The sequence below is a fragment of the Heterodontus francisci genome, chromosome 27 (assembly GCF_036365525.1).
Source record: "Heterodontus francisci isolate sHetFra1 chromosome 27, sHetFra1.hap1, whole genome shotgun sequence".
In the NCBI taxonomy this organism is placed as follows: Eukaryota; Metazoa; Chordata; class Chondrichthyes; order Heterodontiformes; family Heterodontidae; genus Heterodontus; species Heterodontus francisci.
In genome coordinates, this window is record NC_090397.1 from 16,646,603 (window position 1) to 16,790,781 (window position 144,179).

Here is a 144,179-nt window from a genome sequence, read left to right on the forward strand (position 1 = left end):
AATGGTCACTCTAAAATTAAACTCATATCCTCTGGTTACTGGATTACTCGTCCAGTAACATAACCACCACACTACCATACCAACAAGAGTACAAATTCGATTGTCTCCAACTTGGTATTTACAGTTCACCCAAAAACATAAAATCTTCTATTCTTGCAAGACATGTTTTCACACATTAGGATTTTAATGATTTAAGTTTTTATTTCCAGTCCAAGATGAGACTTTTTGAAAGTAAAAACAAACATAGGACAGAAATTACTGATAATTTTTACTGACTTTTTCCTGTCTATTTTATTGGAATTATTTCACCCATTTATTTTAAATGTACTAACACTTGTCAAAATAGCAGAGAGAGGAATGTCAAAAGAGCATTTTAAGCATTAATCTAATACTGTTATTAATAGCAATTACTAGCCTCGTGTGCTAGAAAATAATTGAAATACACAGCAACTTATTCAGCACCTGAGAAACAAACAGGCTAACATTTGGGTGTGGCCCTTCATCAGAATTCCATATACAGTTTTTTTTTTCAATGATATTGATGCTTTTATCCCTCCTGAATCTATTTAAAAGTACAATATGTTTATTTAAAAAAGCAGACCTTCAAGGCAGATCATCCCACACCTGCCTCTAGGCTGCAACTGGGTCAGGGCAAGGATTGATGCAATAGAGTGTTGTTTTGTTCATGCAAAATGCAATAATTGCAATTATTGTAGATGTGTACTCCAAAGACTGGTACACAAATCCAAGTGATGCAGCTGAGTTCAGATTTACCAGACGCTGTAAAATGTAACCAAAGTCACTTTCATTTCCATATTTAATATGTTTATAACCCTTCCTAAAGAAATCATTTTTGGCTTGAGAGGCCAAGTTACATTTGGCTCCAAATGGCCAAAGTGACAAAATCAAAATTTTCTAGGACTGCCTTCAGGTACCCAGAAAAAAAGTCTTAAGCCTTCAACATTCACATCTGTCTTCAGTAAGTTCTAAATCCACTACTGCTGTTAACTATTTCGGAGTACTTTGTTTATTCCTCTAGAAGTCAAAGGAAAGGAATGTTGGGTTTACTGTCTCCTAAATTCTGAGCAGCTCATGTCTCACTGCACATTTGGTCCCACTCCTCATGTCCACACATCACATTGCCTTCGTCTGGAGCTACCTTGCCCCGACAGCTTTTGCTAACTTTCTAGGTTGGCTTGTGTGCACATAACAACTTGCATTTAGAGTACTTTTAACATAGTAAAATGGCCCAAAGCAATTCAAATCAGTATTAAAAGAATTTGGCACTGAGCCACATGAACAGATATTAGGATACGTGACCAAACACTTGATCAAAAAGGTAGATCTTAAGGAATGTTTTTAGGGAGGAGATAGAGGGGCAGAGATAGTTAGGGAGGGAATTCCAGAACCTAGGGCTCAGGCAGCTGAAGACTAATGAAACCCAATTTTTCCTCTCCGCCACCACCTTCAATTGCGACTCTGCCGCTTGTCTGAATTCAAGTTGCAGATAGAAAAGAAAGTTCTTCAGATAAAACAATGGCAAGATAACAGCCTTCATGTTCCAGTCTCATCAAGCTGTACTATCGCTCCCTGTTGAAGATAGACTCTGAAGTTGGACTCAATGGTGCATAAATTCAGCATAATTTGATCACAAACTGAGCTTTCCACCTCTGCAACTTCATGTACTTCCACTGAAACTTAGATCTTTATTTCCAAACTCATGTTCATCAGTCTCCCTACTACACAACTCCACTGCTCACATCCTATCCTGCACCCAGTCCAGAAAAGTCCAGCTCAACCTTTTGGTCAGCTATGTGGCCTTGTCCAATCTACACCACCTCCTTTGTTATCTCTTGCCCCACCCCACCTCACTTGCTTATAACCTGTGACATTTACAATATTTGTCAGTTCCGAAGAAGGGTCACTGACCCGAAACGTTAACTCTGCTTCTCTTTCCACAGATGCTGCCAGACCTGCTGAGTGGTTCCAGCATTTCTTGTTTTTATTTCAGATTTCCAGCATCCGCAGTATTTTGCTTTTATTTCAACAATCTGCCCTCCTTGCCAACCTCCCGTCTCCCTGTGTCCCACCAGAGATTTCAAAATCCTTGTCCACATTTACAAATCCCACCCATTCTACCTGCTGCAGCCCTATGTTCCAATTTGCATCCTCCGTCTTCCCACCTTACTATGCACCTGCCCCCTTCAAATCAGTGGTGCAAGCTTCAAACATCACACTCTTGAATCGTGAATTTTCTTTCTAAACTGCTCTAGTCTGCTTCCCATCTCCCCACTTTCAAAATATTCCTAAAATCCCTCTCTTGCATCATAACTTTGGCTGATTCTCCTAACTTTGTTCACAATTTCCTACCTAGTGTCAGCCCCATAAAGTATGTTGTTTTGCAATACAAGTAGATCACGACAGGACTAGGAATTGTACTGCAGGTATCCAAACTGTTGCAGAAGAATACAAAAGGCTTCTACAGAATTTTGACATTCATCAAATGGAAAAGTGTGTGTAACTTTATTTGAATAACTATGGCTTGTTTTAATCAGACCTCTCTGGTTGCTAGGCAAATGGAACTCCAAACAGCAACATAAAGTTGGCAGATGAGAAGCAATGGCTTGAGGGATAAAATAGTGAGAAGTCTTAAATGTAAATGAATCATTTCTTCTTCTCCTGTTGCTTGCTCAGCCATTAGTCAGGCTGCAGTATATTTGAGAATGGTAGCATTGTGGTAGTGCCACTAAACTAGTAATCCAGAAACCCAAGTTCATATTATGGAGACATGTTCAAATCCCATCATGGCAGCTGTTGAAATTTGGGAACAAAGGGCTAAAAGCAGGAGTAGGCCATTCGGCCCTTCAAGCCTGCTCTGATAAGATCATGACTGATCTGATTGTGGTCTCAACTCCACTTTCCTGTCTGCCCCCCATAACCCTGGACTCCCTTGTCTATCAAAAATCTAACTCATCTTTGAATAAATTCAATGACCCAGCCTCCACCGCTTTCTGGGGAAGAGAATTCCACAGACTAACGACCCTTTGGGCAGCACAGTGGCGCAGTGGTTAGCACTGCAGCCTCACAGCTCCAGGGACCCGGGTTCGATTCTGGGTACTGCCTGTGCGGAGTTTGCAAGGTCTCCCTGTGACCGCGTGGGTTTTCACCGGGTGCTCCGGTTTCCTCCCACTGCCAAAGACTTGCAGGTGATAGGTAAATTGGCTGCTGTAAATTGCCCCTAGTGTAGGTAGGTGGTAGGGAATATGGGATTACTGTAGGGTTAGTATAAATGGGTGGTTGTTGGTCGGCACAGACTCGGTGGGCCTAAGGACCTGTTTCAGTGCTGTATCTCTAAATAAATTTTTTTTTTAAATTCTCATCTCTGTCTTAAAAGGGAGACCTCTTATTCTTAAAGTGTGTCACCTAATTCTAGTCTCCCCCACAAGAGGAAACATCTTCCTGGTATCGACTCTATCAAACCTCCTCAGGATCTTATGCTTCAATAAGATCACCTCTCATTCTTCTAAACTCTAATGGGTATAGGCCCAACCTGTTCAACTTTTCTTAAGTTAAGCCCTTCATCCCCAGAATTAGTCGAGTGAACCTTCTCTGACTGCTTGTTAACACAATGATATCCTTTTTCAAATAAGGAGACCAAAACTGTACACAGTACTCCAGATGTGGTCTCACCAAGGGCCTGTACAGCTGCAGTAAAACTTCCCTACTTTTATACTTGATTCCCCTTGTAATAAATACCAACATTCCGTTTGCCTTCCTAATCACTTGCTGTACCTGCATACTAACCTTTGGTGATTCATATACCAGGAAACCTAGATCCCTCTGTACCACCGTGTTCTGCAATATGTCTCCATTTAAATAGTATACAGCTTTTCTAATCTTCCTGCCAACTTTATATTCAACTAATTAATTTTAAAAATCTGGAAATGAAAGCTAGTCTCAGCAATGGTAACCATGAAACTACCATCGATTGTCGTAAAAGCACATCTGGTTCATTAATGTCCTTTACAAAATCTGCTGTCCTTACCTGGTCTGGACTACATGTGTCACCCACAGTAATATGGTTGACTCTTAACTGTCCTCTGAATTCAGTTGTCAAGAGCAATTAGGAATAGACAACAAATGCTGTCCTTGCCAGCGATGCCCATATTCCACGAATCAAATAAATAAAAATTTGCAACATAGCCTTTGATCAGTCTCAGCTGTAGACAACAAACTCCACAGGCTAGCCACACAACAAATAGGATTCAAATATTTCCAGAACATTGCCTTCATAATCAAATATTTTGACCCACACCACCTATTGCAGTTGCAGAAATGTTAGAATTCCTACAGATCCACTGCATTGTCAACACTGGTCATTTTAGCTACCTGTTACAACCAGGTGAGAAAGGTGTCTAGGGCCCCTTTCAGCCTTCACCTGGTCTTACTGTAACAGAGTTTAATTTTAAACACACCGTGTTTTGAGCTCCCCCTTGGTGAATCCTTGTACACCACTTTCCAATAATAAGGCAAAGAAATGAGCACAAACAGGTTTTCTTAGGTTTAAAGAAGTGACATTTATTAAAACTTAAAACTGTAATTTGGTTAACGCATACGAATAAACGACGTTCCCACGCTAGCAATCAGACGATACATACATGCAGATAGGGACAAAAAAAAGAGAAAAATAAAGTGGAGAGGTTTGAGGTGATATCTTAAGAGTTTCTTGTTACTGTGCTTTGAGCTCACTGTAGACTCCTTTTGTAGTTAGTTCTTGCTTTTCGTTGGGGCCCAGTATTCTTCTTAAACCTTGTTCACTATAGGAGACTTTTCTCTTGGGGTTCATGTGTCCTCAATGGATTCCAAAGCTTGTGAGAAAGAGATAGGAGCAGGCAGGAGATATTGGGCGGCGCAGTGGTTAGCACTGCAGCCTCACAGCTCCAGGGACCCGGGTTCGATTCTGGGTACTGCCTGTGCGGAGTTTGCAAGTTCTCCCTGTGTCTGCGTGGGTTTCCTGCGGGTGCTCCGGTTTCCTCCCACATGCCAAAGACTTGCAGGTTGATAGGTTAATTGGCCATTATAAATTGCCCCTAGTATAGGTAGGTGGTAGGGAAATATATAGGGACAGATGGGGATGTGGTAGGAATATGGGATTAGTGTAGGATTAGTATAAATGGGTGGTTGATGGTCGGCACAGACTCGGTGGGCCGAAGGGCCTGTTTCAGTGCTGTATCACTAAACTAAACATTCTCAATCCAGGAGCTTTTCTGTCTTCAAACACTGTTTCTCCAATTTAAAACTCCCCTACTTGGCCAGCAGGTGGTTACGTGACCGAATGGTTTGACCAGGTCTCTTCTGTGTATTGGGAGCAGGGACTGGTTCCTTTCTTCCAACACTGTATGCTGGTATGCGAAAACGTCTTTCTGGCTAGGGACCTGGCAATTCCTTGTAATGGGCCCTCTTTGCTTCCCAGCAACAATTTGAAGTTTAATGTCCATGTGGCGAAATTAATGTTCCTCATTCTTGGCAGGTGGGTGCCTGCACTACCTCACGAGAACAACACATTAATGCAAGTAGGTACAGTTTCTTAACGGCATTTGCAGAAGTACCTAACTGCCTTGAGGGTCACTGAGCCCAGAATGATGGATGAAAAGATGGGCTGACTCTTGAAACTGATTTTCTTAAACCCATAAATTTAGGAGACAAACTGGGTTTAAGACTTGTGTACTTCCACAAACCTGCTGATTTTAGGACACTAGATATCAATTTCCTTACTATGGTGCATATCAAGGCAATTATCTATTTACCAAATTAAGAGAGATTTCTTTAAAGACAAATGACACAGAATACCTCCATCCTCATCAAATGGAGGGGGTGGGGGATGAAAGGAAATGAATTCACAGCAAGATGTAAAGTTTATGGGATTTCCTATCCACAAACCTTTGAAAATTAAAATAATTTAAAAAGTGTGTTCAGTAAGAGCAATATGTTGGAAGGATTGATATATTAAATACATGCAAACTTTTCTTTTCAGCACAACAGAAAACCAAGGATAACCATAATTAATTTTTATTTTCATTCTGCAGTCTGGAAAGATGACAGAATGCCAAGTTCTGGTCACATATTCACAGAAGATACACAATGCATTGACTTCTGCTCTTAAAGTCGGCAGCAGCTTACAAAAAAATGCAATTCTGACATGTTTAGCAGTTGCCATATACATTGCAAAAACAATTCCACCTATTTTGTGCTGGAACGAGTACTAGAATTTGCAGTATTGTGTTGGTGTGATACACAGAATTATACAATCAACCTGAATTCTATTCCTATAAAATTAAAAAATAAGTTGGAATTTTTTTTTCAAAATACACCCCCACTCTCAATTACATTCCTGGCTGACTTGTCCCAGTAGTTTGTGTCTCCAGCTGAGCTAGTGCCTTCGACAGTTACATACGAAAACACATGTCCCAATAAAGTACTAGTTCAGATTATGAAAATGATACCAGCAGCTCTGGTGTTTTCATATCATGTCATTTTAGAAGTTATTCGGTTTCTAAAGTTACAAAGTTAACAGGTGTCCTTTACGGACAATGAACCAATATAATATTTTTCAACGTTGTCCTTTTAAATAATTCATACAAATTATCTGATATACTGGTTCAGATAAGTTTTCGGTCGCTATTTCTAAAAAATCAGAAAGGTTGATTTCCATTGTAGAATTTCCTTTTGGTCAAGTACAGTGCACATGCCATTGGAAATTAATGTTATATTTACTATTCTGTTTTTTTTTAAATGACAAACATTTTCTTTCATTGGCAGGTAAATATAGGGCTTTCAAAAATATGTATGTATAAGCAACATATTGATATTCAGTTTTAGCACAATAACAATTGTCATATTAAGGGAACATTGTTAAAAAAATTCAGTGATAATCATTTGCTTCAAACATTTATTTACAATAGTTTAACACCAAAAGAATGTTATGTTTGAAAAGGTAACCTTTCTTTAAAAAAAAAATCTGCTTTAATATCTATAATCACCATCTGTTAAAGGTACATAATAAGTCAGAGATGTTCATTTGCACAAAAGTTCTGCCAAATGAGGCAGTCACAAAAGATAAAAACTCATCATTAACCTGACCTTTCACATAAGAAAATGCTGATATAACACAAGAGACAATGACGTGATCACAAATAACTGCAGGGAGACACACACACAAGTGGGGCAAGACAATCATGGATGTAAGCTAGTTTTTTTTTTTATCTAAAAGACAAGATCGCCCAAATATATAAATGAATAATGGGAAAAGGCCTGTCCATTCAAGTGTCTGATCACTTGATTTGCAAACCAAAAAGTGACTAGGTGAGTCAGAGTCCTCTTGGTTTTTCAAATTCACTTGTCTTGGTTGAACGAGGTTCAACGGAAAAGAGCAAACTTTTTTCAGTTGGTCTTGCTTGGTCCAACTCACCCAGTTTAAGGTCCACTTCCTTCCTGCTGATCATTGAGCAGCATTGATGGTAGTAGTGGTGGAGCCCACAGCCCAGCCCATCCTGCCCTCTCTGCTGGAGGATGTGTGATGCCAAGTATCCCGTATGGAGAGACATTCAGAAAACATGGAGGAAGGGAGGGAAAGGCCAACGAAGAGTGGAATTCATTGCCATGACCAGCTTTCCCCCACTGACAAAATATGTTGATACAAAGAATGTTATCAAGTTTTATTTGTTCCTACACAGGTAACTCAGTAAAATATAAATTTAGAAATGTTTGCCTTAGGTAAACCTTATAAATATATTATACAGTATACTTCTGTAGCAGTTGTCCATCCAGTCTCTGTTATACCATGCTGTTGCTTTCACCAACTTTATCTACAAACTGCAAAAGTAAAGGAAATTGTAATTAACCAAAATATAAGCAAGACCTGTGATTACATTAGGTTTAATCTTCAAAGACTTTGATACAGTTGTCTGACATCAGTGACAATTAAGATGCACATCCAAAACTCTCATTGCTGCACTGCCTATTAAAGAATCAGTGCAGTTCACTCACCTCCCAAATGGGAATTCTTTCTCCATGCACTGATCTAAAGAGCTGGGCCAAAAACAAAACAGCTTCTTGAGCCTCATTACCATAGGAATCATTTATATTAAGTAAATTATAAGTTTTGAAGGGGTGTTTTGATTTGTCTTTACTACTGGAACTGAATATGAAAGACCTGTGCTTGCTTTGGCAGTCCTCCATACTTGCAACACAAACCATTAACATCTATAGGTGCCCTCCTTTCAACACCAAAAAGAAAGTTTCTGATAAGGACAAGCTCTTAAGGAGATATTTTCTCCCTTTCCACACTGAGATCTCTCAATACTATACACCATTCTACGCAACTTTCCCCCAGCTCTAAAACCAGCTACCAGCATAGCTGGGAGCAGGCCATAATACTGCTGTTACCCACACTAAATTCTCAGTCAACTCAGCAACGATGATGAGTCTGAATGAATTCACTCCATTATTGCTGGTTTTGATCTAGCCTGGTTGTCTCATTAATCTGTATTAAAAACAAGAAATGCTGGAAATACTCAGCAGGTCTGGCAGCATCTGTGGAGAGAGAAGCAGAGTTACCGTTTCAGGTCAGTGACCCTTCATCAGAACTGGCAAGATACTAGAAATGAAAAAAGTCTTAAGCAAGTAAAGTGGTGGGTGGGGGGGGGTGGGGGTGGGGCAAGAGATAACAAAAGAGAAGGTGTTGATAAGACAGAGGGTCAGAGAATAATTGACCAGAAGGTCATGGAACAAAGGCAAACAGTATGGTAATGGTGTGCTGAAAGACAAAGCGTTAGCACAGAGAGGGTGTGAATAGACTGTAAAGCACTCCAAGCACAAACATTAAAAACAGAAACAGTGGGTAGGCACAGTAGAAACAAACTAAAAAAACTAAAATAAAATAACCAAATAAAAAAAAGAAAAAAAAAGGTGAAGCAGCGATTTTCTTGTACTTTTTTCAATTTAGTATACTGTATTCGCTGCTCACAATGTGGTCTCCTCTACACTGGGGAGACCAAATGCAGATTGGGTGAACGCTTTGCGAAACACCTCCATTCAGTCCGTAAGCACGACTCCGAGCTTCTGGTTGCTGGCCATTTCAACACCACTCCCCCACTCACATCTCTGTCCTGGGATTGCTGCAGTGTTCCAGCGATCAACACAACCTCGAGGAACAGCATCTCATTTACTGATTAGGCATGCTACAGCCTATCAGACTGAACATTGAGTTCAATAATTTCAGAGCATGATAGGGCCACCCTTTTTATGTTTAGTTATTTTTTCTTTTTTATTTGGTTATTTTATTTTAGTTTTTTTAGTTTGTTTCTATTGTGCCTACCCACTGTTTCTGTTTTTTTAATGTTTGTGCTTGGAGTGCTTTGTGCTTTACAGTCTATTCACACCCTCTCTGTGCTAACGCTTTGTCTTTCAGCACACCATTACCATACTGTTTGCCTTTGTTCCATGACCTTCTGGTCAGTTATTCTCTGTGACCCTCTGTCCCATCAACCCCTCTTTTGTTATCTCTTGCCCCACCCCCCCGCTTTACTTGCTAAAAACCTTTTACATTTCTAATATCTGCCAGTTCTGATGAAGGGTCACTGACCTGAAACGTTAACTCTGCTTCTCTCTCCACAGATGCTGCCAGATCTGCTGAGTATTTCCAGCATTTCTTGTTTTTATTTCAGATTTCCAGCATCTGCAGTATTTTGTTTTTATTTATCATTGATCTGTATTCCTCAAAAAGAACTGGAGAATAGTAGAGATGTACCAGTTTTTAAATAAGTACGGAGGCAGGAAAGGGGAAGAGGAGGGAGGGGAAGAAAGAACTAAAGGAAAGGTCTATGATACAGTGGAGGGCAGGAGTGATTAAAATCATATAAGGGATTATACTGCAAGGCAACAGGAGATTGTAATGGGATAAGTAAAGAAACAGATGGGTCTAGAGAAGCTGTAAATGGCAACAGCAGAACCAATACCAGGACCTACCCCAAAATGGGAGCGGTGGTTATGATCTGAATTGAGCTGTGTTGAATCAGAAAGTTATAAAGTGTCACATGTCTAAACTTTTCCAGTTGACAAAAGGCCATCAACCTGAAATGTTAACTATTTTTCTTTCTCCACAGATGCTGCTTGACCTGCATATTTCCACAATTTTCTCTTTTTGTTCCATGTTCTTCTACTATTCTTGATTCTTAGTGTCCTAGATTCCCTTAACATTCCTCTCAACCAATTCATCTCTGCAGTTAGTATCTTTCGCTTCATAAATTCTTGCCTTTTATCTAAATATCTTTAGCCTCCCATATCATGCTTTATCTTACAAAAGTAGAATCTAGTCCAATCCTTTTGTTGATGAATCATAGCAAATATTCCATGACTGCTTCCAAGTACCTGTTCGCCATATTTTGAACACAAATGTAAATGCACAACAGAGACATCCATAATCCAGTGCAATAGTATGAAAGATAGAGTGCATCGGGGTACAAATTGGGGCTGTAATGAATCTGATCAGTCACAGGACATAGACCTGTACCCATAATTTGCTGCACAGTAAGCTTTCTAACCCAATCTATAATAGGGAAGTGAGAAAAGTGCAGTGCATTGCATTCTCTAGCAGCTTGTAATAGCACCCTGAGCAGGTTTTCAGCCTACCTTCCTGATTAAGGAAGGTGCATAGCAAAGAGATACTTCAGTAAAAGGAAAAAGAGCAAAAAGTTAAAACATCTCATTGTCCATGGATTACAAATGAATAGGTTCCAAATACTGAACTGCTTATTGGTACTAACTGATGTGGTACGAATGACTGCATCATCCATTGGATTAACAATTGAAAAGAATGTTAATGGTATTTAATCTCATCATCTCCTCTGCACTTGCAGCACATACAATTTAAAAACTAAAGCAATCCTATATTGTAATGTTAGTATAAATGGAGCCAAATCTGATTATCAGTGTAGTGCACAGCTTGGGGAAAGCAATTTCATATCAAATAGAAACAGTACGGACCTCCTGAGATCAGCTCTATGATTGGATTTTTTATATTAAATTAGAACTCTTTCATAAATCTATTCCAATAGAAGACTCAATGAAGCATGCCATCCAGCCCAAGGAACATCATGTCATTGAATTTTTACCCTACAGATCTATCCTTTAATGTACCAGGAACTAAACTTCCCAAGATTCACACCATCTTTGGAGAGAATTATGCAGTAAGTGGCTTATTGGAAGATTGTGGGTGCACAGATGGTCATTTTCCACCCATTAATCTCAATGGATTGAAGATTGTGAGCAGCCCAGATGTGATTTTCCAATAGGCTGTCCTTTGTGTGAGAGTTCCAACCAGTGGCATAGGATCTGGGCCAGTGTCTCATGTACCTTTTATTAGCTTGCCTTGCAGTTTTTAAATTAAGGTCACAACATATTTCTGTTATAAAACAATGCTAAACTATATGGCTGCAGGCAGTAGTCTTCTCGCCAGGTTATGCAAAAAAAGTTATGAAAATGTAACAAGGTACGTACTTCATGCTCAGCCTCCTTTATGATATCGTCAGCTTTAAAGATATTTAACGGAACAATTATTAACAAGTAGCATAGTACCAGCAAACTCATCATTCAAAGTGTTAGATGGCTTGAATGTAAACATTTTCTTGCAGGTTCATTCAAAAAAAGGCAAAAATGAACAGAATGCATAACAGCAGATGATTTAAATGGAAAAGAGCTGTGAATTGGGAGTTTGAGATTTTAAATGTGGACTCCCAGAAACTGTTATCTTAGGAGGACTTTCTGGCACAAGGTGCAGTAAAGATAAGTTAGATTAACACCTAATGGTAGAGCACAATGAATCATTTCAAAACAAATTGAACTTGAGAGTCAGACACTCTTTGCCTGCAGAAGCAGAAACTCCAATAGTTTCAATGTGTTACCGATCAGCCCATGGCTGTTAGTTTTGGATTATGCCAATTTGAAAGGTCACTTTAAAAAATGTTTTTTGGAATGACTGATTCTTCTACTTTTACGGATAACATTTCAACCTACTTTAGTGCATGGCTATCATAATGCACAATTACTGAATTTCCACTTGGAGATCATTCACAACTCATTTTCCTTCACCCCTCATTTATATGAATGAGAATTTATAAAATGCTGAATATCATAAAGGGAGATGAGAACATTACAGTACAAGGAAAATGTTGCAACTATACAGCAGTTTATGACTTCAGCACATTCCAAAGAACTTTACAACCAATAAATTACATTTGAGGTGGTCAGCACTGCTGTTCTGTTGATAAATGCAGTCAATTGTGCACAGCAAGGTACCAGAAACAGCAAATTAGATGAATAACCAATTATCTGTTTCTGGTGGTTTTAGTTGCGACTGGAGTGTTAGAACTTACAGCTCCCACCCCACCCCCCCCCTCCCCACAACCCCTCCAAAATAGTATCATGGATCTTTTATAACTGGCACAACAGGAAGACATGACCTCGCTTAACAGTCTTCTGAGAGACAGTAGCTGTAACAATACAACACTCATTCAATATGGCACTTGATTGCCAGAATGTTGTGTATTCAAGTCCTGGAGCGGACTTTAAAACCACAACCTTCTGACTCAAAGGCAAGAGTGTTATCAACTGAACCAAGTGACACATAAAAGATCTCTCTATATTGTAGTACATGTCCAAGTAGAAGTTTCCATAAATAGGATAGGCACCAGTTCTGCCTTTCAAAGGCTCACCTGCCATGGCAAGGTCACTATAATTAGCAGACTATCTGACATCTCTCACTGGCTGCTAAAATGCAAAAATTGCAGGGAATACATTTGAGCTATAACTGCCTCTGTAAAGAGTAAAGACAGGTTACATTTTGGCAGGTACCCTTCAGAACTGAGGGGGGGAAACACACCTGCAACATTGACCTGTATTTTCTTTTTTGCAGAAGCTGTCAGACATGCAGGGTATTTCTAGAATTTTGTTTTTGCTTTTAAATTTCCAGCGTTTGCGTTTTTTTTTGTTTCCATTAAATATATTGGGCAGCACAGTGGTTAGCACCGCAGCCTCACAGCTCCAGCGACCCGGGTTCGATTCTGGGCACTGCCTGTGCGGAGTTTGCAAGTTCTCCCTGTGACCGTGTGGGTTTTCGCTGGGTGCTTCGGTTTCCTCCCACAGCCAAAGACTTGCAGGTTGATAGGTAAATTGGCCATTATAAATTGCCCCTAGTATAGGTAGGTGGTAGGGGAATTGTGGGGATGTGGTAGGAATATGGGATTCATGTAGGATTAGTACAAATGGGTGGATGGTTGGCACAGACTCGGTGGGCTGAAGGGCCTGTTTCAGTGCTGTATCTCTAAATAAATAAATATTCTCACCCTGCCCCCGCAAAACTATAACTGAATTATACACAGAAGTGAATAAAACTTAGACACCCCCACCTGAGATATAACTTGAGCATATTTCAATTATAAGTTAAAAAAAAACTGAAAGTGAAATGGGATGGAAAACCTAGGTGGAAGTCCTATAAGCATGAAATTACTACAAGGTTTATTCAATTATTAAACAATACAATATTTGTTGTGGAGTAAACACAGAATATTTAGTTAAATGCAATTAATTTGGCAAATTGCTTTTCTTTGGTTAATGGAAAGTAACTGTCCCCAGCAGTAGAAAAACTTGCACCGTAAATCAAGAATGGCACAAAGAAGATGCAAGCCAAAAGCACCCTCTACTCTGTCATAAGTGCGGCGTTTCCATTTTCCCCATCAACTAACCTTCTATAATCTGAACTTTAACTCAAAAATACTGGTAATTGGCTCCAGATGAGGGCTCCATATGTGACTAGACTTGTACGTTAATCTCCTCTGGGTAGGAGATGGTGCACAGCAAAGGTTTTCAAACGGGAGTCTCTGAACCCGAGTCAGTATATAAGGTCAGCAGATTTCTGTGATCTTCTCAATTTACTAAATTATTAGCTTGCTATTTCTATTGCTGTATACTAAAGAAAATCCTTCAATGATAGCACCAATTACTTTTATAGTGAGCTGTTGACCATATTAAATTTTTAAAATTTAATTGCTCGTCAGCAAATCAAGTAAATCGCTTGCCTGCTTTTTGCACTTCATTCCTAACGTATATGAAATGTAAATGAATGATCATTACCTATCTTTGGCATGTCTTCCTCATTCTTCAACTGAAGTTCATCTTCGATATTCATTGAAATTCCTCCCCCTGTCCCATCCCCGTTGCTGATTTGGAGTCATTGGCACTTTTTAAATTTGCTTTTTCAATAATTCCTCATTGTGCAGGCACTGTCCAGGCAGTCTCTCTGTTCTTGTGTGAATCTGCCCACTTTTCTGCCATTACATATCAGATATGTTCAATACAGTTGTGGAAGCAAACAAGACCTACACTCGAATTAGAGTCTACTGGTACTCCTATTAGTCGGGGAGGGCCCATTACACTTAAAAGAGAATAAAATGAAGTGTATTTTAGTTAAATGTTTCTTATCCTTAACATGCTTGAAAATATGATTATCCAAGCAATAGTTAATATTGAACTCTGTGCACAACAGGACAAATGGCTTAATGATGAGGATTACTTGATGCATAACACAGAACCGAGCATTACTACTGCAAAAGAGATATTCCAGATTTTTGGGTACTTTTGCTCTTTATTTCCCATCCACTTAGATTTTCATGGTATGCAGCATTCCTCACTTGAAAGGACAGATAATGAACTTATGCTCCTAGATCTTTACTGATACCACTCAAGCAAACTAAGGAAGTTAGAAAAGCAAAATTCCATAAGGTTCATCCACCTATTATCTCCTGCTGAAAACATGACAAGGACCCCTCCAATAAGAATTTGTAGCAGTAAGTTCTTCGGTCCCATGCCCAAAATAATGAAGTTCCAGCCACCTGGATTATCAATGATTTAAAGGATGTTAAATCTTCAATACTGGTTACCTGGAAGTCAAAATAAACACTGCAAAAACATTGACTTGTTGCATCAATCCCAACTGACTGCCAGATCACTAGATTATCCAAGCACTATGCAATTCAATGAGCTAAATAATATGGCAGATTCTCCCATATCTCAAACACAATGGCATCATCCCCCAAAAAAGCTTCATACACAGAAAGATAATCTGTGTCAACAAAGTATTTAGGGGTTTAAATGTGCTGCCTGTCTCTTCTAGCACTAATACAGAGAACAGTCTAAAAGTTTCCATTGTAGAAATACCAAATCCATCTGTTAGCAACTGAATACCAGAGATTAAAATGACTCTGCTAGCAATTCTACAGTGGAGTCACATATTTATATTCTTGATAAATAGGTGACAGCTGGGAAGTCTCCATTTGTATCACAGTTATGGACTCAACTTACATAAGAAAGTTTAGCTTATCTACCACCTATGGAAAACGATTTCTTTCAAAGGTCATAAGAGCTTCTCCAATGACATAACTTTACTTCCAACCAGGATCATGAAGTACACTGAAGGCAAGTGAAACTAGAAGCAACAACTAAGTACCGAATTCTCATTTTAAACAACTCAAAAATAAAATTCACTTAATTCACTCAAACCCAAGGAACCACCGTTGATGATACCAGGGACACACATTCAAAATAAAGTATTTATATCTTTAATTTCTTCCACCTTTAACTGTCTTTACACAATTTAACCTGAGAATTATCAATGCTTGCGATGCCACAATTGAAATGTAAAGGATTCAGTTGACGAGAAAGACAATATTTAAAAATACGAGTTTTAAAAAAACACAAATCCTGAAGACAGGAAGTGCGTTTAGTGCAGTTTTATGGGTGGGTAGTTCCCAGTAACTCACCCATGTGACCATTCTTCCTGTCTGAGATAGAATGCATGTGTCAGATTACTTGACCACAGGGAGCATTACAGACATAAGGATTTCTCTGGATGGATGAAATTGTTTCTTGAAGGATTGCAAGGGTTCTTACATCCACTACTCTATTCAGAAGACTTTCCCACACATTAATTGTTCTGCGTTTGAAGAAGTTCTTGGTATCAGTCCTAAAATTACTTTTTAATAGCTTGAACTTGTCCCCTTCTTCTACGCCTAAGGACTAACTTGAAGCAGTAATTCAGGTTAACTTTTGTATAACCCTTAATCTTATATATATCTATAAAACCAACTAACAGATGCCTCTTTTCTAAGCTGAAAACCCCATGTTTCTGATAACTGGGACCCCCTAACACAAGGGATCATTCTCATGCTTCTTCTCTACACTGCCTGCAATAATTTGCTTCTTGGCAACCAGGACTGGTTGCAGTATTCAAGGCACGGTCCAACCTATCACTACCTCCTCTAATTTTGTTACTATTGGCTTTGTTTATTGATGCTCTGCGTTGGTTAGACATATTTAATGTCAAACTTAAACTAGGCCATCAGCTCAGCTTTACCTTTAGCTATTTAAACAGAGAAACATTGAAAATAGGAGTAGGTGTAGGCCCTTCGGCCCTTCGGGCCTGCTCCGCCATTCAAAAAAGATCATGGCTGATCGTCTAATTCAGTACCCTATTCCCGCTTTCTCCCCACATCCCTTGATCCCTTCGGCAACACTATTCATGCCATTTACATTTCATTTCTATTTGTCATACTTTACACCTGTCGGCATTAAATTCCATCTGCAATTATTCTGCTCACTTACATATTTTGGCCAACTCATTCTGCATTTTTTGACCTGCCTCTTCCAATTCCATTGCCCCTATTTTGGTTATCATCTGCAAACTTGATCAATTTGCACTAGTTATGAGCCCTGAGGCACCCCATGCAGTACTACCCTTACTCTCAATGAATACCTTTCATTTCCCAATTCATTCCCAGGGCTTACCCCTAAACCCCAGAACATTGAGCTAATAGCCTTTCAAGTGGAACTTTATCAAAATTCCTTTGGAAGTCAAAGTACAGCAGGCTGTAGGGTTTTCTACAGTTGACTTGGGTTGATCCTTCCTCAAAGAAGACAAGGAGTTTGGTTAGGTAGGATCTTGCCCTTCTGAATCTGAACCAATTGTTAACTAGATTATTTCTGTACAGATGATCAATTTTATTCCTGATAATGAATTGTTATTTTGCATGAAATGGAAGAAAAACTAATGGATCTGTAACTGTCTGTGTCTGTTTTGTCTCCAATTTGGAATATGGGTCTCATATTAGCCTGTTTCCAAACTATTGGCGCCTCCACGTTGTCTACTGACACCTCATAATGATCAGCAATACTTCACAAATCTCTTTTCCAGTCTTTCAGCACTGGGATAAATAACATTTGTTCTTGTGGATCTATTTGTTTTAAGACTTATGTAGGACTTTTGTCTCATCTATCAAAGTCACTGATTTTATTTAGGATATCTTTATTTGGGGAGGACATATTGCTGTCTGCCATTACCCAAGCAGACTTATATAGTAAAAGCAAGTAAAATATTCAAATGGATTACTAGGATGATCCAACAAAAAATAAATAGCAATGATATTGTCCTTGAATAAGACCTTGGTTCTGTTTAATCTAGAATACTAAATTTTTGGTCCAGTTTTCAGACCCTTATATGTTGGGTGATATAGAGGCCTCCAAAAAAGGTACAGATGAGGGTCAATGAATTTATGCATAAAAAAAAACTTATTTACAACTTTAAGCTTCGGAATTGTTTTTGAAATGAAATGGGTAGGAGAAGAATTTCCTAGATATTGCTTCGCTTGACTGCTGTTTTTAAAAAAAATCTTCTTTGTTCGCCTCTTGTAAGAGATTACATGGTTGCTGGTGGGTGAGGTGGATTAGGGATCACGATGCTCAATTGCACCATGACTGCATGGGATGGCCCAGCTGATCTTTTCCTGACTGCCATTTTCATATGTACCTGTGAACTTTACTGAACTCAACAAAATCTTTATAAATTCCACTCCATACAACTTACAATATGCAATACATATCCGAAAGCGAGGGTAATACTGCAATTCAATGAGTTCCGCAGGTTATGTCCATTTTGAGTTTCTTTGTTTACAGTAAACAGGATGCTTAAAATGGTTTGATTAAATAACAGGCCCTATAATTCATCCCCAGCTATAGACTATAGATTTAGGAACAGCAATTCTTTAAAAGCACATTAAGAATTCAGAATTTTTTAAAACCTTTTTAGAATGGTTTTAAATGGCATGATTATAATTTAACATGCACTGAATAATATAAATACTTACTGAACTTATTCCAGGTAAATTCAGAATGGAGCCTAATATAGGCACTCGTCTAATAAAGCCAACCACCACTGGAAAGAAACCCCTAGCAAATGGGAAAGAAATAGACTTTTAGAAAATGAAACTGTTTGGGTAAAAACACACACAAAATGTACTAGAACGGCGAACAACGGTGTCAATGTCTTCAATACAAACTTGCTCATTTCGTAGTCCTTAGCCCTTTCTGCATACTTTTGGACTTTCCCGGCTTCACTTTAAAGTTACAAGACCGTCTATCACGTGAACGCTCACTTTAATTTTCTATGTGCTGATCATTAAAATCCCAGAAATAAACACAAGGCATCCACACAATACTATATTGGTTGTTTTAAAGATTTTAAGACCAGATAATAGCTTCCATTAAGCAACAAAATAAAGAGAGAGTGTTAACATTGGAGTCTTGGCTTAGCAATGTTTTAGAAATTTAACTAAGAATTCTGAAGTCCCCATAAGTTCAAATAATGAATTCTAGCTTCTTAATTGTTTGTCCAATTACCAGTGGAACTAGAGGTCCGATTACTGCATAACATGAGCACACTGTTCGCAGATGACACGAAAATTGGCGGTGTCGTAAATAGTGAGGAAGAAAGCCTTAGATTACAAGACGATATAGATGGGCTGGTAAGATGGGCAGAGCAGTGGCAAATGGAACTTAATCCTGAGAAGTGTGAAGTGATGCATTTTGGGAGGACTAACAAGGAAAGGGAATATACAATGGATGGTAGGACCCTAGGAAGTACAGAGGGATCTTGGTACACTTGCCCATAGATCATTGAAGGCAGCAACACAGGTAGATAAGGTGGTTAGGAAGGCATATGGGATACTTGTCTTTATTAGCCGAGGGAGAGAATATAAGAGCAGGGAGGTTATGATGGAGCTGCATAAAACGCTAGTTAGGCCACTGGAGTACTGTGTACAGTTCTGGTCGCCTCACTATAGGAAGGATGTGAATGCACTGGAGAGTGTGCAGAGCAGATTCACCAGGATGTGGAGAGTGGAGGGGCGACATGATAGAGGTTTACAAAGTTATGAGCGGCATGGACAGACTGGATAGTCAGAAGCTTTTTCCCAGGGTGGAAGAGTCAGTTACTAGGGGACATAGGTTTAAGGTGAGAGGGGCAAAGTGTAGAGGGGATGTGCGAGGGCAAGTTCTTTACACAGAGATTGGCGAATGCCTGGAACTTGCTGCCGGGGGAGATGGTGGAAGCAGGTACGATAGCGACATCTTGACAAATACATGAATAGGATGGGAATAGAGGGATACGGTCCCCGGAAGTGCAGAAGGTTTTAGTTTAGGCAGGAATCAAGATCGGCGCAGGCTTGGAGGGCCGAATGGCCTGTTCCTGTGCTGTACTGTTCTTTGTACTTTGATGTTGCGTGGGCTGGAGCATTTCAGCAACGAACAGAGACTGGATAGGCTAGGGTTGTTTTCCTTAGAGCAGAGAAGGCTGAGGGGGGACCTGATTGAGGTATACAAAATTATGAGGGGCATAGATAGGGTAGATGGGAAAAAACTTTTTCCCTTACTGGAGGTGTCAATAACCAGGGAGAAATGGTTTAAGCTAAGGGGCAGGAGGTTTACAGGGCATTTGAGGAAAAATGTTTTCACCCAGAGGGTGGTTGGAATCTGGAGCACACTGCCTGAAGGGGCGGTAGAGGCAGGAACCCTCACAGCATTTAAGTAGTACGTAGACGAGCACTTGAAACGCCATAGCATACAACGCTATGGGCCAAGTGCTGGAAAATGGTATTAGAACAGATATGCTTGACGGCCGGTGTGGACACGGTGGGCTGAAGGGCCTGTTTCTGTGCTGTATAACTTTATGACTCTATGATTGTTCTATTGATAGTGGAGTGGATAATGAATCACTCAGTAAGAGTTCTAATGTAGCTTACCTGAATAAAAGAAAGAATCCATAAATTTCAAGAACCATGCCTATTACAGGCCACCCAAGCAGTACCACGAAAATGCCACCCAGAAAGAAGCCCGTGGCTTTCATTTTGTGCTTCTGGAAAAAGAACCTGAAAGTCCTTTCTAAACCGATTACAAAGGACAAGCCTGCCACAAATAAAATCTGCAAACGAAAGAACAAGCTTGTTAGAAGAACTTATCGGAGATAGCTGTAAAGTATATATGCATGAGACCTTGCATCGAGTTTAGAACCCTAGGCTATAAAATTCTAACTCAACGCAAGTACTTTATATCATTCTTAAGTGTCTGTTTTCTCAACAGGAGCAGTTATGTATTATGAAATAGGATATTAGCTGGATGTTCAGCAAATTAAATAATTTAGCTGTACTTTGGACAGTTTCTTAATGGTCAGATTATTTCAGAAACATAGAATGGTTACAAGCACTGAATATTAAAGGCAAATAAATAATTTGTGGGCAGAAATTCCTCCATGTTACAGGTATCCAATGAATTTAGAAGGATGAATATCTAGACATAAAGTATCCAAAGTCCTATACAATTAAAAATATTTTCTATACATCTGGATTCCATAAGGTTTAGCTGAAAGTTTTCAAAATAGGTATCAGTATAATGCTGTCACCAGGATTTCAACGTGTTAGTGGCTGCTTAGACTTGTTGCATCATGTCCACTGGGAAAAAAACACCCAGCAGTAACAATGACATTTTGTTCTTCCAACTTGGGTTGTGCCTGTGGAGAGCATTTTGAGCATCACACAAGAATATTACGTAACAGTGAGGGTCTTGGCTTAAGTACCAATATTCTAAATATGTCTAATGGCAACAGTTGAGTTATGCTGCAGTGCAGGGGAGTTTTTTCACTGGATTCCGATTACCATTCAGCTTCACATATCCTACCTTATATCTTATTTATAAAACCAGGGATCAAAATTATCTCATTGTTTTTCCTGCCTTATGTGGCTTGGTGTCATTTTTTGTTTTATAATGCTCCTGAAAAGCACCTCGGGATGTTTTATTACATTAAAGGCACTATATAAGTACAGGTTGATGTTGCTGCCATCTAATATAAGAACAGAGGCTCTTTTCAAAAGAATAGACATCGGACTGAAGCACTAATAAAGTACAACTTGGCTCCCCTTTTTTTCAGAAAAACACATTAGTATAGCATAATATGTCTGCATGTCAAAATGATTAGTACTAGTAGTTTGTCAAGATGGGGATAAATTGACACTTTAGAGAAACACACAAGCACGATAAAACAAACTTACATTTCCTATCGCAAGGAGTGCCTTGTCAAAAAACAGGATCATGCCAAAGAACAGGAAAAATACGCCAAAGCCTGTTAATCCCATTCCAATTTCTGTAATGGAAACACAAGGAAGTATATTACAATCAGATTCAACACTATCCTCACCTACTACAGTCACTTGAACTATGAGAGATAACTATAAAAATGTAAGTTGATGCACAATAGAATATGAATCATTCACATGCAATTAAATTTATAACAAATTTAGCGTCTGTTTAACTATACAAACATCTTGCTATCGGCATAGGAGAATAGTCTGATCACACTCAGCTTTGTAGCAGCTCATTGCCAAGCTTTTAAATGCACGCTATGTAACAAGCAAATTTCCAAAATAAAATATTCAAATTTTGAGCTTTAAAAATGTAAAACAAAACTTGCATTTATAGAAAACCTTTCATGACCTCAGGCTATCCCAACAGGACAACCAATGAAGTACTTTTGAACTGTAGTCACTACTGTAATTTTTTATATTCATTCATGGAATATGGGCGTCGCTGACTAGGCTACCATTTATTGCCCATTCCCAATTGCCCTTGAGAAGGTGCTAGTGAGCTGCCTTCTTGAACCGCTGCAGTCATTGGGGTGTAGGTACACCCACAGTGCTGTTAGCAAGAGAGTTCCAGAATTTTGACCCAGCAACAGTGAAGGAATGGCGATATAGTTCCAAGTCAGGATGGTGTGTGGCTTGGAGGGGAACTTGCAGGCGGTGGTGTTCCCACGCATCTGCTGCCCTTACCCTTCTAGGTGGTAGAGGTCGTGGGTTTGGAAGGTGATGTCGAAGGAGCCTTGGTGAGTTGCTGCAGTGCATCATGCAGATGGTACACACTGCTGCCACTCTGTGTCGGTGATAGAGGGAGTGAATGTTGAAGGTGGTGGATGGTGTGCCAATCAAGCGGGCTGCTTTGTCCTGGATGGTGTCAAGCTTCTCGAGTGTTGTTGGAGCTGCACCCATCCAGGCAAGTGGACAGTATTCCATCACACTCCTGACTTGTGCCTTGCAGATGATGGACAGGATGCAAGTTACTCGCTGCAGAATGCCCAGCCTCTAACCAGCTCTTGTAGCCACAGCATTGACGTGGCTGGTCCAGTTTAGTTTCTGGTCAATGGTGACCCCCAGGATATTGATAGTGGGGGATCCAGCAATCGTAATGCCATTGAATGTCAAGGGGAATGGTTAGATTCTCTCTTGTTGGAGATGGTCAATGCCTGGCACTTGTGTGGCACAAATGTTACTTGCCACTTATCAGCCCAAGCCTGGACGTTGTCCAGTTCTTGCTGCATCTGGACACGGACTGCTTCAGTATTTGAGGAGTCGCGAATGGTGCTGAACATTGTGCAATCATCAGTGAGCATCCCCACTTCTGATCTTATGATGGGAGGGAAGGTCTTTGATGAAGCAGCTGAAGATAGCTGGGCCTAGGACACTACCTTGAGGAACTCCTGCAATAATGTCCTGGGACTGAGATGATTAATATAGGAAATTTGGCAGCCAATTTGCACACAACAAGCACCTGCAAACAGCAATGAGTGAATTATCAGGTTATCTGCTAGTGATGTTTATTGAGGGGTATATAATGGTCAGGATACAGGGGAAAATCCCCCTGCTCTTCTTTGAAATAGTACCATGCGATCTGTTGAGAACGGTTAGGTCCTCAGCTTAACTTCTCATCTGTCAGACAGCACTTCCAATAATGCAGCATTCCTTCAGTCGTGCACTGGAGTCAATCTAGATCTCGAGTTTCTGGAGTGGGACACAAACTTACAACCTTCTGGCTCAGAGATAAAAGTACTACTTAACAGAGTTTTATGTGGCTCTTAGCTGGCTTTTGATTAGCAATCCATGCCCATGCACAGCAAGGCATCAACAACATTCAAGTTGAAAAGTGGCAAGTAACATTGATGTTACACAAATTCCAGTGTCCATCTCCGACAACACCTTCCCTTGACATTCAATGACATTATCATTGCTGAATCCCCCATCAACATTCTGGGGGTGGGGGCGGCAAGTCTCCACTGACTAGAAACTTAACTGGACCGGTCACACAAATACTATGGCTACAACAGCAGGTCAGAAGCTGGATAATCTGTGATGTAACCCACCTCCTGACTCCCCAAATTCTTTGCACTACCTACAAGGCACAAATCAGGAGTTTGATGGAATAGTCTCGACTTCCCTGGATGGGCACAGCTCCAACACCAGTCAAGAAACTCAACATCATCCAGGACAAAGCAGCTACTTGATTGGCACCCCATCTACCACCCTCCCTCCAGCGTACCTTGGCTGCAGTGTGTACCATCTGCAAGATGCAATGCAGCCACTCACTAAGGCACCTTCAACAGCACTTCTACCACCTAGAACGAGAAGGGCAATAGGCACATGGGAACACAACTGCCTCCAAGTTCCCCTCCACTTCACACAACATCCTGACTTGGAAACATATCACCATTCCTTCCTTGTCACTGGGATAAAACTCGCTACCTAACAGCACTTTGGAAATACCTTCACCACATGGATTGTAACGGTTCAAGAAGGCAGTTCACTACCATCATCTCAAGGGAAATTAGGGATGGGCAGTAACTGCTGGCTTTGCCATTGACCCCCAGATCTCATGAATGAATGAAATAAAACCAGGTCCATCTCTAACAAAGTACTAAGTACTTGAATGTCTCTCAATCTCCATGTAACTTGTTGTCAGTAACATCCAATTTTGGCCATGCGTCACTCTGGATTGTCCAAAGCACTGAAATAGTCACATCTCATTTCAAACTTAAAGTGCACAGCATCCAAACTTTATGGCAACTACACTAGGTGAATGGCATGTATAGACTAAGAAGCCCATGTCACATGTTCTAGATATAGCAACAATATTAAAGCAATATATAAGCCTAACTTAAGGGAAAAGCTATAAATTTTCTGAATTTTATTCGATATTGAAAACATGACCAGCCCGCACTCCTAATCATGACACAAAGCAGACAAAGCAGTTTTTGTGCTAAGTGAGAGGTGTTTTTTGGTAGTGATAGGGGAAATTGATGGGATTGAAGGCCGATAAATCCCCAGGACCTGATGGTATGCATCCCAGAGTACTTAAGGAAGTGGCCCTAGAAATAGTGGATGCATTGGTGGTCATCTTCCAAGATTCCATAAATTCTGGAACAGTTCCTACAGATTGGAGGACAGCTAATGTAACCCCACTATTTAAAAAGAGAGAAAACAGGGAATTATAGACCAGTCAGCCTGACGCCAGTAGTGGGGAAATTCTAGAGTCCATTATCAAAGATTTTATAACAGAGCACTTGGAGAACTGTGGTAGAATCGGGCAGAGTCAGCATGGGTTTACGAAAGGGAAATCATGCTTGACAAATCTACTGGAATTCTTCGAGGATGTAACTAGTAGAGTTGATGAGGGGAGCCAGTGGATGCGGTTTATTTGGACTTTCAGAAGGCTTTTGACAAAGTCCCACATAAGAGATCAGCGTGTAAAATTAAAGCGCATGGGATTGGGGGTAGTGTATTGCGATGGATAGAAAATTGGTTGGCAGACAGTAGGGATAAATGGGTCTTTTTCCGAATGGCAGACAGTGACTAGTGAGGTACCGCAGGGATCAGTGCTAGGACCCCAGCTATTCACAATATATAATAATGATTTAGATGAGAGAACTAAATGTAATATCTCCAAATTTGCTGATGACACAAAACTGGGTGGGAGGGCGAGTTGTGAGGAGGATGCAGAGAGGCTTCAGGGTGATTTGGACAAGTTAACTGATTGGGCTAATGCATGGCAGATGCAGTACAATGTGGATAAATATGAGGTTATCCACTTTGGTAGCAAAAACAGGAAGGCAGATTATCTGAACGGCTATAAACAGAGAGGGGAATATACAGCGAGACCTGGGTGTTCTCGTACAGCAGTCGCTGAAGGTAAGCATGCAGGTGCAACAGGGGGTAAAAAAGGCAAATGGTATGTTGGCCTTCATAGCGAGATTAGAGTACAGGAGCAGGGATGTCTTGCTGCAATTATACAGGGCCTTGGTGAAGCCACACCTGGAATATTGTGTGCAGTTTTGCTTTCCTTGTCTGAAGAAGGATGTTCTTGCTATAGAGGGAGTGCAGCGAAGGTTTACCAGACTGATTCCTGACGGGACTTGACAGAGTAGATGGAGGAAGGATGTTCCCGATGGTAGGGGAGTCCAGAACCAGAGGTATGGGGTAAAACTTTCAGGACTGAGATGAGGAGAAATTTCTTCACCCAGAGAGTGGTGAGCCTGTGGAATTTGCTACCACAGAAAGCAGTTGAGGCCAAAACATTGTATGTTTTCAAGAAGCAGTTAGATATAGCTTTAGGGTCTAAAGGGATCAAAGGGTATGGGGCCAAAGCAGGAACAGGTTACTGAGTTGGATGATCAGCTATGATCATAATGAATGGCGGAGCAGGCTCGAAGGGCCTATTCCTGCTCTTATTTTCTACGGTTCTATGATACAAGCAAAAGTAACATTTGCAACAGATGGGTATAGATTTCTTCCAACTGTTTTTGTTATTTCTTTATCCTCTGTGCACAAACGTATCCAGGGCCACAGCGGATCAAAAGGTACATTCAATTGCTCAGCACTTTGATGCGTAAAATTTGCAAAAATACAATCGACAGCCAAGATTGGGCAACGTCCTTGACAGTTAAGTCATTAAACACAATTTCTGTTGAAATATAGCAACATTATATTTTTGTTCATAATATTTCCAGATTAAGACTGAAAAATTGTAAGGAATTAATTTGAAATATGGCAGTAAAATCAATATTACAATTCTAATTCTTTCACATATTCCAAGAGAGGAATATTTCTACTACCTGGTTAAATGATTTCCACTTTGGCTGGTTGTAAGGCTGGAGGTATACGGCCACTTTCACATCAATGCCAAGTGTTTTTGGGTGCACAATGTGAAAATGGTAATATAACTTGAGCTCTGATCTGACACTTAAATGTAATGATCCCAAGGGATGCGGCATTATTTCCAGATGGCATCTTGAACAGTTTAGGCTTTGCAATGTACCGGGTGCAATCTCGATCTGGTGTGAAGCTTGTATTACAAGGTGCTATGCAGTCTGTTGAATTCCCATGGCATTTATGGTGATCTATTGCCCACTTTTTCCTAATAATAAAAAAATCATTGGGGGTAACAGAACAATGTGTTCTTTAAGTATCCTACATTACAACAATGACTACACTTCAAAAAAAGTACTTAATTGACTTTGGAGCGATTTAGGACATCCCAAGGTGGTGAAAGGTGCTTTACAAATGCAAGTTTCTTCGTTCTTTTATATATGTACAGACTTTTCATCTGTCTGGTAAAGTGCAACTCACAGACTGCAGTGTAACTCTCAGTTAAGACTAGGCAATGTGGTATAATTGCATTTGTACCTGACTTTTCAAGTGCAGACTCACTGCATTTCAAAGCTATACATCTTATAAAAACTTACTCTGCTAGACACTCCATTTGATAAGGAATTTATTGGATACAAAGTGCATTTGATTGTTAAAATAAATTTAAAAAAAGGGTTTTAAAATATTCTTCAGAAAAATGAAGTTACTTTATGTCGGCTTATGGCTCCTTCACAGTGTATCTTCTCACATCATACCATCACTCTCAAAAATAACTTTCCAAAAAATCAGAAACCAAATAAAACAATATCACATCAGTTTTGATATTTCACATAAAAAACTTCTCACAAAAGTTTTTCCTTTTATCCCATGGGTAGGGTTAAAAATAAGGTACATCAGAAAATGTTGGTGTTTCAGTCACCATAAATCAAGGACCCGGCTCATTTCCAGTGGAAAATCTGCCATCAGCCTCTTTTTACGTTTTTTTCTCTCTCCAGTGCCAGTGTTAGGGAATTACTACAAGTGCCATGAGGCAGAATGATGGCATTACACCAGACCACCTGGTCTTCGAGTCAGAAGGTTGCAGGTTTAGGCTGTACTCCAGAGACTTGAGCACAAAATCTAGGTTGTGGCTCCAGTTTAGTACTGAGGGAGTGCTGAACTGTCGGAACTGTCACCTTTCAGATCAGTCTTTAAACTGAAAATCAACAAAGTCCCAAACAAGAATCATGAACTTAAACAAAGCCAATTACATAGGTACGAGGGAAGAGGTGCCTAAGGTTGATTGGATAAATAGGCTGAAAGGTATGGTAGTAAATAAACAGCAGGAAACATTTAAAGAAACAATTCAAAATGTTCAACAAAAATGCATTCCATAAAAAACAAAAGCTGAGCAAGAAAAATCCATCCCTGGCTCACTAGAGGGGTTAGGGTTAAGGATAGTATTAAGATTAAAAGAGGCAGCTTATAATTTTGAAAAGCGTAGTAGTAAGGACGAGGATTGGGAGTGTTTTAGAAACCAGCAAAGGGTATCCAAAAAGTTAATAAAAAGGGAAAAATTAGAATGAGAGAGCAAACTAGCCAGGAATATAAAAACAAATTGGAAAATCTTTATCAAGTATTCTTTCTTTGGGCCTCCTCATCTCGAGAGACAATGGATACGCGCCTGGAGGTGGTCAGTATATCAAGTATATAAGACTAAAATAAACATTGGTCCATTAGAGGTCAGGGCAGGAGAAATTATCATGGAGAACAAAGAAATGGCAGAGACATTGAACAAGTATTTTGTGTCTGTCTTCACAGTAGAAGACACAAATTACATACCAGAAGTAGAGGGTAACCAAGAGGCTAATAAGAGAGATGAAAATTAAGGTAACTAATATCAGCAGAAAAAAGTATTGGAGAAACTTAAGGGACTAAAAGGTGACAAATTGCCCAGGACCTGATAGCCGACATCCTAAGGTTCTAAAAAAGGAAGTTGCAGAGGTAATGGATGCATTAGCTACAATTTTCCAAAATTCCCTAGATTCTACAACAGTCCCAGCAGATTGGAAGTTAGCAAATGTAAACCGCTATGCAAGAAAGGAGGGGAGAGTGTAAACAGGGAACTACAGGCCAGTTAGCCTGGCATCAGTCATTGGAAAAATGCTACGAACATACAAATTAGGAGGAGTGGGCCACTCAGCCCCTCAATCCTGCTCCGGCATTCAATAAGATCATGGCTGATCTGATTGCAACCTCGGTGGGATGGTGGTGGAAGGGTGGTGCAAAATGGAGCAGGAGGCTCTCCCAACCCGCTCCTGCCTCCGCCGTCCTTTATGTAGGGCAGGGGAGGTGGAGAACAGCCCACCCGCCCCAGGCCAATCAAGCCACTTAAGTGGCCACTTAAGGGCCTTCACCCACCCCCACACATATCTTACGCGCGGCAAGCAGGCATCCTGGAGCCAGGAAGTCGCCTGGGAATACCAGGCAGCTGCTGATCATCCCGGAGGTGGGGGGGGGGGCCCTGCTCATCGCGCACAGGGTGCCCGATGGAGGGCCATCCCCTCTAACCCAGCCACCCCCAGCACGCCTCCCTTCCCCCCAACCGACCACCCTTGCCTCGCTGGGGCCCGACCGATTACCCCCGGCGAGGCAACCAAAACATACCTTAACACCCGGCTTCATGTCTTCCTCTGCGGTTGGCTGGGCTGCAGTCCCAGCATTAGCTGCCGCTCCCGATGGCGCTGCTGGGACTAACAGCTGCCAGCCTGCTGATAGGCTGGCAGCTCAATAAGGCGGAACTTCCTCCCTCAAACTGGTGGAAGTCCCGCTTCAGAACAATTAAAGCCCGGGGACCCGTAAAATATGGTACGGACCCCCAGGCGAGGTGGAAGCCGGTTCGCCACTGACTTTTCAGTCGGTGGCCAGCTCCCGTCCATCCAATGTAAAATCTCGGCCCTCGACTCCCAATATCCTTTCACCCCCTTGCTTATCAAGAATCTATGTACTACTGTCTTAAAAATATTTAAAGACTCTGCTTCCACTGCTTTTTGAGGAAGAGAATTCCAAAGACTCACGACCTTCTGAGAAAAAAATTCTCCTCAACTCTGTCTTAAATGGGCAACCGCTTATTTTTAAATAGTGTTGCCTAGTTCTAGATTCTCCCATAAGGGGAAACATCCTTTCCACATCCAATCTGGATGTGGAAGCTATTAAGGAAGTCTTAACATTGCACTTTGAAAATCACAACATTTACAAAAGGAAAATCATGTTTGACAAATTTATTGGATTTTTAAGTATGTAACTAGTAGGGTAGATAAAGGGAAACCAGTAGATGTAATATACTTGGATTTACAAAGGGCATTCTATAAGGTGTCATACAAAAGGCACGTGAGGCAAGAACTCATGGCGTTGCGGATAATATATTAGCATGGATTGGTTAACAGACAGGAAGCAGACAGTAGGGATAAACCGGGCATTTTCAAGTTGGCAGGGTGTAGCTAGTGGAGTGCTGCAAGGATCAGTGCTGGAGCCTCAGCTATTTACAATCGATATTAATGACTTAGACAAAAAGACTGAGAGTAATGTATCCAAGTCTGCGAACAACACAATGCTAGGTGGCAATGTAAGCTGTGAAGAGAACACAAAAAGGCTGCAGAGATATTGGGCAACAAGGTGGCAGACAGAGTATGTGGAGAAGTGTGAGGTTATTCACTTTGGTAGTAAGATCAGAGAAGCAGGTTTGTTTTTTAAAAAGGCATGAAACTTGTAAATGTTGATGTTCAGAGACTTGGGTGCACTCACAAAAGGAACATAGAAATTCAGCATGCAGATACATCAAGCAATTAGGAAGGCAAATGGCATATTGGCCTTTATTGCAAAGGAATTGAGAGTACAAGAATAAGGACATCTTTCTAAAATTGTACAGGGCTATGGTGATACCAGGCATGAAGTACAGTGTGCAGTTTTGGTCTCCATATTTGAGGGATATACTTGAACTGGAGGCAATACAGCAAAGGTTTATTAGATTGGTTCCTGGGATGACAGGGCTGCCCTATGGCGACAGGCCGAGTAAAGATCTATACTTTCTGAAGTTTAGAAGAATGAGGGGTGACCTATTGAAACATACAAGATACTGAAGGGGCTTGACAGGGTTGACTCAGATTATGGAAAGATGCAGGAGCAACAGAGTGGTGGTGATAGGAGATTTTAATTTTCCCAACATTGACTGGGATTCACTTAGTGTTAGAGGTCCAGATGGAGCAGAATTTGTAAGGAGCATCCAGGAGGGTTTTCTAGAGCAGTATGTAAATAGTCCAACTCGGGAAGGGGCCATACTGGACCTGGTGTTGGGGAATGAGCCCGGCCAGGTGGTTGAAGTTTCAGTAGGGGACTACTTTGGGAACAGTGATCACAATTCCGTAAGTTTTAGAATACTCATGGACAAAGACGAGAGTGGTCCCAAAGGAAGAGTGCTAAATTGGGAGGCCAACTATACCAAAATTCGGCAGGAGCTGGGAAATGTAGATTGGGAGCAGCTGTTTGAAGGTAAATCCACATTTGATAGGTGGGAGGCTTTTAAAGAGAGGTTGATTAGCGTGCAGGAGAGACATGTTCCTGTGAAAATGAGGGATAGAAATGGCAAGATTAGGGAACCATGGATGACAGGTGAAATTGTGAGACTAGCCAAGAGGAAAAAGGAAGCATACATAAGGTCTAGGAGGCTGAAGAAAGACAAAGCTTTGAAAGAATATCGGGAATGTAGGACCAATCTGAAACGAGGAATTAAGAGGGCTAAAAGGGGTCATGAAATATCTTCAGCAAACAGGGTTAAGGAAAATCCCAAAGCCTTTTATTCATATATAAGGAGCAAGAGGGTAACTAGAGAAAGGATTGGCCCACTCAAGGACAAAGGAGGAAAGTTATGCGTGGAGTCAGAGAAAATGGGTGAGATTCTAAACGAGTACTTTGCATCGGTATTCACCGAGGAGAGGGACATGACGTATGTTGAGGTTAGGGACAGATGTTTGATTACTCTAGGTCAAGTCGGCATAAGGAGGGAGGAAGTGTTGGGTATTCTAAAAGGCATTAAGGTGGACAAGTCCCCAGGTCCGGATGGGATCTATCCCAGGTTACTGAGGGAAGCGAGAGAGGAAATAGCTGGGGCCTTAACAGATATCTTTGCAGCATCCTTAAACACGGGTGAGGTCCCGGAGGACTGGAGAATTGCTAATGTTGTCCCCTTGTTTAAGAAGGGTAGCAGGGAAAATCCAGGTAACTATAGACCGGTGAGCCTGACGTCAGTGGTAGGGAAGCTGCTGGAGAAGATACTGAGGGATAGGATCTATTCCCATTTGGAAGAAAATGGGCTTATCAGTGATAGGCAACATGGTTTTGTGCAGGGAAGGTCATGTCTTACCAACTTAACAGAATTTTTTGAGGAAGTGACAAAGTTGATTGATGAGGGAAGGGCTGTAGATGTCATATACATGGACTTCAGTAAGGCGTTTGATAAGGTTCCCCATGGTAGGCTGATGGAGAAAGTGAAGTCGCATGGCGTCCAGGGTGTACTAGCTGGATGGATAAAGAACTGGCTGGGCAACAGGAGACAGAGTGTAGCAGTGGAAGGGAGTTTCTCAAAATGGAGACGTGTGACCAGTGGTGTTCCACAGGGATCCGTGCTGGGACCACTGTTGTTTGTGATATACATAAATGATTTGGAGGAAAGTATAGGTGGTCTGATTAGCAAGTTTGCAGACGACACTAAGATTGGTGGAGTAGCAGATAGTGAAGGGGACTGTCAGAGAATACAGCAGAATATAAATAGATTGGAGAGTTGGGCAGAGAAATGGCAGATGGAGTTTGATCAAGGCAAATGCGAGGTGATGCATTTTGGAAGATCCAAATCAAGAGTGAACTATACAGTAAATGGAAAAGTCCTGGGGAAAATTGATGTACAGAGAGATTTGGGTGTTCAGGTCCATTGTTCCCTGAAGGTGGCAACGCAGGTCAATAGAGTGGTCAAGAAGGCATACGGCATGCTTTCCTTCATCGGACGGGGTATTGAGTACAAGGGTTGGCAGGTCATGTTACAGTTGTATAAGACTTTGGTTCGGCCACATTTGGAAAACTGCGTGCAGTTCTGGTCGCCACATTACCAAAAGGATGTAGATGCTTTGGAGAGGGTGCAGAGGAGGTTCACCAGGATGTTGCCTGGTATGGAGGGCGCTAGCTATGAAGAGAGGTTGAGCAGATTAGGATTATTTTCATTAGAAAGACGGAGGTTGAGGGGGGACCTGATTGAGGTGTACAAAATCATGAGAGGTATAGACAGGGTGGATAGCAAGAAGCTTTTTCCCCCAGAGTGGGGGATTCAATTACTCGGGGTCACGAGTTCAAAGTGAGAGGGGAAAAGTTTAGGGGGGATATGCGTGGAAAGTTCTTTACGCAGAGGGTGGTGGGTGCCTGGAACGCATTGCCAGCGGAGGTGGTAGACGCGGGCACGATAGCGTCTTTTAAGATGTATCTAGACAGATACATGAATCGGCAGGAAGTAAAGAGATACAGACCCTTAGAAAATAGGCGACATGTTTAGATAGAGGATCTGGATCGGCGCAGGCTTGGAGGGTCGAAGGGCCTGTTCCTGTGCTGTAATTTTCTTTGTTCTTTGTCATTTCCCCTAAATCATAGGGGCACAGCATCATAACGGGTCAATCATTTAGGGCTGAGGTGAGAAGAAACTTCTTCATTCAATAGGTTGTGAATCTTTGGAATTCCCTACCCCAGAGGGTTGTGGACGCTCTATCCTTGAGTACATTTAATTTAATTACATATTTAATTGTGGGAGGGGGAATTACAATGCTATTAGGCAGGAACTGGGGAGCATAAATTGGGAACAGATGTTCTCAGGGAAATGCACCACAGAAATGTGGAGGTTGTTCAGGGAGCACTTGCTGCGACTGCTGGATAGGTTTGTCCCGATGAGGCAAGGAAGAGATGGTCGGGTGAAGGAACCTTGGATGACAAGAGATGTGGAACAGCTAGTCAAGAGGAAGAAGGAAGCTTACTTAAGGTTGAGGAAGCAAGGATCAGACAGGGCCCTAGAGGGTTACAAGGCAGCCAGGAAGGAACTGAAGAATGGACTTAGGAGAGCTAGAAGGGGACATGAAAAAGTCTTGGCGGGTAGGATTAAGGAAAATCCCAAGGCGTTCTACACATATGTGAGGAACAAGAGGATGGCCAGAGGGAGGGTAGGGCCGATCAGGGATAGTGGAGGGAACTTGTGCCTGGAGTCGGAGGAGGTAGGGGAGGTCCTAAATGAATACTTTGCTTCAGTATTCACTAGTGAGAGGGACCTTGTCGTTTGTGAGGACAGCGTGAAACAGGCTGATATGCTCGAACAGGTTGATGTTAAGAGGGAGGATGTGCTGGAAATTTTGAAAGACATGAGGACAGATAAGTCCCCGGGGCCAGACGGAATATACCCAAGGATATTACGGGAAGCGAGGGAAGAGATTGCCACGCCTTTGGCAATGATCTTTGCATCCTCACTGTCCACTGGAGTAGTACCAGATGATTGGAGGGTGGCAAATGTTATTCCCTTGTTCAAGAAAGGGAATAGGGATAACCCTAGGAATTATAGACCAGTCAGTCTTACGTCGGTAGTGGGCAAATTATTGGAGAGGATTCTGAGACACAGGACGTATGATTATTTGGAAAAGCATACTTTGATTAGAGACAGTCAGCATAGCTTTGTGAGGGGCAGGTCATGCCTCACAAGCCTTATTGAATTCTTTGAAGATGTGACAAAACACGTTGATGAAAGAAGAGCAGTGGATGTGGTGTATATGGATTTTAGCAAGGCGTTTGATAAGGTTCCCCATGGTAGTCTCATTCAGAAAGTAAGGAGGCATGGGATACAGGGAAAGTTGGCTGTCTGGATACAGAATTGGCTGGCCCATAGAAGACAGAGGGTGGTAGTAGATGGAAAGTATTCAGCATGGAGCTCGGTGACCAGTGGTGTTCCGCAGGGATCTGTTCTGGGACCTCTGCTCTTTGTGATTTTTATAAATGACTTGGATGAGGAAGTGGAAGGCTGGGTTAGCAAGTTTGCCGATGACACGAAGGTTGCTGGAGTTGTGGATAGTGCGGAAGGCTGTTGTCGGTTGCAACGGGACATTGACAGGATGTAGAGCTGGGCTGAAAAGTGGCAGATGGAGTTCAACCTGTCAAAGTGTGAAGTGATTCACTTTTGAATGCAGAATACAGGCTTAAAGACAGGATTCTTGGTAGTGTGGAGGAACAGAGGGATCTTGAGGTCCATGTCCGTAGATCGCTCAAAGTTGCCACCCAAGTTGATAGGGTTGTTAGAAAGCGTATGGTGTGTTGGCTTTCATTAACAGGGGGATTGAGTTTAAGAGCCACGAGGTTATGCTGCAGCTCTATAAAGCCCTGGTTAGACCACACATGGAATATTGTGTTCAGTTCTAATCGCCTCATTATAGGAAGGATGTGGAAGCTTTAGAGAGGGTGCAGAGGAGATTTACCAGGATGCTGCCTGGACTGGAGGGCATGTCCTACGAAGAAAGGTTGAGGGAGCTAGGGCTTTTCTCATTGGAGCGTAGAAGGAAGAGAGGTGACTTGATAGAGGGGTACAAGATGATGAGAGGCATAGATAGAGTGGATAGCCAGAGACTTTTTCCCAGGGCGGAAAGGGCTATCACCAGGGGGCATAATTTTAAGGTGATTGGAGGAAGGTTTCGGGGAGATGTCAGAGGTAGGTTCTTTACACAGAGTGGTGGGTGTGTGGAATGCACTGCCAGCGGTGGTAGTAGAAGCAGATTCGTTCGGGACATTTAAGCGACTCTTGGATAGGTACATGGATGATAGTAGTATGAAGGGTATGTAGGTAGTTTGATCCTAGAGTAGATTAAAGGTTCGGCACAACATCGTGGGCCGAAGGGCCTGTACTGTGCTGTACTGTTCTATGTTCCACATTTAAGGCTGATATATAGATTTTTTAATCTCAGGGAATCAAGGAATATGGGGAGCGGGCAGGAAAGTGGTGTTGAGGCGGAAGATCAGCCATGATCATATTCAATGGCCAAGCAGGCTCAAGAGGCCATATGGTCTAATCCTATCCCCATTAAGTTATGTTCAGCACAGGTGACTATTCAGCTCATTGAGTCCATGCCAACTTTCTGCAAGAGTTTATTTAACTAGTCCCACTCCGACACCCCTTCCCCATCGCTACACTTTATTCCCGAGGTCCCATCCATTCTTTCAAGTGGGCATAAAATATTCCACAGCACTAGTGGAAGAAGGAACAGAGGCTGTTCCAGTGATCTGCAACATATTGGAATAATGGAACTAAATGATTTAACACATAATGTGATCATCACATAGCTATTGTGGGACCTTGCTGTGCATGATTTTCCGACATGAATGACTGCAATTTAGAAGTTAAAAGCAGCGAGAAGGAAAATAGCAGAAGGTCTGACCATTATTTTCCAGTCCTCACTGGATACAGTTGTAGTGCTGGAGAATTGGAGAACTGCCAACGTTGTACCTTTGTTTAAAAAAGGAGAAAAGAATAGACCGAATAATTACAGGCCAGTCAGTCTAACCTCAGCAGTGAGCAAATTATTGGAATATATTCTGAGAGACAGGATAAACTGTCACTTAGAAAGTCACAGATTAATCAAGGACAGTCAGCATGGATTTGTTAAGGGAAGATCTTGTTTGACCAACTTGAACTAATTTTTTGAAGTAGTAATAAGTAAGATGGATGAGAATAGTGTAGTTGATTTGGTCTACAAGCAAGGCTTTTGACAAGGTCCCACATGGCAGACTGGTTAAAAAAAAAAATCCCATGGGATCCAGGGAAATGCACCAAAATTGGTTCAGTGGCAGGAAACAAAGGGTATTCGTTGACAGGTGTTTTTGTGACTGGAGGGCCATCTCCAGTGGCATTCAGCAGGGCTCAATAACAGATCCCCTGCTTTTGTGGTATATATTAACAATTTGGACATAAATGTAGGGGGCGTGATCAAGAAGTTTGCAGATGACACAAAGATTGGTCGTGTGATAGATAGCAAGGACGCCAGTTATAGGCTGCAGGAAAATATTGATGGTCTGATCAGCTGGGCAGAAAAGTGGCAAACGGAATTCAACCTGCAGAAGTGAGAGGCGATGCATTTGGGGAGGTTAAACAAGGAAAGGAAATACACCATTAATGGGAAAATACTGCGAAGTGTAGAAGAATTGAGGGACCTTGGAGCAAATGTCCACAGATCCCCGAAGGCAGGACAGGTCGATAAGGTGGTTAAGAAGGCATATGGAATCCTTTCCTTTATTAGCCAAGATAGAGAATATAAGACCAGGGAGGTTATGCTGGAACTGTGTAACTCATTGGTTAGGCCACAACTTGAGTCCAGTGTGCAGTTCTGGTCATCTCATTAAAAAAGGATGCAATTGCACTAGAGATGGTATGGAGGAGATTTACGAGGATGTTGCCAGGACTGGAAAAAATGTAGCTATGAGGAAAGATTGGCTAGGCAGGGGTTGTTCTTCTTGGAACAGAAAAGGTTGAGGGGAGATCTGATTTAAATGTACAACATTTTGAGGGATCTGGATAGAGTGGAGGTGAAGGGTCTATTCACCTTAGTAGAGAGGTCAGTGACTAGGGGGCACAGATTTAAAGCAATTGGTAGAAAAATTAGAGGGAAGATGAGGAAAAATGTTTTCACCCAGAGGGGGTGGGGGTCTGGAACTCACTGCCCGAAAGGGAGGTAGAGGCAGAAACCCTCAACTCATTCATGAACAGTGTGGATATGCACCTCAAGTGCTGTATTCTGCAGGGCAACGGACCAAATACTGGAGGGTGAGATTAGAACAGGTGGATCGTTTTTCGGCTGGCACAGACACGATGGGCCAAGTGGCCTCTTTCTGTGCCTTAAACTTTTTATGAATTTAAGTACAGCCATTAGAAAATCCTGAACTACATAAACACAAACTTATCAGCGTAACCCCCAATGGGCCCGTGGGCCTGCGTTCACAACCGGGACGCCTCCTGCCTTTATTTAGACCTCAAAGGCCAGACTGCGGCGGTTAGTGTTAGGCTACTCGGTGCCGGGCGGAACAGGCCAGTATCGCGGGCCGCAACTAGGCTTGGGAAACTTCTAGAGAAGAAGGCCAAATCCGATCACATCACAGCTGCAAACAGCCCCGGGCCCACTTACTCTGCGAATCCGTCAGGGAAATCATGTCGGCGGCTGCTGATTCTCATCGGCTTCTGGAAATACACATCAGCCGCCACGTCTTCCGGAAGCACGCGCCTCCCCCTGGTAACCAAACGGCTGCGATTTCCGGGGCGGAGCTGTGAAGACCACGTGACAGTAATCAGGTTCCGCCTCTGTCTGGAAGAGCTGAGCGTGGCGCTGAGTGATTGACGAGCAGGCCCTGCCTCTGATTGGAGGAGCCTGCCTTTCTGAGTGATTTGGCGGGAGGAGGTCCCGGCTCGAATTGGAGGCGCGCGCGGTGTGAGGAATTGGTGACTAATAGAACCCGTCTCTGATTGGAGAAATGCGCCATGCTATGTGATTGACAGAAGGAAGCCTCGGCCCCGATTGGAGGAGAGAGGTGCTGTGTGATTGGTGGGTGGTGATTCGACTTCTGATGGGAGGGGTGCACCGTTCTGACAGATGACGGAGGAAGCTCTGCCCTTTTCCGGTTGAGGGTGTTGCTGCAGGCAGTTTACTGCTGAATATTTCATCTCTGGTGGTGAGCATCAATTATAGGTTTGAAGCGGCATGTTACAGGGACAGATATTCTAACCGGAATGATAGGCTAACCAGAGGGGCGCCGGTTTCTGTTGGGCCAGTTTTGTGGACGGTTTATAAACAATCCGGGACTTTGAATGAAACGGTCAGTGACGTCATGGAAAGGCCCACCCGGCCGGGGTTTGACTCATTTTCAGCGTGGCTCTGATTGGTTGCCTGTTGACTAATGGCGAGTAGTCTTGATGGTGATTGGTTACGTAGGTCAGAGCAATGGAGGCAGGTTGCTGAGGTTGGAGATCCTTCCTCTGCATCTAAGCCATGCTCTACCTGCCCTGGAAGTGTTTAGTAGTTCCAGTGGATCCAGCTGTGAGGGCAGGCAGGGTTAGTAACGGGCAAATGTGGGTTAATTGGGGGAAACCAGCACGGATTTGTGAAGGTCAAATTGTGTTCAGCTAACTCCTGGGGTTTTTTTGATGAGGTAACTGAGAAGGTTGATCAAGGCAATGCTGTTGATGTGGTGCACATGGACTTCCAAAAAGCATTTGATAAAGTGCCACACAACAGACTTATGAGCAAAGTTATAGTGCATGTAATAAAAGTGACAGTCACAACATGGATATGGAATTGGCTGAGTGTCAGGAAATAGAGAGTAGTGGTTAATGGATGTTTTTTGGACTGGAGGAAGCTTTGTCGTGGGATTCCACAGGGGTCAGTGTTTGGAGCCTTGCAGTTCCTTATATATATTCATGATCTAGACCTTGGTGTACAGGACACAATTTCAAAATTTGTGGGGCAGGTTGGTGGAATGGGTGGACAAGTGGCAGATTAAATTTATTGCAGAGAAGTGTGAAGTGATTCATTTTGGTAGGAAGAATGAGGAGAAACAATATAAAATAAAGGGTGCAAGTCTAAAGGGAGTACAGGAGTAGAGGGACCTGGGTGTATAGGTGCATAAATCGTTGAAGGTGTCAGGACAAGTTAAAAGAGCGGTTAATAGAGCATACAGCATCCTGGGCTTTATGAATAGGGATGTAGAATTCAAAAGCAAGGAAGTTAAATTTGTATAGAACACTCGTTTGGTCTCAACTGGAGTATTGTGTCCACTTCTCGGCACCATACTTGAGGAAAGATGTGAAGGCACTGGAAAGAGTTTTCATGACAGTTACTTGGAGCAATACGTTATGGAACCAGCTAGGGATAAAGCTATCTTGGATCTTGTATTGTGTAATGAAGCAGGGTTAATATAAATGTCATAGTATGGGAAATAGTGATCATAATACCATTGAATTTCATGTTAAGTTTGAAAGTGACACATTTCAATCACAAATAAGAATCTTGGAGCCAATTACGAAGGTATGAGGGGAAAATTGGCTAAGGTTAATTGGGTAAATAGATTGGAAGGTATGGCGGTAAATGAACAGTGGAAAACATTTGAGGAACACTTCAAAGGGTTCAAAAAAAGTACATACCTTTCAGAAACAAAAACTCGTCCAGAAAGACCCATCCGTGGCTCACTCAGGAAGTTAAGGAGAGTATTAGACAAAAAGAAGAGGCTTACAATGTTGCAAAAAATAGTAACAAGTCTGAGGATTGGGAGTGTTTTAGAAACCAGAAAAGGGCCACCAAAAAGTTGATAAAAAGGGAAAAAATAGAATGAGAGTAAACTAGCCAGCAATATAAAAACAGATTGTAAGAGCTTGTGTAAGTACATAAAAAGGAAGAGAGTAGCTAAAGTAAACATTGGTCCCTTAGAGGCAGAGACAGGAGAAATCATCATGGGTAATGAGGAAATGACAGAGGCATTGAACAAATATTTTGTCTGTTCACAGTAGAAGATACAATTTCCATACCAGAAATAGGCAGTAACTTAGGGACTAAAAAGAGTGAGGAAATTAAGGATATTGGTATCAATCAAGAAAAAGTATTGGAGAAACTTGAGAGACTAAAATCTGACAAGTCTCCAGGACCAGATGGCCTACATCCTAGGGTTCTAAAAGAGATAGCTGCAGAGATAGTGGATGCGCTGGCTATGATTTTCCAGAATTCCTTAGATTCAGAAATGGTCCCATTAGATTGGAAGCTGGCAAATATTATGTTGCTTTTCGAGAAAGGAGGTAGAGAGAAAACGGGGAACTACAAGCCAGTTAACCTAACATCAGTCATTGGGAAGATGCTGGAAACTATTATCGAAGAAGTCTTAACATTGCACTTGGAAAAGCATGGTATGATTATAACAAGTTAGCACGGTTTTACTAAAGGGAGATCCTGTTTGATAAATTTATTGGAGCTTTTTGAGGATGTAACTAGTTGGGTAGATAAAGGGGAACCGGTAGATGATGTATACCTAGATTTTCAAAAGGCATTCGATAAGGTGCCACATAAAAGATTAATAGGCAAGATAAGGGCTCATGGTGTTGGGGGTAATATATTAGCCTGGATAGAGGATTGGTTAATAGACAGGAAACAGAGAGTGGGTGTAATGGGGCATTTTCAAGTCGGCAGGCAGTGAATAGTGGGGTGCCGCAAGGATCAGTGCTGGGGCCTAGCTATTTACACTCAATATTAATGACTTGGATGAAGAGACTGAGAGTAATGTATCTAAGTTTGCTGATGATACAAAGCTCGGTGGAAAAGTAAGCTGTGGGGAGGATGTAGAGAGGCTGCAAAGAGATTTAGACAGGCTAAGTGAGTGGGCAACAAGATGGCAAATGGAGTATAATGTAGGGAAGTGTGAAGTTGTTCACTTTGGTCATAAAAATAGAAAAGCAGAATATTTTTTAAAAGGTGTGAAACTGGTGTTGATGTTCAGAGAGACTTGGGGGTCTCGTAAAAGAAACGCACAAAGTTAAATTGCAGGTGCAGCAGGCCATTAGGAAGGAAAATGACATGCTGGCCTTTATTGCAAGGGGATTGGAGTTCAATATTCTGAAAGGGCTTGATAGGGTAGAAGCTGAGAGATTGTTCCCACTGGTCAGGGAATGTAGAACACGGGGACACAGTCTCAGGATAAGGGGTCAATCATTCAGAACTGAGATGAGGAGAAATTGCTACACTCAAAGGGTTGTGAATCTTTGGAATTCTCTACCCCAGAGGGTTGTGGATGCTTCATCATTGAATACATTTAAGGCTGGGATTGATAGATTTTTGGTCTCGCAGGGAATCAAGGGATATGGGGAGCGGGCAGGAAAGTGGAATTGAAGGCCAAGATTAACCATGATCATATTGAATGGCAGCGCAGGTTCAATGGGCCATATGGTCTACTTCTGCTCCTATTTCCTGTGTTCTTGTGAGTGCAGAAAAGGTTCACAAAAACGGTTCCAAGGATGAGGAACTTCAGTTATGTGGATAGATTGGAGAAGTTGGGACTCTTTTCTTTGGAGAAGAGAAGGTTAAGAGGAGATTTAATAGAGGTATTCAAAATCATGAGGGGTATGGAAAAGGTAGATAGGGAAAAACTGTTCCCATTGGTGGGATCTAGAACAAGAGGGCACGGATTTAAGGTAAAGGGCAAAAGAACCAATGGTGACATGAGGAAAAACTTTTTCACAGTGGTTAGGATCTGGAATGCACTGCCTGAGAGTGTGGTGGAGGCAGGTTCAATCAAGGCATTCAGGAGGGAATTGGATTGTTATCTGAAAAAGAAGAATGTGCAGGACTATGGGGAGAAGATGGGGAGTGGCATGAGGTACATTCTTCCTTCAGAGAGCCAGTGCAGACACAATGGGCTGATTGGCCTCCTTCTGTGCTGTAACAATTCTGTGATTCTGAAAGTTACAAGCATTTATTATTTAGTGTCAGTATTTTTTTTTCTTGCAAGATCCAAGGTTTTCTGATTATGAACTTTGATTCATTTTTTTTGTCTGTTTTTGTAGCTGATTTCACTTTTTTAATATATCTGAATTCAGAAATAAAATAAACTACAATCAGGGAATGGTAGGTTATCAGACTTTGTCTACTGCTGCAAGTCTACGATATTTGCATTTATTAAGTTTAAGGCACCACCTTTTTAATTTAAAAATAAAATCATGAGAGGTGGGAGGGATGAATCTGGACCTCTGGTTCCTCAAGCTCTCCACCACTGTGGTTTTCCTTCTGTTATGTCTGAATTTGTTGTGGACTAATTGATTGCCATACTTGGCACAACAATGGCATTGTTGTGCCAAGCAACAGGGTGCTAGAAGATCCTTGGTCTATCTTCAGCTAGCAATTTCTATGTTGGCACGATACATTTAGTACCTTGTGCTGTGAATGCAGGCCAACCGAATTTGGCTTTATAGCTCTAAAAGGAAACATTTGTGAACTGGAAATTACTAAAGAGGTTTCATGTCGACTGGATTCTCTGGTAAGCATGGCTTGTTCTGCAGCAAAACTCTTAAGTGGTATAAACACTGACCTTTTATGATTGAATAGTGAATGAACGATGGCCAAAATTCACATTCTAGGCCAGAAGGTAGTGACAATTCAATAAAATGTTTGTAATTCGAGGATATACCCTTTTATCCTACTTGTTCAATACAAAATCCTAAAAGTCACTAAATTGAGGTTGTGTGGCCTTCTTGCCAATTTTGTTGGCCCAGTTATTTCTGTGTGTAAACCCCTTTCCCTCCATCCCCAGCCCCCACCACACACAAAATGTGACCCTGGACTGTGCAAGATTTTCATGGTTATGGACAAATTTGCCTTGAACTGTGGAGCCTCAGAGCTCACATATGAAATGTAAATCCATGTTGTCATTAATTTTCCCCGATCTCGGCCCACAAGTATTAACAGATCTTGGCAGTGTAGGATTTATGCAGCAACAAGGATTTATGAAGAGCCCTATCCAAGATCTACGAAATTCAGACAGGGCAAACTAGCGAGGATGAAGTAGAAATACAAATACAACCGAGCTACGTGGGCTGGAGTCCCAGAGCTTGCTTTATAACCCACAGGTTGTAGTTTGCGCATCCCTGATGTATCCTGCACGGCAATATGTCATCTGTGTATATGTGGTGATTTGGAACCAGCACTGCAGAAACTAGGTGGTTATAATGCACTTAATTAAGGTTTAACCGTAAAAAATGGAGAGGATGGAAGCCTTGCGGAAACTTTTAATGAAGGACTCTTTAATATGGACCTGCCAAACGCTAGGGTTTCTTATAAATGCCATGTACCTGTGCACTTTGTTTTATAGGTTTTGAAGGTGTACCAGTATTTCTGAGGAGTGATTGTTAACGCTGTTTCAAGAATGGCTGAAGTATCAGGTGAGTTAATCATGTGCTGTCATGTGACAGTGTTAGTATGCACTCTATTTTGGTGTATACTTGGTGAATTTTGTGCTCTTCAAGGTGTTGGTGCTTGTGATGGTTAGCATCATAGGCTCTAGGGCAGAGTTCAGTTGCTTCAGTATTCAGCTTTAAACTGAAGAGCCTCTCCTTCGCCAGAGTAACATTGCTACCCAGTAGGTGGTAGAACAACGTTACCAATTCATATTTAGGTTTTATGGTGACTTGTTGACTCATGCCCACCAGGATATGAGTTGAGACTGACCAAACTAAAGAGTTTATTCACAGTCCCTGCACACCCACTGCTGAGCCTTGCAAGATTGGAGTGCAAAGTTGAAAATAAGGCTACAGCACATTTGGCCCAAATCTCCAACCCCACTCCCATCCTTTGAGGCTCAGTGTGGGGACCATAAAGTTGCTGAATTTCCCTATTTAGAGCCAAGGCAGAGAAGAGATTATAATCCAACCAGCATGAGCTACATTCAAACCTATGTTGCAGCGATGAAAGGATAGGTTTCTCATCCATTGGATGCCCAGCCTCAGATAGGAAAATGTTAAGTTTCAGTGGCATCATGAATCATTACAGGGGTACCTCAAATCACTATATTGTGGAGCGGTAATATGAAGTGTTATGCCTTTGATCAATCTTTGATCTCAGTTGTGCCATCAGAAGGAGGAGATATCTTAATCTTTATTGTTGTTCAAGCAACAAAAGTTAAGGAGCAGACATTCCAGATCTGCTGAGAATCTGTAAGACGCCAGTTTTTACATTCCTTTTTTCTGCATCACCCAGGCTCAGTAATAAAAATAAGTGATATTGTGAGTGAGCCAATTTCATTTTACAGTGCTATAATTCAATTGACTTAAAATCATAGAAATAATGGAGCAGTTATAAGGGTTCAGACAACAGATGTGCAAGTGAGTTTGGTTGTACAGTAGAAGACATTACTGCAGGAAGACTGTGGGTCCTGATAAAATGACATGGGTATAATAATCTACCTGACTATCAATGTTTTTTGAATCATTTTGTTCTTGAATTTGACTCTGACACTAAAGCTGTTGATTAGTTTATTTTAAAGGAAAGGGTTAGAGGAATGCATTTACAGATTGTCATATGAAGACTGGCAATTCAAATCTTGTGGGGGAGTGGGGGGAGAGGCTGCTATCTTCCTGCCCTCCCTTACCCCACAGTGCACCTGAAAACTGTTGCTCTTGACCAAAATACGCTGTAGCTGAATTTGATACACTGGGCACATTACCCTGTCCTTCTTGTACCCCAGCACAAGCATTGAGCTGACAAAACAGAGCAGAAATAAGAGTGCAGCTGCAGGCCTCGCTTCCACCTTTGGGGCATTTGGCTCCAAAGTCAATCTGTTCTTGTTTTTTTTAAAGTGAACTGCTTTTCTTCTGGTCTTGTAGCTGATCATTCTCAGACCCTCCGATATGATGGAGGTAGCCCATCACAATCAGCTACCTTGGGTGCCCCTGAGTCTTGGTACTTAGCTGGTGAGAAGGGTGGGAACACGTTGGACCTGCTCCTGTTGCAGCCGCAGGCTCTACTGGGACCCTCGGAGGAAACTCCAACAATTCCAGTCAAAAGAGCCACCTGACTGCTGTGTCCCCTAGACTTCCCATTAGAGCAAATTTATTGTGGGTTTGGGTTACCAATGTTTATAAAGCCTCGTAATATTTGAATTTTCCACTTTATGTCAACGCTTCTCATATTTGTATTTTGTTCCAATGGTATTGGAGTAACATCAGCATCTTGACTAAAAATTGCACCACATATAGATCTGGAGGAGCAATTGGCATTGGTTGACAGTGAGATGCAGACCTTGGAGGTCCAGATTCAAGAACTGCTGGAGAGACAGCAGGTGCTGCAGAAAAGAAAGCAGCAATTAAAGAAAAAGATGGAAAAACTGACTGAGAATTACGAGGGCGGATCAAGTGCAGCATCAAGGGTGTCTGCAGAGGACTGGAACAAGCAAGGTCAGTGTAATCAGATAGATCCACTTTTATTTAAAGAGTGTTAAGCAAAGAAAGAAAGAGACTTTGTATAGCATCATTCATGACCTGAGGACCCAAAGCTCATTACAGCCAATTAAGTATGTTTTTGAAGTGTAGTCACTGCTGTAATGTCGGAAATGTAGCAGCCAATTTGCACACAGCAAGCTCCTACAAACAGTAATGAGAGGATCAAATAATCTGTTTTAGTGGCGTTAGTTGCTGGATAAATATTGACAAGTGCAGACGAGGCCTCTGTTTAAAGTCTCATCTGAAAGATGGCATCTGAAAATAATGCACTGAAGTCTCAGCCTAGATTATATACTCAAGTCTCAGGAGTGGGACTTGAACCCACAAACTTCTGACTCAGGAGAGAGTGGTACTGACATCCCAAGTACAAAGCTTCTTTTGAGATCACCTTGGTTGCAACTGCTAGCCCTTTTTAGACTGTCTCCCAGTAGTTGTTTCCAGATCTGAGAGTTGAATTTGTTCCAGCTGTGAAGAAAGGTTGAATATTTGGAGACAGGGAAGGTTAAGGTGTGGGGATCTGAGAGAGGATTTAAAAATTATGAAAGGTTTGATTTAGTGAAAGATTGTTTCCGCTGGCTGGTAAATCAGTAACAAAGGGGACATAGACTCGTGAATAATAATAGAAGAATGAAGGGGGGAGTTAGAAGCTTTTAAGTGCATGGCGTACAAACCTATGAAATTGGAGAGCAGGAAATGACCAGCTGGTCCACCAAACCTGTCCCACATACCATGATGGCTGGAGCATCGTGACTAGACACTTCCTCCCTTTTCACCTCCAGGCCACATTATGGTATCCCAGGACTGACTGCCGCCTAAACCTGCCGGTAATAATGTCAAGGCCAGTGGGCGGCAGCAGGCTGCTGCATGAGACCCAAGGAAACAGTCCCTGGCAGTCATGTAAGTGCTTCAGTCCTTCTCTTGCTCAACCACCTCTTCCTCCCCGTCCCAACCCACAAGGAAACCTATATAATGGAAGAGAATAATGGACTCAACTCATGACTTTTCTGGAGCTGCACCCAAGTTGCACCAGGTTTCCCTGGCAAGCGCGGTACCTGGTGGCAAACACATGACTGGGTGTTAAAATCCCATTGGAGCTTTGAATGACAACATTTGATGCCGCCTTTTGCATTTCAGCGAGGCCGCTGGACTCTGGCCAGAATACACCTGGATATAAATGGTGCAAAGTAGCCATGGCTATGAAAGTAGGACACTGTTCCGATTTCAAATCTCCAGATGCTCTTTTCTCTTTGGGCTTGTTGTAGGGGTGGGAAGGAAGTTTAAAACAGGACCTTGTGTTTCTACGAGCTGCTTGTGATAATTTGAACTTTTTGAAACGAGAAGTTCCATAGGTATTTTGCCAAGGCTGGGATTTTTTTGAACAAATAAATGGTGTTGGGGCAAATTCCTCACCTCTGATCTGTAGTCACCATAACAGCTGAAGGTCCTGTAATAATTAGAATCTTGTCTGGCTTTCACGCAAATACAACCTCAAAGTCAGCATGTTGGATGTTACAACTTTGAGTCAAGCGTTGTACAACATGAGCGTGCATCAGGAATTTGGGTGCAGTGGTGAGCAAGCCCAGTGTCATTTTTTCCATCCATCTTTCTTTATTGGGTAAAGATTAGAGCTCCTATCACAAAGTTGCACACAACAGTAGCACATGTTGGGAACTTCATCAAGATAAACAGACCCAGCATGTGTTTTTTTAATTTGATCCATTAAGTTTAATGGACAGAAATTCACACAGGCGCACACTGGCCAGTGCCCAGATTTGAGCTAGATGCTCCCACTGTGAAGCTGTGTGTCGGGAGGATGACTTCATGAAATTGCCCCATACAGCAAAATAAATACTCCACTGCCTTGATGCGAGAATGTTTTACACAAGTTAAAATTGACTTGGTCTGTTCGGAATGTAAGAATGGCTGAACAGAAAAGGCTGATTTCAATTGTCTAACTAATATATAATACATTATCGTGCCCTCCGGCCACATCAGACTGCATTGCCACCAGTGGATTCTCATTGAAGTTTGTTAATATGCTGAAAAAGGCGGCAGCCTCTTTGCACAAAGCAAATGTATAATCAGATGAGCTGTTTTTGGTAGAGATAGTTGGGGGAAGAATGTTGAAAGTACTCCCCTTACTTCTTTGACTACCCCTTTTGAATATCATAGGATCTCTTACATCCACTTCCTGGTCTTGCTTTTGTGTCTCACCTTCAGTGATGCACTGAAATAGCAGCCTACATTATGTGCTTAAGTCTGTAAGAGGATTTGAACTCGCAACCTTCTAACTTCGAACTGAGTGTGCTACAGACTTAGCCAAGCTATCTTATAATAAATTGCTGAAGAAATGCTTCAGATGTATTCAAAAACATTAGGTATCCATATACACAGCAGAATGCAAGAATGGTTGTGGCTGGGTTGGATGTTTTTAGATGTTTAGAAACAGGGCCTGTTTCAGTGCTGTATCTCTAATCTAATCTTAAATATTACTGATATGTAAATGCTGAAAAAATAGTTATTTTGAGATTAACACTGATAGTTTACTGAGTGGTTAGTAGTTGGGGTTTTTTTTTTTGCAAATGTAGCTTACCAGTACCTTTTATTCCTGGGGCCAGATTTTCCGTGGTCACAGAAGGTTGACGAGGCTTTGAGGAGCGTGTTTAAACTGCAGACCTTCCGACCATTGCAGCTTCAGGCCATCAATGTTACGATGGCAGAGAAGGATATATTCCTGATAATGCCGACAGGTGGTGGGAAGAGCTTGTGCTATGAGCTGCCAGCTGTCTGCTCCACTGGTACGTACTGCAAGCTCCTGATGTCATTCTTTCCAGTAATGCAGTATTTTATTTACCGTCAAATTCACTTGCAGCATTTTCAGTTATCACTACTTTTGAGTTTTGACAGAGTTTTTGTGATTCTCTTCATCTGAATTTTTTTTTGGAATCCATTTTTGTCTTTCTGCTTTTATCATGTTTCAAAATGGGGAACTAGCTTGAGAATGTTATAAAGAAAATACTTGTATTTATGTAGCACCTTTCATGACCTCAGGATGTCCCCCAACTCTTCACACCCAATTAATTATTTTTGAAGTAGCCTCTGTTACCATATAGGCAAACTCAGCAGCCAATTTACACAAGGCGAGATCCCACAAACACCATTGAGGTAAATCTGTTTGTGATGTTGGCCAGGACACAGACAGAACTTTCCTGTGCTGCTTTGAATGGTGCCATGGAACCTCTGGCATTCACCTGACCAGACAGACAGGTTCTCTGTTTAAAGATCCATCCAAAAGATGCACCTCTGTCAAGGCAGTATTCCCTCACTATTCCACTGAAGTGTTAACCTCAATTGGGCTCAAGACCTTGAAGTGAGGCTTAAACCCTCAACTTTCTGATTCAAAGGTGAGATTGCTACCATTGACCCAAGTTGACACTAGAACAGCTTGGAGGCAGCAGTATGATGAAAATGAATCTAATTCTGTAAGTACAATTATTAGCCTAGGTGGCTGTAGTGATTTTATCCTTTACAATTATGTATGAGATTCCATCTCTCGTTCTGCACAACACTCTGTTTATAATTAAAGCTGGTGGTTAAGTCACATCTTTGTTCGATTTCTTTTCATCAATACACCAGTTATAAAATAGCATTGGGATCCATACGTAGGGTGTCATGGTTAACTAAGAAATCTAACTAGAAGTTTTAAGTTGCCCAGAATTTATTGTAATGCGAATTTTTACAAAATGCTGATGGTGAATATATATTAAAAGCTGCTATATAAGAAATAATTTGTCATTTGTTTGATTAGGATTCACTCTGGTAATCTGTCCATTAATCTCGTTGATGGAAGATCAACTAATGGTCCTAGAACAATTAAACATTCCATCCACCATGCTGAATTCCAACAGCACTAAGGTAAGAAAGAAATAACTTGCATTTATATAGCATTTTTCACATCCTCAGGACATCCCAAAGTGCTTCACAGCCCATGTTTTTTTTTTAGTGTAGTCGATGCAGTAGCCAAATTGCATACAAGATCCCACAAACAGCAATGAGGTAAGAAACCAGATTGTGGGCCAAATTTTGCAATAGAAATAATGGTGAAGCTAACAGTTGCTCACTGTTATGGAAGTATAAATCGAACAGCCACTTTGGATGACTGCATATATGCAGTTAAATGTGGAAATCAGGAAGTTGCTTTCCAAGACCCCCTGCTTCTTGAGAAGCTTCGTTGCACTGATATCTTGCTGAGAGACTCAACATTGAAACACATAGAAAGGTGTGACGTTGCTGTTCTTAGGTGATAGATCTCTGGTCTGTACCCTTTTTAATGGCATGTTGAGTCTTAATTACTGCAGAATAACCTCTCTGGCACTAAAAACTAACTTTTACAAGCGTAGTGTCTCATTCCTTAAGATTTTAATTATTGTTAGAGATTTTAAAAAGAATTTAAATTTTAAATGTTTTACTTTTTCTTTAATCTCTTTCAATCCAATCTTTCTGTCCCTCTTTATTTTACTTTCGAAACCTGATTTGACATAGAATTAAATATTCTAACTGATTCTTCATGATTTGGACTCTGCACTATTCATTAACGATTCTTGCATCTGGTTTGTTAAGAAGAGACACAGTTGTTTGCCCTGTTCACACAGCACCCAAATTCTCCATAGAGGGCGCAACAATTATTGGAAAGCTTGGTAGCAGCAACTTACCTTGCAAACGGCCATAAAAGTCTATGGGCAAGTGCATGTGTAACAAACGGCTGGCATCGCTGGTTCACTGCTGACTGCTATGTTTTAGCAACATTGGTTGAGGGGTAAATTTTGGCGATGCCTTTGGAATAGTCAACTGTTCTTCTTCACATAGCACCATGCAATTTTTTATATCTGTTGAAAATCAAATGCATTTTGAAGAGTTGGTTATCCTTGTAAAATATGACAAATGTTCGTATTGCTTTGCCTGATATGGCCAATATGTTTTGTCTGAACAGGAGTGGGGCTGTACAGACTGGCTCTTCTATCTATGGACCTCAGTCCCAAACAGTGTCATTACCAGTGATTTTGACCCTTGTACGCAACCATTTGAACACGTTCGGTGTTTGATGGTTAATAACAAGATTTGTCCCAGGGTATCCTACCCTTTTGTTTTTGTAGGTCGTATAGTGTGTACCGTGACACCTCAAAGGCCATGTATAAATCAACATTCCCATTCATTTGTTAATATCTCAAGTTGCTGATCATAATAGGCATTAGTGCTTTGATCATGAAGTGATTCACCAATGAGGTGACAGCACAAAAATAACCCTTTCTGAACCTCCCAGCTACAGATAAACCTCCAGGAAAAATCAAGTAAGGATTAGTTCAATAAAGATTGAGTTTCCTGGGTGTCAAGGGTCAGTTTGCTGAGGTTGGAGGCTGCAGGTTGGGCACCCTGCAATGAGGCCATGGGAAGGTTCTGAGCCATTACTCAGCAACCACTACAGTCCCTTACATCTGGAGTATGGCATTCAATCCTGAGCACTGCACCTCAAAAAGGATATATTGGCATTGGAGGGGGTGCAGCACAGATTCACCTGAATTATAGCTGGCTAAAAGGTTTAAATTATAAGAACAGGTTGCATAAGCCTGGCTTTTAATCTTAGTAGAGAAGGTTGAGGGTGATCTGTTCCAGGCTTTTAAAATGTGTAAAGGATTTGATAGGGTAGATAGAAATAAGTTCCTCTAGTGGGAGAATGAGGAGGCACAATCTTAAAATTCGAGCTAGGCCAATCAGGGGTGATATCAGGAAGCACTTCTTCACACAAAGGGTAATAGAAATCCCAAACACTGTTCTTCAGAAAGAAGCTGTTGAGGCTGAGGGTCAGTTTTTTTTAAAAAGTGAGATTGATAGATTTTTGTTAGGTAAGGGTATTCAAAAGTTATCGAGCCAAGGTGCATAAATGGAGTTGAGATACAAATCAGCCATGATCTAACTGAATGCTGGAATAGGCTCAAGGGGCTGAATGGCCCCTCCTGTTACGGTATTGAGAACTCTGCAGCATATCAAGCAAAGACTTAAAATGAAATAAAAAGATGCCCAGCACCAGTGTGTCTAGCTCATCAACAATTGCAAAGTCGGCTATCTCGGGCTGAATTTTATGGGCCCCCTAGGGACAGGAGCCGAGGCGGTGGGGGGAGCCCATACAATTGCGTCAGAAGGCAGGGGGTGGAGTGCCCGTCACCTTCCTAATGCCTTCCAATTTAGTCCTGGGTAGGAAAGGCCAATTGAGACCCTTAAGTGGCCAGTTACTGGCCACGTAAGGGACTCTTCCACCTCCACCTCAATTTAATAGAAGATGGAGAGGCCCACTGCCGTGGGAAGATGTCAACAGGTAAAACCTGGTGGCCTTCGAGTGGGGTTGGTGGGGCCCCTGCTTTTGGGGCAACCAGGGCCCATAGAGGTGATAGATGTCCACTGTCTTACAGTACTTTATTCTGAATCTGACACAGTTGACTATCTCATCAAACAATTGCAAAGCCGGCTATCTCAGCCCGAGATAGCTGACTTTGCAATTGTTTGATGAGATAGTCAACTGTGTCAGATTCAGAACAAAGTACTGTACGACAGTGGACATCTATCACCTTGTCTTCATTGTATTAGTGTCTGTTGTGCATGTAGACAAAGTTTTTCTGCAGTTAACTGTACAAAATATAATCATGCTCCACCATCTTCACTGAACACTCTTTTGAGATTCCTTCAGAATGATCCAGTGGCATTATACTTGGAGCTGAACCCAACAGTTGACTGTTAGATCTTCAGTGGTAATAATGTAGGGTCATTGCTTACCAACTTCCTTGAGTGCTCTAAAGTGGAAAAGCTTGTAGGCAGCACTTGTGTGTGTTCTGGAAATTATGTGAGCTTCAAAGCTTTGCTTGCTAGATGCTGTTGAGAAGGAGTTACTTTTAACCCCCCTCTTATAACATTAGCTTCTGCTGTACAGTAATTATTTAGTGCTGCTTTCTTTTTACAGGAGCATATAAAGTGGGTCCATGATGAAATGCTCAATAAGTCCTCCAAGTTGAAGCTCCTGTACGTGACCCCAGAGAAGATTGCTAAAAGTAAAGTCTTCATGTCCAAGTTGGAAAAGGCGTACCACGCAGGATGCCTGGCCCGTATTGCTGTAGATGAAGTTCATTGTTGCAGTCAGTGGGGTCATGACTTCAGACCTGGTGAATATCAATGTCTTAGAGTTGGAAGGGACCTAATAGTGGTCTATATATAAAAAGAGCTGAATTGTTTACCTATTAGATTATTCCACTTGAACATATTGGGGAGGACCAGGGACGTGAGTTTTAACTATGTAAGAGTAGGAATAGACTGGATGTTAGGCAGTTCTTTTCCCAATGGGTTAGTGTGTCTCTGGAATACATTACCACCTGATGTGGTGGGTGCTGACTCTCTGCATTGCATTGGGTGTAATTTTGACCTTTGGATGATGGTGTAACATGAATAATATCGAATTGTCCACTCATTCTACACCTGTTCTGATTTTCCTTTCTGCAAACAGTAGAATTCCCAATTGTTTAAAATTGAGAATATTCACTTCAGTGCTGTCAAATTTATATCGCTGCCGATGAATTAGCAACTGGCATCGTGAACACCCGCTGGGCCTATTTTAATGGACCAATAAGGTTGGTACTGGGTTGCTCCAGCGTCACCAAACAGGAATCAGCACGAGTACCCCTTTTTTAGAGCACCACAAATATAGGAAAGAAACAAATGGTCCAAGCAAGCTAAAAGAAGCCCAGCAGAAGCAAAAAAAGTCCCAACAAAAGCAAAGGGAGCCTTCCCAACTAAATAAAAATGTTATCGGTGATCCAGCAGTGTTCACTGGTTGCAAAAGACCTCTCCGAGGCCACCCAGGCATGAAGAATACCATGGAAGAAAGGCTGGCACCAGACGCACTAGCCCATGGGCCAAGGCCATCCTAGACCTGTAAATTGCCATCTTTGACAGGACCCTGGAGCAGACAACCGGGAGGGTTGATTGACAAGATGGCAGAAACCTGCTTTTTAGCAGTAATATTTATGGCTATTGAACCCTTGAAGACTAGATTTTAATGAGAAAGAAATTAGTTGTGAACAGTCTTGTGCTTTAAATTGGTGAGATTAGGGTAATGTATTCACTCACATTATCATGTACTAGCATGTTTTAAGAGGTTATGGAGCCAAGAGATGCTGCTGCTTGCAAAGAATTGTCCTGCCATTTTCAATTAAACTTTCAGCTGAGTTTAAAAGCAACATTTTAGAATGCTTAAAAAGTTTAAAACGCTTTGTTTTGATGGCAAGTACTTTTTTTTTAAAGTGCTGATTATCCAGATTTGATTAAACAAATGACTAAAACTGTCTTGTTGGGGTACGTTCTCAGAAATAACTTTTTGAGGGAAACACTTAAAGGTGAGGGAACTTATTTCTTATAAGTGCTTTTAGAGATAAACATTAAACCATGTTACCTCTAGACTACAAGAGCCTTGGTATCCTGAAACGTCAGTTCCCAAATACTCCATTGATTGGATTGACAGCAACTGCAACGAACGACGTCTTGGAGGATGTGAAACAAATCCTGTGCGTTCCCAAATGCATCATGTTTACAGCTTCCTTCAACAGACCCAATCTGTTTTATGAGGTACCTGAAATGCACTGAGATATTGAACAACTTGCATATTATTTGCTTTATACTTTCTCTGTAATACTTAATGGTTTCACTTGAATTTCCACAATATGACCTAAATGCACTCAAATTTAACACATGATGCCACAAACCATGTTCTTCATACTTTGGGATTGGAGGATGATGATTTCTAAATCACAGCTGGCAGTGGAGGCTGTTTTTTGAAACATGCATCAACTTACTGGGTTTAAAGGAGTGGGGCAGGGGAGGGATGGTATGATTTTGCTAGGGGTTCTCACTACCCTCAACCTGCTGAAGGGTGAAAAAACACGAAGATTCCCAGCTGTTGCTTGACTTAAGTAGATTTAAAAGTCCTGTATTTTCCAAGCATAGCAGATATGACACCCAAACCATTACGAAAAGTATGACCACAATAAGTTGCATCACCAAGGTGCAGTTGGAGTCCTATTAAATGCTCGTTGAGGGATTGTATATTTGTACACGCCCCTTCAAAATCTAAGTGCCAACAATTCTGTGCATTCTCTCTCTTTCCCTCACGCACTGTCTCCCACACACATGTGAACAGGAAGGTCAGCCTAGCTACTAGATGGTGCAGCCTAGTCTGCTATCCTCCTGACCTCTAGTAATGCTAACTCCCGTGGGAGGCAAAGGAAAAAGAAAGAACATGTGGCTGATTTCAGAGAATTTCTTACCGACTGTCTAAACAAATCAAGCAAGTTCCAGGAGACTGTGCTTACCCATGATGCATCAGTAGACATCCTTAAATGAATCACATTTCCCTTCATCCCATAGATCCTAAATTCCCTGGAAAGTAGGATAATACTGGCCTGGAAACAAACTTCTTTATCCGTAGGTCTAGGCTGAATGGTATAGACTTCCTATCCCATTTCACCTCTGATATACTTTAATAATCCTCTTGCCAAACATTAATTCATCGCCACTCTCGGAATTTCTAATGTGCCCTTTTTGCACTACCTCCCTCGCTTCACTATTCTATGCATTTGCAATCCCCACACTTTGTGTGAAGAAATTGTATCTTAACCATACGTTCACATTTTCTTGTCAAACTTTGAATCCATAATATTGAACATTCTGGATTCAGTTTGATTCCCTTCAAGATATGAAATATTTCAGTAAAGTCACCTTCATTGTATACATCCCTAGCAGCCTTTCCTTGTAGATTGGGGTCGCTCCCATTTATTATATTATTTGCTTTTCTTTGTACTCCTTCCGAGGCCATTAAGACATACCCTCCTCCTCTTGATGGTGCACAGAGTCTTGTATGCTGCAACAGTCCACTCACAATCATCCCTCACATATTCTAGTGATACTTTCCTCCTATATTTTCTCAAATTCTCTAACACTTGTAGTTTTACTGTCTCCTCTTTGTCTGTCTCTTACCCACATATGTTAAGCATTGAAAATCTTGGTGTAGACCATTGTCTGGAGTTGAGGGATGGGGTTAACATCCCAAGATGTGTTGTTGCGCCACAGTCAGGGGATTTATTTAAAGCATCTTGGGACCAGTGTCTGTCTTTGCAAGGTGTTGTTCTCCCTCTATCATGACTGATTTTTTTGGGGGGGAAGGGTGTTACCCGATATCTGAGTAGTGCAGGGCACTTCCCAGAGTGGAAGTCCAGAATGGCCGTGTTTCTAGGCCCTGTTCTTCTTTATTCAGTGACCTATTCTTTTCTAAGGAGGTGAAAGCCTAGGGACGCTTTCCTTTAGGGAATCCTACTGGCTTAGAATGGGTTACCTCTATCTGTCCTGAGAGGAGGTAAATTCAGTGAGGGCTACTTTGTGCTTAGGAGCCACAGGAGCATTACAGGCAGCTTGCAGAATGCGACTAGTGGTTCAAAGCAATAGCAGAGACTTTCGCAGCAATTGGGACTAGCAGCTCTGCTGAATTCTCAAGTCCGCTGACTAATTCAGATTGCTAACTTCTTCACAAGATACAGTTGCTTCTCTATTATATTTTTGCGAAGTACAGATGCCCAAGCACCAGGCAAATTAGTCTTTAATTACACTGATCTCTGCAAGCTCAAACTTTACCTCATCCTTGATTGTGCTGTGGCCTGGGAGAGCTCTATGCTTCACCAGGACAGCGGTCGAGAATCTCTGTGCATCAAATCTAACATGGCATCAGCTATATCAGTATTTTCCCAATCAGTGGCTTACTGAATTATTTTTTCTGGTTATGAATGTAACATACTTGACAATTTGATACCTTGGTAATACATGGAGGGCAGTCTGGCTCTTTGTTAGTGAATATATCACTAACTCAATCACCCAGGTCTCTGCTAACATTGGATGTTTGGGTACAGCAATACTGTGGTAAATAGGACCCAGCCATTGACCATTTGCCTCCCAATGGGTGCATGTTTCCAAGGCTTTCATCAATCTTGTCCACACCCTTTAATTGAGTGTTGTCTATAGGCTTGTATTTGCCCTCCTTTTTTCGTTAGAGAGGAGGAGGAGAGGTGACTTAATAGAGACATATAAGATAATCAGAGGGGTGGATCGTGAGAGTCTTTTTCCTCGGATGGTGATGGCAAACATGAGGGGACATAGCTTTAAGTTGAGGGGTGATAGATATAGGACAGATGTCAGAGGTAGTTTCTTTACTCAGAGAGTAGTAGGGGCGTGGAACGCCCTGCCTGCAACAGTAGTAGACTCGCCAACTTTAAGGGCATTTAAGTGGTCATTGGATAGACATATGGATGAAAATGGAATAGTGTAGGTCAGATGGTTTCACAGGTCGGCGCAACATCGAGGGCCGAAGGGCCTGTACTGCGCTGTAATGTTCTATGTTCTAATAAGGGTGGAAAAAATAAGGCAACACAAATTGACCCTGTGAATTGTAAATTATAACCACTGCAACCCAAAATGCTGGTCAGAGCTACAGGGATAAGGTGCCTGGAGGAAAAAAATGATGGATGAAAATAGTAGGCAACCATGGACAGTGATGGGCACCAATGCTGTATTTCACTCCAATAGACAATTTATATTTTTCCTCTAGCAATTTCTAGTTCAATGAGGAAGAAACAAGTGTTGTTATCTGTTTGCATTATATGAAAATAACAATTTAGTGGTGATGACGTCTTCCTAATTAAAAGTACAGCATATTCCAACTTGCATTTATAAAGCACCTTTTACATCGTGCAATGTCCCAAGGCACTTCCCAGGACTGTTATCAGACAAAACTTGACACTGTGCCATCTAAGTAGATATTAGGACAGGTGACTGAAAGCTTGGTAAAGAAATAGGTTTCATGGACAGTCTTAAATGAGAAGAGAGAGGAAAAGAGGTTTAGGGAGGGATTTCAAGTGCTTGGGATCTAAGCAGCTGATGGCACAATGCCACTGGTAGGGCAAAGGAAGTGGGGGTGTGTGGAAGAGGCCAGAGTTTGAAGAATGCAGAGTTTCTGGAGGTTAGTAGAGCTGGAAGAGATAGGGAGGGTGAGGCCATTGGGATATTTGAACACAAAGAAGAGAATTTTAAAATTGAGGTGTTACCGGACCAGGAGCCAACAAGCACAGGGGTGATGGGAGAATGGGACTTGGCACGAGCTAGGATATGGGCAGCAAAGTTTTGGCTGAGCTCTAGTTTACACAAAGTGGATGATGGGTGATCGGTCAGGAAATCATTACAATAGTCAAGTCAGGAGCTAACAAGTGCTTTTGGATCTGCTACCAGAAAGCAGTGTCGTTCTTGCATTGAATGTGCAAAGTGTTCTTGGTTATTCTTATCAGATGAAGAAACTCAGAGTAGGAGTGGACCTGAAAGGTATTTTTTCTCTCTACTTGTAATCTCTCTTAATTTCACAGATCCGGCAGAAACCATCAAGCTTTGAAGCCTGCATCGAAGATATGGTGAGAATCATCAACGGACGTTACAAAGGGAAATCAGGTATCGTGTTTTTACATTGGACTTCAACCATCAAAACCTACTAGCTTGACGCTCCTACCAAACATCCACAGATGGAGGTGGAGCAGAAATGTTGCCATCTCATTGATTCCTCTCTGAAATCCATTATTTGCCTGAAGATTTAGGAAGACGTGCACACTTGAAAGCCCTTGTCGATCATTTTGAATTCCTATAGTTCTCTTTGACTGATATCCTCTCCCACTAGCCATTTTGATCGTTTCAGTTGTAGAGCTGGCAAGTCTGCAGGGAAGTTATGCTGAACCTTTGTAAAGCTCTGATTAGGCCCCAGCTGGAGTAGTGCATTCAGTTTTGGTCGCCACACTTCAGGAAGGAAGTGAGGGTCCCTGAGAGGGCACAGAGGAGATTTATCAGAATGGTTCCAGAGATGATTTTAGTTATAAGGTTAGGTTGGAAAAGCTATGTTTGTTTTCCTTAGAATAAAGAAGATTGAGGGGAGATTTAATAGAAGTGTATAAGATTATGACAGGCTTAGATAAGTTAGACAAGGAAAAACTGTTCCCATTAACAAATGGTATTGGGACTAGGGGACACAGATTGAAAGTTTTGGGCAAAAGATGCAGGGGGAATATGAGGAAGCACTTTTTATGCAGTGGGTGGCAATGACCTGGAACTTGCTGCCCACAAGAGTGGTGGAAACAGAAACAATCAATGACTTTAAGAGGAAGTTCGATGGCCACCTGAGAGAAATAGACCTGCAGGGGTATGGGGATCAAGCTGGGAAGTGGGACTGACTGCATAACTCCATGGAGAGCCAGCATGAACTGCATGGGCCAAATGGCCTCCTCCCATGCTGTAAATGATTTTATGACTACAACTTTATCCCAACTTTTGGGACAGTGGACCTGTTCACTGCTACACAAATTTCACCTTGAGTTGAGAATTTCTATCAGCGTTGTGAGATATGACATTCGTATCTAGGGAGCCTCGGTGGGAGCACCTTCACATACAGAACCGTGAGTTCTTTTTACCTATAATTATTCACATCGGAGACAAAAAACTGATCATGTTCATGTTTTCCTCCATCTCACTTCGCATAGACCTAAGAAGGACCATGTAGCTTTGTGAGTGACGAGGGCAAATATCAAAATCCAGACAAGGAGTGGCAAGATATCTGAACAGTTGTAACAAAAAGCCAAGGGAGAGACTCCATATTGTCCAGGATGGCTTCTCATTGGAAGCCCTTGGGATCTGACCTACACAGCCATGGGGTAGTCAGCAATACCTTGCTCATACTGTGGACCTCTCTGCGGGTCCATTTATCCTTGTCAGTGACATCAAAGGGGTTTAAGACCATCATGGGTATAATTATGAACTCTAAACTTTTGCATTGTTTTCAGGGTCTCTCAGCAGAGTTACTTTGAATCTAGGCACGGGCTAAGTCATTGTGCTGTGTTCTGATGGAGGACAAGATATCTGACCTGTTCTGAAAGGCTGAGAGCAGAGAGGGTTAATAGGATAGTTAATAGAGGTGTTCAAAATTATGAGGGATTTTACTGGAGTAAATAATAACAAACTATTTCCACTGTCAGAAGGGTTGGTTAGCAGAGGCCACAGATTTACGATTGTTGGCAAAAGAACCAGAGGAGAGATGAGAATCTATTTTACACAGCAAGTTGTTGAGACCTGAGATGCTCTGTCTGAAAGGGTAGTGAAGCAGATTCAATAGGGAAAAAAAAATCCAGGGCTGTGAGAAAAGAGTGGAGGATGGGACTAATTGGATAGCTCTTTCAAAGAGCCCACACTGGCATGATGGGCCGAAAGGTCACCTCCTGTGTTGTCAGAGCAATCTGCTTAGATTCAGATGCTCAGGAAAATAGCCTGAAATGATTTGAGTGCACTTTCTAGTTAAATCACGTTTAGCTTCGGCTGATTATAATCTCTCTTTGGGGTGCACTAAAACTCAACCAATGGGGCCCTTTTGTAGGACACTAAGACACTAACCTGGGTAAGTATAGGAGTAGTTATGCTAAGGGGACGGGACGTTCAGTGATTCCAAACGTCTCCATCTTCCCTCTTTCACAATCCCATTTCCTGCTTGTAAGGATGGTGATTTTGGGTTTCCTCCTTTCTTCTTCCTTTTAATCCTCTCACTATCACTGATATCGATTAGACACTCTTCAGAAGCATATCATAGTTATTTTCTGGCTATCTGCCTTTGGAGTGGTATTTCAGATTATCATAGTCATTTCTTCTGTTTTCGTTGTTCCTTGTGTTACTATGTTTAATGTACCCCAAAGTGCATTTCTGTTAGCAGGGAGCGCAATTTGAATTGTCATTTTGATTCTGCTAATTTTCCTCTAGGAATCATCTATTGTCTTTCTCAGAAAGATACTGAGCAGGTCACTGTCAGTCTACAAAAGCTTGGCATTGAAGCTGGCTGTTACCACGGTAATATGGAGGCTACTGTGAAGAGTAGCGTTCATAAGGACTGGACTTTAAACAAAATAAAGGTCAGATAAAATAAGAGCTTTTCATGGTCTTCAGGATCATTTATTTTAACATGGTTCTTTGATCTATTGAAAGAAAGACTTGCATTTTTATAACACCTTGCATGAACATGGGGCATCCCAAAGCACTGTACAGCCAATTAAGTACTTTTAAATTTTAGTCACTTATAATGTAGGGAACGCAGCAGCCAATTTGCACAAGCAAGGTCCCACAAATTGTAATGTGATCACCTGATTTTATTTTTAGTGATATTGCTTGAGGAATAAATATTGGTCAGGATACTGGGGAAACTTCCATGCTCTTTGAAATAGTACCTTGAGATCTTTTACAAACGCCTGACAAGGTAGACAAGCCTCAGCAGACATGCCTCAGCTCCACATGTCATCTGAAAGTTGACACCCCGACAATGCAGCACTCCCTCAGCACTGGACTGGACTGTCAGTCTGAACTTGTACTCAAGTCTCTGGAGTGGGACTTGAATGCACAAGCTTCTGATTTGCAGGCAAGAGTGCTACCACTGAGCCATGGCTGAAATAATCAGCTTGTGTGCGAACTTGGCTTCTTGCACCACCTACTGCAAACTGTTCCCAAGTCTCTACCATTGCTGTCAATTTGGTTGCTTAGGTTTACTAGCCCTCCTCCCATTGCCGGGAAAGCACAGCCCCTGGTTGTCGTTTCGTAGGGCCCTTCCTATCTTTCTTTTCAGGCTAAGGCCAAATGCTACTCTGCACAAAGGTGTTAACATGCACAAACCTGCACTGGAGCCTCAGTACAAGTTGCCATGTTTAAAAACAAAAAAAATTGTAGTAACAGGTGTCATTATATAGTGATGTTTCTGTGTGCTTTCCTGGTAGGGAGAGAGAAGTGAGATTGGTAAATGTGGGGGCAATTTCTGCCTTCACACTTGGGCAGTAAACAATCAAAGTGGATTGATCACCTCCCTGATTATCAGTTCAATGAGGTGAAAATATGGTGAGTTCTGCAACAGGCAGGCAGTCTGTTCCACCAGATTAGCATCCTAGTGGTGAAGGTGAAAATAGCCCCCTTTATATCCATGTGAAATTGATCTATGGAACAAGTAGAAGTATTATAAACACTGCAGTTATTTCTTTACATATCTGTTTACTGTTTCATTTGCATAGGAAAAAATTGCTGGACAAGAAAAGACCTACTGGTCCATCTAACCTATCCCATTTAGTTGCAATACCTTGTACACCGCGGTGCAGCTACTCACCCGCCCACCCAGAGCTATGTAATTTCCTGTGAAATGCAAAGAGCAGATAAAATCCGGGCATGTAAAAGGGAAAACAGCTGGAAAATTCCTCTCCAACCCCCTTCCTTTAGGGGATTGAAGCTAGTCTAGGAGATCCCACAGACACTGATTTATATTACAAGTTGCCTTTTCTCCTTCCTCCCAATGGCTTAGCCTTTTTTGGAGGCAATATTAAATGCACTTACAACAAACATCTGTGGAGCTGTATTACAAAGCAGGCACCATGAACATGCAGAAAATCCTTTCTACAACTATAACAGCAATCCGTACTAAAGATATATACTTTAATCCTATTCTAACAGCATTGCTTAGTTTCATGAGCTATCTATGATGTGATCTGGTGGGGTGGAAACAAGGATGATTCTGGAGTGATGAGTTTCTGCTATTCATGCTGTCTTATTGGTGAAAAATAGCTTCCATGTTTTCATTGAAAAGCGTCCACAAGTCCACTGTAAAAAGCAACAGAATTTCTTTGCACCTTTGAATTCAATGCTTCCCCTTCAAGTGATTTTCTTGGTTCGGGGTGATGTGGAAACAAACCCTCATGATTTAAAAAGTAGGATGATGCACCTTTTACTGGGCTGGTTCTGACTGCCAAATGTTTCCTTGCTTAGGTTGTCGTGGCAACAGTGGCATTTGGCATGGGGATTGACAAAGCTGATGTACGCTTTGTGTTTCATCAGACTCTCAGCAAATCCATGGAGAATTACTACCAAGAGAGTGGGCGTGCAGGTGCAGTATCAGAAAAGCTTTCTGAATGTGGGAATATGATAATAGTTACTAAAAATAACAGTCTGGTGTTAACATCTTTTTTATCCGTTTTGTTCAATTTCAAATATCTTTCATAGACTCATAAAATTTAAAGCACAGAATGATACCATCTTCAGCTCAATTTCTCTCTTTCCCTGCCCTTGCACCATATCCTTTCTTTTCAAATATTCATCCAATTCCCTTTTGAATGATGATGTGCTTTCTTTCTCAAAAATCACTTTATGTTCTAATAACTCTCTGTATGAAAAAGAAAATCTTCTAACTTTCCTCTTCACCTTCTGGTGTTTATCCTAAATCTGTCCCCTGTTGTTAACCATATTTTATCAATAATTCTGATTACGTTGTGGAGAGGGCTGTAATGTATTAACAAACTCAATATTTTAAATGACTTATTGAGCATACAACTGAAGTACTCTTATGTCTTTTGGATTCGTGATATGATAAGTATGAAATAAAAGCTACGTGTTCATTGGTCCATGTTCATTTTGTTACTTTGATTTTAAATGGTGGGAACACCCCCTTTAAAGCTAAGTATTAAACTTCCTTAAAAATGATCACCATGAACTCTCCATTAATTAAATCACAGTGTGAATTTATAATCAAATACAGTCGCCATCACTTCCATCATCTACACTAACATGGACAGCTGCCTACATTAGGCAAATAGCGCTGGCCATTTCCATGGCTATAGGCATCAGTTGCAAAGTCGCTGCTTATAATGTATTAATTAAGCTGACCATTTCAGGCAGTTCAATAAGTTCTCCATGCCTTAGAAGGCTCTGCTGATTTCAGGCAAAATTGGGTCTTCAAGCAGCTTCAATCAGCTGTAGCACCTGGTTAAAGTGATGAGATTCTGGATGCAGCTGCTAATAATTAGAAGAGGCAGTTGCTAAGTGAGACTTCCAGTTTTAAAGAAATTTGTTGGTTTACCTTTTTGGTTTTTACCATGTGCCGCATATAGTGGGCAAATTGCATTAACACCAGTACATCCACTTTATGTGGGGACTGCACCTGTGAAAGCATTTCCTATTTCCCAGCAGCAGCCCTGTTTGTTCCTTCCTCTTGTGCAGTCAGTGACTTACTGCTGTAGGATGGCTGCTCTGCTTCTGGTAGGCATCTTTGGATAAGATCCTAGGTATGAATGTTGATATCAAGATTGAAGGTTGATACGCCACTCAACTGTGTGGGCCAGTACATATGGACACACAGGCTGTTGTTTGCTATTCCCCCTCCTTCTGGCCATGGTTAGTAAGATGGATCATAATGATCTTGCTGTCCCCTGGCTGAGATTAACTAACTTGGGCCAGATCGAAGAACAAACCAGGCAATGCATCGTGCAGTGAATTAAGGTAATGAGGTGGAGGCATCTTTCAATCAAGAGGAACTGTTATAAACCTACCTCCTTGTCTTGTGTTTTCTAGGTCGAGATGACCTTAAAGCCGATTGCATTCTGTATTATGGGTTTATGGATATCTTCAGGCAAAGCACAATGGTGGTCATGGAGAATGTAGGACAACAAAAACTTTATGAGATGGTGGCATACTGTCAGGATTCAAGAAGGTGTATTTTAAATTACAGTCAGTAAATTGTTCTGTTCATCCTAATTTTTGTTGAAAAGCAGCGTTCAGGATGGCTCACTTGTCTCTCTGCTCAGGCATTGGACCCTCATCTGGGAGGTTCCAGTTGGAATCCCAATCTCTAATGATCTTTGCACTAAAGCTTCTGTTGGGGAGAAATTGTTTTAATCATAGCCAGCTGATCTGGTAGCTGGAGGAGACTTCCTCAAAAAGACATTTTGCTGTGTATAATAACTCAGTAAGTTCACACTGTGACACTGCCCTAAATTTATATAGTAACACAGTACTGTTACGACCAGGTGAGAAAGGTGTCTAAGGGTCTCTCTCAGCCTTCACCTGGCCTTACTGTAACAGGGTTTTATTTCAAGACACTGGGTTTGAACTCCGCCTTGGTGAATCCTTGTTCACCGCTTTCCAATTATAAGGCAAAGAAATGAGCACAAACAGGCTTTCTTCGGTTTAAAGAAGAAAAATGAAATTTAATAAAACTTAAACTTAAATTCTAATTCGGTTAATGCCTATGGATACACAATGCGCCCACGCGAGCATGCATACGCGATACACACATGCAGCTAGGGACAGAAAAGAGTAGAAGAAAAAAATAAGTGGAAAGGTTTAAGGCAATATCTGAAGAGTTGTTATGGTTCTTCAAGCTCACTGTAGAGTCCTTGCTTGTAGGTAATTCTTGCTTTTCATTGGGGCCCAGTATTCTTCTTAAACCTTGTTCACTGTAGGAGACTTGTCTCTCTTGGAGTTCATGTGTCTTCAATGGATTCTAAAGCTGGTGAGAAAGAGATGGGAGCAGACAGGAGGAGAGGAGGTCTGCTTCAGTCCAGGAGTCCAGAGCTTTCTGCAAACACTGTTTTTCCAATTTAAAACTACAACAGCCAGTTAGTCATGTGACTAAACTGGTCTGACCATGGCTGTTCTATGTATTGGGAGCAAGGACTGGTTCCTTTGTTCCAACACTGTCTGCTAGTATGCAAAAATGTCTTTCTGGCTAGGGGCCTGGCAATTCTTTGTAACAGGCCCTCGTTTCTTCCCAGCAACAATTTGAAGTTTAATGTCCATATGGTGAAATTATTGTGCCTATTCTTGGCAGGTGGGGGCCTGCATAACAGTACATCCACGTTGATACTGCCCTAACCCAATGTATATAGTAACAAAGTACATTCACATTGATACAGCTGTAACCCAATGTAGATAGTAGCACAGAGCATTCAGACTAACATTGCCCTAACCCACTGTATTTAGTAACACAGTACATTCACACTGATATTGCCATAACCCAATGTATATAATAACAAAGTACATTCATATTGATACAGCTGTAAACCAATTTATGTAGTAACACAGCACATTCACACGGACACTGCCCAACCCACAGTGAATTCACAGTGTAACACAGCCGTAACCCATGTATATGATAACACTGCGTTGACATTGTGACCGCGTCGAAACTCAATGTATATCGCAACACAGTACATTCACACTGATGCTGCTGAAACTATGGGCCTGATTTTTAACACATTCAAAACCCACCCACTTGCACATAGTTAAGAGTGGGATGCTGATTGTAGTTTCTCAATGTATTTCATTTCCAGATGTAGACGGGTGCAGATAGCACAATATTTTGATGAAGTCTGGGATTCAACAAAGTGCAACAAGATGTGTGACAACTGCAACAATGAAACATGTAAGTCCTTTTCCGAATTTTCAGGTCCTGATTTGTTCTGTTGATGTATTTTCTTAGTATATTCAAAATCTTTTTCCGATTTTAAAAACTGTTCAGTACTCTGGGAACTTGTTGTGAAGTACATCTATGTATGTGACTACTGTGGAGGCACAGGGCTCATTTCTTATTTATTAAATAGGAATAGTCTAAAACTTCTTCAGTCAGTTCCAAAATCAACAAAAGAAACACTCATTTGTATCAATTTTCTAAACAGGGCATATCATTGTATATCATTCTGTGGATATCATAGTGTGACTAGGAAACAATACTTGATCAGAAAGAGAGAATGAAGGCATAAACAGGGAGATTAGAAAATAATTCTGAACCGTCCCTGTAACACAGACAATATAAACTGGAGAAACATCACAAGGGATTGAAGATCACTTTGTTTAAAAGCAAAGCTGAAACCGGAGTAGATTAGGCATTTATCACACCCCACATGTGTGTTATATCCATAAATGCTCATACATTGCTGTGTTTTAGCACTATTTATATTTCAGAGTTATTCTGTCTTGGACTTGGCACCTGGGTTTATATTTTCCATTATTGTTAGTGAATTTTATTTCAGATTGCCAGACAGTGACTGGTGTTTCACACTTGAATATAATTGAGACCACTAAGTGAAATTTACATATTCAATAGTGAAAACACTGTACAGTAGGGCCTGGCTGCTGGAAGCAGGGGAGGTGTTCATTTATGCACATGTTTATATTAATGAAACAAGCAGCACTTGGAAGTATTCAAACAGTATCCTTAGCCAGCCATGGTGGAGTTAAGTTTGTAAAGCTGTTTCAATTTTATCTGTTCGACTGGATTGCATTCCACTCTTTGCCGTCACCTCTCACCCCAACCCCACCAGCAGCCTCAAGGAGAACTGTTGAAATGGAATTTGAATGTTAGTTGACAGCTAGGAGTTAAACTCTCAATTGGGAACTCATAGAGCAATGAAAGGAGTGGGAGGAAATGGTTTACCCGACAGGAGCTGCTATTATGAAGGAGAAAATAGTTTTCTATACAAGAGTTGCTATTATATAGGAGAGGTGGGAGAGAGTTTTTTTATATGGAAGAGAATGGTTTTCTATATGAGCTACTTTTATGTGGGAGAGAATGATTTTTGGAAGAGACGTGCTTGAATGGAAAGTATTGTTTCCACTTGGAATTAAACTATTGAATGTATTCATGAAGCCCAGTGCCATAAATTATTATTTATAAGACTCAAATAAATAAATAAATCACAGTGCAGTGTGATGGAGCCCGTGGTTTTGTGGGACCACTGGGACCACACTGGCATCTACCCTGCAATGTGGAAAATTGCCCGGGTATGTCCTGTACACAAAAAGCAGGGCAAGTCCAATCCGGCCAATTACCGCCCCATTAGCCTACTCTCAATCATCAGTAAAATGATGGAAGGTGTCATCAACAGTACCATCAAGCAGCGCTTGCTTAGCAATAACCTGCTCAGTGACGCTGAGTTTGGGTTCCGCCAGGGCCACTCAACTCCTGACCTCATTACAGCCTTGGTTCAAACATGGACAAAAGAGCTGAACTCAAGAGGTGAGGTGAGAGTGACTGCCCTTGACATCAAGGCAGCATTTGACTGAATATGGCATCAAGGAGCCCTAGCAAAACTGAGGTCAATGGGAATCAGGGGGAAAACCCTCCACTGGCTGGAGTCATACCTAGCGCAAAGGAAGATGGTTGTGGTTGTTGGAGGTCAATCACCTGAGCTCCAGGACATCACTGCAGGAGTTCCTCAGGGTTGTGTCCGAGGCCCAACCATCTTCAGCTGCTTCATCAATGACCTTCCTTCAATCATAAGGTCAGAAGTGGGGATGTTCGCTGATGATTGCACAATGTTCAGCACCATTCGTGACTCCTCAGATACTGAAGCAGTCTTTGTAGAAATGCAGCAAGACCTGGACAATATCCAAGCTTGGGCTGATAAGTGGCAAGTAACATTTGCGCCACACAAGTGCCATGCAATGACCATCTCCAACAAGAGAGATTCTAACCATCTCCCCATGACATTCAATGGCATTACCATCATTGAATCCCCCACTATCAACATCCTAGGGGCTACCGTTGACCAGAAACTGAACTGGAGTAGCCATATAAATACCGTGGCTACAAGAGCAGGTCAAAGGCTAGGAATCTTGAGGTGAGTAACTCACCTCCTGACTCCCCAAAGCCTGTCCACCATCTACAAGGCACAAGTCAGGAGTGTGATGGAATACTCTTCACTTGCCTGGATGGGTGCAGCTCCAACACCACTTAAGAGGCTCGACACCATCCAGGACAAAGCAGCCTACTTGATTGGCACACCATCTACAAACATTCACTCCCTCCACCACCGACGCACAGCGGCAGCAGTATGTACCATTTACAAGATGCACAGCAGCAATGCACCAAGGCTCCTTAGACAGCACCTTCCAAACCCATGACCTCTACCAACTAGAAGGACAAGGACAGCAAATACATGGGAACACCACCACCTGCAAGTTCCCCTCCAAGTCACACACCATCCTGACTTGGAACTATATTGCCATTCCTTCACTGTCACTGGGTCAAAATCCTGGAACTCCCTTCCTAACAGCACTGTGGGTATACCTACCCCAAATGGACTGCAGCGGTTCAAGAAGGCAGCTCACCACCACCTTCTCAAGGGCAATTAGGGATGGGCAATAAATGCTGGCCTGGCCAGCGATGCCCACATCCCATGAATGAATTTTTAAAAAGTGAGGGAACATGTGCAAACTGTCGAATGTTCTGTTGAGTGCACTGACCCTGGTTTCAAAGCTCTTTTTTTTTTTTTAACCCTAACTTGAAAGCAAAATAAAAACTTTAGGTTTCTAGGGAAATTGAAACTGGTTGGAACAAGATAAGACACAGTTATTTGACCAGAGGTATGTAACTAGAGCTTTCCAAGCTCCAATTTCAGGCTTGCAGAGTTAAGGAGGCTGCAGGCTTTTTGGCAGAGAGGCTACAGAGAAAAAACTGATTCTGGGAGCTGGCCATTGGCAAATGAGTGCGGCAGTTGATTTTGGTGACTTAAAGAAATAACAACATCAAGACTGTCATGAGCAAGGCCAAGGAAGTTTGAGAGGCGACGAGATCGAAACGTTGACGGGAAGACTACAGTGCTCGGTATCGACGAGAAGGCAATACATCGGTGTTTGCATCTTGGAGGACAGGAGCTGGAAAGCTACCTGAAGTTGTTCAAAATTTTCAAGAACTTCGTGGCTGTTTGGTGCCATCTTTGCAGAGAGGACTGCCCAATAAATCCATGAGCTCTATCTTTGTTGCATCTGATAATTAATGTGTAAACTATAAAAATATTGACCATAATTTGTCTGTTATTTCATGTTTAAGTTAGGTTGATTTTGGTTTGATTGTTGGAGTAAATTTATAAAAGTGAAATCTTGTCCATTTGGTTTTTCTATCTGGTTCGTCGGTGAATTTGATTCTTTTGGTTTGTTGATCTCCATGGGGATCATAACAGTAGCAGTAGTCTAATTAAAGTGAAAAGCAATCCTTTGTGACGCTGTGATGCATTTTCTTTTGGCTTGTCTTGTAGCGATTGAAAAGGTCGATGTAACCAGCTACTGTACTGATCTGATTAAAATACTAAAACAAGCTGAGCAGCTCGGTGAAAAGCTCACCCCACTGAAGTTAATTGAAGCCTGGAATGGGAAAGGTCCCTCTAAACTGAGGGTGGCTTCTGTAAGCCCTCCAAATCTCTCCAGAAGTGAAATGGAAGAACTAATTGTCCATCTTCTTCTAGAACAATACTTGAAGTAAGTACGATGATCCTTCAGTAATTTAAAAAAAGGATAGTAGAACACTGAAGATTCACTAGAATGGTAGCAGGTGTAAGAGTTTATAGTTATGAAGCAAAGCTTGAAAACTGGGGCTTTTTGACTGGAACAGAGAAGGTTAAGGGAGGGATCCAAGCAAGGTCCTGAAAATTATCAACAGTTTTGAGAAGCTAAATGGTGAACCATCGTTTTCACTAGATGGCAAATCAGTAACAAAGGGCGAGGGGATAGTTAGAATACTTTTTCACACTATTGAAACAGAAGCTGTAACTTAATTTAAAAGGGAATCAGAAAAATATTTGAAAATGAAGAATAAAGCAGGATAAATAACAGTCAGGGAATGAGATTAGACAATAGGAGGTTGTAGTTGGTCACAATGGGCTAAATGATATCTTCCTGTGCTGCGATTTCTATGAGCCTTTATTGGAGTATTTCTCATAGCACCCATTAAATTAACAAAAATTAATTTACAATTCAATGCTTCAGTTCATTATAATTGAATCACTGTCTGGTTTACAGAGAAGATTTCAGCTTTACTGCATTCGTCACAATTTCGTACCTGAAGGAGGCGCCCAAAGCTAATCTGCTAAGAAATAAAAACCATGTCATTTCCATGCGTATGAGATTGAGAGGGAACAAGGTAATTATGTAAGAATTAGTCTGAAACCTTATAGCCCAAGTATGGAAGAAGTGGAAAGAGTAAACACAAAGACGGAGGAAGGGAAAACTTACATTCTGTATTCCAATTTTTAAAAATTTGTTCTCTGGATATGTGTGACACTGGCAAGACTGCATTTTTTGCCCATCCCTAGTTGCGCTGAGAAGATGGTGGTTCTTGAACTGCTGCTGTCCCTATGCCGATGAAGGCTTGGCAATATATCCCTAGGTCACCATGATGTGACTCATGTCATGGTCCCATGACATTTCTGCTCTTGCCAGTGGCAGAGGTCGCAGGGGAGTTAAGTGCTGTGGGCTTAACGTTGATGATTCGCTACATGACTGCAGCCACACATGGTACCAGTGGAGGAGAGCTGGATAAAAGCAAAATACTGTGGATGCTGGAAATCTGAAATAAAAACAAAGTGCTGGAAAAACTCCACAGCATCTGTGGAGAGAGAAGCAGAGTTAATGTTTCAGGTCAGTGACCCTTCTTCAGAGAGCTGGATGCTGAGTTCATGGCATGGCACGAATCAAATGGACTATTTTGTCCTAGATGGCGTTGAGCTGCTTGAGTGTAGTTGAGGCTGCACGCAACTAGGCGAGTGGTGGGTATTCCATCACTCTCTTGATACAAGCATAAAAGCATCCATTAGCTTGGGTGAAAAGCTGGTGTGCAAGACATAATATTCACTATACATTGCGAATTTAAGAGACTTTCCCCTTCGATTGTTCAGTGTCCAAATGTCAGTTAGTATTGCTTTTAATTGATTCAGTGATCAAGCATTGTTACCTTCTGTGCTTTGTTTTGGAAGGAAAATTGGGTTCATGTCAATATAAATAAGTTTAAAAAAAAAAGTACTAGTTTGTTTAATATTTGTTTTCAAGATAAGGTCTGACTGTCCTAGATTTATGTTCTTTAGCTGGATTCTCCTGCTGAGGAAGTACCAGAAAAGAAAAAAAGTGCTCCGCAGAAAGAGACCGGGGGTAAGCGTAAACAGACTCCCATTGCAGACAAAGTAACTGCCAACAAGAAAAGCAAGCTGCCCATGGATACGCCACTTATCCTGGACTGATCCACCTCTACTAGAACAGTAAGATATAGTTGACTTATTGTTTTTCCAACACATCTCCTCTTCCATCAAATGGTTAAAACAGCCTATGCTGTAATAAATATTTTAAAAGTTAACCTTTTTAATGCAGTCAATGTCACAAGGAAACCATTGGATTTAGTATCAATGACCGACTGTTACCACTATCAGTATCACGCTAAAAGTCCATTCTCTCAAATGAACTTAAAGCAGTGATGTACCACTTCTGGTATAATATTTCATGAAAGATTTAGAAGAATAGAACTGCCAAGTAAATAATTCACTCAAGTAAACACACTCTAGAGGCTACCTGCTAATGTACTTCGAGTAAGACGTGTCTGGGAAATGCAACAGTAAACTAATGTTAAGGGTAATTCCTCGATCTTACACTCAAGTAGAGAACAGTGGTTATGTAGGTCAGAAAATGAGGGCTACAGTTTTGCCATCTTGTCACCCATTGGGGGCATTTCTTGACTGGAGCACAAAATTGGTGAATTGCCCTTTTGTTTTTAACCCCATGAAAAAAAAACTATTGCTGGAATTTGTAAGAATTGCTCAGTAACAAGTGATTTCTTTTGACCTTATCCTCAGGAAGAGATTGTTCCATGAATGAGGTAGATCAATACCTTTTCAGAACTGGAACAGAGCGTGGAGAGAAGGGAGGTGCTGAAGAAGACTAGAAAGCTTTCAGCAAAAGCAAGCTTGCCAAGAACTCCTTAGCTGAAAAAAATGTTCAGAAGAGCCTTAAATGCTGCATAAGTATGATTAGCAATCACAAACATCATTACAGTGCACCAGCTGAGAATATGTTTCAGCACTCAGTGGAAAAACAAAGAGCTCCATAAACTGTTGAAGGAAGGAATGTCACTAGTTGCCTGCAATAATCTGCAATTTTACATGTTTTAATCATTCGGTCTAAACATGGGGGATTTTTTTTAAAGCCCTGTGTTCTTGCAATAAATAAGATCCGCAATAGGATGGTGAAGAGACTGATTGGACTGCTTTTGTAGAAAGTCTACACCAAATGACTTGCAAGTTATTTAGTAGGGGACTAGTACAAAAGATTACTTCCTTTTATGAGGGCAGCTAGGAACCTGAACAAGTCAGTATGAGGAAACAAATGCATAAAATTTCAAACAAAATGGAAGACAGCTGATACCCAAAGTGGAAAAGGTGTCTTACCAAAAAATGTTTGGCTTAATGTTTACTAAATGGGCACAAATGCTATTTTTGCTCTTCATTGCAACGCTATTTCACTTGGTGAAAATAATAAAGATTTCACCCGAATGATAAATCTGTATCACCTCGCTCATGACCGCATGACAATAGCTAGCAACTGTTGAAAGTGCAGTTCCTTATACATTGTTGAAACTGGCCAAGATCAAAGTGTTACTTTTTTTGTGGTGAATAAATGCCACTAAATATTGCATAGTTTTGGTGCATTACTGATTTCATTTTGCTTAAGACAAAGGTGTCCCAATTTTTATTGTGTCCACATTGCTTGTGAATTGTGGATCTTTCACTTTTTTTTAAAAAGGGTATCACTAGTCATGCAATATCCTCCCACTGAGTACCATAAAAGAAAAAACTGACATTTCTGTAGAACCATACAGGACCTCGCAAAGTGTTTCACAGCCAATGAAGTGCTTTTGAAGTGTAGTCGCTGTTGCAATATGAAGAAACACGGCAACCAATTTCCACAGATCGCAATTTGTTCGTGAACAGTTGGTCTGTTTTAGTGATGGGTGAGGGATAAATATTAGCCAAGACACTAGGGAGAACTCCCCATCTCTTTCAATCTTGGGATCTTTTACATCAACCTGAGAAGGCAGATGGAGGCTCAGTTTAACGTCTTATCCGAAAGATGGCACTCCCTCAGTACTGAATTGAAATGTCAGCCTTGATTATAGACACAAAAACAAGAAATGCTGGATTCACTCAGCAGGTCTGGCAGCATCTGTGGAAAGAGAAGCAGAGTTAACGTTTCGGGTCAGTGACCCTTCTTCGGAACTGACAAATTTAAGAAAAGTCACAGATTATAAACAAGTGAGGTGGGGGTTGGGCAAGAGATAACAAAGGAGAAGGTGCAGATTGGACCAGGCCACATAGCTGACCAAAAGGTCACAGAGCAAAGGCAAACAATATGTTAATGGTGTGTTGAAAGACAAAGCATTAGTACAGATTAGGTGTGAATATACTGAATATTGAACATCAAGTGCAAACCTGAAGAAAAACAACCTGAAAAAAACACTGGGTAAGCAAACTGAACAAACTAAGATGAAATGAAATAAATAAATGCAAAAAAAGATTGTAAAAAATGTAAAAAGGAATGCAAAAAAATAAAGGAAGAAAAAATAACTAAAAATGACCAAAAATGAAAGCAAAGTGGGGGGCTGTCATGCTCTGAAATTATTGAACTCAATGTTCAGTCCGGCAGGCTGTAGTGTGCCTAATCGGTAGATGAGATGCTGTTCCTCGAGCTTGCGTTGATGTTCACTGGAACACTGCAGCAATCCCAGGACAGAGATGTGAGCATGAGAGCAGGGGGGAGTGTTGAAATGGCAAGCAACCGGAAGCTCAGGGTCCTGCTTGCGGACTGAGCGGAGATGTTCCGCAAAGCGGTCACCCAGTCTGCGCTTGGTCTCCCCAATGTAGAGGAGACCACACTGTGAGCAGCGAATACAGTATACTACATTGAAAGAAGTACAAGTAAATCGCTGCTTCACCTGAAAGGAGTGTTTGGGGCCTGGGATAGTGAGGAGAGAGGAGGTAAATGGGCAGGTATTACACCTCCTGCGATTGCAAGGGAAGGTGCCCTGGGGCGGGGACAAGGTGGTGGGGGTAATGGAGGAGTGGACCAGGGTGTCGCGGAGGGAACGATCCCTTCGGAATGCTGACAGGGGAAGGGAGGGGAAGATGCGACTGGTAGTGGCATCACGCTGGAGGTGGCGAAAATGGCGGAGGATGATCCTTTGGATATGGAGGCTGGTGGGATGAAAAGTGAGGACAAGGGGAACCCTGTCACGGTTCTGGGAGGGAGGGGAAGGGGTGAGGGTAGAGGTGCGGGGAATGGGTTGGACACGGTTGAGGGCCCTGTCAACCACAGTGGGGGGAAATCCTCGGTTGAGGAAAAAGGAGGTCATATCAGAAGCACCGTCATGGAAGGTAGCATCATCAGAGCAGATGCGTCGGAGACGGAGAAACTGGGAGAATGGAATGGAGTCCTTACAGGAGGTAGGGTGTGAAGAAGTGTAGTCGAGGTAGCCTTGATTATAGACTTGAGTCCATGACATTTTGTCTCAGAGGCAGGAGTGTTACAACTGACACAATGCAAGTACTTATCCCCAAATGATGGCGTAAAATGGAATTGAGATGGGATGGATGTAGGATGTTAGAGCTGTAAAGTGCTGCACCATGGTGTGGTAGGCCATCTATTTGTCCATAACAACAGATTGCTCAATCTCTGCAATATTGGGCTATCAAGAGGAAGCTTAATGCTTCTTATTGATGGGAAGCAAGAAAAAAAAAGCATTCACTTTTGGTTTATGTTCATGCACCAGTCTTGAGGTTGCATTGGCAGGGGCCTGCGGGCACGTTGGCATCAGAAACTCTTCCTCCCCACCTTTGACCCACATGTTGAAGCTGGGAATAGTGTCCCAAGGAAGAGAGGAAAATAACTTTTCAAAAAAATTGGTGCAGATGGGCATAGCTGTAGGTTGGATTGCTTGGATGAATTGTATATTGGTGTAGTGATCCAAGTCAGTAAATCTGATATCTCATGGTTGCCACGTTACAAGAGTTGTGGAACTGAATCACTCTACCGTGTGATCATTTAAGTAATTGGTTTGATAGAAGAATCAGCAGCATACCAGTTGAGGTAAAATTACATCATCATTGATCACAATAGCTCTTGGATTTAGTTTTGAAAAATTGTAAAAACATTGAAAACGACCTGCTTATCTTAATTTTATGAAGTTCTTCATTCCCAAGGCTGACCATAAATAAACTATCTTAATTAGAAAGGAGAAACTGGAAATACATAGATCATCAGTCAGTATCTATACCAAGGACAGGTTATGGCATTTTGGATGTATACCCCTCAAATGGTAAAGCGTACACATCCAAAATGTCAAAAGCCTTGTCTCTTTATAGTATCCAACTGACTTACTGTGTACTTCCAGCATTTTTTATTTCAATCACGAATTAAGTGTTGAGTTTCACTTTTGCTGTACAGTATGGTGACTGACCATGATTAACAATAGGTAGAAAACCTGAGTCCAGCTGTCGTACTGTAATGCTAATACATCAGCAACAAGAGGCCATCCTCTTGCTGGAAGTCATGGAATCTGTGATACTTGGCATAATTATGATATTCAATATTGTCAATTGTGGAAAATCATTCCGTTAGCATTTATTCAGTTGCACTACTATTCATTTTATGTTGCACTATTTCTTGCACGCTTTTAATTATAGGAAAACTTCAAGTTATGGCCTTTCATTTGATATGCTTTACCATGGTTTAATGAAATAAAATTTCAATGGTTATGCACCACACAATGCTTAAAATTTAACGTGTGTCATTTGGGCTGGAAGCATGCAGCTGAAAAGTTAAAATTAGTATAAGGAGAAATGTGTGGAAGTATTTGTTACTGATTTTTAACCCACGTTAGCCACTGTTTTGCATCTAAGGCAACAGAAAGTAACAATGATAGCTGCTTGTAATCTGCAACAGACATTTTGTGTACAATGGGACAAAAATTAATAAGCCTCATGAGGTTACTAAGCTGAAAATTGCAATACTTCTCATGGGGTGGGAATCTAGAACAAGGGGGCATAATCCTTAATATCCATTTCAGATTACAAGATGTTATCATTGCTACATACCTGGGTTTTCAGAATCGTAGAAATTAGGTTTACACCTATAGGTAAAAGATGCTCATATCACTTGCAGAAGTAACCAACGCCACTGTAACCTGAGAAAATATGAGGCGAGACCCAAACTTGTAGCACTTGCCTTGCCTCTTGAAATATACAATCATCATTTTTGCATCTGTTCCTGGGTCCTCCAAATGCTGTATGCGGCTTTTGAGCTCATCTTACGCCTCCTGCCAGGCTTGTGGTAGATTGCCCTGGAGTGTCATAGTGGGTAGATACTCCTTGCACCCATCTTGAGCAGCAGCATGTCTACTTTGCCAATTATCAGACAGGGCCCAGTACTGCACTGCTATCACTTGCCTACAAACTCATGTTTCATACCTTGGCATTGGGGTAATCTTTTGCTTTTGGTTTGCAATACTTAGTCCCACCCCATACAGCTAGCATATTTAGCATTATTTTTCAACCTATCTAAAGGCCCTGAAGACTTTTAGCTCCCTTTCTGTTTTCTGTATTTGTTGAAACAACATCTTGCACCATTAATGTAATAAAAGACTCGTCGGGCTTCAGAGAATAAGAAATTGAATGTTGAGCTGCACGAGAAGGTTTTAGGAAGTAACCAAATGCTTTGTCGAAATGGAGAGGAGGAGATATTTAGAGGGTTCCCAAGGAAATGTGCAGATCGTGAGAAGATTTCTCTTTGCCAATTTGCATTGCCCATTTTGGCATAGTTTGTGCTAATTTTGGGCCACTAGTGGATTCTGTCAAAGTAAAAGATACGACATTTGGTCTACAGTAAGCTCCCATTTCCTCCAACTAAACACTGGAAAACTGACGCCATAATCTCCAGCCCTGCCACTAACTCTGTAGCCTCAATACTGACTCCAACGCCTTCCCTTGCCAGATGGTTTGCAACCTATTTGATCTGAGCTGAATTTCCCCTCCATTTTTCACTGCAAATTTGCATTGAGCCAAAATGCACACCACCGGCAGTCAGCAATTCTAGTGCAAAGAATCCCACTTAATTCTCTTTCTTGCTTTGGAGGTAGTTTAGAAACGTCATCTAACAGTATAATCACAATTAAAGAATACCTTTGAGGAGGTCCATTCCACCAAAAAAAATTGTAATTGAATATTCCTACCACAAGCTGGCAGTGAGAATACATTTCCTGCTACAGCAGTATAGATAATTCAATAATATAACTAACATGAAAAAAAGCTGTATTTGCAACAATAAACTTCACGTTTGTTTTAAATCATACATCTACATCTAACATTTCCAGTGCATGAATGAAAGGTTTGTAGAAACAGATTCAATAGTAATTTTAAAAATGGAATTGGATAAATACTTGAAAAGGAAAAGAGCAGGGGACTGGGAGTTAATGGATATCTCTTTCAAAGATCTGGCAAAGAAATTAAATGATGGGCCGAGCATGATTCTATGATTGTATGATTAGTATATAGACTACTGATGCAATATTGACTGAAGATTGTCTCTGCTGCCATCCACTGTCAGTTTGTAAAAACAATTACAAATTCATTCTTATGAAACTGCATTTTGCTTTTTACTTGGTGTGTGTTCTCTAAATAAACAGACAAATATTGCTCTCATCATTAGTCATCCAGTATTGATTTTTTTTCCAATTTCTGGAATATCAAAGTTTACTTACAATATTGTATATAAGCATCTTAAGTGACTGAGTTTAAATCTTGTTCTTACATTGAACTTTTCCTTTGACTCTTCTCAACTTCCTCCTGGTAAAAGATGTTGCTACAGAAACTCGTATGGGTCGTAGCTATCTCTGCCTTTTTCTGGGATGCATGGAACATTCTTTGTTCCAGTTCTGCTTAAGTCCCCTCCCTCATCTCTTTTTCTGGTACATTGATGACCATCAGTGCTGCTTCCTGCTCTTTCCCTGAACTAGGAAATTATATCAATTTTCTTCCAATTTTCATCTTCCCTCACCTTCACATTGTCCATCTCTGACTCTTCCCTTCCTTGACTGCTGTATCTCCATTTCTGGGACTTGGCTGTCAACCAATATTCACTATAAGCCCACTGAATCCCACATCTACATTGATTACACTTCCTCCCATCCAGTTCCTGTAAGGACTTTCCATCTCTATCGCATAGAATCTCTTACAGAGCAGAAGGAGGCTTTTTGGCCCATCATGTCTGCAGCAGCTCTCCAAATGAGCATTTCACCTAGTGCCACTACCCCACCTTATTCCCATAACCATGCACATTCTTCCTTTTCATATAACAGTCTAATACCCTTTTGAATGCTTCAATTGAACCTGCCTCCAGCTCACTCATGGGCAGTGCATTCCAGACCTTAACCACTTGCTGCATGAAATTTTTTTCCTCCTGCCGCTTTTCTTTCTTTTACCAATTACTTTAAATTTGTGTCCTCTTGTTCTTGATCCTTTCACGAGTGGGAACAGTTTCTCCCTGTCTACATTGTCCAGACCCCTCATGATTTTGAACACCCCTATCAAATCACCTCTCAGTCTTCTCCAAGGAAAACAGTCCCAACTTCTCCAATCTATCTTCGTAACTGAAGTTCCTTATCCCTGGAATGATTCTCGTGAATCTTTTCTGTACCCTCTTCATCACCTTCACATCCTTCCCAAAGTGTGGTGCCCAGAACTGGAAGCAGTACTCCAGCTGAGGCCAAACTAGTGTCTCATACACGTTCAACATTACTTCCTTGCTCTTGTACTCTATGCCCCTATGAATAAAACACAGGATACTGTATGCTTTATTAACCGGTCTCCCAACCTGTCCTGCCACCTTCAATGACTTTATGCACATAAACACTCAGGTCCCGCTGCTCTTGCACCCCCTTTAGAATTGTACCCTTTATTTTATATTGTCTCTCCATGTTCTTTCTACCAGAATGTATCACTTCACATTTCTTCACATTGAACTTCATCTGTCTGCCCATTCCACCAACTTGTCTATGTCCTTTTGAAGTTCTATACTATCCTCCTCACAGTTCACAATACTTCCAAGTTTCCTATCATCCATAACCTTTGAAATTGTGCCCTATACACCAAGGTCTAGGTTATTAATATATATCATGAAAAGTAAGGGTCCCAACACTGATCCCCAGGGAACTCCACTGCAAACCTTCCTCCAACCTGAAAAACATCCATTAACCACTACTCTTTGTTTCTTGTCACTCAGCCAATTCCATATCCATGTTGCTACTGTCCCTTTTATTCCATGAGTTATAACTTTGCTCACAAGTCTGTTGTGCGGCACTGTATCAAACACCTTTTGGGAGTCAATGTACACCACATCAACCCTCTGTTACCTTTTCAAAAAACTCCAGCAAGTCGGTTAAACATGATTTTTCCTTAAGAAATCCACGTTGGCTTTCTTTAATTAACTTGCATTTGACCATGTGACAATTTTGTCCCAAATTAATCTTTCTAGAAGTTTCCCCACCACTGAAGTTAAACAGATTGATCAGTAGTTGCTGGGCTTATCTTTACACCTTTTTCTGAACAAGGGTGTAACATTTGCAATTCTCCAGTCCTCTGGCACCATCCTCGAGTCTAAGGAAAACTGGAAAATTATGGCCAGTGCCTTTGCAATTTTCACTTTCACTTCCCTCAGTATCCTTGGATGCATCTCATCCGGTCCTGATGCCTTATCCACTTTAAGTACAGTCAGCCTATCCAACACCACCTCCTTATCAATATTATACCCTTCTAGTAATCTATTCTGATAATGCCACCTTTGATACCAATGCTTCTGATATGTCTTCCTTTCTCCCCAACCGAGGATTTACCTCCACCATAATTGCTAGGACTCTCAATCATATCCATATCATTTCCTGCACTTTTGCTTTCAACCCATCCCCTCCCTCCCAGAACCACAATTGGGTTCCCCTTGTCCTCAACCTTCCACCCCACCAGCCTCCACACTCAATGGATCGTCCTCTGCCATCAAACATCTTCCCCTCCCCTCTCAGCATTCTACAGGGACCCTTCCCTCCCTGACATCCTAGCCCAGTCATCCATTATCCCCAACATGCACTCCCTTTCCCGGGGCACCTTCCCATGTAAGCGCTGGAGATGCAACACCTGCCGCTTCACCTCCTCTGTTCCAATTGTCCAGCACCTCAAACTCTTTCCTAGTGAAACAGTGATTTACTTGACTTTCAATTTAGCGTACGGTGTTCACTGCTCAAGATGCAGCCTCGCCAGACTGGGGGAGACCAAATGCAGATTAGGTGATTGTTTTGCTTCCATTCATTCTGCAAGCATGTCTCTGAGCTTCCAGTTGCTTGCCATTTTAATTCTCTGCCCCACTCCCTGACCTCGGTCTCCTATATTGTGCCAATGAAGCTCAATGAAACAAAAGCAAAATACTGCAGATGCTGGAAATCTGAAATAAAAGCAGAAAATGTTGGAAATACAGCAGATCAGGCAATACTGTGGAGAGAGAGAGACAGAGTTAATGTTTCAGGTCTGTGACCGTTCATCAAAATTGGAAAAAGTTAGGAATGTAATCGGTTTGAGCAAATGAAGGGGGCGGGGGAAGGGGGGAGGACAAAAGGGAAGGTTGGGTGGAGGGCAGAAAAGAATTGACCAAACACGAGGAGAAATAGAAAGCAATGAAGGTAAACAAGGTCAAAGAGACAAATGGAAATCCTGTTTGAGAGAAGAGCAGAATTTCTTCAAGGTGGGCATGCCTCAAAGAAAAATGACTGAATTAAACACTAATATAAAAGCAAAATACTGCAGATGCTGGAAATCTGAAATAAGAACTGGTTGCCTAGTTTTGTTGAAGGTCATCAACCTGTTCCTCTCTCCACAGATGCTGAGTATTTCCAGCATTTTCTGTTTTTATTTCAGCTGAATGGAAGTTTGAGGAATAGCACCCGATATTTCAAAATGTGTCCAGAGGTACCATTCTGCAGGAGGTTTAGCTCAGAGACCAAAGAGCAGGTTAGTACATTGTACATCACAGTACATCATGCCTTGGGGGAGATGCAGACGACATTCTCACAATGCGAGGCATCAATGAGAAGCAAACTAATGTTGAAGCCATTAAAGCCAAGTAAGTGTATTTCAAGATCAGGAAAAATGTTATTGTTGAATGGGCAAAATTTAATAAGCACTCCCAGAGAAAAGGGGAAAGCATTGTATCATTTATTAATGACCTTTACAAGATCGTGGAAGATTGAGAGTATGGAAGCTTGGGTGAGGAATTGATTCGAGATAGAGTTGTAGTCGGGGTTATTGACGATGCACTGTCAGATCACCCACAGTCGAGGGAAGGTTGAGTTTACAAAAAGCCATTCAGCTAAGCAGATAGTGGTTAGAAAATACAACTGACCTGTAGTCCGAGGGAACAGGGAGAGTCCGATCCCAAAGACATTAGACTCAGTGGAGTTTGTGAAAAAAACAGAATGCAATGGGGCCAAAAAACCCAAAAGACGGAAAACACACCCAAAGGCGGCAGCACTGAATTATAGTAGGTGTAGCCGAGAGAGGCATTGGTGGGAAAATTGCCCAGCCAGGAAGGCGGAATGTTTTCTATGTAGAAAAAAAGAGGTATTTCCAGTCAATGTGTTGCAGGAAGAAGCAAATGCTGCAAACCAGCAAAGGGACAAATCGTTTAAACAACAGAATAAACAAGGTACAAGATGAGCAAACGATTGAAACTCCTTTCTTAGGAGAAATACAAGGAGCAAATGAAAATTGCTGGACAGCAGATATCATGGTAGGAGAAAATAAAAGTAGCTTTAACTTAGACACAGGAGCAGCGGTTTCTCTCCTATCGGATAAGGAACCATGGCAAAAGAAGGAAAGCTTTCGAACAACAACCAAGAAACTATATGAGCCTGGAGGCATAGAGCTGAAAATTATAGGGGAACTGAGAATGACTTTAAGATACAAAAATAAAGAAATTCCTGAAATGCTCTAGATTATTATGAATCAGAGTTCATTACTGAGCAGGAAGGCATGTGTTGACCTACAACTGTTTTGTAGGGCAGAAGAAATTAAGGGACAAGAGAAACAACCAAGAGATTTTAGGGCTAAATTCCCAAAGCTGTTTAGAGAATTGGGAAAATTGAAGACAGAATATTACATAAATCTGAGGAAAAAGGCAGAGCCTGTGTGTTTATTCACACCAAGAAAGGTTTAAAAATAGAATTAATGGAGAACCAAGTAGTGATAGCAGTAACAAAACCAAGCAGATGGTGTTCAGATAGGGTTCCAGTAAAAAAAACCAAATGGATCTATATGAATCTGTGTAGACCGCACTCAACTTAACAAAGCAATAGAGATCCACCCCATGGCATCAGTGGATGAAAGTTTAGCAAAACTGGGAAAAAGCTGCATATTTCTGAAATTAGATATAAACAGTGGAGTCTGGCAGTTACCGTTGGACAGAGTCTAGATTGTTGACAACATTGATAACACCATTTGGGAGTTTCTGTTTTGGGTTACCATTGGGTATAACATCAGCACTGGAGATCTTTCAGAAAACGATGTCAAGAATCCTGGAAGGCTTAGAGGGAATAATCTGTCACATGGATGACGTCCTAATTCACAAAGCAAACCAGAAGGAACACAAGGGTAAAAGCTGTATTACAAAGAAGCAGGTCTCACATTAAATGACAATTGTGTATCTTCACAGTCAACAGTGAAATTCTTTGTTCACGTAATTGATGAGTCAGACATCAAGACAGATCCACAGAAAATGAAGGCAATGAAAGATTTCCCAGAACCAAAGAACATAACAGAACTACAAAGATTCATGGGAATGGTGAATCAGATAGGGAACTTCTTACCAAATTTAGCTACTATAAACGAGCCCTTACAGCAAGTGCTAAAGAGCAGTAATATGCGGTATTGGGGAGAAAGCCAGAAAAAAATCCTTTGAATCAAGGAGATGCCACCTTCGTCAGAGGTGTCAGTGCACAAGGTCAAGAGCTAACAACCATAATAGCAACAGATGCATCAGCAACGAGCTTAGGTGCAGTCTTGTTTCAAATCCAGAAGAATGGAAGACACAGACCTTCGCTTCTCGTTTGTTAACTGAAACCGAACCGAAATACGCGGTCATTGAAAAGGAAGCGTTGACAGCAACGTGGGCATGCGAAAAATGTTTGGACTATACATTGGGCCTTAAGTTGAAGACTGTAACCGACCACAAGCCACTCATGACGTTGTTGAATTCAAAAGAGCTAGCAAAGTTACCTCCAAGGATACAAAAATTTCAACTAAGACTAATGAGGTTTAATTCAACGACCGAATATGTAATACAAACAAATAACAGCAGATGCGTTATCAAGAGCAACTATTGGAAAACCTGAAGAAAGAGATGTCTTCTGGAGGAAGTAGAAGTCTTTGCTTTAACAATAACAGAATTTACCAGCAACAGATAAAAAATTGAGTGAAATAATAAAGTTGCAGAAAGAAGATGAAGTACGCGATTGAATAAGAGAATATTGTCAAAATGGTTGGATAGCATAAATGCCATACAACCTAGTTTTAAGGAAATAACATGAGCAAAAAGGTCATCTGAGTATTGTGGATGATTTGCTAGTCTACATCAAAAGATTGGTCATCCCAAGAGCTTTAAGATTGGATATCTTGGAGAAATTACACCAAGGTCATTTAGGGATCACTAAATGTACAGCAAGAGCCAGAAACTCAGTATGGTGGCCTGGGATATCAAAAGATATTGAAGAAATGGTATCCAGATGCATCACATGTGCTACTAACAGACAGGAGGTGAGAGAGCCACTTATGCCATCTTTGTTTCTGTCCAGACCATAGGAGTGTCTAGGAATGGATCTCTTTGAGCATAAAGGGAAGATGTTCCTTATTGCCGTTGACTATTACTCAAGATGTGTTGAAGTTAAGCTACTACATGGCCAGAGTTCAGAGGCTGTGATCAAATATTTAAGAGAAATTTTTGCTACACCCAGCATTCCGGATATTGAGATATCTGACAATGGGCCGCAATTTGCGAACGAAAGTTTCAAAGAGTTTACTGAAACATATGGATTTGCTCATGTCACCAGTTCACCGAGATACCCTCAGGCCAATGGAGAAGCTGAGAGAGATGTACAAACTGTGAAGATGTTATTGAAGAAAAATTAAGATTTTCAACTGGCACTGTTAAGCTATCAATCTACAACACTCCAGAATGGGTTAGGCCCATGTGAATTATTAATGGGAAGAAGACTGAAGACACAATTTCCACAAATTAGTGAAGACTTGGAAAAAGTGAGGGAAGGAGAGGACAGAGAGAAGTGAATTCAAGCTGAGCATTTTGATAAGACGCTAGAGTGAGAAATCTGTCAGATATTCAACCTGGAGAATCAATTTGGGTTAAAAACCAGAATGGATATGGAGAAGAGATAGCGAAATCACCATTATCCAGATCGACTAGGGGATGATAAGAAGGAACAGATCATTGATACCAGTTCCACAAAAGAAATAAATGGAAGCAATGCAAGAGAATCGGTCATCAGAGAGAGTTAATGAACTAGTGATACGACAATCAGCAGACAACCCAGCGGACAACCGAGAGAGAGAACTGGAGTCATCGAATATTTCCACTCAAATACAATAAAGTGAAGAGGAAGAACTAAGAGACTCTAAACACCAAACATCTTCAAGTGAAAGGAGAATGCATTGTGGTAGTCGAAGTTAAGTGTTACTTAACCTGATGAATGACTTGGAGGGAGATGTAGTATATCTCAACTCATGCCATCTTCGCTGCCTCCAGAGAATCCTTGGCATCAGGTGGCAGGACTGTATCTCCAACGCAGAAGTCCTCGCGGCGGCCAGCATCCCCAGCATATACACCCTACTGAGCCAGCGGCGCTCGAGGTGGCTTGGCTATGTGAGCCGCATGGAAGATGGCAGGATCCCCAAGGACACATTGTACAGTGAGCTCGTCACTGATATCAGATCCACCAGCTGTCCATGTCTCCGCTTTAAAGACGTCTGCAAACGTGACATGAAGTCCTGTGACATTGACCACAAGTCATGGGAGTCAGTTGCCAGAGCTGGCGGACAGCTATAAAGGCAGGGCTAAAGAGTGGCGAGTTGAAGAGACTTAGCAGTTGGCAGGAAAAGAGACAGAAGTGTAAGGAGAGAGCCAACTGTGCAACAGCCCCGACAACCAATTTTATCTGCAGCGCCTGTGAAAGAGTCTGTCACTCTAGAATTGGCCTTTATAGCCACTCCAGTCGCTGCTCCACAAACCACTGACTACCTCCAGGCACTTACCCATTGTCTCTCGAGACAAGGCGGCCAAAGAAGGAGAAGGTTATTGCTAGGTCGATATGTAAATAGACTCTAAGCATCATTACAGGATGTGATGTCACAGATTGTAGAGGGCCTCCTGTGGGTAGTACTATAGCGGCAGCCATAGTTGATAGACATTTTATAAATAAACTTGTTACCTTAACCCACAGATTACTATCTTCATTCAGTACAAAGAGTATAGTAACCCGGATATTACATCCAGGATCTGCAGTATTTTGTCTTTTGTACAAGAGTTTAAATTTCTTCTTCACACTTATTTACCTGAAATATGAAGTAGCTAATTTGTTCTTGAATGGACACAAAACATGGTTATAAAGCAAAATAAAGATCAGTAATTAAATTTGTAATTATAATCCATGTTTTTATAATATTCTTAGCAGACTTAATCTAAACTTTCTATTTGCAAGTTTGGGATGCACCAAACTTCAAATGTTACAAGATCAGAATGCAAAATGCTCAAATCTCATAACCCACTGCAAAAAACAATGACGTTTACAAGGTCACATAAATCCCAAGAGCTTACAACCCAACAATTAGCTTGCATCAAGATGGAAGATGGCTGTGGTTGTTGCAGGTCAATCATCTGAGCTCCAGGACATCACTGCAGGAGTTCCTCAGGGTAGTGTCCTAGGCCCAACCATCTTCAGCATGCTTCAATGACCTTCCTTCAATCGTAAGGTCAGAAGTGGGGATATTCGCTGATGATTGCACAATGTTCAGTACCATTCATAACTCCTCAAATACTGAAGTAGTCTGTGTGGAAATGCAGGAAGACCTGGACAATATCCAGGCTTGGGCTGATAAGTGGCAAGTAACATTCACGCCACACAAGTGCCAGGCAATGACCATCTCCAACAAGAGAGAATCTAATTATCTCCCCTTGACATTCAATGGCATTACCATCACTGAATCCCCCACTAACAACATCCTAGGGGCTACCATTGACCAGAAACTGAACTGGACTAGCCATATAAATACCGTGGCTACAAGAGCAGGTCAGAGGCTAGGAATTCTGCGGCGAGTAACTCACCTCCTGACTCCCCAATGCCTGTCCACCATCTACAAGGCACAGGTCAGGAGTGTGATGGAATACTCTCCGCTTGCCTGGATGGGTGCAGCTCCAACAACACTCAAGAAGCTCGACACCATCCAGGACAAAGCAACCCGCTTGATTGGCACACCATCCACAAACATTCACTCCCTCCACCATCGACGCACAGTGGCAGCAGTGTGTGCCATCTACAAGATGCACTGCAGCAACACACTCCTTAGACAGCACCTTCCAAACCCGCGACCTTTCCCACCTCGAAGGACAAGAGCAGCAGATACATGGGAACATCACCACCTGCAAGTTCCCCTCCAAGTCACACACCAGCCTGACTTGGAACTATATCACTGCTCCTTCACTGTTTCTGGGTCAAAATCCTGGAACTCCCTTCCTTACAGCACTGTGGGTGTACCTACCTCACATGGACTGCAGCAGTTCAAGAAGGCAGCTCACCACCACCTTCTCAAGGGCAATTAGGGATTGGCAATAAATGCTGGCACAGCCAGTGATGCCCACATCCCATGAATGAATAAAAAAAATGTTTTACTTTCTCATTTAAATTAGCTTAACATAGGACACATTTAAACAGTGCCTTCAATAAAGAAAAATGCCCAAACGTATTTCCAATATATAACCCTATGTCTATATTATAATGGATACTGCCTAAACTTGTCAATGAACCCTTCAGCCATTAGTGGCCCCACAGCACCTCCTCTGGTGACAGTATGTAACTATAGCATGACAAGTTTACATTGCCAATTTCAATATAAATGTGGACATAAGAATTTATAATAAAGAAAATTGCCAGAAAGTGCAGAGGTGCAAGATTTTTAATATTCTCAGATTATCCAATTGATGAAAGAGATGAGGTAAAATGTTTGCATTTATTTATTTAAAGGCAAAAAACATAAAAACATGCCATATTTACTGCACCCACATGGCCTGCCAACAAATGGGGACAATTAAGTGCACATGAGCGGGTAACATCTAACAAAAGAAAAAACATACAAACTAATGAATCTCCTGCAATGTTGCTCACAAGCTGTACTGTGGGCAGGTCCTCGGAGGTGGCTCTGGACGGAAACTGTTTGCAGAAGTTTAGGGCCAGTGATACTGGGCTGAAGTTTTCTGCTGGCTGGCCTGGGTGTTAGGAAAGTGTGTGCATGTCGAAGATATAGATTGAGACCAAGAGTTTGATATATAAGGATCATTGCACATATTTAAATGGATTTGGGATCAGTGTCAGTATTAGTAAAATGGGAATGACAAACAGTGACACAGAGACAAAAATCAGCTAAACACATGCAGTTGAGGGTATTATTAGAATTAATTTATAGAGCACCTTTTACAACCACAAACTGTCTCAAAGCAGTTCAAACACAATGCATTACTTTTAAATTGCAGTTGCTATTGTTTTGTAGGCAAACATGGCAGTCAATACACTCACAGGATTGAGTGAATTACCAGTTAATTTATTGCGTTGGTTGAAGAATATTGGTCAATATGCCAGGAAAACTCAGCTATTGCCTCAAAACAATGCGACTGGATTTTTCACATCTGCAGCCTGGGCCTCAACTTACGATCTCATTTGTAAGGCAGGACCTGACATAATGCAACATGCCTGTGCAACTGTGCTGAAGTGTCAGCTTGGATTATGTGCTTAAACTTTGGAGTGGGGCTTGAAGGTAGGAGCACTACCACTGAGCATGGTGACACGAGGTAGGATTCAACATGTAAAAAGTGATGCCATTTCAAAGCTATACAGTAAGCATATTTTCTGTTTTTTGAAGCCATTTATGCTTCACAGGCTATACAATTTTACAATTCTAATTGCCTTTACATGGTTGGCAGACTGAAGAGTAGGCCTTGCTATGTAAAAAGAAAAATGTTCAATAAACAGCAAAGCAAAAGACACACACCATGCTCACAAATATCAACAGGATTTAAATTAAAACTTACAGCATGTTACATCACTGTTTACTAAGTGATTAGACTGAACACAGTATTCAGAGGCTTTTTTCAAAGACAGTGAGGTTCTTTGTTTTTACTAACTGCTCCTCAAAGTTGAGAAAAAATAGTAATCGCCTGCAATTTGTAAGTCCTGTTAAATAACATCTAAAATGAAAATGTACATCTTTTATGGATACAGGAAACTGGGATTGTAGAAGTTCAGGCTGATGAAAGGTCACAGACCTGAACCACTAATTCTGTTTCTCTCTTCACAAATGCTGCCAGACCTGCTGTGTATTTCCAGTATTTTCGGTTTTTAAGCTTTTTACAATGATGGGTGATGAGCCAGTGTGTGAGAGTGGGACTACAGTAATGAAGGAAATTTGGTCTGAACCCTGGCAGCCATTTGGTAATGATGAATCCTTATTCACCACTTTCCAATTATAAGGCAAAGAAATGAGCACATCAGGCTTTCTTAGGTTTAAAGAAGTGAAATTTATTAAACTTAAGCTTAAACTCTAATTCGGTTAATGCCTGTGGATACATGATGTGCTCACGCCAGCATGCATACGCGATATACACATGCAGATGGTGACAGAAAAGAGAAGAAAAAAATAAAGTAGAAAGTTTGAGGCAATATCTAAAGAGTTGTTACAGTTCTTCGAGCTCACTGTAGAATCCTTGCTTGTAGGTAATTCTTACTTTCGTTGGGGCCCAGTATTCTTCTTAAACTTTGTTCACTGTAGGAGACTTTTCTCTCTTGGGGGTTCATGTGTCTTCAATGGATTCCGAAGCTGCTGAGAAAGAGATGGGAGCAGACAGGAGAGAGATGTTCTGAATCCAGGAGCCAGGAACTTTCTGTTTTCAAAACACTGTTTTTCCCATTTAAAACTCTCAGTTCAAAACTCTGCAACAGCCAGTTAGTCGTGTGACTAAACTGGTCTGACCATGTCTGTTCTGTGTATTGGGAGCAGGAACTGGTTCCTTTGTTCCAACACTGTCTGCTAGTATGCAAAAATGTCTTTCTGTGAGGGACCTGGCAATTTGAAGTTTAATGCCCATGTGGCAAAATTAACGTGCCTCATTCTTGGCAGGTGGGGGCCTGCATGACAGTAGGTATAAATTGGCAGAGCAGCTTTAAGTACAATGACATTTGGCCCTGTCATGCCTGTGCTGGCTCTTTGCTAGAACAATACAAAATTAATCCCACTTCCCTATTCTCTCCCAGTAGCCCTGGATCTAATTTATCTTCATTGTCATTGTACTTAACATGAGACAAATGGCTAGTTAGAAAAATTGATTACAGGCAGAAGAAATTACAAATTTCACTTGTGAAACATAATGCATAGATAACAAAGCCAAATTTAGTATGATAATTGTCCTGTGAAGTGCCTTGAGATGTTTACCATGTTCAAGATGCTATATAAATGCAAATTATTGCTGCTGCTGGCATGATGCTATTTAAAAATGTTGCAAAACCAAGTACAGCAAGAAATCATCTCATCAAAGCAACAATCCCTATGAGATCAATTGCAAACAAAAACACAAAACATAATTCAGAGCACTTTTTCTTCAAGAACACAATTCATTTGGAAGAGCCAGAGAGAGAAAGATGTAACCAATTTGTGGCATTATAGTAACAATGCAACTTAAAGCACTCAACATCATTCAAGATAGAACTTACACGTTCCATATCTTCAGGATATCCAAAAGTGCAAGTGTGAATGAAGTACTTTTGAAGTGCAGTTATGGTTTTATTATGCAAACAAACAGAGCAGCCAATTTGCATACAGCAAGGTCTCCAAAACAGTAAAGGATATAAATGGCCATCTAATCTGTTATACTGGTGTTGGCTGATGGAGGAAGGTTAGCCAAGACACTGGAAGAACTTCCTGCATCTCCTGAAATAATTCCATTGGATCTTTTACAACCACCAGGCACACAGTACCTCACTATAGTCCATTAGGACAGAATTACAGAACCTGCATACAAAATGCAAATTATGTGTCACAGATTTGTTTATCTTAATCAAAATAATCCTCAATATCAATATTTGGGTCGAGTAAATTCTCTCCATATGCAGACAGATCCATCTGATTTAAAATGAGATTTTCAAAGGTCTCTTCCAAGTCAGTTTCACCAATAAGCACAGCTCCCTTCATTCTTCCATTCTGCATCACTGTTTTCACATACTCCTGGCCACGAGTGCATCGCAGTAACAGCTCATGATCTGTCCCCAGACCCTGGCCATTGTACTTTCCTAGCAACACCACCTGCAAGAAAAGCATCAACAGGCTGAAAGCATTAATGTCAAGTCCTCTAATGAATGAGTTATGATCACAGCATTCTGAGTCATTTAATTTAGAACATGATAGAACTATTCCCTCTCAGCATTCATTGTGTGTAAAAAATGGTAAAACTATTTAGAAAGTAGCACATGGGGAATTTTCCCATATCGTTAGTACAACTGCTCAGGTAAAAGAACAGGGTTCAACTTTTGTGAAATTCTACTTATTTTGTTGTAACCACTTTCAAAATTACCTTATAATTGAAGAATTTGGTGACATGGGCAAACGATTCAAAGCAGAAGTCCAATTCAATTGATTCCCCCAACATTTCTGCTGCTATACACTTTGCTGCATAATATCCCATCTGTCTAGCCTGGGTCCACAGTCGCATCTGTTAGGTTGCGTAAATGAAGGAAAAAACAATTGTAATCATTCAGGCAAATTGCATTTTCTAAGGTGAATGAAAAATACTCTGACAGATGGCACCTCCTGTACCTGTTGCCAAAGAGCGCGAGGCTCCCAAGATACAGTGCAGATGTCACCGGCAGCGAAGATATCTGGGACTGAGGTTTGCATCTGCTCATCTACTTTAAGGCCCCCATCTTCTGCCACATCAAACTACAAAAAGAGAAGTTATGATTATCAAGTAGAACAGTACTGTCAATACATGAATAGTTCCAACTGTTTTAAATGAAAAGTTCAATTTGGAAAGTTCCTCTCCATTTTGAAGGTATTCTTTCTTTAGCACCATAGAAATTTACAGCACAGAAGGTGGGCATTTGGCCCTGTCGTGCCTGTGCTGGCTCTTTGCTAGAACAATACAAAATTAATCCCACTTCCCTATTCTCTCCCAGTAGCCCTGGATCTAACTTATCTTCAAATATTTATCCACTTTTCCATTAAAAGCTGCAATGAATGGCCTTTCCTCGATTACTATCAAATCCTCTTAATTTAAAGTTGCTTAAAGAAAGAACTTGCATTTATGTAGCACCTTTCACAGCCTCAGGATGTCCTAAAGCACTTTGCAGCCAATGAAGTAGTTTTGCTATGTAGTCACTGTTCTAATGTAGGGAAACAGCAGCCAATTTGTGTATAGCAAGCTCCGACAAACGCAATGTGGTAACAATCAGATAATCTTTTTTTTTTTAAAAGTAATGTTGGTTGAGAAATAAATATTTGCCAGGAGATATTGAGTCAAATAGGAGGTGGTGGCGTAGTGGTATTGTCACTGGACCAGTAACCCAGAGACCCAGGGTATTGTTGTGGGGACATGGGTTCAAATCCCACCACAGCAGAAGGTGGAATTTGAATTCAATTAATAAATCTGGAATTAAAAGCTAGTTTAATGATGGCCATGAAACCATTGTCGATTGTTGTAAAAACCCATCTGGTTCACTAATGTCCTTTAGGGAAGGAAATCTGCTGTCTTTACCTGGTCTGGTCTACATGTGACTCCAGACCCGCAGCAATGTGGTTGACTCTTACATGCCCTCTGAAACGGCCTAACAAGCCACTCAGTTGTATATAACCACTATGAAGTCAATAAAAAGGAATAAAACCGGACGGACCACCCGGCATCGACCGAGGCATCCGAAACGACAACAGCAAACCCATCCCTATCGACCCTGCAAAGTCCTCCTTACCAACATCTGGAGGCTTGTGCCAAAGTTGGGAGAGCTGTCCCACAGACTAGTCAAGCAACAGCCTGACATAGTCATACTCACGGAATCATACCTGACAGATAATGTCCCAGACACTGCCATCACCAACCCTGGGTATGTCCTGTCCAAATGGCAGGACAGACCCACCAGAGGTGGTGGCACAGTGGTATACAGTAGGGAGGGAGTTGCCCTGAGAGTCCTCAACATCGACTCTGGACCCCATGAAGTCTCATGGCATCAGATCAAACATGGACAAGGAAACCTCCTGCTGATTACCACCTACTACCCTCCCTCAGCTGATGAGTCAGTACTCCTCCATGTTGAACAGCACTTGGAGGAAGCACTGAGGGTGGCGAGGGCACAAAATGTACTCTGGGTGGGGGACTTCAATGTCCATCACCAAGAGTGGCTCGGTAGCACCACTACTGACCGAGCTGGCTGAGTCCTAAAGGACATATCTGCTAGACTGGGTCTGCGGCAGGTGGTGAGGGAACCAAGAGGGGAAAACATACTTGACCTCGTCCTCACCAATCTGCCTGCCGCAGATGCATCTGTTCATGACAGTATTGGTAGGAGTGACCACCGCACAGTCGTTGTGGAGACGAAGTCCCGCCTTCACATTGAGGATACCCTCCATCGTGTTGTGTGGCACTACCACCATGCTAAATGGGATAGATTACGAACAGATCTAGAAATGCAAAACTGGGCATCCATGAGGCGCTGTGTGCCATCAACAGCAGCAGAATTGTACTCAACCACAATCTGTAACCTCATGGCCTGGCATATCCCCCACTGTACCATTACCATCAAGCCAGGAGACCAACCCTGGTTCAATGAAGAGTGCAGGAGGGCATGCCAGGAGCAGCACCAGGCATACCTCAAAATGAGGTGTCAACCTGGTGAAGCTACAACACAGGACTATCTGCGTGCCAAACTGCGTAAGCAGCATGTGATAGACAGAGCTAAGCGATCCCACAACCTAAGGATCAGATCTAAGCTCTGCAGTCCTGCCACATTCAGCCGTAAATGTTGGTGGACAATTAAACAACTAACTGGAAGAGGTGGCTCCACAAATATCCCCATCCTCAATAACGGGGAGCCCAGCACATCAGTGCGAAAGATAAGGCTGAAGCATTTGCAACAATCTTCAGCCAGAAGTGCCGAGTTGATGATCCATCTCGGCCTCCTCCTAAAGTCACCAGCATCACAGATGCTAGACTTCAGCCAATTTGATTCACTCCGCATGACATCAAGAAACGACTGAAGGCATTGGATACTGCAAAGGCTATGGGTCCAGACAATATTCTGGTAATAGTACTGAAGACCTGTGCTCCAGAACTTGCCGCGCCCCCAGCCAAGCTGTTCCAGTACAGCTACAACACTGGCATCTACCCTGCAATGTGGAAAATTGCCCAGGTATGTCCTGTATACAAAAAGCAGGACAAGTCCAACCCGGCCAATTACCACCCCATCAGTCTACTCTCAATCATCAGTAAAGTGATGGAAGGTGTTATCAACAGTGCCATCAAGCGGCGTTTGCTGAGCAATAACCTGCTCAGTGACACTCCATTTGGGTTCCGCCAGGGCCACTCAGCTCCTGACCTCATGACAGCCTTGGTTCAAACATGGACAAAAGAGCTGAACTCAAGAGGTGAGGCGAGAGTGACTGCCCTTGACATCAAGGCAGCATTTGACTGAATATGGCATCAAGGAGCCCTAGCAAAACTGAGGTCAATGGGAATCAGGGAGAAAATCCTCCACTGGCTGGAGTCATACCTAGCACAAAGGAAGATGGTTGTGGGTGTTGGAGGTCAATCATCTGAGCTCTAGGATATCACTGCAAGAGTTCCTCAGGGTAGTGTCCTAGGCCCAACCATCTTCAGCTGCTTCATCAATGACCTTCCTTCAATCATAAGGTCAGAAGTGGGGATGTTCGCTGATGATTGCACAATGTTCAGCACCATTCGTGATCCTCAGATACTGAAGCAGTCAGTGTAGAAATGCAGTAAGACCTGGACAATATCCAGGCTTGGGCTGATAAGTGGAAAGTAACATTCGCGCCACACAAGTGCCAGGCAATGACCATCTCCAACAAGAGAGAATCTAACCATCTCCCCTTGACATTCAATGACATTACCAACACTGAATCCCCCACTATCAACATCCTAGGAGCTACCATTGACCAGAAACTGAACTGGAGTAGCCATATAACTACTGTGGCTACAAGAGCAGGTCAGAGGCTAGGAATCCTGAGGGGAATAACTCACCTCCTGACTCCCCAAAGCCTGTCCACCATCTACAAGGCACAAGACAGGAGTGTGATGGAATACTCTCCACTTGCCTGGATGGGTGCAGCTCCAACAACACTCAAGAAGCTCGACACCATCCAGGACAAAGCAGCCCGCTGGATTGGCACCCCATGTACAAACATTCACTCCCTTCACTGACGCACAGTGGCAGCAGTGTGTACCATCTACAAGATGCACAGCAGCAACGCACCAAGGCTCCTTAGACAGCACCTTCCAAACCCGCGACCTCTACCAACTAGAAGGACAAGGGCAGCAAATACATGGGAACACCACCAGCTGAAAGTTTCCCTCCAAGTCACACACCAGCCTGACTTGGAACTATATCGCCGTTCTTTCACTGTCACTGGGTCAAAATCCTGGAACTTCCTTCACAACAGCACTGTGGGTATACCTACCCCAAATGGACTGCAACGGTTCAAGAAGGCAGCTCACAACGACCTTCTCAAGGGCAATTAGGGATGAGCAATAAATGCTGGCCTGGCCAGCGACGCCCACATCCCATGAATGAATTTTAAAAATTAAGTAATTTAACATTTTTGTACTAAATTCCCACTTTCCTACATTACTTACATACCTTAATTTAAATCACTGGATAATTCAAATCCTTTTAGTGCAAAAAGAACTTTCAATGATCAGAAATAGATCGTGGCAAAGCATTCCATGCTCTTAACACTAAAGAAATTTCTGCTAACCACTGACATTTTTAAAATGACAATGCTTGGTCACTGACTCCTCTATTAGAAGAAATAACATTTTCCCATCAAAACCACTCAGGTTTTTTCAGGAACCTGCAGGCCATCTGTCTGGCAGTTCTGCTCTGAATAGCCACCAGGTGGTGTGTATGTGGCTCAATCATCATTTTTCTCCTCCATAATGGACTGGATTGAGAACTCGGTACAAATGCTGCATCAACAAACCACTTATTTAATCATTCTCTGCTTCATTTCCAAATTTCTATATGAATTAGAAGGTAAAGCTAAAGGAAAAGTAGATGCAAATCCAACAAGATAGGGCCGGGTTAAAACTGCACTTTAATACTTGGGATCCATAAATAGTCATGGCTTATGAGCCTCCTGCCACATTGAGCAGTGAAAGTTGCCCAGGAGTACAGAGATAACTTTCTAACTCAGACAGTCTTGTGACGACGTTATGAGCTGTATAACAAGGGGCTGTAGTCCTGGTGGATAGCGGTCTGTCACGGGGGGCAATAGTAGGGAATTATTCAGAATTTAGAGGGCATAAATATAAGATAGTCACTAATAAATCCAATAGGGAATTCAGCAGGAACTACTTTACTAGATGAAGTACGGTGGGAGGAGGGTCATGTGGAGTATAAACCCTGACATAGACCTGCTGGGCCGAATGTCCTGTCCTGTAGATTTTATGTACCTCATCTCACCCTATCAACACTTCCTTCTATTCCTTTTCCCCTCATATACTTATCTAGCTTCCCCTTAAATGCATCTATGCTAATTAATTGTTCCAAGAATTAAGGGAGATTTTCACTTTTGAAATAGCTGCAATGATGGCAACTGATGCACAAGCCACACAAACCTGCATTACTGGATATTCAACCTACCCCGTGCCCCTACCCCCCCAAAAAAAATATCCATTTTAACTTGCAACATTATAGACAACATTTTTGTTTTTAAAAATCTGTACCGGCAATGATTTCTGTAAGTCACTTCAGTGAACTTCAGCCAAAAGAACATAAGAAATAGGAGCAGGAGTAGGCCATTCGGCCCCTCGTACCTGCCTCGCCATTCAATAAGATCATGGCTGATCTGCCCCAGACCTCAACTCTTCTTTCGTGCCAGCTCCTCATAGCCCTCAACTCCTCGATATTTCAAAAATCTATCTCCCTCTTCTTTAAATACTTTGTGATCTAGCTTCCACAACTCTCTGGGGTAAAGAATTCCAGACATTCACTACCCTCAGAGAAGAAAAGGACATTTAATTGTGCTGTTGAACTTTCAAGTATAACAAACACAGTACACCAAGACACCACAGGTGAGCTAGCTGTTGCAGATATTCCTGAGTTCGAGGGCATAGATTTTTCTGTGACCCACAGCATGCTCTGATATCTCTAGTTCAGCAACTGATGGCTAGCTGTCTTTTGTTTTTTAAATATACAGATGTTCAAAAGCAGTGTACAAGATGCCTACTAACCAGGAGACCATAGATAGGCAGTTGAAGCCACGTGCAAATCACTGTCAGCGGTAGTCAATGTAAACACTGAAATGCAGCACATGTTTGGTAAAATCATGGAAACAAAGAACAGGAACAGGCCGTTCGACCCTCCAAGCCTGCGCCGATCTTGATGCTGCCTGAATTAAAACCTTCTGCACTTCGGGGACCGTATCCCTCTATTCCCATCCTATTCATGAATTTGTCAAGATGCCTCTTAAACATCATTATCGTACCTGCTTCCACCATCTCCCCCGGCAGCAAGTTCCAGGCACTCACCACCCTCTGTGTAAAGAACTTGCCTCGCACATCCCCTCTAAACTTTGCCCCTCTCACCTTAAACCTATGCCCCCTAGTAACTGACTCTTCCACCCTGGGAAAAAGCTTCTGACTATTCACTCTGTCCATGCCGCTCATAACTTTGTAAACCTCTATCATGTCACCCCTCCACCTCCGTCGTTCCAGTGAAAACAATCCGAGTTTATCCAACCTCTCCTCAGAGCTAATGCCCTCCAGACCAAGCAACATCCCGGTAAACCTCTTCTGTACCCTCTCCAAAGCCTCCACGTCCTTCTGGTAGTGTGGCGACCAGAATTGCACACAATATTCTAAGTGTGGCCTAACTAAGGTTCTGTACAGCTGCAACATGACTTGCCAATTTTTATACTCTATGCCCCGACCGATGAAGGCAAGCATGTCGTATGCCTTCTTGACTACCTTATCCACCTGCGTTGCCACTTTCAGTGAACTGTGGACCTGTACGCCCAGATCTCTCTGCCTGTCAATACTCCTAAGGGTTCTGCCATTTACTGTATACTTCCCACCTGCATTAGACCTTCCAAAATGCATTACCTCACATTTGTCCGGATTAAACTCCATCTGCCATTTCTCCGCCCAAGTCTCCAACCAATCTATATCCTGCTGTATCCTCTGACAATCCTCATCACTGTCCGCAACTCCACCAACCTTTGTGTTGTCCGCAAACTTACTAATCAGACCAGCTACATTTTCCTCCAAATCATTTATATATACTACAAAGAGCAAAGGTCCCAGCACTGATCCCTGCGGAACACCACTAGTCACATCCCTCCATTCAGAAAAGCACCCTTCCACTGCTACCCTCTGTCTTCTATGACCGAGCCAGTTCTGTTTCCATCTTGCCAGCTCACCTCTGATCCCATGTGACTTCACCTTTTGTACCAGTCTGCCATGAGGGACCTTGTCAAAGGCTTTACTGAAGTCCATATAGATAACATCCACTGCCCTTCCTTCATCAATCATCTTCATCACTTCCTCAAAAAACTCAATCAAATTAGTGAGACACGACCTCCCCTTCACAAAACCATGCTGCCTCTCGCTAATAAGTTTGTTTGTTTCCAGATGGGAGTAAATCCTGTCCCGAAGAATCCTCTCTAATAATTTCCCTACCACTGATGTAAGGCTCACCGGCCTATAATTTCCTGGATTATCCTTGCTACCCTTCTTAAACAAAGGAACAACATTGGCTATTCTCCAGTCCTCTGGGACCTCACCTGTAGCCAATGAGGATGCAAAGATTTCTGTCACAGCCCCAGCAATTTCTTCCCTTGCCTCCCTTAGTATTCTGGGGCAGATCCCATCAGGCCCTGGGGACTTATCTACCTTAATGCTTTGCAAGACACCCAACACCTTCTCCTTTTTGATAATGAGATGACTGACGCCATCTACACTCCCTTCCCTAGACTCATCATCCACCAAGTCCTTCTCTTTGGTGAATACTGATGCAAAGTACTCATTTAGTACCTCGCCCATTTCCTCTGACTCCACACACAGATTCCCTTCTCTGTCCTTGAGTGGGCCAACCCTTTCCCTAGTTACCCTCTTGCTCTTTATATATGTATATAAAGCCTTGGGATTATCCTTAATCCTGTTTGCCAATGACTTTTCATGACCCCTTTTAGCCCTCCTGACTCCTTGCTTAAGTTCCTTTCTACTGTCTTTATATTCCTCAAAAGATTCGTCTGTTCCCAGCCTTCCAGCCCTTACGAATGCTTCCTTTTTCTTTTTGACTCGGCTCACAATATCCCGCGTTATCAGAGGTTCCCGAAACTTGCCAAACTTATCCTTCTTCCTCACAGGAAGATGCTGGTCCTGGATTCTAATCAACTTACATTTGAAAGACTCCCACACGTAGCTGAAATGTCAGCAACACTCAGTGTCTCTTACGTTATTGCACTGGAGAGGATTAATACCCCAACTGCCTCTCGAAAAATAGTCCATTATCCAGTCCCAACAGTTTTCATGGCTTTGGACCATAGAGGGTGCAGGTGTAACTGATCAGGTTCTCTCTTTATCCTGCTAAACAATTTGTATGTAACCATTTTTGATGTAGAACATTTCCCAAAGCAAGTGAATGGTAGCATAGTGCTAATAGTACTGGATTTGTAACCCAGAAGCCTGGACTAATGCTCCAGAGACATGAGTTCAAATCCCACCATGGTAGCTGGGGAATTTAAACTCAATTAATTAAATAAATCTGGAATAAAAAGCTAGTCTCAGCATGCACTACTGGATTGTCACTACTGGAGTGCCAGAGCCTCAGCGATCGTCCAAAAGGTTTGAGGTTCTTTCAGCTTGTTTGGATGAGAGTGGGGGCTGCAAGATGGATGAGCTAACTGGCCATGGCACCGTGGTATAGGAAGCCATTCAAGTGGAGGGAGCAAAAGGAATGTAGTGGTAGTAGGTGACAGTATAGTGAGGGGGATTGACACTGTTCTCTGCAGCAAAGAGCGAGAGTCTAGAAGGCTGTGTTGCCTGCCCAGTGCCAGGGTTCGGGACATCTGCTCAGGGCTGGAGAGGAACTTACAGCGGGAGAGGAAGGATCCAGACGTCTTGATCCATGTAGGTACCAACGACATAGGCAGGACAAGGAAAGAGGTTCTGCATAGTCAATATGAGGATCTAGGCACCAAATTAAGCAGAAACTCAAAGGTAATAATTTCAGGATTAATCTCTGAGTCACATGCAAATTAGCATAGGGCAAATAAGATTAGAAAAATAAATGTGTGGCTGAAAGATTGGTGTGGTAGAAGCAGGTGCCAGTTCGTGGGGCACTGGCACCAGTACTGGGAAAAGTGGGGGCTGTACCATTGAGGCGGTCTACACCTGAACCGTAATGGGGCTGGTGTTCTAGCAAGTCGCATAACTAGGGAAGTAGAGAGGGTTCTAAACTAAATAGTGGGGGCAAGGGAATATGTGGCAAATGAAGAGTCGAGACAAGGCAAGAAAGGTATTAATATGGGAAATGATAAACAGACAGTGACAAGCAGGGATAGAGTAAATCAGCAGTCAAGGATGGATGCTACAAAAATAATAAAAGGACAAAACTAAAGGCTCTGTATCTGAATGCGCGAGGTATTTGAAACAAAATAGATGAACTGATAGCACAAATAGAAATAAGTAAGTACGATCTGATAACCATTAGAGACATGGCTGCAGGATGACATAGATTGGGATCTGAATATTGAAGCGTACATGACATTTAAGAAGGACAGGAAGTGAGGGAAAGGTGAAGGCGTGGCTCTGTTAATTAATGATGGAATGAGCACGCTGGAGAGGGATGATCTAATTTCAGGCAACCAGATGTAGTAGCGGTTTGGGTAGAGATGAAAAATGACAAAGATGAGATGTCATTCGTGGGAGTGGCGTGCAGGCCCCCAACAGTAACCACATGGTCGGATAGAGTATAAAGAAAGAAATAATGGGAGTTTGTCAAAAAGGTACAGCAATAATCATGGGGGTTTTTAACCTACATATAGACTGGAAAACTCAGATAGGCAATGGTAGCCTAGATGAGGAGTTCATGGAATGTTTTCAGGATAGTTTCTTAGAACAGCACATTCTGGAGCCAGCGAGCAGGCTATACTAGACCTGGTATTGTGCAACAAGACAGGATTAATTGATGACCACATAGTGAAGGCACCCCGATCATATGACTGAATTTTACATTCAGTTTGAGGGAGAGAAGAATGGGTCCAAAACTAGTATTTTAAACTTAAATAAGGACAATTATGAGGGCATGAAAGCAGAATTGTTAAAGTGAACTGGCAAACTAGGTTAAGGGATAGGTCAGTCGAGATGCAGTGGCAGACATCGAAGTGGATATTTCAGAATACACAACAGATACATTCTAACGAGAAAGAAAAATTCCAAGGGAGGACCTACAACCTGTGGTTAACTAAAAAAAGTTAAGGATAGTATCAAACAAAGAAAAAGCATATAATTGCACAAAGATGGGGGGCAGGCAGTGGAAGCAGAGTCTTTAAATATTTTTAAGGCAGAGGTAGATAGATTCTTGATAAGCAAGGGGGTGAGAAGTTATTGGGGTTAGACGGGAATATTGAATCGAGGTTACAATCATATTAGCCATGATCATATTGAATGGTGGAGCAGGCTTGAGGGGCCACGTGGCCTACTCCTGCTCCTAATTTATATGTTCGTATAAAAATCCATCTGGTTCACTAATGCCCTTTAGGGAAGGAAAACTACAGTTCTTACCTGCTCTGCCTCCATACGCCCAGTTATGTGGTTGACTTTTAACTGCCCTCTGAAATGGCCTAGCAAGTCACTCAATTGTATCAAGTTGCTACAGAAAAGTTGAATATGAATAAAACCGGAAGCACCACCCGACATCGACCTAGGCATCGGAAATAACAAAGGCACACACTGTAAACTTGACTCTGCAAAGTCCTCCTCACTAACATCTGGGGCTTGTGTTGAAATTGGGAGAGTTGTCCCACAGACCAGTCAAGCAACAGCCTGATTTGGTCATACTCGCCAAATCATACCTCACAGCCAATGTCCCAGACATTTTGACCACTATCTGAGTATGTCCTGTCCCACTAGCAGGACAGACCCACCAAAGGTGGTGGCATAGTCGTATACAGTCAAGAGGGAGTTGCTCTGAGAGTCCCCAACATTGTCACCATACCCCATGAAGTCTCATCAGGTGAAACATGCTGATTACCACCTACGGCCCTCCTTCAGCTGATGAATGAACTCCTCCATGTTGATCATCACTAGGATGAAGCAGAGGGTAGCAAGGGCACAGAATGTACTCTGGGTGGGGGACTTCCATGTCCATCATGTCGCAGATGCATCCATCCATCACAGTATTCATGGAATGACCATGGCGCAGTCCTTGTGGAGACGAAATCCCGTCTTTACACGGAGGACACAGTTACAAGAGTTTCGTTTTTAAATTGAAAACTTAGAATTCTATGCGTTTTTAAAAACTGAGGTAAGGATTTTTCTCTGTGGACATTGATTGCAGAAACTTGGTGGGTTTGAACTGAGTGAAATACACAGACTGCAAGGCACTGGTTTCCAAACAACTCAGCAGGGGATTGACAGGTCAAGATTTATGATTGTCATGTAACTTGATTGTTAAAGTTAGTTTCACTTTGGATTGTGAAAAGAAGGAGCAGGCAGTTTGAAATCTGGCTGCGACCTGCCTGGAGACGGGAGAAAAAAAGGCCTCTCTCTGTAAAGGAGACTTGTATCTCTTGAAAAGAATTCCTGCATTTGAAAGGTGGCAGATTCCTGTTACCTCCTGTCTCTGAAGAATTCCTGCATCCAGTGAGATTTCTGTTGCCTCCTGTGTTTTGGGTAACCCTAGAACCTGAACAAAGCTTCTACTGCTAGACTGCTGCTTTAAAACCCAAGAACTGTATGTCGATGGAAGACAATCCTTACTGTCTTACATGGAGATTCCAGTCTCACCATTCGCTATTTAGCGGCGCTCTGGGTCCCTGTTAATTCAAGTGCCCCCTCCTCAGGAGGGAGGCCTGATGTCTGGGATGCCCCTGCCCATCAGCGATGTCTGCCTCCTGTTAAAGGCCCTCTTGTCCCTCAAGTGGTAAAAGGGAGATACTCATACTTCACAGAAAGATCAACATGACAGTTGCGTTAGTGGCAGCCCTGCATCCCCTACTGGGGTATCCTATATAGTTCATCCTCCCAGCTCTGAGGGGAGCAAATGGGGGTGAGCTGTGAAAGATGATGGTCTGCAGCCGAGATGCAGCCATGCATCTGTCAGGATGAGTTGATGCGTAACCCCTTTGTGGTGCCTCCCTTTTCATTTCCTTCTTCATTCTGTGTAGACACATGCAATCTCTAAAACGGAGAGGTGTGGTGTACTCACCTTGGCAAAATGAAGGAGGTCACTGACCCTTCTGCAGCACCGCACCAATATTCAGGGGGGTGCCGCACAGCTACTGACCTCCTCTGCAATCTCCATTCAGGCTTGCTTGGTCAGGCGGGAGGTCCTCCTCATGCCATCACTGGGGAAGAGAACTTCCTGCCTTTCCCCTGCAGCCTGAAAGAGAACCTTGAGGGATGCATCACTAAACCGTGGGGCCACCTGTTGTCTCGCCTCTGTCATCCTGCGGCGTCCTTCTCCGGGGAGGCGGGGGGGGGGGGGGGGGTGGCGGTTGGTGGTCCAGGAGTCACTACAGCAACGGCTTCACCAGACAGCACTGCAAATGAGTCTAAGGCAGCAATACAAGCAGGGCATCGTGACAAGCGGGGCCGGCGCCCACTTCTGGGTCTGCCGCCGGGACCCGCAGTAGGCTCACTATATTCAACCCTGCTAGACACAGTAAATTCACTTGTTTAGCATGCAGATTATCAAATATATGAGGAATTATTATTCAGATGAAGTAATTGCAGGAAAAATTGATATTTCAGTCTGGGTTTTTAGCATGGGCATCCAACAAATGCAGACCAAGCTTTTTTCATTTTCCAGGTTATTGATACTTTCTGTAATCACCTGTGGAAATCAGTGTTATATTATTTTCACATTCAAGTCTGATCGCACTCTTTGCCAAATGTCAAGTGCTGAATCCAAAAAAATTTCAAACCTCTTCGATCAGTTCTTCATTTGTCAATGAGGTCAGACCTCTCAAATGACAATGACTTCAGTAATTCATTAACAAATCTGCTTATTTTAAAAGTAAATCTGCTTTGTCAAATGTGCTCCAAAACAACTGCTATTTATGTACAATTAGTGAAAAATTCAATACCTTCCATTTGTCATTTCCCTTTGCTGACAGATAAGTATTTTAATGCTTATTTGCTTTTAAGTGTGTTTTAAACAGATTTAACTGTCAGTTTTGAGTGGCAAGATTTGAATTAGTGGTTCCCTTTTAGTGTTCAAATTGAAGGTATTAGAGGATTAGAGTACTTTTCACCCAGTACTCCCTTAGGCCATCAACAGTACAGCTAGACATCGATTAAACTTCCTGTTGCCTGCTTTAATCCCAAATTCAAATGAGCACACCCTAATGCAACAAAGAGAAAGCTCCCATAGCAACTATTCTTGTAACTCAAGTGAAACTAGCAATTCATTTAACACTTTCCTTGTGTGGACTCATACCCATCAAGAACTGTGTATATTGTCATGCCCAGTAAAGACACATTTTTTTAAAATTTTATTTTAGGAAATGGACTTGATTCAATGTGGACTCCTTGAAACTGACTTTTCGTCTTATAAAAATAAGTGGATAATGTGCTGCCGAGATGGCTGCCGAAAGTCAGATGACCTGGCCTCACTGCCTCGGAAAGGTCAAAAATTGCCTCACTGGCTCGGAAAGGACAAAAGGATACATTCCAGACTAAGAGGTGTTAACTACACCCATCCTGAAACCATCAAGAGACATTCCTGAATTGAATGGGTTCTTCTGAGACTAAGAAGGCGTGAAGTAGCCACATCATAACAGAATGATACTCGTCCAGACATCAACAGATAACCATGGATTACATACCCTGGTTCATTGTGTGGTTATACCAAGAGAGAAGGCCATGTGTCAAATAACAGAAATGCGAATGTGATGAATTTGTACCTTAAAAGGCATCCTCTGGGGAGAGAGGGAGGGGGAGATCAACAAAATTGCAGAAAGCAGTCCAGCCAGTGGCTGTGGAAAGAAGTCCAGCCAGGCAAGGAAGGAACCCTGCTGCTAATTCTATACTTCAGCTTGGTGCAACAATAAAGTAATCGCCACCTCCAACCTGAAGTCTTAACCACCAGAAATCTACAACGCCTCAAAAAGTTCAAGACTACAAACACCCAGGCCTGCACCTTTAAAAGAGACTGTCCTTCCGAGAAGATTCAATAGGTTTACTGAAAACCACAAACACTTTAAACGACTTACCCTTTTCCCTCTCTATTTATTCTTGCGTATGCATGTGTAGGTGAATGTGTGCATGAGTGGTGTTGCAAGCATTTTGGGAATCATGAAAAAATAGTTATCTTTTGTTTAAACTATGAGAAAACCTGTCATTTTTCTGTTTATTTGACCCTAAAAACACTCAGGAACTAACTCATCATTTTAAGCAAAACATGATTGCGGTTAGTTGGGAGGTAACCAGTGGGAACCACCCACACCCCCTACCACCTGTCTGTAACAATATATTAATTTGAGGTTTGTCGAGGATATTCTATGATTGTTGCAAACCAACCCATAACAACACACCTAGAAACTTTTAAAAAAGATGGATAAACGAAGCTGTGATATTTGACAACCAGTCACAATATCAACTCATCATTCAAAAGAAAGCTATTTTCTGTGAAAACATCCCAAAAATAGCCAGCGGGGTTCAGGTTCTTAAAATTAACCATTTTTGCAAGATTGCTCCATCCCACCTTAGTTGTAAGCCAGGAGGGGGCCAGACATTTAGCTATTACAAAGATTCATTATTAATGTTCCATAGGCCTAAAACAGTGTTATTCTAAGTTAAGAGCACACAAGGAAAACAACTTTTGTCAAGCCAAGAATGATGGATGATTTCAGACGACACTTGAAAGGTATGAACTAGATCAGTAGTTCTTAACTTGGTTGGTTGAACGACACCTTTTCAAAACAATTAGTAATCACAATCCCTCCCCAATCATAGGAACATAGGAAATAGGAGCAGGAGTATGCCATTCAGTCCCTTGAGCCTGCTCCACCATTCAACCAAATCATGACTGATCTTCTATCTCAATGCCATTTTCCCACACTATCCCCATATCCCTTTATATCTTTAATATCTAGAAATCTATCGATCCCGGTCTTGAACATATTCAATGACTGAGCCTCCACAGCTCTCTGGAGTCAAGAGTTCTGCAGAGTCACCACCCTCTGAGTGAATAAATTCCTCCACAACTAAGTCCTAAATGGCCTACCTCCTTTTCTGAGACTGTGTCCCCAAGTTCTAGAATCCCCAGCCAGGGGAAACATCCTTCCTGTATCTACCTTGTCAGCCCTATATGAACTTTGTATGCTTCAAAATAAATATGTAAATTCAAATTCAATATAATACTCATAGTATAGAAGTGCTGCATGTAAAGAGCATTTTAATAATGCTTCAAAGAAAACAGGTACTGAAGTGGTTATCAGAGAGATGGGTGTGCCTGCTTCTCAAAGCAATATGTCTATCCCTGTGGGAGCAGCAGAGCAGAGTGTGGTGGGGGATGGCGGGGGGTTGGAGGCCAGTGAACAGTGGCGCGTATTAGGACAGCCATGGGTGCAGGGGAAAGAGCAGTAGCAGCGTGGTGTGGTGGGGGTGGGAAAAGAGAGCAGCAGCGGCTCGGTGGGGGAAGAGCGGCAGCGGCGCGGTGGGGGAAGAGCGGCAGCATGGGGACGGGGGTGGGAGGAGCAGCAGCAGCGTGGGGATTGCGCAATAGTGCGGGGGGTGTGGGGGGAGGAGCAGCAGCTGGGGGCCGGGGGTGGGAGAGAGCAGCTGCACGGGGTGGGGGGGGGTGGAAAAGAGAGTAAAAGCCTGGGAGGGGGACTTTGCCGCACAGGGTGAAGCACTACGGAAGCAGGGAGAAGCACTAGGGGAGCAAGGGAAGAGCAGGTGCACAACACACTCTTGCCACTGCTCACTCACTCACACTCTTGACCAAGGCTCCCTGGGCTGTATTGCATCTGGAAGGTTGCCTCTACGTCATCGCCCCCGTGGGAAGCCCCTATGAACCCCCAGTCTGCAGACCACAATTTGAGAACCACTGACTTAGATATTATAACTAATCCTTGCCAAGAGAGAAATGGGAGTGGGGGTAGTGGGGGTTGCAGAGGCAGGGGAGATACCAGGGCAAGGAGGTCACATGCTTTTTTTAAACTAAGACTGAGAGGGCTTGTGATTATTGCTGTTAGTTATGCTGCCACACAACTGGATAGTGTAATCTGTGAAGCTGTAACTCTATTACTGAGCTACAATAAGCTATATTAAACTCAGAGCTCTGAATGCTGTCCGAGTTATGTCATACTAATTTGAATCCAGTTCATATGATGCTGTTGTAACTCTGAAACGAAGAACATAAGAAATAGGTGCAGGAGTAGGCCACACAGCCCCTCGAGCCTGCTCTGCCATACAATACGATCATGGCTGAACTTTTATATCAACTCCACTTTCCTGCCAAAACCTTGATTTCCTTAGTGCCCAAAAAGCAATTGATCTCAATCTTGAATATACTCATCAACTGAGCATCTACAGCCCTCCACAGTAGAGAATACCAAAGATTCACAACCCTCCTTATCTCACTCCTAAATGGCCAGCCCCTTATCTTGAAACTGTGACCCTGAGTTATAAACTCACCAGCCAGGGGAAACAATTCTCAGCATCTACCCTGCCATGCCCAATAAGAATTTTGTACATTTCAATGAGATCACCTCTCATTCTTCTGAACTCCAAAGAATACAGGATCATTCTACTCAATCGCACCCTAGAGGACAGCTCTCTCATCTCAGGAATCAATCTAGTGAACCTTTGATGCAGCCCCTCTAAGGCAAGTACATCCTTCCTTCGGTCAGGAGACCAAAACTGCTACACAGTACTCCAGATATGCAGCCTTATATAAATCGCAGCAAGACTTATCTGTTCTTATATTCTAACCCCCTTGCAATCAAGGTTAACACACAATTTGCCTTCCTAATTGCTTGCTATACATGCACGCTAACTTTGTGATCCGTGTACAGGGACTCCCAAATCCCTCTGAATACCAACAATTACTCATCTCAACTTTTACAAATATTCTTCTTTTCCATTCTCCCGACCAAAGTGGATAATTTCACACTTCCCCACATTATACTCTATCTGTCACCTTCTAGCTCAATCACTTAACTGGTCTAATATAATAAAAGCAAAACACTGCAGATGCTGGAAATCTGAAACAAAAACAAAAAGTGCTGGGAAAAACTCAGCAGGTCTGGCAGCATCTGTGAACAGAGAAGCAAAGTTAACGTTTCAGGTCAGTGACATTTCACCAGAACTGGCAAAGGTTGGAAAAGAATTAGGTAACTGTCTATATCCCTTTGCAGATTTTTGCGTCCCCTTCACGGCTTACTTTCCCACCTAGTTTTGTATCCTCAGTAAACTTGGATATATTACACTCTGTGTTCTCATCAAAGTCAGTGATATAAATTGTAAATAGCTGAGGCCTAGTGTGTTGGCACTAATCAAACAGAGGCAGCTTTGGTGGATCAGACATGTCCGCAGGATGGAAGACGGTCACATACCCAAGGACCTTCTGTATGGTGAGGTAGCTGAGGCCAGACAACCAGCGGGGTGCCCAAAGCTCCGCTTCAAGGATGCTCGCAAGCGTGATATGAAAGCCCTAAATGTTGACTATCACACTTGGGAGTCACTAGCTGGCAAAAGACGAAAATAGTAACTCATCCTGTGACTGGCATGCACGACCATGACGACCAGGTGCTACAGCAGCTTGGTAACAGGCGCTAATGTCAAAAACAACTCACAGCGTCACTTGGCAGCTTCACATGCGGCACTTCTGCCAGAACCTGCCTCTCAAGGATTGGCTTTCACAGCCATCAGCAAAGGTGCACCAAGAGAAGATACCCCACCTAAATGGATTGTTTGCTGCATGTCCATCATCTTTCATGGATGGAAGGATGCCAACCAACTAGCTGAGGCCTAAGCACTTATCCTTGCAATACTCCACCAATTACCCCCTGCCATCCTGAAAATGACCAGTTTATTCCTATTCTGTTTTCTTCCATTAACCAATCCTCAATCCATGCTAATATATTAATCGCCAATTTTGTGCAACCACCTCTTGTGTGGCACCTTGTCGAATGCCTTCTGAAAATCCAAAAAACTATCCCCTCATTTACCCTGCTAGTTACACCCTCTAATAGATCTGTGAAACACGACTTCCCTTTCATAAAACTATGTTGACTCTGCCTAATCATAGCATATTTTTCCAGGTGCTCTGTTACTACATCCTTAATAAAAGATTCTAAAATTTTCCCTACTACGGCTAACTGAACAATAGCTCCCTGTTTCTCGCTCCTTCCTTTCATGAGCAGCGGGGTTACATTTGCTACCTTCCACACCAAAGGGATCATTTAGATCTAGGGAATGCTTGAAGATCAAAACCAACGGATCCATTTTCTCTGCAGCAATTTCTTCTAAAACCTAGGGTGTAGGCCATCAGATCCAGTGAATTTGTCAGCTTTTAGTGCCATTAATTTCTACATTACTTTTTCTTTAATAATATTAATTACTTTAAGTTACTCACTCTCACTGGACCCTGGTTCCCCACAATCATATGGTTGGGAACGATAACTTCAACAACCATGCGTACAGAGAAAATACGGATGGAGATACAACTCTGTATTGCCACTCATTTCTCTACTTCTGGTAATCCAAGTTCAATGATTTATAACCAATGCTGCACTTTACTCACACTGTTGGTAGTATATTTTTTATTTAACTATTCTTTTTGAGGTTGGTTTAATGTAGAACTCAAATAACTCAAATATATTAAACCCTGGACATGCTCCAGCAATCCTTTAAGAAATTTCTCTATCATCTCTTCTCACTCACCCAGTAACAATTTGAAACCCACCATCACGGAGGTAAAATTGTTTTTCCCTATTCACTATTCAGTAATTTTAAAACCTGGCAGCTACTTGTAGCTTTCTCTACTCTAGTGGAAGTAGTCCCAGTAGCTCAAGTGTTTCCTCATAACTATAGTTTCTTATCTCCAGTATCAGTCAGGTGAATTTATGCTGCATGTTCTCCAATGTCCCTTCTGTAATGGGATACCCAAACATACAGACTACTCTGACTGCAGCCTAACCATTGCCTTGTACCAATTTATCGTAATACTAGGCCTGTACTCTATGCCCCATTTATTACATTTAAAAACGCTATTGGAGTTTTTTGCCATAGTCTACGTGCACTCAAATTGAAGGAATCAAGTCTAGAGGTCACACGCAGACATAACACTTCAATACATATGAAAACATTCTTATATTGCTGGGTGCTTTCTGACCTATAGTTTAAACCGGAAACGAATAACACTTTCCAATCCCCCATGTTCCCCGATAAAAGGATTAAACTCTGAACGACTTGAATCTGCTCATGGGAAATCTGCTAACTCATGTATAAACATGTACATTTACTGTGCATTTTCTCCATTGATCTCAGAGTGTCAATATCCAAAAAAACTTCTGTCAAACTGGAACCTGATGGGCTCAAACCTCATTCAGATAGCAAACCATAACATACCAATCAGCAAGTAGGAATGAAAAACACCAACCATTAAAGTTTAAAAATCGACAAATCAAAATTGACAAATCAACAGCTACCAACAAAATGAGAATGCAAACCAATCAAATTGTTCAAAATATTTTTGAAAATTTGTCTCAGCAAGCTGACTGGAGTTATCAAATTAACAGTTTACCAACAAGAGAATAAAAACAGTAGAATCTCATGCAACTTATGAACAGCGTTCACTTTGTCTGTCTTAAAATGTCTTCATACAAATTTTATTCAGAAGTCCAACCATTTTGCGATATGCTGGCATCTTTCATTGTTCAATTTCTTTCCTTGGGCCAATTCTTCCAACAAGCTGGGGATATTACTTCATACCAGTGACCCTAACTGTACTGGCCGTGCATGCGCTAATTTAATAGGGAGTATTTAGCAGAACCTTATTATGAAATTCCATATTCTATGCAACCAAGTATAATCAAATTCCATGTCTCGAATAAAATATGTTGTACTGTACCCGATGGGTATACGGTAATAGTATAAACGGGTTTGCCAATTCTGACAGTAAGACTCACAGCAACTCACTAACAAAGACCTTATTATTGAAGTGAAAAAAAATCCCAGTTACAAGTTGGATTTAAATTCAGTAACCCCATATTATTATTGAAGAAACCAAATTTTAGAAATTATTGGTATTTTAAAACCTGTTAACAATATGAGGAAATGACAGTTAATACCTGTTCAGAGGCATGTGGAAATCAAGACAATTTTCAGTGTTGGTCCAGTTGAATTGAATGGTTAAAATCAGGATCTATAAACTGTTTTCAGCACGTGGAAGATTTACTAGTTTGAGAAGCATAGCAAGGAGGAAGGTTTTAAACAGAGAGCCCAAGTGGGGCTAAAAATCTACACCTGATTTAACAATTTATACTTCGAGATTCTGACTCATTTCATACAAAAAATATCTCTGTGGAGCAGCACCTTCTAACCTTAGTTCAGGCCTATTTCTACGTTACAATTTTGATTTCTAATGCAGTACTCAAGTGGCTGTATATAAGTATACAGAGTACTTACAGGATTATTTGTGATGAATGGTTCAACATTTGGTATTACTCCAGTTGCACTCACTATTAAATCAGAGCCATAGATCTTTCCATTGGTCAACTGTACATAAACAGGCCAAGATTCTGAAAGGAATGGAAAAGTAAATTCAAGTTAACTTTTGTTTGGGAATTTAGACATACCTGAAACCTTCTTCATTCAGCACTACACTAGGCCACAAATGTATCCATTGTCCCATCGAGAATAATCAACTCTGCAAGTCTAAGCAAGATCTTTAGACAGTTTTCTCCTATTGATTCTAATACCACGTACAGGATTGATTCTGCCCAAACATACTTTGCATAAGCCCTTATAGATGGGAGAGAGGGTGAACTTTGGTCAGTCTAAGCTGAATTTGAATGTAATTTCCAGCAGGAAAAGAATAATCAAATTCACTGTCCTATATGGCTCCAAAAATAAAGCATTTCCAACATGTAATATCTATTATTACCATATAATATTCATTTTGTTTCACTGTTAGTGCAGTGCTAGAGGGAGTCAAAACTGTTGATCAAATTACATCCAGATGAAGTGTTTCATTCACTTTTTATGCCATTGGAAGATCTCAGGCAGTACTAAATGAAGACTGAATGCAGTTGTGTACTGGTTGGCTATTTTTACCCTTTCAATTATTTATAGCTGAATCAGTTTTTTTTTTCCGGGAAGAATGCGGTGTGCCTTTAAGGCTGGAAAAGGAGCAGTACTGCTTTAAGGCAACAAGCTCCAGAGACTAAGTCAAAGAATGCATTCTCGTTGCCCTGGGATAGAACCACTGAGAGACTGTGATTCAAAGAGTGCATTCTGGTTGTCCAGGATACAGCCACTCAGTCTGAGGATCGAGAGATACATTGTTGCCGATTTACGTTTGAAACTAATTGAAAAACTGGCTTTGGAGAGAATGTTAACACATACACAGACAGACAGCTGGACCTGGATATACTGAAGGAAAAGACAGCTCTCTCTCTCAATTTATTTAAACTCTATTTATCACACACTCAGAATTCTGATGTCAAGCCAGATTAATTTCTTAAAAGAAAATAACCAATTCCTTTAACTACTGAACTGTAATTGTTAAAATTCATCGCTGGAAAAGAAGAGCATCAATTCAACCACTGAATTAGACTACGAACTGTTCTACTGTTGAAGAACCTTTTTTTCCCCCATCGGACAGCTGTGAGGACTTAAAGCAACCTTGGACTATTCCACATTGGAAGATTTCACTTTGGCCTGAGCGCAAATAGGCAAGGACTCTAATTTTTTCAGATTTTAAATGTTGTTTATATCTTAGCAGTGTTTAAGAATTTAGTTTTTCCAATTAAACAGTTAATTTGTTGATCTAAAGACACCTGGTTTGGTTAGTCTCATTCAGGAGTTAATAGATGGTACAATTTGGCTGGGTCTTTCTTTAATTTGGAACGTTTAAAATGATAGGTTAGGGAATCTGTGGAGGGATGGGACTGAATCAACTATATAGCTCCAAAAATAAAGCATTTCCCACATGTAATATCTATTGCCATATAATATTCATTTTGTTTCACTGTTAGTGCAGTGCTAGAGGGAGTCAAAACTGTTGATCAACTTGCATCCAGATGAACTGTTTCATTCACTTTTTATACCATTGGAAGACTTCAGGCAGTACTAAATGAAGACTGAATGCAGTTGTGCACTGGTTGGCTATTTTTACCCTTTCAATTATTTATAGCTGAATATTAAACACTAACATGCCAGTTTATTCTACTTAACCAAATACAGCAATCATAGTCTATATTAAGAATCTTGCTTGCAGCATTATGCAGTCAGTTAGGGATGCATCATCACTGGCTCCCAAAACTATAGATTGGAAGATCATCAGTTTTGAACTGCGATGCATTCTGCAAGACAGCATAATGAACTCTCTGACGAACAGTGAAAATGGAAGTCTTTCTATAGATTGCCATAGCTGTCATTCATCACAACAGCAATGCCGTTGATTTTAAATTGGAAATGTTCGGGCATTTACAGAATTACTATACAGATATGACGGGTACACTTCAGTAATAATTGCAGCCTCATCTTTTTTTTTTAAATTAATGACTAAAAAATTTGAACACTGAACCCTGCATAGTAACTACTGGACATTGGTTTTCATAGTTCAGCTGTCTCTTCATTAACTAATTCATTCATTCATTCACTGGCAACTGGCTGAGATTGACCCGTGGTCATTTACATATCTGCGCCATCACTACAAACAACAACTCAAATTTATATAGCACCTTTAACACAATAAAATATCCCAAGGCAATTCACAGGTGTATTATAAAATAAAGTATGACACCAAGCCACAAAAGGCGATATTAGGTCAGATGACCAAAAGCTTGGTCAAAGAGGCAGGTTTTAAGAATGTCTTATAGGAGGAAAGCGAGGTAGGGAGGGTATTCCAGAACTAGGATCACCAGTGGTGGAGCAATTAAAATTAGGGTTACTCAAGAGACCAGAATTAGAGGAATGTAGATATCTAAGAGGATTGTGAGATCCGTGGAGATTACAGAGATAGGGAAGAGTGAGGTTATGGAGGGATTTGAAAGCAAGGATGAGAATTTTGAAATCGAGACGTTGCTTGACCAGGAGCCAATGCAGGCCAGTGAGCACAGGGGTGACAGGTGAACGGACTTGCTGTGAGGTAAGGCATGGGCAGCAAAGTTTTGGATGACTTCAAGTTTACGGAGGGTAGAATGTGGGAGGCCAGCCAGAAGTGCATTGGAATAAGCAAATCTAAAGGTAACAAAGGGATGAATGAGGATTTCAGCAGCAGATTTGCTCAGATGGGGCAAAGTCGGGCAATGTTACTGAGGCAGAAAAAGGCAGTCTTAGTGATGTGAATATGAGATCAGAAGCTCATCTTGTGGTCAAACGTGACACCAAGGTTGTGAACAGACAGGGAAATCTCAGACTGTTGCCAGGGAGAGGGATGGAGTTTGAGAACAGAGAACAGAGTTTGAAGCAGGAACTAAAAACAATGGCTTAATTGGAGGAAATTTCTGCTCATCTAGTACTGGATGTTGGATAAGCAGTTTGATAGTTTGTTGTCAGTGTACATGTGAAAACTAATGGTATGCTTTCGGATGATGTCACCGAGGGGCAGCACGGAGATAAGAAATAGGAAATGGCCCAGGATAGATCCTTGGTGGGGGGTGCATCAGAGATAAAGGTGCAGGAGCAGGAAGAGAAAACATTGCAAGTGATTCTCTGGCTATGATTAGCTAGATAAGAATGGAACCAAATGAGTGCAATCACTCAGCTGGAGGACAGACAGTGGAGAGGCGTTGGAGGAGGACAGCGTGGTCAACCGTGTCAAAAACTGCAAACAGATCGAGAAGGAAGAGGGAAAGTATACCTTTGTCACAGTCACATAGGATGTTATTTGTGACTTTGAGAAGAGCTGTTTTGGTACTGTGGTGGGGTGGAAACCTGATTGGAGGGATTCAAACATGGAATTCCAGGAAAGATGGGAATGGATTTGGGAGGCAACAATACATTCAAGGATTTGAGAGTTTGCAAGTACCATGGGGTCAAGGGTTGGCTTTTTGAGGAGAGGAGTGATGATGCAGATTTAAAGGAGAGAGGGACAACATCTGAAGATACCACTTACTGCCACTTCTGTAACATTGCCTGACTCTGCCCCTACCTCAGCTCAATTGTTGCTGAAGCCCTCATCTATTCCTTTGTTACCTCTAGACTTGACTATTCCTAAGCACTCATGGTCTGCCTCCTACATTCTATCTGCTGTAAATTTCAGGTCATCAAAAACTGTTGCCCATGTCCTTACTTGCACCAAGACCTGTTCACCTGTCACCTCTGTGCTCACTGACCTACATTGGCTCCCAGTTAAGCAAAGCTTTGATTTAAAAACTCTCATCCTGGTTTTAAAATCCTTCCCTTCTCGCTTCTCTCCATCTCGGTCATCTCCTCCAGCCCCACAACACTCAGATTTTGGCACTCCTCTAATTCTGGTCTCTTGAGCATTCCCGATCTTAATCACACCACCATTGGTAACCGTGGTTTCAGCTGCCTAGGCACTAAGCTCTGGAATTCTCTCCTTTTACCCGCATCTCTCTCTTTTTCCTCCTTTAAGACGCTTCTTAAAACCTCTATCTTTGACCAAGCTTTTGGCTATCTGCCTTAATATCGCCATAAGTGGCTCGGTGTCAAATTTTGCTTTATAACACTTCGGTGAAGCACCTTGGGATTTTTTTTTTTTTTACATTAAAGGCACTATGTAAGTACAAGTTGTTGTTGTAGCCACTGTTGCTTCGAAGTCAGGTGTCACAACGAAAGAATACTTGGATTAAAATCAAAGATAGCCTCATTCCTAAATACCTTCATCTGTTTTTCCTTTTCTTTCTTCTGATCCATTTTCTGGGAACGACAATGATGTTTTCTGTGATGATACAAACTCTTCCTTTAGGTAAATCTCATCAATCTCACACTGGTATTCAACATGGACTCTGTGGGAAATCTGAAAGAAAAGACTTGCATTTATATAGCGCCTTCCACAACCTCAAGCCATTTCAAAGCATTTTATAGCTAATTAAGTACTTTCTTGAAGTGCGGTCACTGTTGAAATGTAGGAAGCACAGTAGCCAATTTGCAAGTTCCCACAAACAGCAGTGTGATAATGACCAAGTAATTTGTTTTCACTGATTTTGGTTGGGGGCTAAATACTGACCAGGACATGGCACAGAACTCTCCTGCTCTTCTTCAAAACAGGGTCATAGGATGTTTTACGTCCACCTGAGAGGGCAGACGGGGGCTTCAGTTTATCATTTCATTGAAAGAACATCACCTCAGACAATGCGGCACTCACTCAGTACTATACTGAAGTGTTGGACTCGATTTTATACTAGCAAGTGCACGGGTTTTGAATAAAAACTTTACGCAAGAAAAATCAAAATGTGAAAACAAATCACTAAAATCAGTGTTGAAACAGATTACTTGTTTTGCTCCTTTCAACTTCATGCCCTCATGCCAGTCCGGTCCCAATGCACTACCATGTGCTTCATCTTCAGCAGGCGTTTTCTTTTCTTGTTCGAAACCTGCATTTTAAACAACCAAATGAGCAGTTATCCATCTAGACTATTTGCCACATAAGCTACATTTTAAATCCTGATTCAAAAATGATCCTTTAAATATTCTCAGTTCCACCCAAGCGGTTCACTCTGGAAAAAAGTCTCGCCGTACGCGTGCTGGTGTTCAACATATTACATGAGGTCACCAGAGACCAAATGGCTCCAGCCATTAACAAAAGTCAGGTCAGTTTCAAGATACTTGGTTGCATTTTTAAAAATGATTTCTGAAATATTATACAGAAATATAGCCTGAGGGAGGGAACGCAACTTGACATTTTGCTCATCCCTTGATGCTGTGGTGCTGTAATTAATAAAAAAGCATCAATCTTTGAAGGTTATCAACTTAAGTCACAGCTTACTGCAAGAACAAATGAAATTTCAGTCTAAATCAGGTTAATTTTATTCCATAAGGTATTAGAAGAGCAAATATTCTAAAATTAGATGTATGTAAATGTGGCATAATGCAGCTTTAACAACGGCACATTTGGTCCAAAGTTATCTATACATCATTCACTGCAAGTGGATTATAAAAGCTGCATCTCTGTAATTACCTTCTGTAGTGTATTTTGTCCTTTTACAAGGGAGGACAGCCTCAGGCTTATCAGCCTTGAGCTGAGGAATCAGAAATTCAGCTGCTCCTGCATCAAAGAAAGTATTTCCAATAGCTTTATCTTTTATTGCCCAAATCACTTCACATCCTTCAACTTCATAGCTGGAAATACAAAGGAACAACAATTTTAGAAAATATGTTGGTTAGCCACTCGCAATAAAAATCTTACTGTTGTGTACTCATAAGCCCAGCCTGCTACCAGGGATGTTGGTAAGTACAACGGGCACGTCAATTTACAGCACACAATATGTACCATCCACTGGCTCGCATTCAAAGTACACAGCAGGTTCAACTCTTGCTAAATAGCATGGATAAGGTCTACCTCCATTTGTATGAAATGGACAGTCTCTCAACCAACCATAATAATGGGAGAGATTACAAGACAAATGCATCTTAGTTCATCCATCCAGAAAGAACCCTGCTATCCAATTGTTTCTTCAATGATTCTAGGGTCTTAACTGCCATTACTTCAACCAAAAGTACATTCCATGCGTAGACCGCTTATATCTGTATTAAATTGCATTTGTCATCCTTTTAAATTTATTTATTTATTTATTTATTTATTTAGAGATACAGCACTGAAACAGGCCCTTCGGCCCACCAAGTCTGTGCCGACCATCAACCACCCACTTATACTAATCCTACATTAATCCCATATTCCTACCACATCCCCACCTTCCCTCAATTGTCCTACCACCTACCTATACTAGGGGCAATTTATAATGGCCAATTTACCTATCAACCTGCAAGTCTTTGGCTGTGGGAGGAAACCGGAGCACCCGGCGAAAACCCACGCGGTCACAGGGAGAACTTGCAAACTCTGCACAGGCAGTACCCAGAATCAAACCCGGGTTGCTGGAGCTGTGAGGCTGCGGTGCTAACCACTGCGCCGCCCATCATTCTGCCCATTTAATGGAGCTAACTCTTCTCGTGATCTCTTGAATGTCTCTTCACATCCCACTGTCCCTCTACTGCCTCTGCAAAAGGTATAGCATTATCTGTGATTTGACTAGTTGGCACTGAACTTCTCAAGTCAAGTCATTGGTGTAAATTAAAAACAGTAGGAGTAACACGAATGATCCGTGTGGCACATCACATAGCACTTCCTTCCCCCTACCTCAACGCCACTGCCCGAATAGAGCATCATCACAGAATTGGCAGTCTTAAGAAAGGCCTAGAAACACCGGGGATCATGACATTTGCTGACAGTCTGAAGTAGAAAGTTAGATGTCAACAGGCCAGGTGGTAGATTCCTATTCTTCAATATTCTTTTTTAAATAAAGCACAAATATGGCCTTCATCTTAAATTTTCACCACTGTTAATTTAGAAAACAATTACTAGGCTAGGTTCTTTCCTCATCACCATGTCTTCAGTGATGCCACTGGAAGATCATCCACTCTTACACTGTGGGTCTGATGGAACAGGTGAAGAGAAGTATGTCACAATTTATATCAAAATATGGGGTATGCAACTCAAGGTGTTTGGAAATGGATTTTATTATTTAAAAAAAGCTTTCCACTCAAGCACCTTAGGGTCAGCACACCCAGGTCATACTCAACACGATCCCCTTAATCTACCCCAACAACAGACCTCAGCCTGAACCTCACAAAAACATCCTCACTGTTGTAACCTTTCTCCATTTCTCTCACCACCCATTCTGTGGTCTGTCTAAATGAGATTGCTAATTAGGACTGTAATCTGAAGCCCACTTAGAACTGCCCAAACTCATTTCACATAAGTCCTTTACAGTCCGACCCAGGAGCTTTTATTGGCTGAATTTGAGTCCAGAGGTGAAAAGACTTTTGTCTAACTCCCCAGCCTTGAGCTCAGCTTTCCCACTACCCAATATTTCAAACATTTAAAACTGGCAAACCAAATTAGAGTATTTTCATCTACCACTTAGACTTTCCACTGATAAAACATACTTACACCAGTTCCAGTGCTATACCTCCATTCCCTATAACAGTAATTCTTTTGGCTCTAGCTAAACGATGTTGAAATTCCTGAAAAGACAAAAAGAGACTTCAAAGCATATGATGTACCACCACATTGCAGCTTGTCTTTGTCATTTTCTCCCCTTTCGTTTTTCAAAGTGACTCCTGACAACGCAGCCCAGCACCGATGTCATCAGTGCTACCAGCTTCGCACATGCGCAGTACAGACCCTTGCTGTCAGTATGGTGCTGCACACGTGCAGCCTACGTCAGCACCCGGCTTGCCAGGACTAATTTGCATACGTGCGCGAAAACGTCATCCCGTACTGCAACATCTGCTCCCCGCTCGCTCCCCGCCTTGCCACTTCTCCCCCCTTGGCCGCTCGCATCCCCCCATCCTCTTGTCAGCCACTCACTCCCCACTTCACCCCACCCCCCTTCACCCTGATCGCGAGCGCCTTCTCTCTTCCCCACACGGAGGAAGCGGGGGAGAGAGAAAGAGAGTGACAAGATAGGCAAGGGAGGGGAGGGAGACTGCGAGCAGGTGGGAGGGTACGGGAGTGGGAAGCAGAAGTGGGAGGGTACGGGAAGCAGGAGGAAGCGGAGATAAGAGCAGAGGGGAGAAAGCAGCGTGGCGAGTGGGGGAGAAGCCACAAGTGGCTGGGCCGGGTAGAAGTGGCGAGGCAGGGAGCGAGCAGACGGGCACGAGAGGCAGCAGCGAAGAGAAGCACGATGTCAGGAGGGAGTGGGGTACTGTTGGGGATGGGATGAAGGTGGCGTTTGCAGCCACTGGGGATTTGAGTTTCATTTGTTTTTGTGATAAATTGAGCAGCACCATCTTCACTACTGGCAGCTGCCAAAAACATCGCAGTGACGTTTCAGTGCATGAGGCTGCATTTGCCCATGTGCAAGTACTGCGCCCTCTAGTGGTTGCATTGTCAGCAAACGCAGCCTTAGTTTTTACACAATGGTTAAAGAAAGCAACTTATACTTAATGCCTCTCTATTCAGAGTAGAGTTTGTCGTAATCTGTTGAATAGTTTGGAATGTTAGTGCTTCATTTATAGACAGGGTCTTCAGTAGTTTTCAGGCACTGGGCCTGTTCAATCTTTTACTGCATGCTAACACTTGAAATTGCGACCCCCTTCCCCCCCTCCGAGGTACTGTCTCCCATCCTTACAAAATCATTCCCCTCTTCAAAAAAAACCTCAACACCTCGGGCCCTCAAACTATTGCCCCATCTCCAAAGTCCTTGGATTTGTTTCCATCCCTCAAATCCGAGCCCATCTTTCCCACAACTCCATTTTTGAATCTCTCCAATAAGCTTTCAGTTCCTGACAGAGCAGCAATATAGTCATTAACAGATTCAAAAATGACATGTGCTGTGACCACGATCATGGTGCATTCTCTCTCCTTGACCTCTCTACGGCTGACCATACAAACCTTCTCCGATGCCTTCCTGCCTCTCCCTCAAAGAGAGGGTATTCACTTTTCTTCTTAACCATTCAACTGTAGCCAGAGCACCGTCAGTTATGGCTTAACTTTCTGCTCCATTACCTCTGGGATCCCCAAAGTTCCACCTTCTGGAACTCCTCCACCCCTCGCCCCTTTGTAAAAACCACCTCTTTGACCAAGCTTTTGGTCACTCTCCCAATATCTTCTCCTTTGCAAGATGTTAATTTATTGCTAATGCCGCTTCTGAAGCACTTTGGGATGTTTTTCTATGCTAGTCACTATATAAAGGCAAGTTGTTGCTGCAACTGTAAAATATATGAAGAGGGTTAGATGGAGGAGGGAACTGTTAAAAATCTGTACAATTTTGATTTGTTGAACCAAGATTAAGTTGTTTTAAGAATAGACTGGCACTGGCATGAAGGGCTAGTGGCTTCTTCTGTGCCAGAATTTCCAATTCTTAATTCCTTCTAATGAGATTTTGCAAAAACAAAACTTTGAAGGCAATCCTGAGCACTCTTGCTGATGAACATTGTTTGGCAGGGTTAATGATAGGAACATATTCTTACATAGAATTTACAGCACAGAAATAGTTCATTCGGCCCAACTTGTCTGTTTTGCTATTAACGCTCCTTCCACCCTACCTCATCTAACCCTCTCTGCTTATCCTTCTATTACTTTCTCCCTTATTTACTCAGCAAGCTTCCCCTTAAACACATATATGCTATTCACCTCAACCATGTGGTTCCATACTCTAATTACTTTCTGGAAAAAGAAATTTCCCCTAAATTCTTTACTGGATTTATTAGTGACTATTTCATTTATGGCCCCTAGTTTTAGATTCCTCACAAGTAGGGGCCTTAACAGATATCTTTGCAGCATCCTTAAACACGGGTGAGGTCCTGGAGGACTGGAGAATTGCTAATGTTGTCCCCTTGTTTAAGAAGGGTAGCAGGGAAAATCCAGGTAATTATAGACCGGTGAGCCTGACGTCAGTGGTAGGGAAGCTGCTGGAGAAGATACTGAGGGATAGGATCTATTCCCATTTGGAAGAAAATGGGCTTATCAGTGATAGGCAACATGGTTTTGTGCAGGGAAGGTCATGTCTTACCAACTTAATAGAATTCTTTGAGGAAGTGACAAAGTTGATTGATGAGGGAAGGGCTGTAATGTCATATACATGGACTTCAGTAAGGCGTTTGATAAGGTTCCCCATGGTAGGTTGATGGAGAAAGTGAAGTCGCATGGGGTCCAGGGTGTACTAGCTAGATGGATAAAGAACTGGCTGGGCAACAGGATACAGAGAGTAGCAGTGGAAGGGAGTTTCTCAAAATGGAGACGTGTGACCAGTGGTGTTCCACAGGGATCCGTGCTGGGACCACTGTTGTTTGTGATATACATAAATGATTTGGAGGAAAGTATAGGTGGTCTGATTAGGAAGTTTGCAGACGACACTAAGATTGGTGGAGTAGCAGATAGTGAAGGGGACTGTCAGAGAATGCAGCAGAATATAGATAGATTGGAGAGTTGGGAAGAGAAATGGCAGATGGAGTTCAATCAGGGTAAATGCGAGGTGATGCATTTTGGAAGATCCAATTCAAGAGTGAACTATACAGTAAATGGAAAAGTCCTGGGGAAAATTGATGTACAGAGAAATTTGGGTGTTCAGGTCCATTGTTCCCTGAAGGTGGCAACGCAGGTAAATAGAGTGGTCAAGAAGGCATACGGCATGCTTTCCTTCATCGGACGGGGTATTGAGTACAAGAGTTGGCAGGTCATGTTACAGTTGTATAGGATTTGGTTCGACCACATTTGGAATACTGCGTGCAGTTCTGGTCGCCACATTACCAAAAGGATGTGGATGCTTTGGAGAGGGTGCAGAGGAGGTTCACCAGGATGTTGCCTGGTATGGAGGGCACTAGCTATGAAGAGAGGTTGAGTAGATTAGGATTATTTTCATTAGAAAGGCGCAGGTTGAGGGGGGACCTGATTGAGGTGTACAAAATCATGAGAGGTATAGACAGGGTGGATAGCAAGAAGCTTTTTCCCAGAGAGGGGGATTCAAATACTAGGGGTCACGAGTTCAAAGTGAGAGGGGAAAAGTTTAGGGGGGATATGCGTGGAAAGTTCTTTACGCAGAGGGTGGTGGGTGCCTGGAATGCGTTGCAAGCGGAGGTGGTAGATGCGAACATGATAGCGTCTTTTAAGATGTATCTAGACAGATACATGAATGGGCAGGAAGCAAAGAGATACAGACCCTTAGAAAATAGGCGACATGTTTAGGTAGAGGATCTGGATCGGCGCAGGCTTGGAGGGCCGAAGGGCCTGTTCCTGTGCTGTAATTTTCTTTGTTCTTTTGTTCTTTGTCTTCTCTATAACTGCTTAATCAAACCCTTTCATAATCTTAAAAACCTCTGTCGGGTCACATCTCAACCTTCTCTTTTCTAGAGAAGAGAGCCGGAGCCTGTTCAATATTTCACAATCGTTATGACCTCTCAGTTCTGGTATCATTCTTGCAAAATGATTTTGCACCTTCTCCAGTGCCTCTTTATCCTTTTTAAGGATTATCTAAATTTAACCATACATTCTACTAGACCACAACTGTTTTCTTTAAAAACTTACTTTGCTCTTGTACAGCATAAGTTTCGACCTTCGTTGATGCCCCAACATTATGCCACCACATTTCCCTTCCCAAGTTCAATACTATGCTGCTGCCTTTCTCCCCAAGTCCCAGTAACATCATGTTCCTTATCACCCCATCGCTAAATCATTTATCTTTTCTATACTGACCCCCGACCCAGATTGAGATAGCTCGATATTCTCCAAGCCCAAAGTTCCCTTTTAAAACAATAAATAAATGGATCATTTTTCAAAGAAATTACATAATGAATCCATACGATAGCTGATGGAGCGGCACAGTAGCGCAGTGGTTAGCACCGCAGCCTCACAGCTCCAGGGACCCGGGTTCGATTCCGGGTACTGCCTGTGTGGAGTTTGCAAGTTCTCCCTGTGTCTGCGTGGGTTTTCTCCGGGTGCTCCGGTTTCCTCCCACAAGCCAAAAGACTTGCAGGTTGATAGGTAAATTGGCCATTATAAATTGTCACTAGTATAGGTAGGTGGTAGGGAAATATAGGGACAGGTGGGGATGTTTGGTAGGAATATGGGATTAGTGTAGGATTAGTATAAATGGGTGGTTGATGTTCGGCACAGGCTCGATGGGCCGAAGGGCCTGTTTCAGTGCTGTATCTCTAATCTAATCTAAATTTGATGTCAATTTGACCTATTTTTAATTGCAGGTATCTTATAAAATTAGTATTAAATATTAAAACAGATTTTTGTTTAATTTTCTAGGTACTATTCAATAGTTATGGTAAGTTAGTTATTACTGAGCATTTTTACTAAATTTTGCTTTTAAATTTTATTTCCGTAATAAATAAAACAATGAATTAGAAGAAAAAAAATCATCCTTTTTTTTATATAAAAAAACTATATCCCTTAAAGCCAAATAGACTGAAATCCTCTCAATATCAAAGACCAAAAACTGAATCCTCTATTTGTCATTAGGTATTTAAAATAAAATTACTACATTTAAAAATAATTCCCCCAGTAATAGCAGCAATATAATAACCAAAGGCTATGGTCAAAGGTCAATGGTTAGGGTCAGAGGCCAAGGTTAGGGTCAGAGGTCAAGGTCAAGGGCTATGAAGGGCTAGAAGGATCAACTACATCCCCTAACACATTCTACTTTGATAAGTTCCTAAATTTCACCACCTATTCTGTAAATTGGACCTGCACCAAGGCCTCTGCCACATTCATAAACTGCTAACAAAGTCTCAAGTTTTTGCAAGAAATAGTTGCAAAATATTTCATGTCAGCCCAAATAAACAATGCCGTGGACATAATGATAAATTAGTCATGATCACTGAAGCACTTCCAGTTGGTGTTCATTTTATCACATTTACCGTGCTTCAGAAATTTATGGACAACATTAGTGCAAGAAAATTAAAATTTTTTTTATCACTTAGCATCTCAAGATTGCATTAGTCTGGTTAATTACAGACATGTACAATTGGAATAGGTTCACAATATGCAATGACTGCTGTTCCCCAAGATCACAGGAGCAAAAAAACATGGTATTTACATCGCTGCCTCTTCCTATTACAATACCTTTGTTATAACTAGCCTATGCACACCTTTCTAGTTATGATACATCCATGACCATCTTATGGGAATCAAACAAACGTGGACGTAAATCCAAAAAAAGTCATTATGTAAACTGGCATTCATTTTGGCTAGAGACCATGGAAAATAAATTTCCAACTCCACTGTCATAAGTACAGCAGAGCGAGATTCCTGATGCAATGGTATCATGTACTCTGATGCTGTCAGAACATACAGGCTCAGGCTGGGATGAGCTTATTTTAATAATTTTGATATATAACTGCAATTAAGTGAAGGAAGAATGATACCATGCTCGAATACAACACAGGTGGGAAGTTGGTGTCACCATCTGAAAATAGCCCTAGTGTTATAAATCGGTCCCTTTTACAAGATGGCCTATTTCATTGTGCGTACCTGCCTGCAGTTTTCTGGACTGTTTCAGGTCAAGACCCAGGCTTGAACAACTGCTGTGGGCCCTCCAGTGACCTGGACGCTAAGTTCACTGGGTGCTCAGGAGGCCGGAGCGAAGGGAAATCTGGGGTGATCCCACCCTCCCTCCTTTTAAATATACGACCATTTGTAGCGTGTATGGAACTAAGATGCAAAACAATGCCAACAGTGTGCATTCAATTCCCATATTCAAGAACACAAGAAATAGGAACAGGAGTAGATCATATGGCCCATCGAGCCTGCTCCGCCATTCAATATGATCATGGCTAATCTTTGGGCTTCAACTCCACTTTCCCGCCCGCTCTCCATACCCTTTGATTCCCCGAGACACCAAAAATCCTTCTATCCCAGTGTCAAATGTATTTAACAATGGAGCAGCCACAACCCTCTGGGGTAGAGAGTTCCACACATTCACAACCTTTTTGAGTGAAGTAATTCCTCGTTTCAGTCCTAAATGATCGGCTCCTTATCCTGACACTGTGCCCCCGTCTTTTAGATTCCCTGGCCAGTTGAAACAATCTCTCAGCATCTACCCTTCAGAATCTTGTATGTTTCAATGAGATGGCCTCTCATTCTTTTAAACACCAGACAATAGAGGCCCAATTTACTCAGCTTTTCATCTGAGGACAACCTTCGCATCCCAGGGACCAATTTAGTGAAACTTTGCTGTACTGCCTTCAATGCAAGAATATCCATCCTTAAATATGGAAACCAAAACTGCACACAGTATTCCAGATATGGTCTCACCAAAGCCCTGTACAACTGCAGCAAGACTTCTTTATTCTTATACTCGAATACCCTTGCAGTAAAGGCCAACATGGCATTTACTTTCCCGATTGCTTGCTGTACCTGCACGCTAACTTTCTGCATTCCTTGTACTGGCTGAGGTAGCTCTTGGAGCCTGCCTCCTCACTTGCCCCAGTGATATCATCGCATAAGCCACAATGAGTAACATTCGGACAAGGCGGATGCTACATAGAGAGAGAGGGAGAGAGACACAGACAGACAGAGACAGAGACGAGAGAGAGAGAGGGGTCACCTGTCCTAATGTCACCTTCTTTGGCTCGGTGTCAATTGTCGTCTGGGTACACACCTGTGAAGTGCCTTGGGATGCTTCACTATATTAAAGGTTCTATATAAATGCAAGTTGTTGCCTCTGTGTTGGAAATTGTAGAAGGAAATGACAAGAAAATGGAATGAAATCACCTCACCAACTCACTGTAAGCAGAATAAGCATATTTCAAGGATATAATTCATTTCAGAGTTCAGATCACATTGAAAAAATATCTAGATTCATGTCATCTGAACACAATGCTTTATTCACATGTAACACATTGCTGCTTAGATATTATGTATCAGTATCATTCACACAGAACAAAGTTACTTTTGTGGAAAAAAAAATTCTTCTTTGAACATATTGGATTGTGTGAAAACTATGGTTTCATTAGGAGTTTGTATTACCTTTGCACTGTCAGTATCCCGAATTCCTAACACGTACGGATTGCCTTTGACTATCAGTTTCGGCCTCCCTCCAGCACATAGGCACAGCTTCTCATAAATGTACTCTTTGCCTTCTTCTGTGTGAAGTTTCTGGAAGCAAATTAACAAAACTCAAAATGTGAGTAGTAAAATGAGAATCACAGAATCTTGTAGCACAGAAGGGGACCACTCAGCTGGTCACGCTCTTTGAAAGAGCAGTGCAATTTACTCCCATACCCCAAACTTTTCCCTATAACAGAGCAAAGTGGTTCTCTTTATTCAAATCCCAAGGCCTTTTGAAAGTTCCGATTAAATCTCATTCCACCATCCTTTCAGGCATCCTAGATCTTAACAAACCTATTTGTTAAGAAATTTCTCAATTTCCCCTCTAGTTCTTTTGCCAATTATTTTAAATTATGATCCGTTACCGACCCACTTGTCAGAGGAAACAGTTTCTCCGTACCTGCCCGATCAAAATCCCTCATAATTTTGAATACCTAAATTAGATCTTCTTTTAACCTTCTCTGCTCCAAGAACAATTCCACCTTCACCAATCTCTCTATAGTGTTTCAAAACTGCATTGTACATTTTGTCCACTTGAGACTACCACGCACACACGCGAGCCAGCAAAGGGAAAGTGCAAGTAAAAAAAAAATCCATGGTGTGCAAACAGCTCCATTACTGCCTCTTATCCCTTATTAAGCCTGGCCGAACCCTACTTCAGTTCAGAGAACATCACAGTGATGACAAGGTAAATAGAAAACGGATAGTGAAAAAGAGAAAATATTGCTTTCAGGTATGAAACTTTTTGGAAGGATTTTGCCTGCTTTTCTGAAGGCAACATTTTATGTTGGAGACTGTTAGCAACACACAGGAAGTATGTACAGTGTATAGTCATACACTGATCTCTTCAAAATAACCATCCAATCAAAAAAATCTTGCATCATTGCAGAGGTTTTCTCTAAAAAGAAACCAATCCCTAATCCTTAATCATGCACTATCACTGCATTGCTGATCAATATGGCGTTGTCTATGCCCAACCTACCACCTTTTGATGTGCATTCAGAGCCATCCTCTGTATTCTCATATTGGCAAAAGTGGCACGATGACAGGTTTTACAATCACAGATGACACAAGGAAAAAGACCTCCTACACTATGCAGGTGAAGATTTAGAAGATATTTTTAAGACACTTACGCCTGAGCAAAATGACTATGACATAGCAAAATATGCACTAATGACTTACTTCACGCCCAAGAAAAACGCTATATATGAAACCATTGTCTTGACACACTAAGCAAGAAGCAAACGAGACAACTGACCAATGTTGCACACGATTGAGGCAATTCGCAACCAAATGTGACTTCAGTGATGTTGAACATTGTTACGAAAGTGCTTCCATTTTTAAAAAATATTTTATTCTTTTGAGGTCTTGTGTTAAAACTGAAAAGATTCCATGGATGTGTTTTTTTTTTAAAACAATGTTCACCGAAAGGATAAGATGTTGCTTGAAAGCTACCCGTGCTGGAGGCCACCTGTGCTTTGGGCTCAGAAAACAGCAGAACCCTTGGTGACCTGGAAAAAAATGGTTACTGGGAAGCCACACGTCAAGGTTTATGGAGGTCAGGAGGTTGACTCACTGGGGTTTGAACATTGTTTTCAGTTTTAGTTGTTGTGGTATGAACTGTTTGAAGACAGTTGGTGTTTTCCTGCTAAGGAGAAACCACCCAGCTCACCACCTTCTCTATCTTTTTGAAGAAATCCTGCCAAGATCCAGTGGGGGTAAAAAAAAATCCTTGGTGTTGTATAGTTCCTGAGGAGATGAAAAAAAAAAAATCCTGCCATTGAAGTGTGTACTGGTGGAAAAACCTCGATGCCACATTTCTCCTAAAAAGCCTACCAGAATAATTCTCGACATCTCCAGAACGGGCTGCTTCTGAAATGATCCTAGAGACCCGTCTCCGTATACTGGATGCCAGACCAAAAAAAAGGGACAACGACTTCCTTCTATATCTTCTTTCTTTATTCGTCAAGAATTAGCAAGTATTTGGCCAAAGTTCTTTTTTTGTAACAGACCTCTGCAGAGTGAATTTCTGTATTTTTCCAGTGTGTGTGTGTAATTTGGGAATTTAAAAAAAGGGAACTTTAATATTTTAATTGGTGTGTTCATGCTTTGCTTCGTTACTGGTTAAGTCCTGTTTTATAATAAACTGATAATGTTGTTTATTAAAGAAACTGGAGTATTTTGTTCTGGGATAAAAAAAATGATTGTCTGTATTGGTAACCGGGTAAACAATTAAATAGATTTTGTGATCTGTGGAGGAGTGGAACTAGAAAGGACAATGCACTCCTCCCGCCTCTGTCATAACAACATGTTGAACAGGAAATCAAAACACAAATAATCGAAAGCTGTCGCTCCAGTCAACAATGCCGAAGAGCACTTGAGAAAGATCAAAAGCTGTCAGCGCTGTTGGAACTAGCAAGATCACTATCACTTTCAGAGTCCAGAGCTACTGAAGTTGAGGCTGCTAACGGTAACTTCCACACTCCAAGTTCAACTCCTGTGAACACTGTTCATCGCTTACATGCCAGGAAACCACCTGCAAAGCAATAACAGCCATCTCACAGAGTTGTCACTTATCCAAATAATGTTTCCACTGTGGCGGTGCTTACCCATACCAGTCAGAGTGTCCTGATACTGGTAAACAATGTAAAGCTTGTGGAAAACCCAACCACTTTGCCCGTGTTTGTCGCCCATCAGCAAAATCAACAACTAAGACCATAGCAACAGACGGGGGCCATGTATGCATATTGCAGCAAAAAGGCGAGAAAATGAAGCTAATGTAGCGGCGCATGACCCTGAACATATTTTTGTGCTCTCTCGCAGACACAGCAAACAGCCACATGTGATAGTGACCATTAGCTTCTTGGACGTAGATGATCTCATAGATACAGGAGCATCTGTCAATGTCATGGGAGACAAAACATTCAACAATCTTCATATTCCCTAGTTTGTAGAGAATGGGGCACATATGAAAATTTTCCCTTACAACAGTGAAAAACCACTGAAAGTTCCAGGGACTTTTGAAATGCTAGTCTCATTCAAAAACACGAGAACGAATGCTATATTCCATGTCATATTAGGAGAATGCGACATGCTCATCAGTTTCCACACAACAACAGATCTGCACATGATTGCAGTTGCATACGCAATTCCTATGGCATAACAACATTCTTGACCTGTGTGCTAATCACTTCACTGGTATCAGCAAACTGAAAGGTGTTACATGCAAGCTGCACGGAGACCCTAATGTGCCCTCAGTCATGCATCAATGGTGACAAACACCATTTCATGTCAGAAAAGAGAAAAGGAACTTCAGTGCCTACTCGACCATGACATTATTGAGAAAGCTGGGGATGAGCCTACACCTTGGGTCTCACCCATATAAGTTGTCAAGAAACACAAGAGCGAGAACCAGATAAGAATCTGTGATCATCAAACCAAGCCTTACAAGAAAGGCCCTCGATACTGACAATCGATGATATTAAAGAGAAAGTGAGTGATGCTGAGCACTTTGCTAAAAATGACACCAATGCAGGCTATCAGCAAATTGAGCTTGCGGAGGAATCGAGATATCTTACTGCATTCTCTACTCACAACAGACTTTTCCGATACAAGAGGCTCAACTTTGGAGTCAGCTCAACAGCTGAGGTATGGTTCAATCTGCACTTCAAGGACTTGAACATCAGTGATGACATTCTACTCTATGGTCACATTGAAAGTTAACTCAAGACACGTCTACATGCATACCTACAATGTCTCAAAGAATGTAACCTCACCTTGAACAAAGACAAGTGCTTGTTCAATGAAAGCAGAATTGAATTCTTCAGTCATGTGTTCAGTGGTGAAGGTGTATCACCAGACCATGGAAAGTTGAAGCTAATGCAAATGCTACAGATCCTACAAGCATACAAGTCCGGAGTCTGCTAGGACTTGTCACGTACTGCAGTCATTTCATTCCTGACCTTGCTATGCTGTCTGCCCCCCGATGCGATCTGACGAGAGAGACCAATTGGGAATGGACTAAGTCACACAATCAGGTAGTACACTAGATCAAACGATGTTCATCAGCAAGTTGCACAAATGCCTATTTCGACCCTAAGAAAACCACCCAACTAGTCATGGATGCAACAAAAACAAGAAATGCTGGAATCACTCAGCAGGTCTGGCAGCATCTGTGGAAAGAGAAGCAGAGTTAACGTTTCGGGTCAGTGACCCGAAGTTCCGAAGAAGGGTCAGTGACCCGAAACGTTAACTCTGCTTCTCTTTCCACAGATGCTGCCAGACCTGCTGAGTGATTCCAGCATTTCTTGTTTTTGTTTCAGATTTCCAGCATCCACAGTATTTTGCTTTTATTTTAGTCATGGATGCAAGCCCGGTTGGTTTAGGCGCAGTTCTCGTACAGAAAGACAAGACAGATAACCCATCAATTGTTGCGATGGCAAGCAGATCACGAATGCCTGTAGAGCAATGTTATTCACGAGGAGAGAGAGAGGCACTCTCAATCACATGGGTATTTTAACACTTTCATCTCAACCTATATGGAAGCAAGTTTAAACTAATAACCAATCATTGACCACTAGTAAGTTTATTCAACAATCCACATAGCAAACCACCTACTCGAATATAACATTAGATACTCAAATTACAAGAGCACGAGTTCCATGTTGAGTATCAGCCAGACAAGCTCAACCCAGCAGACTATCTTTCACAACATCCGCTACCGACAGTTAGTCCTACTAGTTGTGAAGAAAAGGATGCTGAGCAATATCTTAACTACTTAAGTGTAAATGCGGTGTCAAAGTCACTAAAACTAGCTGACATCAAAGCAGCAACAAAACAAGATGAGGCTTTGCAACTATGTATGGAGGCTATGGAGTCACGAAACTGGAGAGGCGTGATCAAGAAAGCGTCTACAAGCGAAATCATTCACACACTACAAGGTCTTCACAATGTTTGAAATGAGCTCACTGTTTCAACCACATCTGATCTCCTATTACACAACAACTGTATTGTCATTCCACACTCATTGAGGGAATGTGTTGTCAATGTAGCACATGAAGAACACCAGGGAATTGTCAAAAACACAAACAACTCTTTAGGGAAAAGCTATAGTTCCCAGGAATTGACCACATGGTAGAGCACAAAATCAACCAGTGTTTACCATGTCCAGCAACCACAATGTCAAATCTTCATGATCCTCTCAAGATGTCTGAACTACCTCCAGGACCATGGATTGAAGTCAGTATTGGCTTCGCAGATTTTCCCACAGGGGAACACCTGTTTGTTGTCACTGATGATGACAGCAGATTCCCAATCGTGGAAAGAGTTATGTCAACTTCAACGAAAGCAGTCACCCCAAAGCTTGACCAGATCTTCGGCTTGTTTGGAATCCCTCCAACGGTCGGAATGACAATGGACTCCCATTCAAAAGCGATGAGTTCAGCAAATTCACAAACTACCTAGGTTTCACTCCTAGAAAAATTACACCCCATTGGCCAAGAGCTAATTGAGAAGTTGAAAGATTTATGCAGATCTTGAAAAAAAAGTGATACATACAGCTACAGCTGAGAGCAAGTCATTGAAGCAAGAACTACATTACTTCCTTCGTAATTACAGAGTGACTCCTCACTCGATTACAGGAAAACCTTCAGCTACACTGATCTTTGCACATCCAATGCGTAAGTCTTCCTGAGCTACCCTGCAGAGCTAATGATCAACATGATGCAATCGAGAACAGAAGGATCGACTGAAAGTGAATGCAGAGCAAAACATGAAATTTAGAGCTACACTGCTAAAGCCAGGAGAAAAAGTACTGATGGTCATGTTGGAAAACAAACAACCCCTTATGACATCCAACCACTTGTTATGATCAATGATCACTACTAAGTGCAATTCACAAATAATCATATGAAACATGTCATTCTGCAAAACACTGAAAACACCACGCGCAACCATTGAATCTGATTCTGACATTGAAACCTAAGAAGAGCATGAGCCAAATAAGACTACACCTGATGTCAGAAGATATCCCACTCGTGAGAGAAAATATCCACCATACTTAAGTGACTATGTTACAAAGTGAATTATTTATGTTTAAGTCTATTGCTTACAGTTTTGGAAACAAATCACTGAAACATGCTACATCTCTTATTCACTAAGAAGGGGAGGGATGTCAAGTTTTGAAATTGCACTGTACATTTTGTCCACTTGAGGCTACCAGACACACACAAGCCATGAAAACGAAAGTAAAAAAGAGAGAGGAATCCATGGTGTTTGATTTTCTTACAATGAGTGGGGTAATGCCCCACATCCAGAGGTCCAGGTACAAGGATAACTGTCTTGAAATTACCTGCAGTTGTCTGCAGCTACACATCAGAAGCCATTTTATTAACATAATATAAATGACTTCTGTTCTGACCTCAATGAGACCATTAATGTTAAAACACGAGATATGAGCTCCCCTGACCATTTTAAAGAATTACGCAAGATTTCACGTTTTAAGACTATTAGAATAACGAAAAGAAATCCCCTTTAATTTAGTACTTTGTAAGTAGCTGATACACCAAATTACAGAGAAAGATATTTTCTTCACCTATTAAAACACATGAAAACTTCACATCACACTCATACATTACACAGTCCTCCTTGAAGGTGAAATGTTTGCAATTAAAAGTCCCAAACTCCTCCCATTTGCAAGGCATTGGATCTCCCAGGCCTTTCTCAAAGTCACTGTCCCCTTTGCTCATTTCTTCCAAGCATTTTCGACCTCGACTTTTGTGAATAAGGTAAACTCTGGTGATCCTGTTGGTCTTTGACTTCTCCACAAACCTCAACTTTCAAAACAGATGCAAGTCTCCACAGCCTTTCACTGTATCAATCTTCTGTGAGCAGGTATTCCCTATCTCTTTCTCTCTCTCCCTTCTTTCTGAGGCGGCCACTGCTGACCTTCCTTACAGCCTGCTTGCCTTCTGAAAATCTCTTGAATTTATCCGGAATCAAAAGTCATAGCTAATTGTCTTTCCCAAAATGCAAAATCCACAAGTCTGGCTACAGCAGAGACACCAGGGCTTTCTATTGTTTCCATGTGTTAGCAATGATAATTCACATTTACATTCTTACAGTCACTGACTTTGTTTACGATCTGAAAGTCTGGGAGGGTGAAACCCATTGTTCTTCAGGTGTTATACCCCTGCAGTCTCTGCTTTTCCAAAAGGTCTTTGATCTGGGTTCTTTGTTGTCAACCAAGATTGTCTTGTCTTTGCTGATGTGTGGTCACCTGACTTCTCTGACTCCATCTTAAACTACATTACAAACCAATTTTTAAAACATAATCATGCTACAAAGTTCAGCATTCGTAACACTGCTCAGTCATAGGCTCGGGCTTAACACCCAAATAATGTTGAAACATATTACTGTTAGGCATGGTGCAAGCAATGTCATTTCAAACAAGAATGGAAACAAAAACAAATGGCATAACAGTGTTTTAGTGTGGAGAGAAAATTGTGGGGTAGACACAAAGGACATGTCATCCTTTTAGACCCATCTATGGTCCCACAATTCCATTTAGTGCAACAACTTATCTTGAACAAAGAAGCATTTTTGTTGTAGCAAATGATTTCACTCAAAACCTTGGTGGAAAATAATTTTAACTGCAAAGTGATTAAATCCTGAAAATCCTTATGTCTATATCATTTTTGTCCTCATTAAATTAATCACAGGTTACGAGAGACAATAGAGGGATCATGAGAGATGATGGTGAGGTAGAGCTGGGTGCTGTCCGTGTACCAGTGGAATCTGATGTTGTGTTTTTGGATGATGTTAGCATGGGGCAGCATATAAATGAGAAATCTGAGGGAGCCAAGGATAGATCCTTGGGGGACGCCAGAGGCAACAGTATCGGAGTGGGAAAAGAAGCCAATGCAGGTGATTCTCTGGTTATGATTAGCTGGATAAGAATGGAACAAGGTGAGTACAGTCCCAGCTAGCTGGATAATAACTCAATAAATAAGTAAATTTAAATAAAAAGACACTTCCAATCTTCAATACTAATCAACCAGATTACTGGGTACATAGGCGAAATGTTACACTGCTGTTTCATCAAATGACCTGTTGCTCAACTGTCATGGTCCTGTAGTTTTTATTTGGAATATGCGGTTTGCCTTTAAGGCTCGCAAAGGATCAGGACTGCTTTAAGAACCAGCAAGCCTCAGGAGTTATAGGAAGGTGCATTTTCGTTGCCTTAGAAACAGCCATTTGGAAACTGCGATTCAAAGGGTGCATTCTCGATACCATGGAAACAGCCACTGGAAGTGAGCCTGATGCGATACATTTGTCACAATTCAGTTTTGAACTGGCTATTAGTGGAAGACAGTTTGTTCTAACAGACAGACACAGACTGACAGACTGAAGACACAGACAGCTGTGATGTGCACACCTGAAAAAGAGCTCGCAACCATTTAAACTGAAGGAAGAGGATTTTAGTTTGTTTAATTATTATCTCTCAAAATTCAAAACATCGAGCCAAAACAGAGATCTCTGGTAATTTAAAATTAAGAAAGGGAAGTTAGACTGCGACAATCTTTTGTCCCTCAAAAACTCTAAAGTCAGACTGATTCTTTTGAAAGCATTTGCAAGTCATTAATTGTTGAAATTTGCTGGAGAAGGAAAGCAACATCCTGTGAGGACTTCGAGCAACATTGGACTGTAGATTTGCAAGGACTCTAATTTGTTCTATTTTAAATGTTGTTTATATCTTCATGGTGCTTAAGAATTTAACTCTTCTAATTAAAGAGTTAATTTGTTGATTTAAAGACACCAGGTTTGGTTAGCCTCATTCGGGTGTTATTAGATGGTACAATTTGGTTGGGTCTTTCTTTAATTTGGAAAGTTTTAAATGATATGTTAGCTAATCTGTGGAACGACGGGATTGAATTAACAGTGCATAGGTCCCACCACAATCAGAATCGTATATTTTGATAGGGGGCTTTGACAGGAGCAGTCAGTCGTAACATATTTATTGGGGCTCGTCCGCAACTTGAATAACATATTAATTGGGGGCTCACTCAAGATTTGAATCACATATTAATTGGGTTTGTGGATTTGAATCATACCTTAATTGGGGGCTTGCTCGCAGTTGAATCATATTTAATTCGGCGGCTCGCATCTGGGATCAAAATCAGACTAATCTGGAGGGCTCACATTTGGAATCATAGTAATTATTCATCGCTGCAATAACATATTTAAATTGGGGTCCTGCGTTTGGCATCAGATTAATTGCTCTCGAGTCTGGGATCTAATCAATTGAAAACTTGATTGTTGGTATCTAAATCTGACATCAATTACAAAGAAATTAAAAGAACCGAGTCTCTTAAATAAGGTACAGTCTATACCATTGTTATGGCATTAGTGGTTGTAGCAGAGTTTTTGGCAAAGCAGAATGTTTCCCTGAGTGACTTGATAATTTTAACTAAGAGCAAATTAAAAGAATTGGCAGCAAAATTGGGTTTGGAATTGAAATCGGGTGCCATAAATGCAGAGATAATTGAAATAATAGCCCAACATCTGGAATTGGTAGATGATGATGATGGTGGTGGTAATACAGATGAAGAGCAATACGAGGAACAAGAAAGCGAATATGAGAGAGGTGAAGGTAATAGGTCCGAGACTGATGCAGTGGAATTGGCTAGGATTCAGTTAGAAATGAAAAAAACTGGAGCTTCAGCAGGAAAAAGAATTAAGAACACTTGAATTGGAAAAAGAGGAAAAGGAAAGGGAAAAAGAGAGAGCATTTCAGAGAGAGAGCAAAAGAGAAAACAGGGAAGTTAGGCTAAAAGAGATGGAACTAAGACAAAGGGGTAGTCTTAACTCCAGGGAAAATTTGGGTCAGGCAGAATCTGAATTTAGATCAGGACCCAGCGAGAAGTTGTTTAAATTTATACAGGCTCTTCCTAAGTTTGAGGAAAGGGACAGAAGCATTTTTCATATCTTTTGAAAAACTAGCCAAACAGATGAAATAGCCCAAAGAAAGCTAGACATTGCTCATGCAGGGCAGGCTCGTAGGCAGAGCTCATGAAGCTTACGCCATGCTTTCTGAAGAGGCTTCTGCAGATTATGAGATTGCAAAAAAGGCTATTCTCGCTGCGTATGAGTTAGCCCCTGAAGCTTACCGTCAGAAGTTTAGGAACTTAGAGAATGACTGGGCAGACATATTTACAATTTATGAGGGTGAAGCAAATAAATTTTGACGGTTGGATACGGGCATTAAAGATAGAAACCACATATGAGAACCTTCGAGAATTGATTCTCTTAGAAGAGTTTAAAAATTCCATTCCTTCAGTAGTGAGAACTCAGACAACCTGAAAGTTCTGAAAGCTAGGCAAGCAGCAGAGATTGTTGATGATTTAGAGCTTGTGAATAAGCCAACCTATTTTGTCCGTCACCCCCATAAACCTGAGAAGGATAGAAAGTGGGAGAGTGAAAGGAAGGCAAGTAGCCGAGGACAAGAAGGAACAGCTGGGAATGCCCCAGGATCACCTCCTCAGGTCAGAAAGGAAGGTGCTGAGGGTAGAAGTGAGGTTCGCAGGCCGAAGTGTTATCATTGCAACAAAACGGGTCATCTTTGTTCAGAGTGCTGGCAATTGCGAGGTAAACCCATAGGACTTATTGGGGTACGCAAAGTTAGTGCAGAGGAAAAGACTCTGACTGAGAGTATAGCAGACCAGGCTATAGCTTTAAAGACAGCTTGAATGTGAAACCAGATACTAAAACGAAGAGGAGTATAGAGGTTAAGAATAAAATACCTGAGAGTTATAATGATTTTTTGTCAAAGGGGAGTGTAACTCTGTATCCTGTAAATGAGGCAGGAAAACCTATCATTATACTCAGGGATATGGGAGCAACCCAAACATTTTTTCTTGTGAAAGATATGAGGTTTCCACCAGAGAGCGTCTTGAACGCTAAAGTTTTAGTTAATGGAATTGGCGGGGTGTGTATACCCGTACTTTTGTATAAAGTACGCCTAGAGGGTGACTTAATATCTGGGATAGTAACTGTCGCTGTTGTCCACAGTTTACCAGTAAAGGGAATTGATCTCCTCCTAGGAAATGATTTGGCTGGATCAAAAATATCAGTTTCTCATATGGTTACAGAGGAACCATGTGAAATTCAGGAAACGGAGCAATTACAGAAGCAAGTTCCAAGAATATTTCCTGCGTGCGTAGTTACCTGAGCAATGGCTAAACAGGATCCATTGTCAGAGGTAAAAGGGGCACCTCAAATAGATAATCAGGCATCTGAAACCTTATTTGGGGATTCAGATAATCCAATTGAGAGGTTTAACAGATCGTCCATCATTGCAGCACAGCAAGCTGATCCAGAGATCTACCAAATAGCAAAGACGGCTCTGTCAGAAGCTGAGATGAAAGGAGTTCCGGAAGGCTATTATATGGCAAACGGGGTTTTGAGGAGGAAATGGAGACCGCCTCATAGACCTGCCGACAAAGACTGGACAGTTGTTGAACAGATAGTGATACCACCTATATATCAACAAGGATTATTAAGGTTAGCACACGACATTCCTTTTGCAGGACATAAGGGAATTCGGAAGACCAAATCACACATAAGCAAACATCATTACTGGCCAGGTCTAACAAAGGATGTGAGACAATTTTGTAGGACATGCCATACCTGTCAAATGGTGGGAAAAGCACAACCTACCATAAAACCAGGGGATGAGGTATTAGTGTTGTTACCATTACAGGGAGAAGCAGTGAAAGCATGGTTCAGTGGTCCATATAGAGTGATCAAAAGAGTGGGTAAGGTAGATTACTTGACTGACACCCCTGATCGCCAGAAGAAGAATCGGTTGCGTCACAATAATTTGCTCAAACCAGATTACCGCAGGGAGGAGGATAAGCCAGTACAGGTATGTCAGGTAATCGGGACTGTGGAGAAGGAAAAGGATAGTGAGGATGAGGCAGAAGTAGGCCTAGGAAATTCTCAGACTGAACCTCCAACTATCCAATCAGCAAATGCAGAATGGCTCGGAAAATTAAATTAGGCTTTTACACTTAGAGGCAAAACAGCGTGAAGTCCTAACCAGGTTTTCACGTTTCAAAATGTTTGTAGGGATAAGCCAGGATGTACAACCTTAGCCATACATGACGTGGGTATAGGGGGAGCTAGTCCTTTAAAACAACATCCTTGTTGCCTAGGTCCAGACAGACAGGCCCAAGTGGAAGCAGAGGTACAATGCATGCTGAAGGGCAGCTTAGATGAACCTAGTCAGGACAGCTAGAATTTGCAGATGGTCTTGATGACTAAACCTGGTGGGACGGCTCAAACTTGCATAGACTCTAGAAAAGTCACTGTGATAAAGAAGGCAGGCTCCTACCCAAATTCTCATTTAAAGGACTGTAAGCACAGAGTAAGCAACACCATGTGTCTTAAAGAGACAGATGTGTTGGAAGGATACTGTCAAATTCCTTTGATACCCCAGGGTAAGAAAAAAATCAGCTTCTGTTACACCGGACAGGATTTTCCAGTGTCAAGTGATGCCACATAGGTTAAGGGCTACTCGAGAAACTTCTCAGAGAATAGTGAACCCAGTAGTGGTCAGTGCTCCTAGCTGTGCAGCTTACCTGGCTGAGGTGATGGACATTAGGGACACTTGGAAGGAAAACACAAAACAATTGGAAGGCTATGCTTGGAAATTTAAAATGGGTTAATTGGAACAACCTTTTGAAAATTTAAACCGAAAATGTTCTGGTGGAACTTGTTGCTGTGGTTTAAACATTTTTTTTAAAGAAATGTGTATATCTGTAAATGCGTAAAAAAAACGTCAGTGTTTTTTCAATTTGTATTTTTTTACCCATTGTAATGAAACGCAATAGAGAAATGGCGGAGGTGTCATGGTCCTGTAGTTTTTATTTGGGAAATGCGGTTTGCCTTTGAGGCTTGCAAAGGATCAGTATTGCTTTAAGAACCAGCAAGCCTCAGGAGTTATAGGAAGGTGCATTTTCGTTGTCTTAGAAACAGCCATTTGGAGACTGCGATTCAAAGGGTGTATTCTTGATACCATGGAAACAGTCACTGGGAGTGTGATACATTTGTTACAATTCAGTTTTGAACTGGCTATTAGCGGAAGATAGTTTGTCTAACAGACAGACACAGATTGTCAGACTGAAGACACAGACAGCTGTGATGAGCACACCTGAAAAAGAGCTCTCAACCATTTAAACTGAAGGAAGAGGATTTTATTTATTTATTTATTTAGAGATACAGCACTGAAACAGGCCTTTCGGCTCACCGAGTCTTTGCCGACCAACAACCACCCATTTATACTAACCCTACAGTAATCCCATATTCCCTACCACCTACCTACACTAGGGGCAATTTTTTATAATGGCCAATTTACCTATCAACCTGCAGGTCTTTGGCTGTGGGAGGAAACCGGAGCACCCGGCGAAAACCCACGCGGTCACAGGGAGAACTTGCAAACTCCACACAGGCAGTTCCCAGAATCGAACCCGGTCCCTGGAGCTGTGAGGCTGCGGTGCTAACCACTGCGCCACTGTGCCGTCCCAGTTTGTTTAATTATTATCTCTCAAAATTCTAAAACATCAAGCCAAAACAGAGATCTCTGGTAATTTAAATTTAAGAAAGGGAAGTTAGACTGCGACAATCTTTTGTCCCTCAAAAATTCTAATGTCAGATTGATTCTGTTGAAAGCATTTACAAGTCTTTAATTGTTGAAATTCGCTGGAGAAGGAAAGCAACATCCTGTGAGGACTTCGAGCAACATTGGACTGTAGATTTGCAAGGACTCTAATTTTTTCAACTTTAAATGTTGTTTATATCTTCATATGTGTGTAAGAATTTAGTTCTTCTAATTAAAGAGTTAAGTTGTTGATTTAAAGACACCTGGTTTGGTTAGCCTCATTCGGGGTTTAATAGATGGTACAATTTGGTTGGGTCTTTCTTTAATTTGGAAAGTTTTAAATGATATGTTAGCCAATCTGTGGAACGACGGGATTAAATTAACAGCGTGTTGGTCCCACCACAATTAGAATTGTATATTTTGATTTGGGGCTTTGACAGGAGCGGTCGGTTGTAACAAAAATATAAATAAAAAGCCACTTTCAATCTTCAACACTAATCAACCAGATCACTGGGTACGTAGGCAAAATGTTACATTGCAGTTTCATCAAATAACCTGTTTCTCAACCTTAAGATCATAGCTAGCATCACTTGAACATTTACGTTTAGTATCTTTCTTAAAATCTGGTCTACAGTTAGCATTTAACTGGGATTTACCTTCTAAATAAAGTAAGTTAAGAAAGTAAAGTAAGTTTCTTCCAGCCTTAGGCAGGGATTAGCAAGCTCTACTGCAGAGTAGCTGATTAGTTAAGTTGCTAACCAATCCAATCTGGTTGCTGCAGGTTCAGCCTCAAAGTATAAATACAGAGGTCTGGGTGCAGCCTGTAAATGGCATGCAGATTGCAAGCAGAGTGTGGAGATACATGTTTGCTGAGTAGGGGGTTTGGTGAAGGGGGCGGTGGTGTTTTTTTTCTACTTTTTTTTTTAACCCTTCAGTATTTGGTTCTTACTTCAGTGCAGTGGAAAGAGTTGGTTGGCGAGTAACTTGTAAGCTATTCTACTTATGATAAATAGTTTTTAATGTTAAGGTATGGCAGGGCAGTTCCGCAGGGTGGAATGTACAGCCTGTGGGAAGTCATGGATGCACCATGCGTCCTAGACGCACCATGTGTCCAAGACAAACACATCTGCAAGAAGTGTCACCGGCTGCACAAGCTTGAGCTCCGGGTTTCGGAACTTGAGTGGTGCATCTGTGAGGCAGAGGACTACGTGGACAGCACGTTTAGGAAGGTGGTCTCATCGCAGGTTAGGAGCATGCAGGCAGATAGGGAATGGGTGACCGCCAGGCAGTCTAAGAGAACCAGACAGGTAGTGCAAGAGTCCCCTGAGATGATCTCACTCGCTAATCAGTTTTCCATTTTGGATACTGGTGAGGGTGATGGTTCCTCAAATGAGTGCAGTCAGAGCCAAATTTGTGGCACCACAGGTGTCTCAGCTGCACAAGAGAGGAGGAAGAAGAGTGGAACAGCAATAGTGATAGAGGATTCATTAGTTAGGGGAACAGACAGGTGTTTCTGCGGCCGTAGACGGGACTACAGGATGGTGCGTTGCCTCCCTGCTGCCAGGGTCAAAGATGTCATGGAGCGGCTACAGGACATTCTTCTGGGTAGGGTGAACAGCCAGAGGTTGTGGTCCACGTTGGCACCAATGACCAAGGTAGGAAGGGGGATGAGTTCCTGAAAGCAGATTTTAGGGAGCTAGGTAGATTAAAAAGCAGGACCTCAAAAGCAGTAATCTCAGGATTACTCCCAGTGCCACGTGCCAATGAGCATTGGAACAGGAGAATTGAGTAATTGAACATGTAACTGGAGAACTGATGTGGGAGGGAGGGCTTGAGATTCTGAGGCATTGGGATCAGTTATGAGGCAGGCGGGACATGTACAAGATGGACAGGTTGCATCTTAGCAGGACTGGGATGAATATCCTCGCAGGGAGATTTGCTAGTGCTGTTGGGGAGGGTTTAAACTAGATTAGCAGAGGGATGGGAACCTAAGAGGGAGCTCAGATTGGAGGGAAGCAAAACTAGTAACTTGTCAGGGGTGTGAGAACCAGGAGAAAATATCGGACAGGAATACCAAGGTGCACAGAATACTGAGAGAGATAGATAGCACTAGAGTAGGGAACAGTATATTAGGTGGGGTCAGAGTAGGAAGAAAGTAATAAAGTCTAAATCAGGGTTAATGTGCATGTATATGAGTAAATAAGTTTGGTGAGGTGCAGATTGCCATGTGGAAGTATGATGCTGTGGCTCTAACAGAGACCTGGCTCAAACATGGGCAGAACTAGGTGTTAAATATTCCTGGATACAAGGTGTTCAGGAAAGACAGGAAAGGGAAAAAAGGGGGAGGGGTGGAGGTATTGATTAAGGAGAGCATTGCAGTGTTGGAGAAAAAGGATGTCCCAGAGGGGTCGAGGACAGAATCAATTTGTCTAGAGCTGAACTGATAAAAAAGGTGACTTTGCTGGCAAAGTCCGGCTGACATTAGTCCGGCCTCAGCTGGAGTATTGCGTCCAGTTCTGGGCACTGCACTTTAGGAAAGACGTGAGGGCATTGGATAGAGTACAGAAAAGATTCTCGAGAATGGTTCCATAGATGAGGAGCTTCAGTTATGAAGATAGATTGGAGAAGTTAGGACCGTTTTCTTTGAAGAAAAGGCTGAGAGGCGATTTGATAGAGGTATTCAAAATCATGAGGGGTATGGACAGAGTAGATGGAGAGAAACTGTTCCCACTAGTGAAAGGATCAAGAATGAGAGGGCACAGATTTAAAGTATTTGGCAAGAGATGCAAAAATGACATGAGGATAAACATTTTCATGCAGCGAGTGTTTAAGTTCAGAATGCACTGCACGAGAGCGTTGTGGAGGCAAGTTGAATTGAAGCATTCAAAAGGGCATTAGACTATTATATGAAAAGGAAGAATGTGCAGAGTTACAGGGAGAAGGCAGGGGAATGGAACTGACTGAATTGCTCTTTCAGAGAGCCGGTGCGGACATGACGGGCCGAATTGCCTCCTTTTGCACTGTAACAATGCTGTGATGAGTATGCAAATAATTAGTGGATGGGGCTAATTGACAAATTAAATAACAGATTACAAAGGCAGCTCAGTTATGTACAGTCTCAGCATTAACTGCTTTCTGATTATAAATTTACAGTTGAGATCAGCGTGTGAGATTAATTTAAATTGATGAGATTTGTTTAGGATTCTTAGCTGACAATTTAACAGCATTAGAAAGCCAGTCTGTTGAATAGATTAAAGTCGATATGCATGTAGTTACCAATATTTTTATAACTTATACAACCTCATCCTTATAAGTTGACAGGACTGATATTAACCTTTTGAGACATCAGAGTGATAACCTCCATCTGTAGAGGCGCTATCCATTCCTGCTGGATCCTCTGCTATGAATAAATTCACCTTCTGCATTGCTGGCTGCAATTGGCTTAAAACTCAACTCCCTGCATCTCAGGGAAACCTATACATCTAAATTATACACTTAAAGCTACCTGTATCGGACTGCTTTGGTCATACAAGCTTAACTCCAGTAATCTCTCTC

At 41.8% G+C, this 144,179-nt stretch overlaps 3 protein-coding genes across 5 annotated transcripts in view; 1 reads left to right on the plus strand and 2 right to left on the minus strand.

Annotated features, from left to right (window-relative positions):
* Positions 1–6,053: 6,053 nt before the first annotated feature.
* LOC137384671 (vesicle transport protein GOT1B) lies at positions 6,054–37,741 on the minus strand. Its single transcript, XM_068058920.1, has 5 exons — positions 37,625–37,741; positions 21,486–21,577; positions 20,184–20,362; positions 18,252–18,333; positions 6,054–7,872 (listed from the first exon to the last, which is right to left on the minus strand). Exons 1-5 carry the CDS (start codon positions 37,647–37,649, stop codon positions 7,834–7,836), a joined length of 417 nt encoding a protein of 138 aa, XP_067915021.1. The 5' UTR covers positions 37,650–37,741; the 3' UTR covers positions 6,054–7,833.
* A 305-nt stretch (positions 37,742–38,046) lies between these two features.
* On the plus strand, positions 38,047–73,077 carry recql (RecQ helicase-like). 2 transcript variants are annotated; one of them, XM_068058922.1, is made up of 16 exons: positions 38,047–38,165; positions 43,338–43,407; positions 45,220–45,417; positions 48,081–48,260; positions 49,271–49,377; positions 52,472–52,670; positions 53,960–54,126; positions 57,960–58,041; positions 60,382–60,530; positions 62,416–62,533; positions 63,994–64,132; positions 65,754–65,845; positions 69,459–69,678; positions 70,219–70,339; positions 71,280–71,450; positions 72,039–73,077. In XM_068058922.1, the coding sequence occupies exons 2-15, from the start codon at positions 43,392–43,394 to the stop codon at positions 71,430–71,432; spliced, it is 1,941 nt and encodes a 646-aa protein (XP_067915023.1). In that variant the 5' UTR covers positions 38,047–38,165; positions 43,338–43,391; the 3' UTR covers positions 71,433–71,450; positions 72,039–73,077. The 2 variants fall into 2 exon arrangements, with proteins under 2 accessions (XP_067915023.1, XP_067915024.1); XM_068058923.1 differs by lacking the exon at positions 38,047–38,165 and adding an exon at positions 38,232–38,309.
* A 14,472-nt stretch (positions 73,078–87,549) lies between these two features.
* Positions 87,550–144,179, minus strand: part of pyroxd1 (pyridine nucleotide-disulphide oxidoreductase domain 1) — a 64,202-nt gene continuing 7,572 nt past the window's right edge. For both annotated transcript variants that reach the window (XM_068058924.1, XM_068058925.1), the window contains exons 4-12: positions 126,887–127,015; positions 119,360–119,433; positions 117,371–117,531; positions 116,686–116,786; positions 116,071–116,209; positions 111,688–111,800; positions 91,413–91,535; positions 91,171–91,308; positions 87,550–90,902 (exon numbers count right to left, since the gene is read on the minus strand). In XM_068058924.1, the coding sequence (XP_067915025.1) occupies positions 90,654–90,902; positions 91,171–91,308; positions 91,413–91,535; positions 111,688–111,800; positions 116,071–116,209; positions 116,686–116,786; positions 117,371–117,531; positions 119,360–119,433; positions 126,887–127,015 (1,227 nt within the window). In that variant the 3' untranslated portion in view covers positions 87,550–90,653. The remainder of the gene's footprint in view (positions 90,903–91,170; positions 91,309–91,412; positions 91,536–111,687; positions 111,801–116,070; positions 116,210–116,685; positions 116,787–117,370; positions 117,532–119,359; positions 119,434–126,886; positions 127,016–144,179) is intronic.

Coding starts and splice junctions, on each gene's coding strand:
- LOC137384671 (XM_068058920.1), bottom strand. CDS start 37,649: ATGATTTCCCTGACGGATTCGCAGA. Junction 20,363..21,485: donor CACTCCTTGCGATAGGAAAT/GTAAGTTTGTTT, acceptor TTTCGTTTGCAG/ATTTTATTTGTGGCAGGCTT. Junction 7,873..18,251: donor ATTTACCTGGAATAAGTTCA/GTAAGTATTTAT, acceptor TTACTTTTGCAG/TTTGTAGATAAAGTTGGTGA.
- recql (XM_068058922.1), top strand. Junction 49,378..52,471: donor TGAATTCCAACAGCACTAAG/GTAAGAAAGAAA, acceptor TTCTTTTTACAG/GAGCATATAAAGTGGGTCCA. Junction 62,534..63,993: donor CCAAGAGAGTGGGCGTGCAG/GTGCAGTATCAG, acceptor TGTGTTTTCTAG/GTCGAGATGACCTTAAAGCC.